Source organism: Molothrus ater, chromosome 1 (assembly GCF_012460135.2).
Source record: "Molothrus ater isolate BHLD 08-10-18 breed brown headed cowbird chromosome 1, BPBGC_Mater_1.1, whole genome shotgun sequence".
NCBI classification, from domain to species: Eukaryota; Metazoa; Chordata; class Aves; order Passeriformes; family Icteridae; genus Molothrus; species Molothrus ater.
Window position 1 is genome coordinate 141,600,168 of NC_050478.2, and position 144,179 is coordinate 141,744,346.

At 42.0% G+C, this 144,179-nt stretch overlaps 1 protein-coding gene across 1 annotated transcript; it reads left to right on the forward strand.

The window, feature by feature from the left end:
• The first annotated feature begins 366 nt into the window (after positions 1 to 366).
• On the forward strand, positions 367 to 64,389 carry FER1L6 (fer-1 like family member 6). Its single transcript, XM_036400101.1, is given in 42 exon segments — positions 367 to 401; positions 8,858 to 8,940; positions 9,638 to 9,764; positions 10,380 to 10,434; positions 10,530 to 10,661; positions 11,362 to 11,424; positions 16,032 to 16,110; positions 17,604 to 17,760; positions 18,830 to 19,016; positions 20,604 to 20,796; positions 21,826 to 22,166; positions 24,803 to 24,911; positions 26,646 to 26,826; positions 29,786 to 29,906; positions 31,167 to 31,267; positions 31,938 to 32,028; positions 32,820 to 32,939; positions 33,959 to 34,111; positions 35,419 to 35,605; positions 36,166 to 36,290; positions 38,248 to 38,382; positions 38,940 to 39,089; positions 40,290 to 40,400; positions 40,998 to 41,159; positions 42,272 to 42,455; positions 42,641 to 42,825; positions 43,397 to 43,519; positions 43,651 to 43,690; positions 44,666 to 44,743; positions 44,746 to 44,780; positions 45,891 to 46,022; positions 46,947 to 47,072; positions 48,107 to 48,234; positions 49,487 to 49,657; positions 50,826 to 50,986; positions 53,847 to 53,989; positions 54,569 to 54,657; positions 56,584 to 56,682; positions 58,410 to 58,651; positions 58,944 to 59,107; positions 60,338 to 60,438; positions 64,153 to 64,389. Coding segments are annotated over 42 exon segments (5,586 nt in total). The 3' UTR covers positions 64,340 to 64,389.
• The last annotated feature ends 79,790 nt before the right edge of the window (positions 64,390 to 144,179 follow it).

Consider the following 144,179-nt stretch of genomic DNA (forward strand, 5'->3'; position numbering starts at 1 on the left):
GATTGACTAACCAGGCACCACATTTGCTACCATCAAGAAGCAAACTTAAATGCAAATAGAACAAGAGGACACAGCCTCAAATGTGACCAGGGAGGTTTTAGATTGGATATTTAAAAAATTTCTTCACTGAAGGGTTATCAAGCAATGAAACAGGCTGCCCAGGAAAGTGGCTGAGTCACCATCCCTGGAGGTATTTAAAAGAGTGTAGATGTGGCACTCAGGGACGTGGTTTAGTGGTGAACCTGGCAGTCTCAGGTTAATGGTTGGACTTGATGGTCTTAGAGCTCTTCTCCAGCCTATTGGTTTTATCAGCTTGGAAAGCCCATTCACAATGTAAAAGGTGGAGACTGAAAGAAAAGCAGCAGGATGGAGCCCTCAACAGTGGTACCTCAGGCCCGCAGGTATGTCTAATACCCTCTGGAAATTCTTCCAGGGTTTAAATTAAATTCAGCTAATTATAGCTGAAGACTTTTTTCTTGAAGGAAAAGAAAATCAACAAGTCCTTTAATGCTTGTTTTGGCTGCTCCTGGGGGATGTGATTATTATTCCTGGTAAGAGCTAGTCTATAATGCCTTGTGCTGTCTTTAATAATTTCTAACTGCACAAAGTCATGGGAAGTCTTTCAAAGTTCAGCAGATGAGGGGTCAAGATCCCTGTAGAGGGAGTAAAGAACTCTAAGAGGTGCAGGAGCACAAGAAAGGACCTCTCTGCATGTAACAACTGCATTCTTTATTTTGTAGGCCTGTGTTAGTATTTAGTAGATCTGTTACCCAGCTCTTGTGTATTGACATGAGAAATGTCCTTGAATATGACCACTAATTTGCATCTGTTCAGGATGTGGCTTCCTTGTTGTCATGACTCATGATGCATAAGGATGCTAAATGTCAATGCAAAGTCATCGGTTTTCTGCAGGAGGGACAGGGTTTGGAAGAGCCAAGGCTGTATGTGCCACAGGTGGATGGCCAGTGCTTGCAGAGATACTGTGGAGCTGCAGCTCTGGTGCTGCTCTTCCTGAAGCCTTCTCAGAGTTTGGAGTTTTAGATCATTTGTGGCAGAACTGTGCACAATTCAAAAGCTCAAATTATAGGTTGCTCAGAGTGCATATCAGTATACCTGGTATTTCTTCTTCTGCATCTAGGGAAATAATTTTTTTTTAAATTAAAATGCTGAAAAGCATGGAAGCAACTGTGTCAAACCAGTTTCTGCCTCCCAAGAAGGGCTAAAGGTGGAAAATTGGAAATAGAGTTTATGAAACAGGTATGAGCAAGGCCTCCAGCAGTTTCATACGCTTAGGAAGTTTATGAGCTGGATGGATATCAGACCCTCTGCCCACAAACTCCATAAATGTGCCTGAAATCTCCTTGAATTCTCTAACTCAACGACCTTTGCAATGTCTGATTTTTGTGCCTCACTGAAGAATACCTCATTTGTTCACACCCTCATTTGTTTTAAACTTGTTGCCTGATAATGTCATTGAGCACTGCGGTTTTGTGATCTGGGGAGTGAAACTGAGACACTCCTTCTCTATCCATCTTTCCATGTCACTCATTATTTTATAGCTCACTTCCAAAGAACACTTCAGGTGTGGTTAAACAATATAGTGAACCCAGATGCCTCTCAAAGACACGGGGATCACATGAGACTCTGATAATTGGGAATGAATTCACCTTCCTGCTCAAGTGTGCTCCAAGAATGGATTCGTTTTTTCCCTATCAGGCTTATGCTGGATTAGGTGTAATTTTGGCAAAACCTTATGTATGCATGCTTTGATCATTCAGACAGAAACATGATAATGAACCCATACCTGATTCAAATCCATGCCAGGTGACCCAGCCGTGCATGGATTTGGTATTTATGATCAGGGAATGACCAGAACAGGAGAAACATCCTATGAGGTCAGATCCCATATCCATCTGGCACTGTGCTCTTCTCCAGCAGTGGCAAAAGGATGGGATATTCAGGGAGAGCACATGAGCCTGGGCACTTTCTGTGTCCATTCTCCTTAGCATCCAGAACGTTTTTATCATGAGGGTTAATGGGTACATCCCCATCCAATCCTTTTAGTATTTTCAGTCTTGTTTCATCAGGTGCATCCTCATTCTAGTGTTGTGTGTTATGCTCTGCTTTCACCCTATTTGCCAGTTTAAATTTAAAAAATTTCATCCTATTCCCACTCAGTCATCTCCTCTCCAAATGAAGAGTTATAGCTGTTTCAGTCTGTCATAAACTGACTTTTCCCACCCTTTTTCTGTGCCTTCTCTAACCCTGTTGCCTTATTTGAGACGTGGAGACCAAAGCTGCACACAGAATGCGAGATGTTAAATGGATTTATTCTGTGATCCTGTGTAATGATCTTGTGTAGGTTCACCAGTGCTTTAGAGGCAAGCTGGCACTCACTCCTTTCTTGCTGACACCCATCCTGACAGTACCCAGCAGAGTGTGGATGCTTTCACTGATGCTGCACACTGAGCTGCTAATTCAGAGACCACCAGGGGTGACTCCAGGACCATCTTCTAGTGTTTGGCAGCCAGTTCAGCATTTCTCAGACCTGCTTCATTATTTTTACCTCACTGCACCACCTAAAAAGCACAAGCTATCATCTCTTTCTCAGGCTAAACAGACTCTGCCAAAACCCTCTTTTGATCACACTTCACTGTGTTTTCTCTGAATTGCTGAGTTTTAGGTTCCTTTTGAGATGGGACTACAAAGCAGCAAGCTGTAGCCAGAATGCAGTAATTTAAAGGAATAAGAGGTTCCCTTTCATATTTTAATTTAATTTCTTATGCTATCTAGTGGCTGATTTCAGGTTTTGACTGCTGAAGTGCAATAAACAGAAGTTTTACATGAAATACCCCCAAAGACAGCAGAATTTCTCCTGAATAGCTATTTTAGAGCTTTTTCTTGAATGCACAGAGCCAGTGTGTAACTAATCCTGACCACTTTATTGTCAACTTGCAATTTTGTTTTCTTATGGAGGAGATATTAATAGTTGAGTCAAGACATGTAAAGTCACAGTGTCACATAGATATGAAAAACCCCAAGATTCAGAACTGATACCTGTGGCTGCCACAGCTGTTTTTTAAATTGCAGCTTGTCATACAGGATCCTGAATTCACCTTCTTGAAGAGCTGAAGCTTTCCTATTGCAAATCCTTGGACCTGTCAAAACAGAAGAACCGGGGAAAATCAGGAAAAGTGTAAACAAGTTAAGGCAGCTTGTAAAAGCTCCAAGCTTTGAAAGAACCACATCAGAAATAATGGATCTGGGGATAAAGGGAGGTTCTTTGCTGAAGCAGGATGAAGGATCTGACAGTATACTAAACAAAGCATCCCTGCACTGGCAAACAGTGAATGAAATGAATTAATTGGTGAAGTCTTCCCTTAACTTCTATAATCCTGAGAAAAGAAGGCATGAAATGAATACGTTTTAAGCACTCATTAAGATTTTTTTGCTTTCCATATGCCCAAGATCACAGAATTTATTTTATTCAGCCCTCCTTAATAATTAAATGTAATGCAAAAATTTTCTTCTCTGGAACTTCACTTATTATCACAAATGACATACTGTCTTAATAAAAAATGGTTGTGAATTAACCAACTGTGACTTTATGTGACTGTTTTAGATTTAGTAGACTTTTCATTTTGAAGCCACATCTTTGTATTGTAATTATATTTCAGTCTTTGGAAAAAGGGATTTAAGTTATGAGATAATTTCCTTGACTAGTGCATATTGTGGGAGTGTTAAAATGAGCCAAGAGTCATCCTTACATTTCAGGTTTGTTGTTTCTTTTTTTTTTTTTCTCATTTGAAATGAAAAGAAGTAACATTTTTATAACTTAGAGAACTGGTGTTTATTTCATGGAAATTAGAACTACTCATGTAGATAATTATTCACCTGGTGCAGTACTGTCTGATATACTGAATGACTCTTTTGAAAAAGAACTTACATTGAAAGAAGTGGAATTTTTAGGAGCTAATAAAAACCCCACCAAGACATCTTAGAAAATGTAAACAACAAAATCCAAAGATAAAACCTCACCTATCAAATTTTATGTTCATGTATAGGAAGGCAGAAGTATTTTTTCCTCTTTCTTCAGTTTCTGCTTCCTCAGCCAAGGCAACCACTGTGCCCATGGCTTACAGTCTTGAGGCACTGGAGCTGGCTCAGAGCTGAGGTGCACAAACCTTTGATCATCCCTGAACTAAATAATTTTGATGGTTCCAAAAGGTTTGCAAAGGCTGCTGCTTCCAGGGAGGAAGGGACTCAGGAGAAAAAGCAGGGCAGCTATTCCAACAAGGACTTTCTGCTGCCAAGAGCACGCTGGCAGCTCACCCAGCCTGTCCATGTGAGATCTGGATGGTCTTGGGAGATGTGAGAACTGGATGATGTCAGGAGATGTGCTGGATAAAAGAGGCTTTGTATCTGTGTCTGCTCTGGTGTGCAGATCTCACTCCCTGATTTCGTTCCTCTGTACCCACGAGGAGCACAGCTCACACACCAGCACAAGGGAAGAGCATCTCAAGGCTACAGAAATGGAACTTGACAAATGTCTTGGTCTATTGTAGCTAAGCCCAAGTCTGGGTTTTTCTTGACTGAGTTCTGGAAAACTGCACAGAGAGGGGCTCTGAGGGAGGGACAGAAGAGCCCTCCTGGAACTACACATGCCTGTGTTTAAATGGCTCAGTTTATTCTTCCAACTTCATAAGTGATGGAGAAGTGTTTTCTGCCACCCCTCAGTGAGTGCCCAGAGTGAGGCAGATAACCTGCACCCTACAGGGGCCTGTTTGCCTCTGGATGGCTTGTAACCATTCCCACAGCAGGAAGCCAGTCTCCTCTTAAAACAACTCTTCAAGCACACAGACTTCTGAAAAGATTTTGCTGGAAGAAAATACTACGTTTAAAAAATGTGGAGGGACTCTGAGGTTCAGTATTAGTAAGGTCATTTCAGCTCTCATGCTGACAGCTCTGAAGTGGATTTTTTTGCCAACTTTCCTTTAAATTACACTGCAAATTGCAATTATTGGATATCTAAGAGAACATTATGCTGTGCAAGAAGTGATCACAAAGCCTCTGTGATGATGGGACAGCTTAGATGAAAAGAAAGAGCATGAAAGCAATTTTTTGAAAGCTGGACGCTGCCATAGATGAACCTTGACAAGAGGGGAATGAAATTTGTGAGTCTTTTTTTCAAGGTATGAAAATTAATTCAGAGACCCAGTGGACCTGTGGCACTGATAAGAGGAAATGAGCACAAGTGTTCACAGAGGTGCAAATTCAACATGGTCTGAGTATAGGCAAATGCTGTGCTTTGGTTGCTGTCCCACTCTTATTTACTATTTATATCAGGGAAGCCTCAATGAATCACAGTCATAAACAAAAAATGTAAATGTGACCGTGATCACAGGGGTTTTCAGGTGAAGGAAGAGACGAGAATGTTGACTCCATGATCAGAAGGCTTGATTTATTATTTTATAATATATATATATATTACATTATAACTATACTAAAAAGAAATAGGAAAGGAAAAGGTTTCCTCAGAAGCTGGCTAAGCTAAGAATAGAAAAGAAGAATGGTAACAAAGGCAGCTCTCTCGGCCTCTGTCTGAGATAGCTCGGTCCTTGATTGGCCATTAATTATAAACATCCAAGATGGGCCAATCACAGATGGACCTGTTGCATTCCACAGCAGCAGATAACCATTGTTTACATTCTGTCTCTGAGGCCTCTTAGCTTCTCAGAAGGAAAAATCCTAAAGAAAGGATTTTTAGTGAAAAGATGTCTGCAACATGTAGACACATCTCTACATTGTACTGTGAATATGCAGAAAAGAAAAAAATTCTCATAACTTCAGATGTTTTTGCAATCCCCATGTGAAAGGAGCTGGGACACTCAGTCCTTTTTAACTAAGAAATGTTCTTGATTAGCTGAGATGGCTGATTTTTAATTGCTTCTAATCAAAGCACTTGAAACAGGAAACCTCTTTGTAGCCCATAAGAATTCTTTCATCTGCCTTCTCTTTGGGTGTGAAATTGCTTTATTCTATCTCAGATTAGCTTGTAGGATTGAGTAAGGAGCAAAGCCTCTATTTGTGCATTGTGTGGCACATGGGGGTTAAATCTTCACTGAAGTTTGTGAGTAATTCCTCAACACTACAACCTCCAATCTCCCCTCAGGTCCATGACAGGTGAATGAGATTTTCTGCACAAAAGGCTCTCCTGATTTCCCATGTTTGTGCCTCACTGGTAGCCAGGAGGTCCTGGGGGAACATGGGAGACATTCCTTCACTATATCTTTGGGGTTTACCTAGAGGTGGCACAAAGTTTTATGCCAGGTTTAGGGATACAGATGGGTATGGATAACTTTGGGGTCATTCTCAAATCCAGTATAACTGCATAGAAGGTCCAAACTTTCTTTGTTAAAATTTATACCATCTTGAGGAAGAAGGGATGGAATAATTTTCAAGTTTTCAGCAGTTTCAGGATTTATGTCAAAACTGCAGGGAAAAATATTTTGTGGAAATCTGAAGAAAGTTTACGTTTTTTATTCCTTCCATGAGAACAAACTGTCTACCACAAAAGCATATCCACAGAACACTTTCAGGAAGCCTAGCTGGTTGTATTAAGCAGTGTGGATGTTACCCATGTGCACAGTATTAGGGTGTTTGATGGGTTTTCTCCTCAAGCCAGGTCTTCTGAGCTCTCAGAGAAACCTATCACACTCAAGATAGCTCTGCTACCTGGAATGGCATCAAATCAGCAGGATGGCTTCTGAGGTAGTGTTGGAAACAGAAAAGTTTTAATAAAAGGCAAAATAACAAAGGTCTTACAGAGAAAACTCAAGCTAGGGGCAGGAGGTTTTTGCTCTTGCTAAAACACTTCACAAAACCAATGATTTCCTTTGTTCTCTTTCTAGTGAATTACCCAAGTGGGACTTTTTTGGCTTCTGTCTAATTGGCAGCCCTAGGTTTGAGGTGAAGTCCTAAAGGTCTTATGAGGTGTCTTTTTACCAAATTGAGGAGAGAAACTCTGGGCTTTTTTCCTTTTTAAGGAGACAAAGGATAATTTGGTTACTTCGTCAACAGAGGGCACATTCCTACAGGTGTGCACACTGACACTGGCTGGCAAGTGGTTTACATATCAAAGTGATGGAGCCTGTTGAGAAGGATTGATTCATTCAGTTCCCTGAATACTTTATTTACTTGGTTTAGACCCTTACACAGAAGATTCTCTCTGGCAATCCCATGTACAGAGGATGCCACCCTGCTCTCCTGCTGAACACACCACACTCTTTGTTCCCATAGCTGAGCCTTGCTGGAGACCTGTGCTTGCTGCCTCTCTGGTGCTGTCGAGGGACACATCTCTGCATGGTTATCCTGGCTAAGGAAACCTCTGGGTCAGGGGTGCAGGAGAGCTCAGATGCAGCCTGATGCCATTTGTGCCCAAACCTCTGACAGAATAAAAACCTGAGACTGAAATCTGTTTTACTTCAAACATGGATTTTGCTCTTGGCATCATGCAGTTATTCAAAGCTTGGCCAGTTCTCTTTCTGTTACCCTGTGGCACCTTCTGCAGTTCTGTCTTTAGGCAGTTTCAAGTGTTATGTAAACATAAGAATCATGGAAATCAGCCCAGTTAACACATCAGGCTTATTAATTGCCATTTCCTGCAGTCACCCTCAGACTCTTGCTTCGCTTGAGGCCTCTTTTTGTCTGGGTGCTATATTTCCACTCATACTGATCAGATTTTAGGATCCTTTGGCACAAAGTTTTACATTTTCTGCAATTGTACCCTACATTGCTGACATTCCTCTTGGGCTGGCCAGTAAACCTAATTTGCTTGCTCTGAATACAACCTTTAAACATTACCAACTTCCCCTTCCAGTTTGCACTATCTTTTCCTCCACAGTTTGAGTTTGCAGTTGATTTCAGATGTTTGAGCACTGGTCACTATCAGATTTACTCAGCTTGTAGGTACCTGCTTGTTTTGGCTCATTGGACTGTGTGCTTCTGCAGGTAAATTTTTATACCTACAATAATTTAGGCAAACAAATCCTCTGATGATAGGAGGAAGAAAATTTGCTGAATATTTGTCACTGCATGTTTGTGGCCAACAAAGAACCTGAAAAATGCTCCTATTATATGAAATCCTTTGTGTTTCCTGTCACTACTTGGTTTGTTTGCCAGTACAGTTAACAGCACAAAGTTCTCAAGCAGCATAGATTGTTTCTCTCTCTGGAACATGTGGCATATTTATTTTCTTGGAAGAACTGATGCTAGGCAGAAACACCTCTCTAACACAGCTTGAGGAGTAACCCTTGTTCAGGCTTGTTCATTGCTTTGCTGTTGAAGGGGAGTGAGAACTACCTAAATTGTGTGGTGTATGTGCCACTGATACCGTGGGTGTAGTGGGTATTTACACAAATGGTATTTACACAAATGACTTTATCTCAATTCAGTGGAAAACTGCTTTTGTTCTGGATCCTCTACTCTGCCTTTTATCTCTGGCCTTGTCACAGGCATAAGGAATGAGCTACATGTGTGGGAAGTCAGTAGATTAGAAACTTAGCTTTGATTTCCTTTCTTTGCGTCTTGCCATCTTGATTTGAACAGAAGTTTTGGCTCATTATGTTTGCCTGTACATGGCCAAATTTAAAAAAAACAAACAACTATATTTCATGAAGCAAGAAGTCACAGCTTTCTCTCATTTCTCTCCTTTGCTGTCGATAAAAGGAAATTCAGAATATAATGATCTTGCTAGGAAATCAAAACTCCCTCCTAACAACTCCTTGAGTTAAATTAGAATCCAGTACAGAGAAAAGTTTGAAAATACTGCACTGATCAGTTTTCTTTATTTTTTCAGAAAGGGGCTGTTTGCTGGCATGAAGCTGAAGAAGAAGAAAAAAGGCGAGAAAGGGCTGACGATTGCAAACAAAGACGCATTGGGTAAGCCTCATAAATCAATATTTCAACAGGCATGAGCAGGTGGTGGGGGATTATATTAGATCTGATTTCATGTGAACTCATTTGAATTGTGTCTCAAGGCTTAGCATTGATAAAACAGGCAGTAAACTCCTTATCACTCCCAAATAAACAGAGAGGTAATTCTTTTTGCATCAACTGTTTCATGAAGTTCACATCCACATTCTGTGAGTTCACACTGCTCTATCTGGTACATTAAACTAAAAATGTCAGCCTGTCTCTTTCCATAGAGAGATGGCACATTTTTGAGAGGGTTTTTCCTACTTTACAGGTAGGTAATTTACTACAAGTGTGTAATTCCTCCAGAAGTTCTGCTTGTTTTAGAAACCATAAATACACAGCCTGCTGTGATGGCTGGATGGGCTGGCTCAATGAAGCTGGCAGATTTACTCAGTAGTGTGTGTGTGTCTGTTGTGAGTGCACACAGGGTGAGGAGAGTGGCTACAGCCAAATGGATGTGGGAAATGGTTTTGCACAGGAGGGGAGCTGCTGCTATAATCAATGCTGCTCGATACAGACCACAAGAGTATTTCTAATTGGGACACCCAAATAAATAAAAGATTCAGTTCATGATGATGAATTCACTGCTCTTCTCCAAGTGAGCTTTTTGCTACTAGAAATCAGATGTAGGTTTTATTTCCTTGTCTGTTTTCTTCATCAGGTGATCATGGTGAGATTGCAAGTTTTCTCCATGACACTCTTGGAAGACAGGAAGAGTCAGAGGAAGACCTAATGAACAGTGATGCTCTGTCCAGTGCTTTTGGATCCTTAAGCCCAAATAGGAAAAGGTGCTTCTTCATGTGTCTTACCTAGCATCCCCCTAAACATCTTTTCCAGATTCCTGTTTCCCAGGAAGGGCATTACCCTTCAACAAAACCTCTGACAGAAAATCCCTTTGCTGACAGCAGTGATCCCTTCACTCCTGCTCTCCCACATGACAGAGTGGAATGCACTTAGCTCAGAGGTATCACCAGGTGCTATCCAGTGCAGGGAGAAGATGAAATGGATCCTGAGTGTGCCACAGCTGTGTTAAGGAGCTCTGCTAAACAAAATAAGCCAAAGGGAACAGTGATGTTGATAGTGAAGAGCTTGTGTAGTTGTGCTTTTCATACAGAAGAGGAATGCAGTCTGGGGAGGAATGGAGTCAAGCTTGATGGGATCAACAAGTGAAATCATTGCCATGATAGGTAGCTGCACTGGTTTGTGTGGATGCAAAATATTTCCCTATCAAAAAGTATATAAGAAAGACAGAGATGGTCTCTGCTGATGACAGCCTAACAGTTCACAACAAAGCTGTCTGCCATAAATAATACTTGTTTACTGTTGAGAAGTCTTTCCAGTGTGTGTCCAAGTACCAGCTCTTGCCTAGAGATGTCTAATGACTTCTTCTGACATTTAAACAGGGCAAAGCTGGTGACCAGAATTCATGAAGAGGAGATGAAATCCCAGAACTACCAGGTGAGCAGGGGGTGACAGCCCTTCTGTGACTGTGAATTCCCCAGGCAGGCTGGACCTGAGCCCAGGAGTGTCCATGGTGTCCTTGTGCCCCACAGATTGCCATCACCATCATCGAGGCCAGGCAGCTGGTGGGCGAGAACATCGACCCCGTGGTGATCATCGAGATAGGTGATGAGAAGAAGCAAACAACAGTAAAGGAAGGCACAAATGCCCCTTTCTACAATGAAGTAAGTGCTTTCTCTTTAAAAAGACACTTTCTTCAATGGTTCTGGGTGGACTCTGCCATTTGGTAGCTCATAAGGGGATGAATTAAATTGCAGCACTTCCATGTCTGAGCGGGGATGTCTCTCCAGGAGACAAAGCACCAGGAATAGCTCCCTTGGGTTACAGATCTGTTTGCTCTTTCTCTTCTCAAGGTCTGTCCAAACTGTTCCCTACCCTCTCCAGCACATTCTGCCTTACCACCACTGCTACTGCAGTTTTTTAAATCATCCATTTAGGAGCTTTGTCTATACTACACCCCTCCACATCTCCACTCCCTTTTCTACTATTTCATGCTTTCAGCCTTTCCTTGACATATGTTTGTTCCAATTGCTGACAAATGACACCAAAACGACCCCCAAAAGCAATTTCCTTGTGCCTCCTGTCCCTTTTGACAATACCTTCTGATGCAGACTGAGGCCCATGGGCATTTGTGAAGCAAGTCTTGTGCAGCTATGCAAGGAATAGAGTAGAAAATAAGTCTGGGCCATGGCAGTAACACATCAGGGACAAGGAAAGAATTTTGCTTTGTCCACCACTGCCCCCCTGCATCCCCAGCATCTCACCTGGGCTCTGTGCAGGAACATAAAATGCTGAGCCATGCAGCTGACAGCACTGCCTGCCTGCCCAGGGATGGTTCTCATCTGCTGCCCCCTCTTCCCACAGTACTTCGTGTTCGATTTCGTTGGACCGCAGGTGTTGCTGTTTGACAAAATAATCAACATCTCTGTAAGTATCCAGGAAAGCTTAACACAGTAAGTAAAGGTCATTGTTTTTGTGTCACTTCAAATCTAAATTATTCTTAATGTAGTTAAAAATAAACAATTTTAGTACCAAGAGTGCTAGAAAGTCACCATGAAGTATAGGAAAGAGGATAGAAGAGAGGATAAGGAGGAGGAGTCAGCTGGCAGAGATTTGAAGGAACATACCCAAAAGGAAGATTTAGTCTGCATTTTTAGGGACACTCATTGCTGTGTGGCAAACTGCAAGGAAGAATGAGAAAATTCAGCTTAGCTCTCTCTTCTCACTGCCTTCATCCATCTAATTTTCAGCCTGCCACTTGATTCAAATGACAGAATTGAAACTTCTTGTTTACATCGGTTCCTCAGATATAACTGTTTCTAACTAAATGAAACTAAAGTAATGCAGACACTTTTCCTCAGCAGGGGCTCTTGGGCTGCCTGAGTGTCACTGGTTGGTTGCTATAAGCATGGGAGTGCTCTCCAAGAGTTCAGGGCTGCTTCCACTGCTCAGTGCAACTCAAGTCCCAGCAAAACTACAAGGGGGACCTTATTGCTCTCTACAAAAACCTGAAACAAGGTTAGAGACAGGTGTGGCTTGGTCTCTTCTCCCAAGTAACAGGTGACAGGGCATTCCACAAGGAAATGGCCCCAAGCTGGCCAGGAGAAATTTAGACTGGATATTAGGAAAATTTCTTCACTGAAGGGGTTGGAATAGACTGCCCAGAGAAGCGGTGGAATCACCATCCCCAGAGGGATTTAAAAGGCATGTGGATGTAGCAGCTGGGGACATGGTTCAGTGGTGGACTTGGCAATGCTGGGTTAATGATTGGGCTCCATCCTAAAGATCTTTTCAAACCTAATGATTCCATGTTTCTGTGACATCTCAGAACAATCCTGATGGAGACACACATGCTCTTGGGCTTGGACATTGGATAATGATGTGCATTTTGGAAGGCCAGGTCTATGGAGCCATGTTAATTATCTTGTCCAAAACTCATCACCATGTGTAGCAAAGCTGCTAAGGAATTAAAGATCTCATGAGACTCTGGACAGCACTGTATTTGTATTATTTGGAAACTTCAAAAGCTGTGCCCTTCATGAACTCTTGTTTTTGTTAGAAGTCCATCATCCATTTTGTCAGAGATTTCTCTGGCAATAAACAGTGCAACAGTTGTTGCTCCAGAAAATGCTCTTTTTCTCTGGAGTGCTTTGTCCATTTCAACGATGTACACCAGGAAAAGATCTGTGCTGGTTGAGCTTGACAGAAACAAGCAGTGCTCAGGAGCTATAGGACACATCACTGTCTACTTCCTTTTCTGAGCTGCCAATAGAGTGACTTTCCCAGCTACAGAATAAAATGTGTTCATTACACAGGGACAACTGGACAAGTAGGTTTTCAGTGCAGGGAGTACACTGACAGTTGGAATCCTAAAGTTCCATTAACATCCACTGTATCACACTCAGAGCTCAAACATATGAAGTTCATAACTACATAAGGTATCTGCAGCTCTGATCTCATCTGTGAGGACAGAATTTACTACAGGCTGACAATGGCATGGGAGCAGATATCACCTCACAGCTGTGACATATCACAGCCTGTGGCCCCAGAGATGTTTCAGACATGGTTCATGTAGCAGCACACTGCCAAGACACCGGCTCCTGTGTGCTGCTGGTGCTGTTGGGGATGTGTAGCTATTTTTCTCTGACATGTGGCCAGTCTTTCCAATCTCACATTCTTTTGATATAGATTCCATATATCCAGTGGTGGAGGGGGAAGTGCCAGCTTTTTTCTGACTGCAGTGGGGGTGTGGGAAAACATGTCACCATTACCTGCTGTATATCTGCACAGTTTCATCAGGCTCAGCAAACTTATTTTATTTATAGCTGATGAAGGTGCAACACTAAGAAATTAAAGGTCTTCTAGGTAAAAATGACTTTAGGAAGAAGCTCAGTAACAACAATGAACTAACCTTGGGCAGTGCTCATGTATTCTATTGAAAACAGAGATTCATTACCTTGCAACATAGTTCTGGAGAATGCAAACTATCAGGGGAATAGAAACAAAGAGAGAAAATATGTGTGGTTGGAGTGAAGGAAACCCTGAGGGATGGAAAGTTTCACAGCACTTGCTTAGCATGAATCTTACTTAAGAAGAAACAAAGATTAGTAGCCTCCATTATGAACTTATTTGCATATGGAAGCTTAAGGAAAACAAAATAGTTTAGTGCCCTTGTCCATCAGTTTAGTAGTTTAGCTGTATTCAAACCCTGCATTTGAGAGAAAAATGAGACACTCAATTTCACAGAACCTGCTAATAATTAGATTTTTTCTTCATTATTATCTTCCTGTACATTTCAGCAAACTTGTAGTAATAACATAGTAAAACTAAGGTGACCCTTGTGTGCTAAACCTGTATCTCCCTTACTGAACTATTCCTCAGTGTAACACTATGTATGTTTGTGCTTATTCGGAAAATCTGAAGCAAATCCTTCCGTCATCTACAGTCAAGTGTGAAAAGACACAAATCTTTAATTAGATGTGGTGTGGATGTGATGTTCCCCTCAGAGAAGACAAGCGGGATCTGCTATAAAACTTCATGCTCACTTGCTTTGTTGCATTAGAAGAAAATACACTCGGAAAAAAAAGGATGAGGAAAGATGTAGAGTGTTTAATAGAAGCAGTGAGTTATTTCCTCAGCATTAAAAGCAACATGCACTGCAGGGAGTGGAAACCTGCATCATTTCAGTGGAACAGGGGCATTTACTTTTCACAAAGCAAACCTCAAGGACAGAGAAGTGAGTTTCACACATTTAACATTTAACACTCTCTGGACAGGCTGTCATGGAGAGGAAATGAGCAAAGAGCAATGAAACAGCACCACTTTGGACTCACCACATACCCTCATCTTGGTTTTGAGTCTTAAAGAAGCTTGTGGGGTTTTTTCCCTACAGAAAGGCTACAGCCTTCTTCCCCCTTTAATCTATCCTAGTTGGATCTGTTGATTTGGGCATTCCCATGCACTTCCTCCAAAGCTGTAATATTGCCAGGCTTCAGGGAGAACCCCAACAGATTTCAAGGCTTCTTCCCAGCCCTGTGTGTGCTCTAGTCCAACCTCATAGGAGGGAGGGGCCAGTGCTATGATGGGACCTGACAGCATCAGGGATTGAGGAAAAGCAGTTCTTGTGCATGCAGCACTAACTTCACACTAACTCCTCTTCCATATGAATGTTGTTTAATTTTTCAGCTTAATAGTAAAGTAAAACTGTTCCTTTGTCCACTCTTGATTTTTCAGCTCTAGAAACTGCTTCTCTGTTGAAGTGAGGAATTACCAAGGACAGCTGAGTGTGTTCCCCAGGTCACAGTGGCACAGTGGCCATAGGCCCTTAACAGGGAAGGACATTATATTGCAATGAGAAACTTCCTGAATTTTCTGGTGAATCTTGATGAAGGTGTCAGTGATATTTATTTGGAAATGTATGTCTCCTGCTCTTGAAAAGTGTAGAAAATAAAGTCACATGACCAATCCAATGCAAAATTGCAGAAGTCTTCCTATTCCAGAAATATCCTTACCTACAATGTGTAGGTCCAAAGAGAGAAAGTGATGTGTCCCAGACTCCTGAAATGCTGTTGCAGGCTTGATTGTTTACTTCCAATATTTAGATTTAACTTCTGTAGACTTGAAAGAGCTTAATTTCTCTTTGCAATTTGGGCAAGGTGTTCCAGAAAATTTGGCCTCTTTCAGAAGCTTTTCCAAACCAAGGAATAGGTTTCAACTTTTAAGCTATTCTGAAACCAGGTGAGACACATTTTTTGAGAAATACAGCTCTAGAGCAAATCTTCCATTAGAAGAAGCTTCTGCCTTGTCTGTAAAGTGAGCCCCATGCAAGTATTTGAAAACAAGAAACAGAAATATATAGGTCTGGGAATCATGGCAATTGAAAATTATTAATTAAATTTGAATTAAATTAAATTAAATTCATCACTTGGCAGGAAGAATACAGAGACAGACTCACTGGGGTCTGCTTGCCATCCAATTTACATCTATATCACTTCTCTGATTTCATTAATATCGTGGGGGGGTAGATTAGAAATGACTCTCTTGGTTTATGTGTTCATTAGAATGTTGCCAAGAAACACATTCTTTCTCCTCTGAGCGTGCTCTGTTTTTATGGCAATTCAGCTATTGCACCGTGATAGGATTTCTGCAGCTTAGTCTGAAACCAGTTACATCCCATGTGTTTATATTCATTATGATTTAGCTAAAACTGCCAGGGTAAGTAATATAACTGCACCTGCTCTGAAGGAGCAGGTGCTCTAATCTTGTTCTAATTCCTGCACTCTATCCCAGGGACCTGGGATGAACCTGTGTGATTCCACTCAGATGCAATTATATTGTTTTCTAAATTGGCACAATGTTGGGTAAAAGACATATTTCAAATACTGCTGTATCTGCCGTGGCTATGTGCCCCCAGTTTTGGGTGGTGCTGGGTGTTGATGCTTATTGCCTCTGAACTAAATGTGATCTTTGGAAGTTCTTCTTAGGCTGACTGTGAAGAGAGATAGTGACATTCTTTAATCAGCTTTTTCTAACAGGTTATGCACAATAAACTGATTGGGAGTGTGCTGATAGGCTCCTTTAAGGTGGATCTGGGGACGGTGTACATTCAGCCAGGTGAGTGGTGCATTTTCTGCCCTTTTTGTCTGCTAAGAGAGATTTGAGATGGGGGGTAGGGGGGGTGTGGTGAGGGAGATGTGCTGCTTATCCACTCAGATGGTTGTGGTTTACACCAACTTAAAGCTTTTGGGAGAGTTGTTTCCCTATTTGTATAGCAGAGTACCAGCCAAACTGTTGGAAAGAAGTTCAACACTGAAAGCACCTTGGCAATCTGCACATTGGTGGGTAGCACTTTTCAAGGATGGCATTTCTTTAAGTGGTCAGAGTGGACAGCTGAATATTCTACAAAATCCAGCTGCACTCATTTGCTACAGAACATCCAAAGCTCTTTCACCTGTGCTGGGGTAGAAGGAGCAGAGGGAGGGAATCAAGGATGGAGAGTGGAAGAAATGGTGAGGAGAGCACAAGACAAGAGGAGAAGCAGGCCACAACGGGAGAGAGAAGATGACAAAGAGGTGACCATGGGTCCACTTGACTTGTCATCTTCAGAGCTGTTCAGTGATTTCTGACATTTGAACCTAAGAAAAGATCACCTACTTCTTCTTTGGAGTTTTTACAACCATCCACGAAACATGTACCTTTTTCTCTTCCAAAATTACTCAAGGATATGGTCTCTTCTTCTCTTTGGGAAAGAACATATTTAAGCCACTTGCTGTAGATGTCACAAAGTTATAGCAAGAGTGTAGAGTCATTTGGGCCACTCTCTCTGCAAGGTTCCTGTAAGAGTCAGAGAGGAATGGCCTATCTGCAATGAGCACTCCATGTCCATGCTCAGGCTGTGTCAGTCTTGAATTGTGTCCTGTATCTCCTGCTCACACTTTAACAGGAGGGTGGTGGCTGAGGGTTGATCTTGAGCTCATATCCCTGGTACTCTGTGGTCTCTCCTTCCCACTCCTTTAGCCATCCAAGGTGATGTCCAAAGACCTAACATGGTAACTTAGGACCTTTCTTGATGGGGTTGTTGAAACAGGGCTACCGCAAGGGCTGCTGTGGGTGAATTGTCTTGAACATTTTCCTCCTTGAAAGATGAAGCTGAAGATGCTTCTGGCTCATTCGTCTTCCTCTGATGGCTGTCCACTCTCCTTCCCTTTCTCAGCTGTCTGCCAGCCTTACAGTAGCCAGCAAGGGTTTTGCTGCTGGAGTTCTGAGATCTTCAGACAGTTCTCATCAAAGAGGTGTCCCTTCCTCATAAGGGTTCAGCCTTAGTTCAGCTGCTGAAATCTCACCCAGGCTTCCACTGGTCTTTAGTCATTGATCTAAGTTAAAAATAATGAAAATGAGCTTGTTTCTGACAAGCTCTGGATCAATCCTTTGCTTGCCTTTTTGATCACAAAGTATTTTGGACCCTCTAGAAGTGTCTGGTAAACAAATACATTTCAACACAATTCTGACAGCACAAACATGGATTTACCTTTTCTGGGAGTGAAGAGGAAAATACTTGGATGTTTTTATATCCTCTATTTGACTGTTTAAGCTTGTCCTTCTTACAGGTCATCAGTTTTGTGACAAGTGGGCACTTCTCACAGACCCTGCTGACATTAGGACAGGAGCCAAAGGGTACCTGAAGTGTGACCTCAGTGTGACGGGGAAAGGTGATGCAATACAAGCCACACAGAAAACAGCTGATACTGAGGAACAGATTGAAAAGTACTGCAATAATTTTGTTTTGTTTTGTTTTGTTTTTTTTTACTGCTTTCTTCCTTACTAGGTGCCTCAATAAGTCTCTGCCCTCATTTCAGTCCTTTCCTTGTTAACTCAGGGTTAATAGCAGGATAACATTGTACACCTGTTTGTTCTCACATGCTCAAAGAGAGTTTTTACAATCCTCTCATCTAAATTGAAGGGCACATTAGGGCTGCTTCTCTGCAGCTGATAGAATTGAGCAAGTCCTGTTGGCTAAGTTCCAAATTACCCGTGACAGAATGTTCATTGATCTGAAACCAATTAATGATTTCTTAAAGCAGTGAAGCAGGAAGAAAAAATATGAGGAAAACCTATTCCTTCTCCACCCTCAGATGTGAGTGTATGGATATTTCCATATCCTTAGGTAAACTCAAGAGTGTTGTCATTCTCCTTGTAAAATACAGAAGTTCAAGGCAGTAAATATGCTACCAGCATACTTTAAATTTTACTGAAGCAATGTTTCTGGTCACCACTGGCATCCTGGACCAAGTCTGTGGAAAGTCACCAAGCGGAGGGAGCGCATGGTCTATGAGGAAAGGTGGTGGGTGTTGGCTTTTTGAGCCTAAAGGAGAGCACTCAAAGGGGCTTCATCATACATGAAGAGGGCAGAGACAGGTTCTTTTCAGATGAGTGGCTCTTTTCAGTGGAAGGATGAGAGGCTTTGGAGGCAGGTAAGAACAATGAAATTTCAGAACACATTGTGTTTTACCATGGACATGATCAAACAAAACAGGGGCCCAAAGAGAGTGGCAAATCTCTGCCCTTGAAGATATTCAGAATTTACTGAACAAGGTCCAGAGAACCTTATCTGACTGGACCTGATTCTATATCACATAGAAATGTTTGCTGAGTAATGCCATATAATTTTATTGTGGTAAAAGATGTTTTTGGTTTAGATGAAAAAGCAAATTCATACACCTTTTTGTGTCTTCTCAGGTGCATGCTAAACCAAGATCACAGTGCTCATGGAAAAAATATCACTTCATTGTCCAAGTTTTCAATTTTAAGACAACAGCTTCTCTTTTCCTTTCAGGAATCTCTTGATCCCCAAAGGCTTTCCGTCTGAAAGACCATGGGCCAGGTTTTATGTGAGAATTTACAAAGCAGAAGGACTTCCAAAGATGAACTCTAGCATCATGGCCAATGTCACCAAAGCATTCATAGGCGACAGTAAGGACCTTGTGGATCCCTATGTGGTGGTCATGTTTGCAGGTCAAATGGTAATTGGGATCCTCTTGATCACAAAAGTAGGCCTTATTTCCTATTACCTGTGCTACAGGCAGGTGATTATGTTGATGTCCTTTAACTTACAGTTACATAAATTAGGTAAAACTTGTATCTTGGTCATCAGAAAATGTTCAGTTCTTATATTATGCAGAAATAAAATAATGGAGACATTTAATGCCAGGAGATCTAATATCAGGCTCACAGCAGTAGGTTACAGGCAGGCAGCAGGAGGGGAAAGAGAATTCTGTAGCACTGTTACTAAAACACTGAGTCACAAGACAGTGATTTACACAGCATGGGATTAGGTAAGAGCTATGTTCTGGTCTCCCTCGAGTGAAATAAGGCAGCAGGGCTGAAATCAGTGAATGTGGTTCAATCAGGCTTTTAGGGCTATGTATTGATTTCTGAATTACTCTGCTGAAATTCAGGACCCTCTTAGCTTTCCTGTGTAGAGTAAGCATTTTAGCAGACTGGCAGTGCTGCCTGGCTTCATTGCTCCTAAAGCAACTTCAGCATCAAACATGGTGAGACAGATTACTGCTTAGAGAGGCTTCTGACTCTGGTGGAAGAGGAATGCAGAGGAGGTCCAGGGCCTGGTTCCCCTGGGGTAACCATGAAACCCTGTGTCAGAGAGCCTGTCTAGATTACTGGCGCAAATAAACAAAGAATCAACATGGAGGCTATTTTAAGCCAGCAATGCTTTCTGTGTGCAAGGAAGCCTTAGGGACAGCTCCAGTCAGTCCTTTTCAGATGTTTCAGGCATGAGAACAAGGATCTTGGTGCTGATTGTATGTTTTGTCATGAATCCAAATTGCAAAGTACTACTGTGGGTTAAACCAGGCAAAGACGTGCAGTACCCTCAGGTTCAATTGAGGGCTGAAGAAGACAGGAATGGGTCACTGATGTGAGTTTGCACACTGGTGTGCAAATTAGGGTTTTATAGAGAGGCTTGGTGGGTTTTCTGACTCAGTTCTCTCCATTTAATGTGAGAGTGTAAATGCTGCCACAACCAGTGACTGTACAGACTGTGACACAGTCCTGCCATCTCCTTAGGTTTGGAGGAACAGCTCCAGGACCTACCCCTCTTGCACACAGGCATATGTCCAGAACATGAACCACAATAATCATAGTTTATGCTAGACAAATTGCCTCATTTAAGGTAATCCCATTGGTACACACAGCCTGGAATCTGTAATGAATTTAGTCTTTTATGAAAAAAACTGCACTGCATCATCACTACCCAGATATTTCAAAAGACATTTGAAGGTGTGCAGTTTGTAGAAGAAATGCCAAAGTCTGGCTTTACAGATACATTTGTTAATAAGGGTCCTGCAGTATTAGATTTTATTCCAGGCTCTGCTGTGTGCATGTGAGAATTCTTCAGCCATAATGTGGTTTCTTATTAGATATGGAGTGCAAAATGAAGAAGCTAATAGAAAAGCCAAAGTACTTTCAAGAGAGCATATTTGTGCTTTAAAAATGGCCAGAGAGATGCTGCTAAGTGCAATTTCTGCTGTACTCATTGCCATTCTCCAGAGTTCAACCCCTCTGGAATTAAATTTGCTGGACTTCCATTCCAGGGCCGGACAACAGTGCAAAAGAACTGTGCAGATCCTGTGTGGCACGAGCAGATTATCTTCAAAGAAATGTTCCCTCCACTCTGTCGGAGAGTCAAAGTCCAGGTCTGGGATGAAGGCAGCATGAATGATGTGGCCTTGGCCACCCACTTCATTGATTTGAAGAAAATATCAAATGAACAAGATGGTGACAAAGGTAAAGGGGAAAATATCTGTTCCAGGATATACCTTTGAAGTAAAATCTACTTACATGGGATCTTGGCACTGGCTAATCCTAATTTAGGATTCTCCAGAGTTCAAGTGTTGGTTCTGAGACACCTTCTGTTGCTTAATTTCACATTATATTACATTGTGCTTGGCACATGGAGGGTCTGACATTGTTGTTCTTGTTAAAGGGCTGCTGCATAATTTGTTACCATCTGTGTGGCTGTGGCAATAGTCTGCTCTAATCCATTGGGGATGACAGATGTAAGTTAATAGTTCATGTGAGTTTCTATTAAGCAATGAAGCCACAAACTGAAAATCACTAAAAATCAAAGGCAGAGCAGGCTTGTATTTTGGATCTACCCACTGGAGCAAATTGTTTAGGTAAGGCTCAGCTGGGTGCTATCACAGCCCAGGGAGGCACCTTGGACTAGTGTGTTCTGCTCTATTTGAGGAGAGACTCTCTACTTGGAGTCTTTTCACTGATGTTTGAGTCTACCTGCATAGCCTTGTTTATGTTGTGTGACCTATATGTGGAACATAGTCAATTATCACAGCTCAGTGAAAGCACAGTAACTCCTTAAACCTGCCAATTCAAATGTGTATCTCAGTCCTTAACCAGAAAATAAAATAAAAATGTGTATAAATTGTGTGACACAGACTTGAAACAGTTTGACCTAAAGGAGAAAGCCTCCATCCTCTCCCATCATGTCCCAGTCTTTAGTCTGCAGCAGCAAGCTTTTTCCAAGAGATGCAATAGACCTCCTGCCCAGTAGGTGTAGTACCATCACCTGCTGAGAAAGAGCTCCAGCCCAGCAGAGCTGGCTGGGCATTGACAGAGGTTTCTTGGTGTCTAAGCATTGCCCTGCAAAGCAGTGCTCTGTGTGAAGTGATTCCCCCCTGCCCAGAAATAGGTCCAGGTTTGGCTTTTGGGGCATTAGAGGCAAGATTTTTTGAGCAGACAATGAGGAAAGCACACCAATACCCAACAGAAAAGTCACACAATGTCCTTTATCTCCAGGATTTTTGCCTACCTTTGGGCCTGCCTGGATCAATCTCTATGGCTCACCCAGGAACCACAGCCTCATTGATGACCACCAGGAGCTTAATGAAGGTTTTGGAGAAGGGGTCTCCTTCAGGGGACGTCTCTTCCTTGAGATTGCTGTGGAGATACTTTCAGGAGGAGCCCGTGAGTCCAAGTTTACAAGCATTATCAAGGATATCAAACTGTCTGCTAAAGATAAAGCACTGAAAGGAAAAGACAAAACTGACAAAGCAGGAGAGGACCGAAAGTCAGCTTCTCCTTCAGACAAGATGAACTCAACTGAAGTGGAAGTTGAGCCATTTGATGTACCTTTAGAGGTCAGTATGATATTAAGAGATTGGTTGTCATGTGTCTCTAAACCTCCAAAAATGACACTGGTGTGTGTATTTGGGGTCAAGCCATATAAAACTCCTTTTTGTCCTCCCTACAGTTTCTCCATGCTTTCACAGTCTTGGGACCTCCCCACAATAATACAGCACAAATGGAGCACCAATGTGTACCTGTAAATCAAAAAACTCTCAAGTAGGATTTGGTGTTCATAAAACTTAGTCTCCTCTCATATAATCCCTTTTGCTCTGGCTGCATCCACATATTACTGCTGGAAACTTATCTGACATAATATCTGCTAATGGACAGAGAACCAGTGTGGACAGCTGGGAATTACAAAGCCTGACTTCCTGCATTCACTTAAGAAAATCCAGAGTTGTTCATTGAAGTAAATAGAGAATCATTGACATAAAATCTGTGCAAATGCAGAGAGACAGATACAGTCTAGCCTGATTTAGTGTCTTCCTTTACTACTGCATTGCCAATGTGGTGCTAGTGTTAGGCTGATAATCCCTTTAGAGGAAGAGCTGAAAATTATGTGCTCAGTTTCCCCCAACCAGTTGTAACTGATGTTGTTTGCCTAATTCCACCTGTTGTATAGGATTACATCAGGGGAAAATCTGCACTATGGGGCTTTGAGAAGGCTGGGCAGGTGTGGCAGGGTGTGTGGGCTTTGGAGCTGAGCCAATGTTTGAGCTTTAATTCTCAGCTCCACCACGTCACTCTCTGGGAGCACCAGCAATTGCTGCATATGCAACCTCATTTTTTTTACCCAATAAATAGGAAAAAAAATTTCTCATAACCAATTTTCCTCCCACTTCACTATATCTACTACAACTACCCGGCAGGAGATTGTGGTGAGGGGGGTTGGCCTCACCTCCAAGTCAACTAACAATTGGACAAGGGGAAATGGCCATGAGTTGTGCCAGGGGACGTTCAGGTTGGATATTCGGAAAAATGTCTTCACAAAGAGAGTGGTTAAGCTTTGGAACAGGTTCCTCAGGGAAGAGATGGAGTCAGATTACAGGAAGTGATCAAAAAATTAATAGATGTGGTGCTTTGTGACATAGTTTAGTGGGCATGTTCAGTCAAATTTGGACTTGATGATCTCAGAGGTCTTTTCCAGCCTTGATGATTCTGTAATTCTCTGTCATTGATCAAAACTTTGTTTTTTGTAGTGGGAGTTCCAGCTCACTTAAGATATTTGTGTCCTTTATTAGTTCTGATCCTCAGTCTTTCCATTCCATCTCTACAAGTAACTAGGAGAGGAGTAATTGTTCTTTGGTCTTGAGGCCTTGCCTTGAGAAGTTCACTTCCTTGGCCTTGGAATTTCTGGCTTGAGGGCTGGCTAGAGTGGGTCAAGGAGTGTGTGAGCAGAAAACTGGCATGGGTAATTGCAAACCAGTTATGTGAACTTGTGCTCTGCTGTTACTTTATTTACTCATATAGTTGTAAATTATCTCTGTCTCTCAGTTCTTCTCTGAAGACTAATAGAGATGACATTCAAAGACACTTATTTCCAAATAATTTTCCTTTATATGCAAGAAATCCATTATTATGAATAGCTCAGACACTACTGGGTCTTGGGCCTGGTCAAATACCCCAGGCAGAGAAACAAACCCTGCTGTAACACCCACCAACAAAAATTAATAGTAATAATAAGGATTTATTTCCAGCTGCTGTTTCTCAGTTTCAAATAGAGAATACATAAAAGGCATGATACAGTGATGCTTGATATTCTTTTAGTTTTGACATTCAGCAATACTTCGTGCTCCAGTAGGCAGTAATTGTATTACCACTCTCTGAAAGGAAAAGCAGGAACTGGAGACATTACCAATAATGCAAAAAATGTCTCATAGAGCCTCTGAGACAATGGAAGCAAATTTTCCAACCCCACAGCACAACTTTATTGACCTATTCTGACTGCAAGAAGATATTAAAATTTGTTTTCTTTGTAATGGGAGATAGATGCGTGTGTCATAGTCTCTGAGCCTTGGCTTTATTAGGGTTTCATACTGGACAAGTATAAAAAGCTAAAGTTACTCTGGAGCTGCAATCTGAGCTGTTGACTCTGATATATGATGCTGCTAATCCTTTCACTGAAGACCTATGATATTTTGCTGTGTATAGCAAAGGTTTTTCAAAATGAAGAGATCATGGGTTGTGTCAAAAACTGTTTCTGCTTTGCAGAAGTCAGGGAAACAAATATTCATGTAGAGCTGATGTTTTATTCATTGCCTCACTCAAACTGCAGATGAATTAGGGCTGATCTTGCCTAATGGGCCTCAGTTTGCAGGTGTTGTGAAATGAGAAAGGTTTGGATGGGAAGGGCACGACAGTTGGGGTGTAAATTTGGAGAGAACTCAAACCATAAATTATATCTCCTTTGAGCTTAGGCTTGGCTTGGGGTTAATAGCTGTTTTTATTAATGACCCAAGAGCATCAGAAGTGTTAGCTGGCCCTCCTTGACTGGGAGTCCATGCCAGGCACAACCAGATGCTGGGTCTCCAATAGATGTAAACAGAGCCTAGCATTCAACAAAAGACCATTGCACTTTTCCTTTATGCTGTAAAAAATAGTAGAAGGTAAAACAAATGCCAACATTTTGCTCCTTCTTCTCCAATAGATCTATGAAGAGAAATTTGAAGAATTCCTTCTCTTTGGGACATTTTTTGAAGCCACAATGATTGATAGGAAGTTTGGGGACAAGCCAATAACCTTTGAGGTTTCTGTTGGTAAGTGTGTTAAGGTCTTATCCAAAGGAGAGGGGCAGCCTCAGGAGCAAGGGGATGATAGGTGTTACTGACTGATGTGTCTCAGGGCTCAGCAGTCAGCTTCAGAGTAGAGCCTACATTTGAGTTAACCCTGATTATCATTTCTCTGGATAAAAGTCAAGCCAAACATCCTGATGCCTATCTGTCTTACTCCACAAATGCCCTATATTAATGCAAATCCTCTCCCCCAATATATACAGCATCTTAGCCAGTATTTATCCTTTTCATCACTTGGGAGATCAAACTCAGATAATTTACTTCAGGCAGAGCTCATTCTGTGATGTCCATTTGAGCAGTTCCTGGCTGTGAGGGAGCCCTTTGTGGGGATGATCCCTGTCCACTGTCTTGGCCAACCCCAGTGAGTTTCCTGTGGGTCTGTGAGTGTGGCAGGGGAATGAGGCACAGCCAAGACTCAAGTTGCAGGCACCACCTTGTCCTAATATCCTCCTGGAAAGTCCTTTCTTCTTTCAGGGGAAATCAGGACCAAACTCCATGAGCTCTTCATCCTGGAGCTAAATTATCCCTTGAAGCAAATGGAAGAGAAAATGAAGACATTTTCATTAATACTTTCAAAGCAGAACTTCCTCTTAAGAGAGAAGCTTGACTTGGTCTCATTTCCCTTGCAGGGATTTGATTCTCTCTGTACCAGACCCACCAAATGGCACTTCCAGTCTCTGTGCTCATGTCCATGACTGTGCTCAGCTACAGGGCTGTGTGTGCAGGGAGAGATGCTGTGAAAAACAGGGGAATCCAATGAGGGATACTGATTCCTGCTGAAACTTAGCAGGAAGCTGAGCTGAGAATGACAAGAAACTCATTTAAATAGTTGGGCAAGGAATTATAGTGATGCTTGTCAGACTTAATACTAAAGATGAATCTAGCCCTGAATTCTGGACCTGAACAACTCTTAGCCACCTGTGTTGCTGAAATTTGGACCCAAACTCAGCCAGTTGTCATTATTCACATGAAAGGCTGAACCAAAAATCCAGATCAGGATGTCATATGGGGTGATTCAGCACATTCTTTTCCTGCAGGGAATGTTTTCTGTCTCTCTTAAAATCTGTAATTATCAGTTTGATGGATGTACCTCTTTCCCAGTGCTGATAATTACTCTTTAGGGCAAAATCCTTTTAGGGAAGATGATTGTATTATTAGCAGAGTTGTCTGGCATTAGGCTTGAAGCTGAGGCCTCAAAGAGTTGTTATTACTAACTCTGCAACTCTAATGTGCAAAATTTACTTGTCTGCAAAAGAGTTTATCACTTCTGAGATCAAACTTTGAAATAATCATCCATATGTTATGAGGAAGACATACATTTTCTGTGTGAATCAATCCCATATCAGAGCCCCTCAGTATAGAACTATCAACAGCAGTATTGTTTTGGTTTCTGAATTTCTTTAGCAAAAGCTGAAGGTCCTGGGGGCCAGCAGTCAGAGGATCACATCACATCACTAAGTGATGTGTTAGGTATATGTCACAGGGGACAGGCAAGGAAGCACTGTTCTAGAACCTGACATTCCAGGGACAAACATAACCTGTCACAACCTTAATAAACTGTGGTGTGGTTAAAACAGCTGAATGAACAGGAGAGGACAAAGATTTTCCAGTGGTATGACTGGCCATTTTCTTTTTTAAAAACCTCATTCATGTTTACCACCTCCAATTTAGACATCTCCTGTAACCCTGGGTCTCTAGGTAACTTTGGAAATACTACTGATGGAGTGCCAGCAGGAGCTGGAGGGAAAAAGAAGACACATAATGGAGAAGCAGAAGAAAGCCTTCTGTATGAGGGGGAAGATGACATTTCCCATGACCTTGGAATACCCCTGGTATCTACCACACCCCCTGAGAAGCCACTGATCACAGGTGGGAACAGGTGAGGATCTGTGTGGCAAAACCTCATCATGTAGGACTCTGGTTCTTATTTTATTATCGTGTGGGACTCATGGATGAACCCAGGCAGCATGAAAAAGTTTGTGTGAAATGGAGGCTTTCAGGTCCTCAATTGCATCTTTCACAACAGTAAATTTCCTTGGCTTCACTGAAGTGAGCAGGCTCTGAGCTATTTTATATGCATCTAATGTTGGCCTCATGGGCTCTTGAATCCTTTCTGAAAGTCTTGTGTGTTACACCAGCTGTACATTGGAAAGCTACAGCAAAATGCAATTTCTTCAGTGCATCCCTGGTTTAGGGTTCCACACTGTGGTCACAACTGAGACCCAGCCAGTGTCCAGCTCCAGAAGCACAATGTCACATGTGAAATTTGAAATCTGGTCAAGGCTAAGTCACCTTCCCAGAACACTTTCTAGAGCTAATAATTACAGATACAGATTTAAATAGCAAGTAGTAACAGAGATAGGAGGAAATAGGCTTTGAGAAAAGGAATGGAGCAATAGATGAAAAAATGCAGAAGAGTTCTTCCAAATTACCTTGTTTATAAAAAGAATTGTAAAGGTTTAATTCATTTAAAAGATGCTAATAAAAAGAAATATTTTCTTTCTTGTTTTGGTAGGTAGAACAATCCCCAGTGTTGGTGACTGCCAATGGCACTTCTTCCTTTAGAAGGCCAAGCAGTTTACAGATATAAGGGCCAGGAGGAAAATATCAACCTGGATCTGTTTGGTTTCTGGATGTCTCTAAATTTAAAAAGCACTTTCATTCTTTTCTGCAATCAATGGCTCCCTTAGATGAAATAGGAGTTAGTGAAAGAAAACAAGAATGAAAATGTCATGGTAAAAAAATCTGGTTTTGCAGCAAGTAAAAAAAGAGAGGGGAAAAGCACTTTCTATCAGTGCTTGGTGGAAAGACAATTGCTTTTCCTTGTTAACAGAACTGCAAATGTGGGTACATGCAGAGGGTTATTATCTTCCCTGAGAGAAGCTGGGATTTTTTAGTTTTCCCTTAACAAGAATTTAGATTTAAAAACCATTGTAAAAGAATGAATCACTCTTCAAATCAGCTATTTGCTTCTTGACTTGCTCCAGTATTAATAAAGTTTTCTCTCATTAAAGATCCCTTTTCCTCAAATTTATGTAGAATGCTGCATCTTTTATTCCCTCCTGTGGTATTTAAAACAGTTTGATCAGCCACAGATACCAATTAATGAGTTTTTCACTGTCTTCTCATAATTATGTCTTGGTGGTCTCACCACTGGATATTTTTAGTATTAATAAGTACTTAATAGGCTATCCAGTACTTTAGAAAAACTACATTTTAGATTCATAAATGAACAATGGAAAACAAAAAGAAAAGTATATTTTGGAGATTAAAACCATGAACTAATTAAAGGAACAGGCAGAGCAATAAGACTTCTAAAGCAGACACCATGAAACTCCCAGGAGTTTTCCACACTTATGTTAAAACTTAAGCTAAGTATAAGCTAAAACTGAAAAAGCAATTCCTCAAAATTGTAATAGTGGGAATAATAGACCTGAATTTTCAGTTTTCCATTTGAATTTTTTCATGGCTACATACTCTTAGTAAAGCCAATAAAAAGGGTCATAAGTTCTATGAATTTCAGGTTAAGAAGTTGAGGCCCTGAGAGATGTTTGAATTGATTTTCTTCCTTCTGAAACCACCAGAATTAATGAGATCTAAGGCCTATTTAGCTCTGCTGTGCACCAAATTCAATGGGTAATCCTCATCTTGTTGTAGGTTATTCAGGAGAAAGTAAGTGGAAAATTCTCTTTTGATATCACATAGGGCAGTAAAATAATGTTACAGGGAAGATACTAGTCTTTTTAAACAGAAAAAATTCACACATAAACCTCTTTGGGATGTGTGGAAGTTTGGAGTCATTGATATGACACTCAAGAGCAAAAAGTGATTTGGTTTCCACGGTCTTGGCTTGGTGATCTGACATGTGGCCAGTTCTATCTGAAATCACTGAGACTGTCTGAGGCCATTTGAGCCATAGCCAGAGGAACGTGAAGTGGTTTGCAAATGTTCATACACATTGAAAAGGTCTCCACTGTCCCACCATTGGTATGGAAAATGAGGAGACCTCTATTGCTAAATCTAGTGTGGCTGAGGCAATGAAGTTTCATAAGGCTCTAGTATTTATATAAAGGAGGACAATGTGCTTATTGGGTACATAGACTTGGCATGGTACCTACTGCAGATCATTAATCAAAGCATCAGTTTCGTAGCAGGTTGCAGGGACTCTGGGTATGCTGGCCTCCCACTCATTTTTTTTCAGTTCAAGTCACTCCTGCAGCTGAACACACAAAGAAAGCAGAGATACAAGGGTCAGTATGACACCTTGGACTTAAGATCAAAAGTGTGAGAAGAGAGTGCAGTGGAGGCATTGTATCACTGAGGTATTATGAGCTTGGTGTTACTTTTACTAAGCAGCCCTAGCAGATCAGTTTCCGACAGGGAATGTCAGTCTCCGCAAACTCTGAAAAAGAGCATCTTGTGAAAAGAATGTGTGTTGAGACTCTGACATGGCTCTCCCACTGTGCAGTGTGTGGAGCCATTGCTTTTGAAGATGTGATCAGATATTAATCTTTGCTCCTTTTTCCTTTGTAGTTTCCCAGCACTAATAGTATTTCAGAGCTTCCCTGCATGCCTTTTGTTTGGCTTTTCTCCCACCCTGGAAAGCACTGAAATTAGATCCATTGACTCCAAATTGTTTCTCTTCAAGGATCTCACTGGTAGCACAAAATGATGTTTGTGTTTGCCCTTCCCAGGGTTTACTTGTTAGCATGTGACAACACATCCTGTTGTGCCTACACCTTCTGTGCTGTGAGAGCACCAAACAACTTCTCTTTGCTCTGCATCCCCTTGACCTGCTCTGTCCCCTTCCTGATCTGCTCCCCACCTTGTTTCCACAGGAACTACCAGTACCTGCCATATGAGGAGAGGAAGCCCTGTGTCTGTGTAAGGAGCTACTGGGGCAGCCAGACCTTCCGGCTGTACTCTTCCAACACTCTTGAGAAAATGGCAGATCACCTGGTAAGTGGCAGCCGTCCTCCCAGGCTCATGCATTCAGCAAAGTATAGCAGTGAGAGGCCACACTTCCCAAATCAGACCTTCAAAAGTTCCCCCAGCTGCATTTCCTGTTGTTCATTTTGTGAGAAAGCAGTTGATATAAACACTTTCCTTTTTATTTCCCCCAAATTGCTTTGAACTGTTAGAGCTGCTCGAGTATTCCTGACCACAATTATTTTTGGTCATAGGTCTGCTTTCCTTCCTCAGCAATGTTTTATTCTTTGTAATAACATTCAAACAATTAAATTATGAGATACAGAGTAATTTTGTCTCCTATGGCTCTTTCTCAAATGTCTTCTTGCCTTATATTTATACAGGGCCCTCATTAAAGGACAATATTTGCTTTAGTTTTCCTAAAACATTGACAGAGACAGAAAGGCATCTCATGGGCAGTCACTCTGATGTCCTAGTCACTGTGTTTTCCCATAATGATGGTTTTATTCTACCTTTATTTAAAGTTGAGTATCAACAGTCTCAAGAAAGTAGGTTTTGTTGTTTGTTGGGGTATTTTAAGTGACTCCTAATGTTGAATATTTTAATGTGGGGCACTCAGATTAAGAGTCTGATTCATCCCTCATTTATCCATATATATCTCATGAGGAACAACACTGAAGTCACACTTATGCAAGGTTGTATCAGGAGAAGACAATGACTTATAACCAAACATTTTGAACTTAAGTATTTGAATATTAAACAAATGTGGAGAGATAATGTTTGTCAGTGCACCCCAGGCCTTGCTGAAAATCCAGAAATTTATTTTAGCTTTTAAGAATAGACTCCATTCCTCATGGATAACAGTAGGTTTTGTGATGGACTTTACATATGGATTCAATTGACCACTGAATTTTAAGATGTTAACTCCAGCAACTTGCTAAAGTTAAGCAGCAGGATTAGAAACAGAACCAAGAAGAACTATTTTTTCTCCTACCTAGCAGATAATGTTTCCAAATTATTGATCTTCCTCAAAGAACTAAGAACACAAAGCTGCTCCAAGCAGTAATAGCTTGGACAAGTAATTGGAAAGACTGGGAAAAGGTCAAAATGTATCATGCTGCTGGAGTCTTTTCTCTGTGCACTTCAAGTATAGTGATATATCAAAAGTTCTTTCTGTCAGGCCACAAAATCGCCTCCCTCATTCTTGCTAGTCATAAATGGCACTGTAACACCGACACAATGACAAAGTGCCCTCCTGTGCATAATGGCTTTCGCATGTGGTTTTCATAGGAAGAATCATTAGAGCAAGTAAAGGACTTGATCAAGGTTTCAGAGACTGCAGCTGAGGAGAAAATGAAGAAGACCCTAAATGGTTTTATCAATCAAAGCAGGTAATAACCTTTACTAGATGCATACAGAAAATTAAATTTAATGTTGGCTACAAATTCAAGGCTAGACAAGGAAACTGATGATAATTTAAAAAAAGTACAGTAAACTTACTGAGCTAGATATTTTATTTATTTTGCTGTAAAAGCAAAGACCTTCCCAAATTGCAGTTTCTATTTAGACAGAGAAAATATTTATTGTTATTTTACATATTCAGAATTGACAATAGAAGACTGCCAATCATTGTCATATTATTTTGGCTTTCAGAACTCTAAGAATATGTCGTATAGGTGATAAGTAAAATTTAATAAAGTGTATGATAGATACACTGTAAAAAAAATCCCAACCATAGTTAATATAAAAACAAAGGATGCCACATATTGATATAGATCCAGTGGGCTCTGTATCAAATTACATGATTGGGCTCAAAAGCCCTTATTTCTAAGCTCTTATTTCTAGATATTATTAATCCATTTCTGGGAAGTGTGGTGCCAAGGTTTTGGACTCTATTCCTTTAATCTTATAGGTACATAATATTTTAGAGATTTTCAGCCCTTTTGTCTTCTGGTTCATGTACTGCAGCAGACACAGAACATTCCAATGTATTTTAGTACATTGGCATTCTCACATTAAAAAAATAACAGATTTAAAACCCCTGTTATTCCTGTGTCCTAGGGCGTTCATGGTCATTGCTGAAAAGAAGCCCAAAGGGTTGAACTGCACTGCTTTGGACAAAAAGAGGCTCATGCTGTTCAAGCAAGAGCTGGTATGTGCTGTTCTTTTCCTATAAGCATTGATGCAATGATGATTACTGAAAGCACACTGCTTGGGTTTTTTTTTCTATTTTATTTTCTATTTGATTGCACTATATGGGAATGCTTTGTAATTCATATGAATATAGTATCCATGAGCATTTCTTTTAATAAATCCCACTGTGCTTTATAAAGAGCTGTCAGCTACACTAAAATCAATCAGAAGGTGTTGTTTTTAAATATCAATAAGGCATTATAATAATCAGATTATTTTTCTTGTCCAAGCATCTTAAAATGGAATAATGCTGAGTTCAGTGGAAATGCACCAAATTTACAATTTTACAAATTTACTGCTGTGGTGATGCTGAACTTCAAGACTAGTAAAATGTGACCTTTGTAAGCACCTTAGGAGGCGTACTGGACCTAGTAGTCATCTCCAGGGAACCAGTGAGAAGAAACAAAACTGTGTGGAGGTCATCTGAATATTTGTAACCTTCTTTTACTGTTTGTAGCACAAAAGACTGTGCCTTCTCTCTGGATCAAAGCCCAGTATGTCCAGGTGGAAATCACATGTATTTTGGGACTTCCATACATGCAGTATACAGACAAACAAAGACAAAATGGGGGACACTCAATTTTTATGTTGTCCAGCTCCAAAGAGTTGGTCAGTTTCTGTTGTGACAAAGAAGCATTGAACAAAGTGTCTCCCATCTTCTCTTTTTAACTTGAATCAAAGACTGTTTCTCTTCCACTTCAAACTACTTGATAATAGATGAAAAGTATATATTGTCTTTCCTCACTGCAGGAAGCAATGTCCAATGATGCCAAGGGAATCATTCAGCAGCAGAAAAAGAAGATGCCAGTAGATGAAATGATCCATGAGACTCAGAGCTTTATAGACAAAATTAGATTCTTGGCTGATGAGGTAATCCACACAGAATTCAGAAAAATTTTCTTTTCATATCCCATGTGAATAGTAACTTCTGGCTTGGTTATCCAAAGAGTTCTCCTTCAGGTATCAGGGCCTTATTCTCTTTTGCATTAAATGGAGCTGTTAACAAACCAGGATGGGAAATATTGGGCTGTGTGGTATGGAGAGGATGCACCACAGAAATTTTTTTTAATAAGGTCATCCCATACCTGGTGGCTTGAAGAAGCCAGCTTTGTGATATGAAATGTCACCACCTGTATGGATTTGGACTGATAAGAGCTTGGGATGCCTATATCAATTAGCCTGAGAATAACAAAAAAATTGACATATTTGGTTGGGCCAAAATCCAGCCACTGGAAAGCTGTGCCTCTGAGAGCTGCCTGTGCTAGCAAACCAAAGAGGGCTGTGGCTATTCCCTGGCTCCAAGAGCAGGTGGCACAGTGGCATGGTTAGCATCCTACACACAAATTCTCTTCCTTCCTAAAGCAGAGTAACCCTGCTTACAGCTCCTTCAGGGAACAGCCCCCTGGTTGGTCCTTTTTTCAGCTTTGTTTGGGAAACATTATCTGAGACAGGGCAAGGCAGTCCCTGAGCATTGTCACAAGCAGAAAAGATGATCACATGCCAGTGTTTGATCTTAGTCCTGGTCCTTTTTGGTTTGCTGGTATAGATGAAATTGATTGTATTTCCATGGTAGTTACTTACATGGTCTGTGGTTATTTCCTGGGACAGAGCCATACCCAGATTCTTAATTTTAGTATCTCCTGAAATTACTTATGAAGTAATCCTTAATCACTCTATAAAGCTCTTTATCTTCAGCTGTAGTTAGAAATTGAGGTATGCACTGCAAAGCATGAAGTGACAGCCTCATTTAATTCAGAGGCATATCTGCCACTCCACAGGAGCCATGAGGGCATCAGCTCTTACTCTTAGTAAGAGTGTTTCAACAAAAATATGATGGTGGTGGCTCACAGAAAGAATTCAGTTTTAGTTCAATATGCCTCATTTAACAGCCTCAGAATACAGTGCCTGATGTGTTCATCTGGATGATCAGCAACAACAAAAGAGTTGCATATGCCAGAGTCCCAGCAAAAAACATCCTCTACTCCCCAGCAAAAGAGCAGAGAGGCAAGGACTGTGGGAAGATTAAAACTCATTTCCTGAAGGTAAGTCTGTGGCACACTGCAAACACAGGTAATGCCTGGGGAGAATTTGGTGTTCAGATTTCTTCCAGGGATAGTATTTTACAGATTAATCTTTGTAATGTAAAAATACGTACAGATTTGTATCCACCATTTATTAATATTTGCTTCTTACATTTATGCTTCTCATTCTTTAATCACTCTATCATTACCAGGCTTTTTATGTATGAGTAATTAATTCCCTCACTACTTCTTATAGCAAGTATAAAACATTGTTCTTCAGTGGCTGTATACATGAACAAATAGAAAAGGTACAGCCTTTTTGCTGACAAAAACATCAGAATGCAGCACATGAAAGCCTTGGAGGAAACTGATGAGAGATCAGCACTCAGCAACTCAGTGAGGAAACCTTGGTATTCAGGGGTAATACAGGAATTATTTATACTTTCTATTTAAAACATGCTTAAGTTTGCACAATATATGTCCAAAACACTGTTATGGGATTATTCATGACAAAGGAAAGCCCTAATGGATATAAGCCTACAAAGGCAGTGTGACCAGTAGCTCCTAGAGTGAAATATTGTGCAATGTGATTGTTACTGCGACCATCAGGAAAAACCCAAATACTCCAGACAACAGTAACTTCATACAATGACTTTTTAGTGGTTTTTCACCTTGGACTTCTGAGAATACTCCCATAAGGGACAGCTAAAGAACAGATAAAAACATCCAAGATCCTGAGATACTTGCCATGGGTTCTTGCTAATCAAAGTACTATTTGCCTGCATGAAATAAAATGTTCTGCAATAAACTATCCAGCCCCTTCAGTGTCAAGAATTACCTTAGGAGCAGATAATACTAAACTCTGAACTTAGCAGATCAAGATGAAGTGGGAAGGAAGAAAAAGGAAATAATAAGTCAAGACTAGTAACATTTTGTTTTCTGACCTGCCCAATGGCATAATACTTTTAGTAATACATGGGACTAACTATTGGATATGCATGAAATGGAAAGTGGGCTGAAGTCTGGGCAAAGTAGGGGATAAAATAGCACTTATATGTGTGCAGCTGTAAGATAGCCTGCACAAACCTGTGCATATTAGGCAGTATGCAGTTTACATAGACTGTTAGTTGAGCAAACTACCAATTCCTTCCCTAAGAATCCCAGAAGTTTCTCGTGCTAAATGAGTTTCAGGGTCACTCACTGTGAAGAAATGCCATTTATCAGTATATCAGCTCAGAGAATGCTTCTTAATTTTACTCTGGCTTGGTAAGACTCAGGACCCAGCCACCTCTCTTGAGCTTGTTGGTAACATTGGATTTTTTCTTCAGCTCCCAGGCAAGCGCCCTCTGGGCTGGACTGTGCAAGCAAAGGTGGACATCTACCTGTGGCTTGGACCCAGCAGTTATGCCCACAGTGCCATGGAGAATCTGCCTGTAGGATATGAGATTGAGTTATCATCTAACACCAACTCAGGGCACAGTGTGCTGCCCTCATCTGCTTGCCTGCTGTATAAAAGTAAGGCACTCTTTCTTCTCCCTATTAACAATTAGAGAAATGGTCCCAAAAGCTCTTGTTCAGTGTGGCACAACCCCTGTAAAAAGTAACTGCTCTAAGGTGATAATGGCTTTGCTTCTTTATCAGAAAAGGCTGGCTTCATTGCCAAGTCATCAGTTCTGCCACTGATACTTTGTAGATGTCAGGGAAAGAAGGAACTTGTTCACTTGCAATTTCTGTTCCCTGTCCCATGAATCTCCTTGTAGAGGAAGCATCCCTCAGTTCTCCTGATGATGCATAGAACACATAGTAGATAAGAGTGATGGCAGATAATAAAAATTGGCCAATAAAAATTGGCACTTAATAGCCCTGCAGTAGAGACCTACATAATTGATTTCAAGTGGATTCAGATGTCTTGCACAACTTCTGAGTGTCTCAGGTGTTTCTTTAGTGAGACAGCACCAGCAACAGTTTCCCTTATCAGATCCTGGTTGGAGAGCAGCTGGTGACTCTTCCCCCCTGCCCATGTGCTGCACAGTTTCCATGGAGCTGATGCTGCTGTTTTCTCTGCCTTGATGCAGCCCTGCACCTCTTCCAGCTGAGAGCCCACATGTACCAGGCCAGGGGGCTCATTGCTGCTGACAGCACTGGACTTTCTGATCCTTTTGCAAAAGTTACTTTCACATCACACAGCCAGACCACAAAGGTAAGTTCCAAAGCCTCTTTCGGTGACTGAAAACTCTCTTTTTTTTTCCCTTTCATCTTTCTTTTTTTTTTTTTTTAACAATTAAGGAATGAAAAGGGAAAATCTTTGTTTTGCAAGGAGGTACCTAGCAGGAAAAGTTAGATGCCTGCTGTTTAATAGCAGATTCTGAAACTGCACTGCAAACAGGCAAAAGTTTACGTGTTACCCACTACGCTAATAAGAGATGCAGCATTTCAAGTTTTAGCTCAGATACCAGATTCTCTGGGACTACTGGGACTTTGTAGCAAGTGTACCTTTCTTCACATCTTTATTTCTGTGTTTTGAATTTGGACTGTTGTCATTGCTAGGTACAAATGTGGGTATGAGGATGAACCCTCACGGTTCTCTTTTCCTCCAGCCTGCGCATTCAGTCACTGAGCAGAGTGAAGAACTTTCCCTGGCTCCTGTAGCCATGTGAGCCAGCACAGCCCTTGGTGATGGAATGTGGCAAAGAACACTGGTGGCTGTAGAGCCTCAAAATGGGAATGAGCTGAAAACAGAGAGGTGGGAGACTTAAAGGCTGCAAAAATATTCCCAGTAGGGAGTGGCGTATCTCTCATCTCCTCAGAAAATTCAGGGATCAAATGGGCTCCTGTGGGGCCTCTAGAGAGAAATGGAAACTTCTACAGAGTTTCAGCAAGAAGGGTTGAGGTACAGCCTGGGCAAGTGAGCAGGAGGATGGTCCCTCACAGAACATGGAGCCTTTCAAAGGTCCTGAGCCCTTTACAACTACCCTGGAGTTAAAATTGGGCAGGAATTCTGACAATCATGCCACAAACAGAATTTGCTGAGCCAAATGTGGTCTTGCTGCACACCAAATGACAGCCTTGCTTCAGAAAAAATATTTAACACTCCCATCCAGCCCCTCCTCATAAAACTTCACAGAACACTGTTTCAATTCAATTTATTCTAATATTCCTCTGACATTTTATTCTGTTACAAGGCAAGTTCTTTTGCATATGCCAAAGGGAGAAAAAATAAAAACCTTTCTCTAGATTGTAAATGCCTGCTTGTGCTACTTCTGCCTTGGGGTTATTAATTGATTTTTTTCCTGTAATGCGATTTTAGCTTGTAATAGAAGATGGTGAATGAATCCAATTAAATTAATGTCTAGATGCACCAGATTCTGGAAAGTAGAATTTGGCCCCAGAAAAATAGGTGTTAATAGGAACAGAAGTGTTAAGTTTATTCACTGCCTGAATAAAATATTGCAGCTGATAACTTGCATGTTTTCATAAGAGTTTCAGCTAAGAGCCAATAAATGGTAAAGAACCTTATTTCCATTCAGAAGAATGATAGCAAGTTATGAGTAATTTTGCAGTTGGCACAATTTTCCTTTTTAACTGTTTTCTTTGTTGAATGTATTTTCTGCATAGACAGTTAAAACATTCTCTGTGATGAAATGCTATAAGCAACCATGTAATTCAAATTGCAACAAATTAAAATATTCTGATTTCTTATGAGTGATTCATGAAAATATCTTCTTTCTTTTTCATAAAGTGTTAAGTGTCGTCACACAGAACTAAAAATAAGATTAAAAAAATGTGCCCTGGAGAAGTGAAAACCAGCCTCAGTTGGGGCAAAAGCTTTATTTTAACAGCACTTGGCATGAGCCTGCTCTCCTAAACCAACAGCTTTCCTCTAACTTTAATACTGAAGTTTGTCTACACAGACTGGTTGTCATGTATTGATATGCTTTTAGAGATTTGGAGGCAAACAGGGGAATGGAGAAATTCGAGATACCAGCCTCACAGTGAAAGGTTCATATTCTCCTGGCTGGGAGGAGCTGCTGAAAGATGTGGTGTCTCAGCCGTGGCATTGCTCAGGCTGTGGAAAAGGAGGTCACCAGAAGATGAGCACATCCTGCTGAAGGGTACTCAACCAAACAGCTCATTAAACAATCCCTCTCTTCCATTAGATAATTTCTCAGACATTGTCCCCCACCTGGAACCAGACACTGCTTTTCAACAGCATTGTGCTTCATGGTGACAAAGAGGAGATCGCCCAGTTCCCACCGGAGATTGTCATCGAGCTCTACGATGATGATGCAGTGGTAAACTCAGAGTTCTTCTCACTAAAAACCTGGGCTTTTACATGAAAAGCATGCAAGCATGAAAGCAAAGCTGAGTCACTGAATAGGCTTTAAATGGATCACCTGAATAGAGCTCAGTGCTACTGTGGTTTGCAGTTTAACATCTGAGAACAGCCCTGAGATTCACTACATGGCCTTGCAAAGGTGTGGCCTTCCCATTTTATTTTCCCCAAGGGAATCTTGCTCCCAAACACCAGCTTACTGAAATCAGAAGCATCTTGAGCTCATCTTGAATCCCCAGGCCCCTTGAACACTGCTGTAAATATTGTAACTAAGTCTGGGTCAAGACCATGCAGACTCTGATGCAGTCTCAATGACTAAATATAGACCTCAGAAATTTTGGATACACTGAAGAGTTAATAAGTACTCAGCTCTTCCTCTTCATAGCTGCCTTGCATCTTACCTTGGACCTTCCTTCAGAAGGTTTTTTTCATAAATACTAAGCTCTGCATCATCTCAGCTCCTATAACTATTGTGAAATCCAAATGCATTTGACCCCTGTATTCTCCTTTATTTAGGGTAAGGCAGAATATATTGGGTCTACAGTGGCTGCCCCTGTGGTGAGACTTGCTCATCAAAACTATGAACCACCAAAACTTTGTTACCACCCAGTGCACTGTGGAAGTCTTTCAGGAGGAGACCTTCTTGCCACATTTGAGCTTCTGGAGGTAAATTTGACTTTCTCAACAATTACTCTTTGACACCCTGGGGCTCCCAAAAGCTCCATGACCAACTTGAATTAATAAGAGCTATGAGCCATTTGGCCTCATAGTCCCCATGCAATTCCTGTCACTCCTTCCCCCTTGTCAGGGGCCACTGCCCACACACACACACCACTGCCAGCCCTTCACAGGCTGTAAGCCTCCTTTGCCTGTCACTTGCCCTGCCCTAAACTCTGCTCTGGCCTGAGAAACTGTGAAAATCCCAATGCCATTGCAATGAGATGCTGTTTGTAGCACATGGCCCTGAATACCAGCCTTGAAGCTCCCAATATTTCTTTCACTCTTAGGGAAATGAAATGGTGAATAATGAGGATTGGATTAGGGAGGTTGAGGTTTTAGATACTCCTACTATATTAAAAGAAATATTACATGGTTTCCAGCTGCAAGACAAAAGGAAAATTCAGTCCTGGTAGATGCAGGACTGGAGTCTATCATGCCAGGATTTCAGGCAATTTCACTGAAATTTGCAGAGCCATCAGTTAAAGGTAAATTCATCTGCTGAAAACCTACAATAGTTTATTCTGAAAACTGAAATGGGGAAAATGTGGAATGTCATAACATGTCTTACTGATAAAACAGGCTTTTAATAATGATAGTTATTTATGTCTTTGGTGAAAGCCAGAAATATTACAGCACATGGAATATTTCCTCATTATGGTGGTGTCACAGGAGAGAGTGAGAGCTTCAGACAAAGTTCATTAGAGAAGCCTTCCTGCTGAGTCACAAGGTGCAGAAAGGATCACATCTAGAATCTTCCTGTGGAAGTCTTCTAAGCAGTTTTGCTCAGGATTTTTGTCAAATGGAATTACCATGCTTTCCATTTTTAGTAGGTAGAATTACCATGCTTCAGTACATGCATGTCTTTGGGGCAAACTATGTCCTACTAGGTAAAAGGAGCCTTTTTTTTCAGAAAGGCACATAAACCCAATCTATTGAATACTTTTTCTGCCATATGTTTTAACATCACAGCATGAGAGGGAGAATTTCAAGTCACATTCTTTTCACAGCACAACAGTTCTGCTCTGCAGCTTGTCGTATAAAATGGATTGAATTGGTGTGTTCTATGTGCCATTATCAACTGATACTTCCAATACTGGTTTTATTCATCCAAAAACGAGCCTGAGTTACAACTGCTTCATTTTTCAGATTCCTGAGTCAGATCCAGACAGACTTCCCCCACTGGATCCACCAGATATTGGCCAGATTTACCCAGTCCCAGCTAACATACGGCCTGTTTTAAGCAAATACAGAGTGGAGGTGAGATACTTTGACTATTTACCTTTCCTAACCTCATCTCCTTTTATTCTCTTGTAACAGTAACTGATGATTTTACAATATTGATCAATATGATTCACGTGGAAATAGCATATGAGGTCATGCAGGGCTGTGCTTCCACTGAGGGGAACAGTGGGGCTGTGTCTCAATCCTGACCTGCTGGGACTTCTCTTGTGGCAGAGCAAGGCTGGTGGATCCACACTCTGTGCAGCCAAGGAAGTGTCCACAGGAGATGGAGGTCTTCCCCTTGCAAATGACACCCCTGGAGCTGCAGTTTGGCATCATCTACCTCACAGGCTTTTTCTGGATCCCTGACTTCAGCCAAACAATGCCTTCTGCCTGTGTACAAATGTCTCCACCTTCCCTGCCCTTCTCTCTTGTGTGTCAAAGTAGCCTGATATTAGAAAGCTGGGAAATGCATCAGCTTTTCCTATCACTGCAATGCCTGATGCTGCCCAGCCTCACTGTTCACTGCCACTCATTCTGCATTCTTCACACCAGCTGCTATCAGCCTGTTTGCCCATGGCAAGCCAGGGTTTCTGCAGGCTAACAGTGTTTGCTTCTCTCTGCACACCACAGGTGCTGTTCTGGGGCGTTCGAGAGCTGAAGAAAGTCCAGCTCCTCTCGGTGGATCGGCCCCAGGTTCTCATCGAGTGTGCAGGGAAAGGAGTCAAATCCTCTGTCATACAGAGCTACAAGAAAAATCCCAATTTCACTGGCCTGGCAGACTGGTTTGAAGTGGTGTGTACAGCATGCTGCCCCTTGCCTGTCTGTTCTCTGCTCAGACAAGGTGTTAATTACCATTATCCCTCCTTTCTTGTCAAGTAATTTGTTCTGTGTCTTGATTAAATACTAAAGGATGTCAGTTCTTGTGCAAAAGCTGATTTGAAAATGCTTTAAAAGACTTCTGCTACAACCATATGATAAATAGGATAAATAAATAATACAACCATATGATAAAAGAAGATGTTAAGTCCAAAGTAGATTAGAAAATGTGTTGCAATCAGATTTTTACTGATAGGTTGGAACATATGGGCAGCTAACAGAAATATATTTATTATTTTTCCTCCTCCTTTCTAATTTTGCTGGGTAGTGTTTGATTTCCTTTGTTTTCTTTCCATTCTTGCAACTTTCTTTTGTGTGTTACTGGGTTATTAAGGGGATTGATAATTTCTGGCTTTTGAGCTCAGTACCTTCTTACATTGTCACACCTGCTTTTATGAACTGCAAAGTAATGTTGGTTGGGTTATAAGAGCTGGCACTTTCAGAGTCAGTCACCAGCAGAATAAAACTGTTCAATTTGGTCTTGAGAAAAGTATATCAAAACAATAACATGGGTACTGAAGTACAGTTCCTACAGTATTTTTAGCTCCTATTGTACTATGCTAAGAGCTGTTTTCCTCTTGGTAGTTCATCCTATAAGGCATGTAACCACTTAGGGCCCACATCTTGTTGTTGGGCAAACTGAGGCAGATAGGGCAGATAGCCTTCAACAAAGCACCAGTGGAATTACTCACAACTTCCGACACTGCATTTCATCCTTCTGAATGCTCCTGATTCTCCCAGTTTATTCTAACAAGAGATGCTTCAATATGAGAGCATGGGATTCATCCCAGCAGCACAATCTGTACAGTTCACTCTGTACTTAAAAGAACAGAACTTTCTCTAGATTTTGCAGAAGACAAAAATCATATTGCCTATGCTGAATGCATTTTGCATTATGAATAAGGGGGAGAAGGGAGGGAGGGAAGGAGGGAAGAGTAGAAGCCTTATTGCTGTGCATGAGAAATATTCTAGACATGTTCTATGTTCTCTAGCAATTCTCTCATGCTGCTGACTGTTCCCTGCACTAGGAGCTGCCTGAAAATGAACTCTTGCATCCACCACTAAGCATCTGTGTAGTTGACTGGAGAGCATTTGGGAGGAGTACTCTTGTTGGAACACATACCATCAACTGTCTTAAGCAATTCCTATGTAAAACCCCATTAGGTCTTCAAGCTGAACCTAACAGAGTAGACATTGCAGAAACTGAGAAAGGTAAGTGCTCAATACTGACACCAAATAAAAAGACAAAGGACCTTCTTAGAGGTTTACACTTAGAAGTGTGCTTTATTGTGTTGAGCGTAGATCAAACCCTTAATCACATGATTATTTGATGATCATGAAATGCAATGACAGTATTTCTGCAAAATCTTACCTAATTTGCAAAGTTTCAATTTCAGCTTCCCCTGAATCATCCCAGCCTGCTGAGCTATCCCAGGAAGATCCATTTTTAGCTGATGACATCTATGCTGAGGTGGAGCAGGGTAAATGGACAGTGGTAGAGCCAGACCCATCCCTCACAGCACCTCCTGCCACTGAAGCAGAGCACTCTGCCTCTGAGCCAGGGAAAGAGAAGAAGCAGAAGGTGGGTACAGCTGAAGGTACCAGCTAACTCCCTCCTGCAGTCTTGCAGACTTCAGCCCTTCCTTAAGAAGTGACAACCTGTTGACCCCAGGTATAGAGATTTTGGGTGTTATGTTGACACCCACACTATCTTGCTGACGCTCAAAAGAACTAATTAACAATACAGCTTTGACACCACAGAATTCCATTACTTCCACTGATAGGTTTGTAAAATACTTGCAGATTCAAGTTGGAGAAACCAATTTGTATCTGAATGTTTGCTTCCCTTGAAACATCATTATTTATGATGTGCGTAGATTTGCCTGTTGTATGGGCTGCTCCTGTGGCAGTGTCTCCAATGTCTCCAATGTTTAAAGTCATGGCATAGTCAGTAGAAAATACAGAGATACCTTTAATAATACAATGATCACGATGAAATGTCTTGGAATAAAAGACAGAGACAGGAATTCATATTGCATTTTGTTTAACTCTTGGAGGTTGAAATTTTCTGTGTATACAGCTGTTCATGCTTAATGCCATGAGTCAGGTGATTAGTTTTAATCAGTTCTAGTGCTTTTGCCATCATTTGGTAGGAGATTAAAAAATCCATCCGACGGTCAACAAAGAGGAGAAAAAGAACCATTGCAGATGAATCAGCTGAAAATGTCATTGACTGGTGGTCAAAATATTATGCTTCTGTGCTCAAAATGCAAAAGGTGAGTCACCCAGCATGCCCAAAACTCTCACAGATGAGCAATGTTGTAAAAGCAGATTTACTGCTGAATGATTCCTTTTTGGTATTACACTCATAATGAGGAGTTTGTCCATCATGTTTTTCTTTTGAAAGGCAAAAGGAATTTTTTCCAGTGAAGGAAAACCTGAAGACAGTAAGTAAATTATTTGCATTTTTCTAATATTTTGCACCAATACTGTCTCTAGTGCCACTTCTCTACCATTTTGCTGGCAACAACTAATGTCTGGTAAGAGAGTACTGTTGTTGTACTGGGCTCTTTCCTCTACAACTGATCAGATGATGGATAGGTTAAAACTTCACAGTCAGGGTTGGGTTAACATGAATTTCCTGTCATTCAAGTAAATTGTAAATTCTCTTCTGATCATTTTTGTTGCAAATTTTAACCTGTGATGATAAGCATTATACATATACATCTCTGACATTAAATATCTCTCTCTAAATATTTAGTACTGTTAAACACACAGGAACTACTCAAAAAAATGAAAGTAAAGTGAACTCAAAGTCCAGATTTCAAAGAACTGAACCACCTCAGTGTAACTTTTGAGGGCTCACCCTCTTTTTGTTGAGAAATCCCCTCTCAGTGTTTGGAATCTGACTTTAGTCTGCTGTACCTCCTCCCATTTCTCACACTTCCAGGCTTTCACCAGGTGAAATACACCTATTTTGGGATATCTTTAAGCAGAGAAGGACTTAGGTCATGCTGATATCTGAAGTAGCTGTCAGCCTAAACAACAGCTTTCAGTTTTAAATAAACCTTAAATTTTATGTGAAAGCTGATAAAATCTGTTTATTTGCATTGGGGAGGAGTCCGAGAGAGAGGAGAAGGGTGGTCTGGGAGGAAGGCCATTGGGGAGGGGCCATACAGGACACCATCACACTTGGTCCAGCAAGCTCTTTATGAGCACTGGCAGCCACAGAGAGCATAAATTGCCACCTCCCTGCCTGGGAGGACCAGTGGTAAAAGAGAGGATTCCTATGTCTGGCAGTAGAGGAATAAATAGAGAAAGAGCAAGAGGGACTCTTTAAAAAATGTATTTTGCATCCCTGTGTGAAGCATTTTATGTACTTTGCTTACTAAGACATGCATGATGTCATTAAATTTCTGCAGATAAGCAGACTTCTGACCACATAGCATTGATCATAGAGGATGAGCCAGACAAAAAGAAGAAGGATAAGACATTGAAAAGGATACAGAAGAAACTCCAAACCTAGCAACACTACAGGTGAGAGAAAAGTAAGGCTGAGGTGAGGCTGTTGTTATTCACTGTCTCTCCAAAGTTTGACATCACAGCTGAGTTTGGCAAACCCTCCTTACACATATTTCAGATACTTTAAAATGAATAAAACACACTAAATTATAGTGATAATGCCCTTCAGCACAAGGGACACAGAGGAGACCATGGTGTGGCCCACTTAGTCTTAGACATAGAATTTATTGGTGTAGACAAACCCAGAGAAACTTCAGTGAAATTCAGTTTTGTTGTTTGTATATAAAATACTGTAGTTGGAAATCCCAAATTTCATGTTAGAAATATTGCAGCCTATTAAGAATGTCCTTAAAAAGAAGTGGAAAGCATTACTGTGATGTCTAGTGCACCCTTCCTGATGGGAAATAATACTCAGCTCACATTAGATTTGGTTGGGTAATGATAGAAGGAATTCAAAGAAAACTATATGTGCAAACTATATGTGCTGTGCAAAATGCCTGGAAAGATGAGATGCTTGAAAAGATTAGAACAGTTTGGATTAGATTGTGCCTGAATAAGTGGGAATTTGAAACTGCTGTTTCCATTTTTTGAGAGATGGCAGTAGTATAGGCCCTTCCATTTAATGCTTGATAAATTACTGGAGGAGAGCATTGAAAAAACATATTCTTTGAAAAATTTTTTGTCTTTTGAGGTACCCTAAAGCTCTGTCCCCACAGCACTTTATTATTGTCTGCTTTGCTCTCAAGTTTTGATGCATTAACACAATAGAATGGGTCAGTTCAACAAAGGCACAATGCAGCAAGGAAACAGAAGCAAAGAGCAGCACATCCACAATTTTTCACTCACACCAGTGGCTACAAATGTTCATTTTGCCCCTTCAGATCCATTTCCACCTGCTGCATTAATGTGTTATTTCAGTAGTTGGGGAAAGCCTTTGGCTGAGGACAAAATTGGTCCTGTTTTAAACGGGGAATTAACTTTTTTCCTCAAGGATTTTGCAAAACCTTGGTTTTTATTAAAGTTTGCATTTTGTGTCAAAATGAATTTCTATTCATTCTCTAATAAAATGTTGCTATAAATATATTCACTGCACCACAAAATTTTAGCATTCTTCTATTTTCAAAGATTTATGAAGGAGACTTGGAGAGTGAATTTAATAACTTTGAGGACTGGGTGAAAACTTTCCAGCTCTTAAGAGGAAAATCTAATGATGAAGTTCATGCTGATGCTGAAGACAGAATAATAGGAAAATTTAAGGTAAGCTTTAATGTTAATTAAATGGGTAATAATTTAGAGATTTTAGGTTTTAATACATATTTCAGGTATGCCAGGGATGAAAGAAATAAATATTGCTAGTCTGTTGTAAATAGAATTCGTTTTCTTATATCTAGAGTCAAGTTTTTCCCTTTCCCATTATCTGATAGAAAAAAGCATCATCCAGCACCAGGTGTTCACTTTTGTTTTGAGATAAGGAATCACAAGGAATTTGAAATTACAGAAGAGGAAGAAGACATATTTTGTAGTCCAGATTTCACTAATACAACTTGGTTTCTACACTTTCAGTTACAGAACCTTACATGTAATTTTGTGTAATTTAAGTGTAGGCCCTCACAGCTACAGCCTCATCCAGGTCTCCATCAGGCAATCTGAAAAGTTCAAAGCCTGAGTAATATTATTCGGATTTGTTTGATTAAGCTCATTGATGTCTCAATTAGCTTGCAATGCAGATTTCTGTCCAAATGACTTGTTAGTTGCTTTCAGGCAGTGTGAGCTACTCAGCAACATGAGTCAATATTGATTCATATGAGCTGCAAAAATACAGCTGGATTCCTCTCACACTCTTATGAAACTTACTCAATGGAATTATTAATTTGCCAATATACAGTTAAGGTCAAAATATTATCTTTAAGATATTAATGATAAGAAAACTAGATTTGGAAGACCTACAGGTATTAGTTTAAAATAGGCACAGAGATACTCCTTGTAAATATCTAGATATGACAGTACCATGTTGTAGAGAGCAGACATTTTAAAAGGTGATGTTTGGTGCAATGCAGTTTGGGTTCCCTGTGAGGGCTACCACAAAATGAGTTTCATGAGTGATGGTTTTTCCATTCAAAGGGTTGGGTTTTTATTGCACTTGATCTGGTTTCAAGGGAGATAAAAGTCCATGTATTCCAGGGCTCCTTCTGCATATACCCAAGTGCTGAGGATGGCAGCTTGCTGGATGGAGGGCAGCCCCGCATCCTGCAAGGGATCCCCCCAAACCACCCTGTCAAAGTGCTCATCAGGGTTTATATCGTAGCTGTAAGTAGATAGATCCTCTTTTAACCTTGAAATAACTTGGATTTTTCCTCTCAACTCAGTTTACTTTAAGTGTCTTTGTTTAAGCTTCTGAAAATCCTCATCCATGGGGTTTGGGCTTTTTCCTGGTTATATATCAGACAAAGTTTCATACTGTAGAAATGTGTGTTCAGAGTAGAAAATGTTATATATATTCCTCACAATCAATCTGGAGATTTCTCCAGGACTGGAGAATCACTTCACTTGTTGAAACTAAAAGCTCTGGATACATAACTAACATAGTATGGATAACCTGTTCCATCCACAATATGCAAATACAGCCAGTTTTAATGAGTAGAGTTGTTAAAAATGACACACATTTAAACAAAACCTCAGTAAGGGGGAAACGGTAGAGTATTTTTGAGGGCCCATGAATAGCATACTATGAAAGTTCTACAAGTAAATAAATTTTGGGGTCAGCAAAGATAGAAATACAGAGCACAAGATGAGAGAGAATGGTGTGAGAGGTAAAATGCTTAGAAGAAACTGGTGTTTCAGAGAAACAAGAGAGTTGCAGGTAATCTAAGACAGAAAGATGGCATGCAGAGAGATTGTGGCAACAAAATATGAAGAGATAGTTTTACTTCCTGAATGAATATAAGGACCTAGAGGTCTTTTCCCACCTTAACAATTCTGTGATTCTATAAAGAGTTGGTTTGCACTGTTCAAGGATCTGGAGCAATATTTGTGGGTTAATCTTTCCTGAATCCTACCTGCACTCATGCACTCAGCTTCTTCTAGCATTGCCTTTCTTGCCTTTCCTGCTTAGCTTTTTCTATCTTAGTGATGGGACAACATTTCCAGCTTTGCAAACTCTCCAGATCATCTCTTCGTAGTAGCCTACAAAGCCACAGGCCAAATTTTACATTACATGAAGCAGGCAAAGTCCCTGAACTTCCAAAACACCCAGGACCAGGCAGGAAAACAACAGTCCCATTTAGGGACCCTGCTATATTCAAGCAGACTCCTTGAGGACAGGCAATTTTCCTTCTTAACAGGCATTTAACCTCAGCCCAGCTGATCCAGACGGGAAGTCAGATCCCTACATTGTGCTGAGGCTGGGCAACACAGAAATTAAAGACAGGGAGAACTACATCCCCAAGCAGCTCAACCCCATATTTGGAAGGTCAGTGATGACTTATTTTTGTATTCAGTGTAATTTTTGCTTTATCTCTTGTTACCACTGCTGCTGTTACTAAGTGTTTGCTATATGCTGATTTCTGCCTGTTTGGATGTTTTGTAATTCTGATGGTTAAAATGTTGGTTATTGGTGTCACACTGTATGATAATAAAATATTTCATTTTCATACCCATCAAAACATACCAAGTAATGCAATCTGTGAGAGGTTTTGCAAAATGATGTGTGAGAGGAAGTGAGGCAACAAATGATAATTGTCTGTGAAAATTAATACAATCATTAAGTTTAAAGCAAAATAAATATCGGAACAGTAAAGTGTGATTACACAATCTTTGTTGTGGTTTCAGGTTGAATAGTGCTAAATAAATCTCATAATTCTAGGACATCTGAGTTTTTTTAATTCAGACAGCCAGGGCCAAGCTGTCAGCAAAGATCCAGTTTGTATTATCAATGCTTTATAGTTATTTATAGTTTTAATGCTAATTGCTGTGTTATTTTTTTTCCCAGTAAATTTCCCTATTTTCAGAAGGTTGAAAATATTTTAAATCAAGGTAGAAGAACATTAAGACTATACTATTTTGGACTGAAAGAATCCTAGAACAGAGGGAAAAGTAGAAAACTCATCCCTCAGGAGACAAAGCTCAGTTTTTTCAGTGCTTTGGAGAAATCTGGAGTCAGTGTTGTGATCAGGATGTTCTGTCTCTCACTAATTTGTCAAATCTCTTTTACAATCACGTTTATATTTTCAACTTCCCATCACATCTCAACTATACTGATTGCTGAAAAATGCACCAAGTGGAAAGGGAGTTCTTATCTTTGCTTTTTTGAGATTTATTTAAAACTTTTACCTGATCATTTTGTTGGGTGCCCCCAAATTTCTATATTCATTGTTAACTTGCAGCTTTTGCAAGAAAACAAAAAATACTTAGATGTCTGTTTTGGGGGAAAAATGTGTGATATCCCTTACATTCAGCTGTATCAGCATTACTGGATTCAGGATTGTGGGAAAAATCTTAGGACTGTTCACAGGGTGATAGGGAAGCAGGGGAAAGAATACACTTTTGCACTGTATGTTTCCAGCATGTTCATGTATTTAATTGAAGCAAAAAGCGCTACCAAAAAAGCCCACTGTGTATGAGAAGAGACACCACTCACACGCTGTTTGCATGGCATTAATTAGACTAGCCTGTGAGGTTTCAAAAGTGATTTGCCTTCATGTTGGTCTCAATTTTTCCTGCAGATCATTTGAAATCCAGGCTACGTTCCCCAAGGATTCCTTGCTCACAGTCTTGATCTATGACCATGACTTCATTGGGACAGATGATCTTATTGGAGAGACTAAAATTGATTTGGAAAATCGTTTCTACAGCAGACATCGAGCTACCTGTGGGTTACAGAGTCAATATGAAATGTAAGTACTTCTATAGGAAATGTAAGTATTTCTTCAGGCGGCAGCAGAGCTCACAGTCAGTGATTTGACTCAAAGGAGAAATTACAGATGTGTTCCAGATATTGTGCTTTCTCCAGCACAGAAGTGTCACAGAGAGTATTTTAATTAAAACTCACCAAAGACCTTAGTGGTGGCTTTGGGTAGCTGCCAGCCTCAGTGGGGAATGGATATTTTTAAATTAACAGCACTGTTGGTTCAAGTAGTATTTTAGATAGTAAACAGCTGATGTTTACAACATACCTGCTTGATAAACTGCCTTTGGACAGGCATAAAGGGCAAATGGGAAAAATCTCTCAGAGAAATTATGCCAGGGCTCTACTTTGCTCTGCTATTCAGCTGCAGTGATTGCAGCAGGGCTGCTGGGACTGGGGTGGCACTGAGGGAGCAGGAGCAGAGGCTGCTGACACGACCTCTGTGATGGGGTGAGCCATGGGGCAGTGAGCCTGAGCTCCTGGTGCCTGCCAGACAGCTGCACTCTCAAGGACCTTGCACATAAAAAATAATTAATGCAGAGAAAGTCAAGCTAAAATAACTCAGCTGCCCTGGGGTGGGGCGCTAACCTGGGAGATGTGTGTTTGGGGCTCTTCTATGATTGTTTCTCATTTTTTCTACAAACCAAGGGTGAACAATGTCAAAAAGCAATCAGGAACACAGACCAAACCCCAAGCTTCCCTTGCCAGCTCAATCTCCAGTGTGAGATATTCCTTCATGTGCTTGTTACATGTCCCAGATAACCTGAGCTTGTCCTTTGCATATGGGAGCTGCAGAATAATTCTCCTTGAATGGATGCAGCACATGTAATCTCAAATCTTTTAGGTACAACAGGGAACAAGCTCTGTTCCTTTTCCTCATGGGAAGCCTGTCCATGCTATTACTTAATCTAAGCTGTAGGCAAGGCTGCCCCAGCTTCTCCTGTGCTTTAAGAGAAAGGCGTGGTTGATCTCCAAGGACCTGAGCAGAAAGAGGCAGTGTCTCTAGTAAGTAGCAGTGCTGGACAAAGGAAAATTTGACTGAGCTGGTATCAGGGCCACTGACCACAAAGTGAATCTCTGCATTGAAATTCCTGATCTGTCAGTGCACTATTCTGAAGGAAAACCTCACCCATTTTTCACTCTGTCCCCTCTTGCAGAGAAGGGTACAATGCATGGCGAGATGCAACCAAGCCAAGTGAGATCCTCACTAAGCTGTGCAAGGACTACAGAATAAGTGGACCCTTCATGAGGCCAGGAGAGATACAAGTAGGAACAAAAATTTTCAAGGGACAGACAGTCTTCACAGAAGATGAGAATGGTAACAAAGTAGTTCAGCATCCTCCCTTTGCCTTGTAGCAGTACCAGGAGCCTACCAAGATATATCTGGAGCCCTGTTGTGCTATGAACTGCCAAGATGGATTGCTGGAGCCTGTGTCTGCTCTTAAACACTCCTGTAACTCTGGCAATGAAGGCTGTGTCTGTATTTGCTTTTGCTGTAGCTAAATTGCAAAGAATCTGTTGGGTGAAACAGCTGCTGCTGATGACTTGACATCCTCATGGTGGCTGTTGGGGAATACCTTGGACTAGCTCTTACCTGATCCCAAGGATGGGATGTCCAAGATTGGTTGGAGTGTGGGGGATCCTCTTGGAACTAAGCCCTTCTGGCTTAATGTTGGTCTGTGCATGCTCTGAAATCCTTCCCCACAGAATATCAAAGCATGGGAAGTCAGGAAGGGTCTTTCAAAGAATGTATTCTCTGTCTAAATTAAAACACTGGAATAGACAGACCCAAGATGTAGAAGTAGAGGGAAGGGAAATACTGTTTTGAAGGGAGTTACTCAAGGTCAGACAAATTTCTGACCACAGTTATATTCCAGGCCACTTGCCAGCCACTCCTACCTTACCTACTTGTCTTTCCTCTCTGTTGATTTTTTCTTCCTCTTGGTTACTGCCACTCTGATTCCCCTTCTGACACAGCACTCTGTAAACACAGGTATCTGTGGGGTCCATGGATCCAGATGGCAGGATGTAACCTACTGTCAGAGCTCCCTGGTTAGAAAGAGGTCAAAGCAATGGGGACCTCCAGTGTCCCCATCACATTGGGGAGGAGTGGGACAGAGTCATCAGTGAAAGATGCCCCTGCCCATGGCAGGGGGGATGAACAAAATGGCCTTTGAACATTCCTTCAAACCCAAAGCATTCTATGACTCAGTTTTGTACTTAGAATAAGGAAAACAGATGTGAGGATGGAGCCTTTCAAGGGGAGTGAAAGGAGCTGGTCTCAGAGACAGTAGTGGACACTGTGGCAGTGTAAGAAAGCCTCCAGTCCCTTTTCAGTGTTGGTTTTCTTTGACACAATTCTTCTTAGCAACTACAAAATACAGCTCACACCTCGAGTGGAAGGCTGCCAAGGAAGCACTGTTGAAGGGAGAAGAGTTGATCCATTTTTGGTTTCTTGGCCTGAAAGAGATTTTTTACTCCAGTATTGCTGTTTGTTTTCCTCACTAGCAGAAAACTGAGTGTACTAACAGCAAGAGGATGTCTCAATCAAAATTCTGGTTCACTAAAATGAGCTACAGACAAACCAATGTCAGATGATGTAAATCAGAAGCAAGGAAATATAGAACCAGATGACAAAGGTCAAAAGACTTATGTACGACAAGTTTTTCAATTTTGTACAGAAATAGTTTATCGCATGTAGACTTAACATAATTTCTATCCAGATTGCTGTTCTGACAAGTACATCTGGGTCCTTATTTCCTGATGGATTACAGGGGTGGCCATCATTTGGAACTGTAAAACTAACAAAGGCCACAGATTTGAGCTCTAGAGGCATACTGAAAAGGGAAAGCAGTCCTATTTCCACTTTACAGATGGAGAAAATTATAATTATCCATCCGGCTTTAACTTGCAAGGGAAGGAAAAATTTAACTTTGCTCTAGGAACAAAGAAGTTGGATAGGATAGGATAGGATAGGATAGGATAGGATAGGATAGGATAGGATAGGATAAGAATAGTGTGGTTGGAACAGACCTACAACAATCATCTAGTCCAACTGCCTGTCCACTACTCTCAGGTAGTCTAGGATTATCTGTAGCCAATGGGAAGAAATATGCATCTTCAGAGGTAGAAAAAAAAATCTTTAGAAAGGTTTCTTTGAGAGGATACAGGATATTGTAGGATAATGTGTCACTGTTACTGAGGCTGCCTGACCGAATAGCAGCTAGAGACATTGCTTTTAGCTGGCTAAAATTAGATGTTTGTGCACAAGAGGGAACCAAGATTCATAAACACAAGATCATCCTTCCTCCATCTCTGAGCCATTAGGGAGGGTTTAATATCTACTATTTAAATTCCAAATGAGTCTTCTGCCAACGATCAGTAATTCAGATACAGCAACACGTGTAGTAAAAGTGATAACAATTGGTTGACACAAAATTTTAACCTTCTTCTCACTTAGGGACTTCTAATCTAGAAGATATCACTTGTCAAAAGTCTGGGCTTCTTTTGTGCGGAGCCCACACAAAAAGGGAGGAAAGAGAAGCTCAAGAGCTCAAAGGGTTTTCTCTGCTTTCTAACATCCACACTACTTTCACTATCAGCACTGATCCCTCCTTGAGGTGTGATTCGCTGGGATTCTCTGGTTATCCCTTCCAGTGGCCAGGGTGAGAGGGTCAGGAGGTGAAATGTTCTTGCCCATGGACTTCAACTCTCTTCCTCTGAGGTGTGATTCAATTCTCTGAGGTCTTTGCTGTTGCCATTACAAAGTAAAAGGAGGCATAGCTAACTTCTAGTGCCTATTTACTGTCGGCTTTGTCAAATCCAAGTCTCTTGTCTTTCACAGGCTTTAAAAATTTGCAACTTCTGCCAAAAGAATAACTGACATGTTTCTTCTATCCTCCTGTTAAAAACTGATGCTGTAGCAGTGGAATGATTTGCTGTATTTTAGAGGAAATCTGCTGCCTGAGTGCTAATCTTCTAATTAGCCCAATGGATCCCCTTATTAATGCAAATTAGAACTATTTCAAGGCCCTTCTTTATTTAGCTGGAATGCATAAAACCTTCCTCTTAAGCAAGTTTTTAATGAGTACCTCTAATAACTAATGAAACATATTACCAAGGAGCTCAATATTGTAATTCAGCTCTCATTGTTCTTTTTGTTTTACTCTTTCCTTTAGAGGAGCCAGTTGAATCATACGAACATCTCTCCTTAAAGGTTTTACGTGCTTGGGAAGAAATCCCTGGAGCTGGCTACAAACTGGTCCCAGAGCACATTGAGACTCGGCCCCTCTACCATAAGGATAAGCCAGGCATGGAGCAGGTAGAGCAGCTCAGAGGTGGTGGTGATGATAGACCCAGGAGCAGTTTTCACTCCCTCCAGTTATTGTGGTTTCTATTTGTAACTGCAAACCTACAGAGTCAGCACTCCAGTGCTGCACCAAATGTGAGACTTTGCACAGTGTTAACCTGGAAATTGTCAGCCATGTGTGTACACAGCCACTTACCCAAATCCACAGTAATCACACAAAGTGCAACCGCAAATTTTCATTCTTTTCAATGCTTTACTTTATTAGGTTAACAAAACCTCTGCTTGTATCTAAACCTTGGTTCTCTTTTTTTTTTTTCTGTTCATCACATACTGTTTTTCATGGATTTTACCCTGAAGCTGACAGTGTTTGAGCTCTATTTGAACTTCACCAAATACCTGGAAGATTGAAAGAATATGTGCACAAAAAAGATACTGTATAGAAAGTTCCTAGATTAAACCATAGTTACAGGATATTGAGCTGGTTGGTGCTTGTAGAGGAAGAGGTGATTTTGGATGTCAGAGCTACATTGAAAGCCTTTTAAATCCTCCGTGAAATAAGGTTACAGGGATGTTTATCTCTTTGTTTTCAAGGGTCGTGTACAGATGTGGGTTGACATGTTTCCTAATGATATGCCTCTGCCAGGACCTCCTGTGGACATTTCACCAAGAAAACCCAAAGGGTAATACTCTGTGCTTTCCTCCCTTCACAGTGGCAGTAACTCTTCAAAGACTTAAGTCTTTCTTAAGTGTCTGGAAATAAATAGAAAATGAACTACTAAAACAAACCTCTCCAGTCCTGAGGAAAGTTTTCTCAGGTTCACATGACTTCAAATCAAAGAGAGCATCTAGTTTGCTTTCCTCCATTAAACAACTCAAAAAACTGTTGGTGATTTTTCAGCAAGAGCTATCACACAGCTCTTACAAAGATATCCTTTTTTATCCTTTATAATAAAGAGATTGCAGGTGACTAGAGCAAGTAATTCTGATGCTATCATCTGCTTGTTGAGCTGCAAGAATTAATTCTGATTTCACTAGCTTTTTCACTGAGATAACTTCCTTGACCCTGGTTGAGCTCTTTAAACTGCTGAAATAGCACTACATGTATTGGATTTCCAGCAATTTGTCCAAGGATAAGATCAAGAAACACAAAAGCAGCAACAGATAGAAGAGATCTGTTTGGAATAGCCTTCTCCCATTTCCTTATGCTTCTTTACATGCAGTACTGCACATAGTTGTTCAAGCTAATTGAATATTGTAAAGAAAACACTAAAATGAGAAACAGAATTCTCAGCCCATCCTGTATTTCAGCAAGGCCTTTCCTGAGAATTTCATGTCTGAAACATCATCAGGTACTATTCCTGTGTTACTTGATTTGACAAACAGTCCATGTAGCAACTACTTCTTTCAGACCAGCACATTCTATAAAACTCCTTAACAACAAGCATTTTCCAATCCAAAAAGACTTAAAATTAATCAAGCCCACAAAACTAAATTGTTGCTGCCATTTTTGTAGTATACTGTAGCATGGGAAAATACTGTTGAACATTAGTTCTCACTCATCTAAGAGTTAACATAAATTACGAGGAAAAACCCAGTACATGTAGACACAAGTTACACAACTTGCTGACAAATGCATCTTTGCTGCAGCAAAACAGGCTCCAGCCTCTATAAAACTTCAAACACTTTGTGAAAACATCTCTTATTGATGATCTTTGACTGAACAAGACTCAGGTGGGGCACTGCAGATTCGAATATCTTTGGCTATTGCAGGGGCTTGGTTTGCATGGAGCTCCTTAAGAGCTCCATGATGTAGAGTGTCTGGTAACTTCTGAAGCAAATTGTTCCACACCCTGAGATTGAGGCTATTTCCAAGACAAAACATGTCATATCAGGGAAACTGTATGTTGGTGTTATCAACATAGTTAGTTTGTCTTTTTTATGTATTTTGCAGTTCATACAATAACTTAAGGAATACCTAAATTTTTCAGTATTAATTTTTTATGTCACCTGCAATACCTGTGTATCAGCTCAAGTTTTGAGAGCTTTGGATGGCCACCATAAATGTTTGCATATAGGGAGTAGAACGGATAGAGAAACTTTAATTCCTTTTACTGTTGTTTCTAAAGATGATTATACCTGCTTAAATGAAATATCTCCAAGCAGTCCTCATCCCTTTTAATGCCCTAGATTGCACTAAATGCAATGTTTTCAGGCATTTCTTCTAAAAAGCACCTCTCAGGGAGCTCTATTCTTTATTAGCAAGCTGATCACTGTTTTGGAGACAGCTCTGACGAAGTTTTTCAGATCAACTTCGTCTTGTTCCACTGCAGTATTTTTGTGGAAAAAAAGTTGAAAATGAACAGATATATAAAAAGCAAGGAATTTTCCATCCCTCTGAAGCTGGCAGTGACCCTGTTGTTGTGCATTATAGTCCATGAGCTGAGAGGAACCAACATCCCCACTCTATCACCAGACTCTTGTAAACAAAAGAGGCCTGAGACTGATACACAAACACAATATTTCTTACTTTATAAAAAACATTATTTGATAGAGGTTGGCATTAGTGCTTGACCAGAGCTTGACACAAAATCCTTTTTCTTTTTCAGATATGAACTGAGGGTAATAATCTGGAATACAGAGGATGTCATTCTAGAAGATGAAAACATCTTTACGGGGCAAAAATCAAGTGATATCTATGTAAAAGGGTAAGTTCGTCACACTTCAAAATAACATGCAAGATTTCATTCAAAAATCAGACGAAAAAATTGTGTTGTGAGAATATTTGATGAACTGTTCAGTGACCTTTGCACTAAATGCCTGCCAAAATTACTCACCCCCATGGGATACTGCTCCCTTTTTGCCCTGTTTTATTTCTTCTGAAAATCAAGTAACTGAAATGCCACTAAGAGTTAGTTCCTATTCAGGCAGAGATGGCACACAACGAGCACCAAACTCACAGTTTAGTACAGAGATCAAATACTTACAGAACTTGAACTGTAAGAGCTTACATGGATGTAGAGAGTTTTGACATAATCAGAGAAAAGAGCATTATAGCTGCATTAGAAATAAGAAAGGACGTGTTTGCCAAGCTATTTCTGTTGGAAATATTTTCTAACCTCAGGTGGGGAGTGTGTGTGGGTGAATGACCATGGTCATGCTGAGGAGAACATCACATGGGGACTTTCTGCTCTTCATCTCCTTCCTTTCCTGAAATTGTAGCAGGTTATTTTTAATTCCTTGCCAGCTTTGGAATACTACTTTCTGCTTCTAAGCAGGATTTGAATGCAGATACAGGGAGGGCTTGGAGGAAATTATGGGTGTAAGTGGTAGTACAAAGTACTGAAAATCTCAGGTGCCAGACTGGTCTTAGATTTCTGGCCATTTTTCCTCTCCTAGAGAGTAAGTTTAATATGCCGATATGAATTGTGTGTTCAGAGCAGTAGCAGAGTAGCTTTGAGAACACAAATTTGAGGAATTAAATAGGGAGCCAGCCTTTGTGCTGAGCTGTGTGATGAGAGCATCACCATCAGTGCCAGAGTGGTCTGACCGAGAAGCCAGGAGTGGGACACTTTTTGCTTCTGTGCCTTAATGATGAAGACACAAATCTCATTATGTTCAAACAGTGCACGTGGCACTGTATCTGTCACCAGGCATGGATTTGCACTTGGGGCAGTGCCATGTTTCAGGTTGTTACCATTTTTCACGATTTCTTTTTGAAATATTGGGGTTGCAGGGGAAAAACTGCTCTTTGGATACAGCACAAAACCACTAGTCTTTATTCAAGGTGTGATAAATCATCTACAGAGCTAAAACACACCTAGCTGGGTCATTACCTCTCTTCAGATGAGAAAATTATGTTTAAGAAAGTGTTGTCCTTTGTACCACAGGACATCTGATATTGTGCACACTGTAGCAGAAACCAAGAGGAAATCACAAAAAAACCAACAGAGACATCTCCAGCCTTACAAACACAATGTTTATAGCTGCAAAAAGGAATTGCAAAAAATTTAGGCTCTAATACCGGGCACTGATATCAGTCTTGAGACAGTGACACAGAATTTATTAGTGTGGCAAAACATCAATACAGGGTGATTAGTGCTGGGTAAATGACTGATGCTGTCACCACTGCCTGTCCCAAAGAGAGCTGTCCTGGCCAATAGCAAACTGGTACTGGCCAAGTGGTACTTTGGGGTCTGATTGGAATAAAAACCATGTTCTCATTCTCAGCTTTTGATCACCACTGGCCATTACAGCAGCCTGTGTCCCAGGATCTCCCAAGCCAGGGCTGTTGTTGCATGTCACCATGCTGACACTGTGCCATCTCTTACTGGTTAGGGAGGAATTAGAAAATGGTCAGGCCTGAAACCAAATAACAATTACATTTCAAGATCCCCTGGTGACAGCAATGCTTTCCACTGTGTGCTTGCTGTAGGTGGATAAAGGGCTTGGAAGAGGACAAACAGGAGACAGATGTACATTACAATTCCTTGACAGGAGAGGGCAACTTCAACTGGCGCTTTGTGTTCCCCTTCCACTACCTCCCAGCAGAGAAACAGATGGTGGTTACCAAAAGAGAAAACATATTTTCCTTAGAAAAGACAGAACGCAAAATACCTGCTGAGCTGGTGCTTCAGGTGTGGGATTTTGAAAGACTCTCTTCAGATGATTTCTTGGGTAAGTACACAATGGATCTGCCTGAGCTCCATCTGAGGTCTCACCAGAGCCGTGTTTTGCAGAGGAATGCACAGAGTGGTGTCTGAGCCCCAACTTTTGCTTTTCTCTTTCTGAAGCACCACTTTGCAAACTTGCACATTTCTTGTAAAGCCAATAATTAGGGTGAATGACTGACAGTACAGAGAGATTCTCAGCTGCTAAATTCCTCCATGGATCTCATCTGGAAGCTGCTATTTGAATGTCTTTGTGTCTGTCTGGTCCCTGAGTGTTGTCAAATTATTTCTTTCTCCAGGCACTCTTGAGTTGGACCTGAATGGGTTCCCTCGGGCAGCAAAGACAGCCAAGAGCTGTGACTTAGGCACAGTTGTGGCAGCAAGTGAGGAAAACAAGATCTCCATATTTCAGCAGAAGCGCATCAGAGGCTGGTGGCCTTTCATCAAGGCTGGGGAGCTCACGGTAAGCAGCTCACTACAGATGAACAGCTTTGCTCTGGGACTAATATGATAATTTTGGATTTGGAAAAACCACCACTGGCAACCTGTAAGAGTCTTCCAAATGCTTTAGCGGTTCTCCATATATTTGGTTCAGAAGAGCCCAGGTAACTGAGTACTAAAGTGCCTTTTCAGCTGCATTCAGTTCCCTAGGGGGACACACACTAAGAGCTACCAGCTACTCATTTCCAGTAGTTTAGCCCTCTATAAATTCACCTGCTTTGGTCCTTTTTTAGGGGTTTCTTTCCCTGTCTCTAGACTTTCATTGATTGTCCAAGAATGTTCCTAAAGCTCACCATCCCTTCACATTTTTGTCTATTCCAGCAAAAAGAATTTTTTAATGAAACATGCCATCTTCAAGTTCATTGCCTTATTCAGCTTGAAGTTGACTGTGTACTTTCCATGGATTTAGTGAATGAACTCCACTTCCAAATCCCAGATTTACTTCCCTATTCTACACTCTAGCACAATTGATTCCCTTTCTCCCAGTCCACTTTGATCTCTCCCTTGCTTCCACAATTATGACTTTTACTGGCATCCTTCTTTCAGCCCTGTTCTGTGCTGAACAGGCTGTGTTGATCTATAGCCAGGGGGCATAGATCGACACTTCAAATCAATACCATCCACAAAGGTATAGGGTAGGAAAACTGCAAATATATGTAAAGTCATTTGTCTGTTTTTTATCCATCACAAATTCTATAAAGCTGATTTGATTTATCCACTCTGAATTTTAACTGGACTCTTTAAATCCCATCTTCCTTTGGAGAGCTGAGACCTCACAGGTCAATGGCTCCAGCGCTTGTGACTGGCTGAATTTCCCCCTGCTGATGGATTACATCTGGTCCATGTCAGCAGCACAGCTTCCAGATCAGACATTCAGCTCTGCCAGGATGTGTGATAGATAGAAAACGTGTTTTTCAGATGAATTACTTGATAATTTAAGAAGCAGAAAATGTATTTGTAGGTCTGGAAGAAAATATCTGACCTCTCTTTCCTACAGTCATTGAGCATAAGTCAGGAATTTGTGCCTGGGTTTTCCTTTGTGCTTTCTCCTCAGCTGCAAAGACTACCTTATTTTCCTTAATCAATTTCCTTTGCCCTCAATTGGTTCCATCATTTCTCCACAAGACAAATCCTGCTGTGAATTAGTGATAATAGCCCTGGGCTGGATGCTTACATATTCTCTCTGATCCAGGGCAAGGTGGAAGCTGAGTTTCACTTGGTCACAGCAGAAGAAGCTGAGAAGAATCCAGTAGGCAAAGCTCGAAAGGAGCCTGAGCCCTTGGAAAAACCCAAGTGAGTAGGAGCTCATTAAACTCATTAAACATGCTGGGGCAGGGGCATTCAGCAGGAGATGGGGAAGGGCCACCTTGCAGGACACCTTCTTGCTGGTCTCCTGGATTTTGTTCTCTTTCCTGCTGCAACCTTCAGCAAGAAATTGTGCAGCTTGTACCTGGCCTGGTGCCTGGCACTGCTGCTGACAGCACCTTCAGGTTTGCTGGAATGTCTTCCTGTGGAAGCCCAAATAAATTGCACTGCTGAGCATTTGTCCTCAGCTGGAATTCACATGAGCTCATTCCGTAGCTGACCTGGCACATGATAACATCTTAAATCATCATAGCTTACACATACTGACAACATCTCAGTTTGGTTACCTATAAAGATCAGTTGGATTATATTTATTATATTAACAATAGAATAATTTAGGTTGGAAATGATCTTTAAAATTATTGAGTCCAACCATTAATCCAGCTCTTCCAAGTCCATTACTAACTCATGTTTCTAAGCATGACATCTACACATCTTTTAAATACCTCCAGGAATGGTGACTCCACCACTGCCCTGGGAAGCCTGTTCCAATGCTTGACAGCCCTTTTGGTCAGTAAATTTTTCACCAATACACAATTAAACCCTCCTTGAAGCAACTTGATGTTATTTCCTCTCATCGTGTCATTTGTTACTTGGAAGAAGAGACCAATTCCCACCTGGCTACAGCCTCCTTTCAGGTGGTGTAAAAAGCAATAAGGTCTCCTCTGAAGCCTTCTTTTCTCCAGGATGAACAACTCTGGTTCCCTCAGCTGCTTCTCACAAGACTCATGCTCAGACCTTTTACCAGCATCATTGCCCTTCTTTAGACACACAAAGGATGTGACTTCCATCTCTAATTTTATTGTTCTTCATACTCAATGAATGAAAATGCTTATTTTCCATCATAAGACTTTTTAATGAGGGCATTGTAAGTGTTTTAACAAAGGCAAATTATCTAGAAGGAGCAATATATCTTTCAGTATTTGTCACATCTAAAAAGTATCAGCTGAGTTTTTTGCATTCAGGAAAAAATGAATTTTTAATCTATTTTGGCTCAAGTGCTTTCTTCTACCAAAACACTTGAGCAGTTTTTTTATGAGCTAGATTAAAAAAGAGTGTGAGAAATTGATGTTATATTTCCTGCTACAAAAGCTTCTAAAATTCAATTGCTAATCATAATGGTAATGATTACACATTCTGTTTAATTTTGTTGGTTTGAGATACATCTCAGGATAAACATGAGAAAAGGAAGCAGCATAAAGGAATTATCAGATCAGACGTATCAGAGCATTGTTTAAAACTAGCCTTGGAAAAACTTTAATCCATCACTGCACCCAATCCCTTTACCCAAAGGCGGGATGAGCTTTGCCTGACAGGTGTCTGCTTGAAAGATTCCCAGTAATGGAAACTAAAGCACCTCTTTCAGAGGAGAGAGGACTGGGATAGCTCTGAAATACATGTGGTAGAAAGCAATCAGCCTAGGGAGTTTTAAGAGAGAGTGTCAAGTGGAATAGAAGCATTGCATGTCTAGAGAGTTGTCAACAGGATGCACAAGGCACTGTCTTATTTTCCTCTCATTTTTTGAGACTCAGCCCATGCACTCCTGGCTGCCTTGGGCTCCCTGTGTTTTCAGCTCAAGGGCATTTTATCTGCAAATCTGCTGCTGGGCCAAAAAGTTGTCACCAGCCTGGTGGCCTCTTCTCTGCTGCACAGCCTGGAGGTGTTTTGACCCAGAAGCCACAAAACCAGAGCCTTCCTCCAGATCTTGCACTGAGTAATCAGTGATTTTTGTGGTATGAATACACAGCCAACATATGGCTCAACATAATTCTACTCACAACTGAGATGTATGCCTTGATAAAATCAAAAGTAGGATGGGGATAGTGTCATTGACACTTCCCATCTCAGAAGCAAAACATTCAGGCTCCTTTTGTAGCTGCTCATGGTACAGGTGGAGGAGTCTCCCATTTCCTAAGCACACATATCCTGAGACATGAGCTGGGGAAAGAGATGACTTGGCCTCCTGAAGGTCCTTCCTGTCCCCATGCAGACAGCCCATGAAGGACCAGACTGAGCACCCAGGCTTTAAAGTTAGGCAGAATAAATCCTAAGGTTACTAAAGCAATATCAGCATGTGAATAGTAAAATTTATTTTAGCTAGACACTCACTCACTGGAAAGAAAATAAACAGTTGAAGACATAGCATGCCTCAGCTTCATTAAAGTTTAAAAATAGTAAAGTTTACCAGCTCAGTGCCCCCAGATCATGCAATAGGTGGTTCATACATGCAGAGCAGGCACAATCAGCTGGGAGATGAAAAATAGTTTATTCTACCCTTCAGGAAGGAGTGGATCTCAAGGACCTCTTTCCTCAGGACCTCCAGATCTCTATGCCAGTACTGCAGATTCACTCAATTTTTTTTGCTCATCATGTAGGAACACCCAGAGAAGCAGAGACATTTTCAGATTTTTTTTTGTGAAATTATTCTTTTTAATTAAGAAACAAAATAAGTTCAAAACAAAACAAAAATAAAATTTCTAGGAGCTGTAGACAGTAGCAGACTCAATAATGTGCCAGAGCAAATGTGGACAAAGATGAAATGTCTGTGAACTACAGGGAGGAGCATGCAAACAAAGAATAAGGTTCAATGAGTGTAATTTCCTGCTGGCCAAAGCACTATGGGGTTATTCATCTCTTCAATTCTGCTGATCAAGCCACGATGCCTTTCCGGATGCAGTCTATGATAATAAATGCACTGCTATAACTGGTAATGAGCTCTATTGCCCACGTTGCAAAGGAAACAAATTAAATAAGCAAGACTCTGACTTTCTTTTTTTTTTTTTCCAGCCTTTAAAGGTTATGAAAAGTACTCAAGCAGTTGGTACATGCAGACTGAGGGTCTTTGTTGTTTCTCAAGTAGTTTTAATCTTCAGGGTGTCCTTTTAACCTGGAGGGCTAATTTGATTATTTATTTCTGAATAATTTCCACCTCAATAAAAAGCCCAGTCTTTCATAAAAAGATATTCAGTTGGCCTTTTACATTCACAGACTTTCTGTGACATTGGCATTCACTTCCACTGGCTTAATGTTGAGATCACTAGATAATTAAGACATTGCTTAAATTTTGGAACACCTTTCTGGAGTGAGACATGGCCACAGCTTTTTGTGACCCTCAGTTAATTTCATTCTCCTTATTGCTGCACCATCTGCACAATTACAGTGACATTGGATAAGAAAGACAACCTGCCCAGGTTTTGCAGGTGTTAAATTTGCCCAACACCACTGCATTCATCAGGTCATCCCATTGAAAAGCCGGCAGATGCTGCCTTGGGGAGGGCTGCTGGAGCAGCAGCACAGTGCCCTCCCAGTCCAGGTGTCATGCCAGAGGAGACACCAGGCCAACATTTTTCCTAAATAGAACACAGTTTTCCTCTCCGTGTGCAGTGGGAAGAAACTTCTGGGTATGGAGGAGAACCCAATATGGGGCAGCATTTGTGTGTGGAGCTTGAGGTGGGAATGGGTGGAAGAAAAATGACCCAACAGGTTGTGAACATGGGTGGACATTCCCTCTAATCCCTGTAGTGGGTTCCAAGGAGTTAAAGGTCCTTTTTAACTTCAAATACATATTTTGCAGTGTGATAACTTTGGAAAGAGATGGATCCGCCTTAACAAAAGATTTTCTTTTTCTTTCTTCCCCTTTAGCCGACCAGACACATCCTTCTCTTGGTTTGTAAACCCTTTCAAGTGTTTGTATCACCTGATCTGGAGGAATTACAAGAAGTACATCATCATTGGCATAATTCTGCTTATTCTCGTTATCTTCCTGGTTCTCTTTATCTACACACTGCCAGGTGCAATTAGTGAAAGGTTAGTCACAGGAAAAGGGTAGATCATGGCTCTCATTTTAGTCAATCAAATAAGGAAACTTCTGCTAAAAATAAGTCAGGCAAAAATAATTAATTGACCTTAAACACATCTCATTCCTTGTAAAAAGAAAAGTACCTATTCACATGAGAAACTGGAGCTCTCAGAGTATTGGAATGTCTTCTTTGAATGCTCATTCAGACCCATCCTTAAGGTACATTACCATTCATGTACATTCATGTACATTAATGGTGTATATTAATGATGTACATCATTACTACTGCAGCTTTATTGACATTATCATTGAAAGTGTTGTTATGCACCTAAAATTGAATTTAAGAGTAAATTCTTTAATGCTGTGCAGAAATTAATTTCTAGTCAAGTGTTTATTATTACAGATATATGATTAAATGTGAAGGTCAAAATCTTTACACAAAGATAAATGTATAATACAGTCTTTGCATAGTTTTGTAATTAATTATTTTAACTGTTTTTCAATAACCTTATAATGGCATGATTATTTTTAGATAAAAGGTATTATTAAAAGAACTCTAAGGTTAAATTGTCTCATTTGGTGTCATGTAGAATTTATCCTGCACCTTTCAGTAAAAATGCTGTTATCTACAAAAACATCTCACACACTCATGAACCAGCTAAGTGCCAATGACAGGGATGCAGTAGCAGAGATTGAAAGAATTTTTTCCAGCTGCAAATTGAATGTGCTGGTGATCTCTGGGGAAGAGGGATCAAGAAGATGAAGACTTGTCCACGGGCATTGTGGTAACAAATGATCCTTGCAGAGGACAGGGAACAGGGGAAATCCTGCTGCTTGAAAAGCAAAGGCAAAGAGCAATGGAAAAGAGATTTTCTGTTCTGCAGAACAGAACAAACCATGGAGTATTAAAGAAAACAAGAAATAAACCTTAGACTGTTGTCAATGTGAAAATCCTCATCCTACTTAAGAATACATAAAATGTTGCCACCTGTGTCATGCACAAGGCAAGGCTTGATAACTCAGTGATTCCACTTGGCCTTCAGATGAGTGGCTATGAATTTGGAATAGCCATCCAAATCTCCTCCAGTGCCACCCACAGTTAGATTTGTTGTAAAAACAACCTTTGTGAAAATGCTGTGCACCATGCACCCCTCACACAAAGTATGAGCACCCTTTGCACATTTCAAAGCATCAAAAGGCAACACAAAGAGATCCTATAAATGCTGGTAATTCTGCCAAGCTCAGGGGGCAGGAATAGAAAAGCAGACAGCTTGATAATTCTCAGAAGCCACTTATAAGGGAAGCTTGGTGGTACTGCTTGTACCTGGCCTGCCAAGGCTGTGCAATCAGCCTCTGTTCTCCTCTGGCCTAAACCACAGGTAATTGCATTAGTCTGGAAAATGGATATCAGTGAAACTTCCCCAGACAAGACATCTCACCTTTGAAAAACATTTTAGAGGCTTCTTTTGGATGGGACAACTTGCTCTAAAGTGCCTCTTCCCCATCCCACTGATGACAGAGGCAGGTGGCTAAAGGCAAACTGAAAGCATCCCATCCCTACTCCATCCAGCAGATCCTGACTCTGCTTTCCTTCTAAATTTCATCTTTTAAATATATAATAAATATAACTAAATTATCCAGATATGTTAGTGAGTATATTGCAACCAGACATGTGGCAAAGGACTGCAGTGGGTGAGTTTTTCTGTTCTATTTTCCTTTAGAAACTATTCTTTTGACCTAGAAATTAAAACACAAATACATAGTTAAGTCTGCCCCAGTTGAATGTAGCAAGACAATGATGTGAAAAGGTGCTGATCACCCTTGAGTCCCTCTTCATCTCATATCCCTCTGCACCAGGCTATTGTCTGGTGCAGTCTCTGCTAACACACCATGTGTGACATATTCCTCTGAAACCACATTTTTCAATTTTGTCCTATTTTGCAACTGAACCTGTATGAAACAGAAAAGAAAATGTTGTTTCTCCTAATATATTTCATCATACCATGAATTTTGGAAACGCAATTTAAAAGCTCAAGTATGAGTAAATAAAACTATTCTGGTGCAAAAGATGAGAGATAATTATTAATGACTGGAGTATGTTGTCACAGCCAAAAAGCAATGAATCTGAATTTTTTCCTTTGTGTCAGGTCAGAGATTCTGATGCTGCATGGCAGCTGTTGTATTCATCTGTCCTTACTCTGCTTGTTTGTTCTTGCTGCCTTGGACTGTGTGAAGCACTGTGGTCTGCTCTGTCCTGATTTTTGCAGAATGTTCTGTGCCTTGCTCCCAGTCTGCAAACTGCACTGGACCCAGCAGATTGGTCTCACAGTGACTAATGACTATGTTAAAATTACTTTTATATTTGGAAGAAATAAAGCCCCTGACAAGGTGATATAAGAATTTTCTTTCTTCATATTTTAGCCACAGAAAGGTTTTTGGTTGCCAGGCAGAGCTCCTCATTGCTCTGTGTGCCAGCTGCCAGCTCCAAAGGGATTTTTATCATCTTGGCTGAATATCCTGCTTGCCATCAGCTCCAAAGTGCAGAGCACTGTCTACTTCCAGACTAATTTATACTTCTTTTATCAGCTATTTGTGACTGGGGAAGAGCTTAACCCAAGATCTGGTTCCAGCCTCCCAGACATTTGGAATATGACAGCCACCTCTTCTTTCCATTCTCTAATTAATCTGTCTCAAAAGCAAACAAATTAATTTTCATGTATTTTCTATGGAGAAAGGATAATTTATAAAACTCTTCCAGACAGCCTCTCTTTCAAGCACTTCTGTAAGCAGCTATGAAGACTAATCAGAGCTCCACTGATTAGCAGAAATCTGTGTCTGCTTCCTGGATGCCTCTGCCGTGGCTCCAGGACTCCACATCAGGAACAGAGGCCTCCTTCATTAGGAACAAGCCAGAAAGATTTCTGGATGTTCCTTCCCTCCCTCTGACTGGAGAGTGGCCCTGGCTGAACTCTCTGAGATGGCACTGCCAGTTCATTACCTGGCTAATTCCAGCACCCTGGCATTCCAGAGTGACCTGCCCATCACAGCTCAGCTCCTCAAGAGGGCTGTGCTTGATCCACTGCTCCCAGCAGCGCCTCCTCCTTTTGCTGCAGGGGTGGCTGGAGCTCTTTGCCAAGCAGCTGCCTCCTGCCAGGGAGCTCCTGGAAAGCTGCAAGGGCACTGCAGGCAGCTGCTGCCTCAGAAATTGGAGTGAAGGGGAGGCTGATAGGGGGCAGGGAAATCACCTCCCATTTACATCATGTGCAGCCTGCATTTTCCCTCACCATTCAGATACTGAAAACACAGCAGATCTCTAGGTGATATCAACAGGTACTGTAAGATTTCCGACCGAAGTGTCTCTCAAGACAGGCACATACAGAAATTTGGTATCCACTTGGGGCCAAAATTGAGAATCCCTGGAGACTGGGAAATACAGTAAGATATATACAAAATCATATAACAAATACAGACTAGAAAACCTGTCAGATGTCTACACTTCTAGGTGGGATGGTCAAACAGGATAGCTGTACTGCCATCACCCTCTTCCAGTGGATTCCTTTTCCTTTAGTTCTTTGTCATTCTCTAAAGTTCTCATCCATTGAGGGTCTCTGTGTGTCCTAAATCCCTGAACCAGAGCAGTCAGCTACCCTGGGACACCATACCTCAGAGGCCTCCTTCACCCACTTTTCTACCTCCAGCCTAGGTGGCTGCAGCTGGTCCTGCAGCCTCCCTTCTTCTCCACTCTTCATCCTGGATCAAGGCATCTTGCCCACATGAGCAGTGCTTGCAGCTGCAGGCTCCTGCTGGGTCAAGGGACATATTTCAGGCACAAGAGAATCCAGATAGGTTTCTTGTGCCCAAAGCATGCTGACACATACTGTTTAGCTTTGCACTGCTGCTTAATGCCAGATTTTAGAAAAATATTAGGAAAAGAGCCAAATGCAAAGGCTCATACAACATAAGAGCCAAGAAAGGATTATTTGTTTGTTTACTTATTTGTTAGTGATGTTTCTTTCCCCTATAAGCAATAGTTGATCCTCCCCAGAAGCCAGCACACAGTTCTAATATACTGACAAAGCACTGGCCTGTCAATATGGCTGTACAGCAAATAAACATTGGCTGCATTTAGTGCTTGTGATGAACTTTTAATTAGCCATAGCAATAAAACCTCACAAAAGCACTTAACAAAACACTTTTCAAAAGCCTCTTGACACTGTCAATATGCTCTTGGCTCTTGGTGTGGGAATAGTTTCACCCAAGAAAGCAGCTTTGCCTTTGACTGATGGCTCTCCATCAGATGGATGCAGATGGATGTACACAACTTGTGCAAATGTGCTACACCACAGTGCTTCAAAGGCTGTTGTAGTGTGTGGAACACAACTGTGGTGAATACAGTACAGAAAAGTCAATATATTAAGAAAAGAGTGATAATAAGAGCAACACTTTAGGATGATTTGTTCTGCTCAGTTAGTGCATTTCTTCCTCTTTGTTATCTTTATTTGGAAATGGTTTGCATGCCCCAAGCTCTGCTTTGACTGAATGCTGATGGTATGCAACTCACACAGATATTCCATCAGCATCTATGACCATAAAGTGGATTTGCACATGGCTCTGGGAAATGGATTTTGATGTACCATGGCCAGGTCTTACTGTTCTTGGCACAAGAAGCTGCAGTAGCTATTTGTGAGAAGCACTGATGGACTGGGTATTTAAAATGTGACTATGGAGGATGGGTTTCAAAGCCAGGCATTCTGATTCTCCCTCCCAGGGTAGTGATAGAGAGTTGAATAACCAGTGCTCTCCGTGTGATCCTGGCTCAACATCTACCACTGGTGATAGAGGTGCCCTTGAAGGACATGCCCACCACAGACCTCTGCAGCATGGAGCCAACACATGTGCTGTAAAAATAGTGTTGGAGTTTTGGACAGGAAAGACTTTTCAGACTGGAAAGTAAAGCTGGGATGCTTTGTCAGAGTACTTGTTTCTTTTTTAATAACATCTGTGATGGGGAGAGCAGAGATGGAAAGGCTTAATGCTTTCTACTGTCTCCACAGGTTCTGGTCAGGGCCTTTTCAGTTTGTTAAAGCTGTGCAGGCAGATAAAAAGGGAAAGTTTGGGAAGAACTATATTTGTAGCTTAAATTCTATTACTGTCCTCTAAAATTCAAGTGACTGTAGAGCCCCTACAGACCCTCAGGTCAAGAGCCAAGGCATCTTTTTCTCCAAAAACCTCACTTTCCCACACAATATCTCTAGTTTGGGAGCTGAAATTTTATAGATCACCTTTAGTGGTTCTGTTTCCATTTAGTGGTTTGAGAAGTCATCTGGATTTATGGAAAGGGAAGCAGAGACTGATGAAAACTTGGTTTTAGTGTCTCTGTCTGGACTGTGAGCCATCAAAGTCCTTTGCCCACCCAGCAGCAGCTGAGTTTTTCCATCAATCTTTGGGTGTCTGTATCATAAACAACCCCAGAGTGTGAGATCTTGTGTAGCTGAGCTCCCCCTTGCCAAAGCCTTTCATTACAATGTTGGGCAAATCGTTTCCTAGCAGATGTCAGGTTTTCCATGGTGCTCTTCCCATTGGAGCCAAAGAGGAAAGTTGCACCTATAGATCTCCTGCTCCTGTGGTCACTGGGGTGCTGATTTAATTCCCTGTGGCATCTCAGTCTGTGTCAGACCCCAGGTAGTCCATTGCTTATGCCACACATAAAACCTTTTTTAGGCACAGAATAAAAGAGGTCTGATAAGTGCCTGAAAGGTTGTTCTGCTTGGTTACTATTCAGATATGCTAATTTATTCGTGGGAAGAAAATGATCTTGCTGCACACAAAACTAAACCCTGGTTCCTGCAATCACTTACCTTTCATTAGCTTCACAAAAAAAGTGACAGGTTTGCCTTTGAATTTACTCCCATTCATTTTGCTACCCTGCAAGGAAGTTCCTCATAAGAAGTCCCCATGACCATCCTGAGGACTCCCAGGCAGTCTGAGGGACTGACACCTTGTGAGAGAAATGTCAATTCTGTGTGGGAGTCTGGTCTTGTAATGGCTGCAATCTTTAACAAGCCCTGCTGATCTCACCCTGCTTTGTTAATTGAACCCATCCAATGGGGCTGAAGGACAAACTGAGCAAGTGATATGAATCCTACCTGCTCATTACCTTTGGGTGACTCCTTGCCTTCAGACCTCTCCTCTGCATCCTTCAGGGGCACAAAGTTTTTTACTTCAGTCCCTGATCACAAGACAAGGTTTCCAAATCAGCTCTCACTCACTACTAAAATTAATCACTCACCATTGCCAAGTGGCCTTCTGAAACTCCTGTTTCTTCTCCCCTGTGCCACCTGTTCCCACTGCTGCAAGAGCAGATAAGTCATTCCCTCTTTGGAAGAAAGCAACCTCTTGGGTTCTTCTTTCATTTTAAATTCTGATGGAACAGGCTTTTCTTCCACAAGCAATGAAAAGCAGACACACACTTGGTTTATCTGTGCTCATCATTGCTTCCTGTGAGGCCAAGTACTGTGAGGCATGTTAATTACTGAGCCTGTATTATTAACTTTCTTCAGGTGTTGTCTGTAAATTAAAATATAAAATCAGGGGGTTCACATCTCTGCTGTCCTTGGGACTGGGACACCTGCCTGCTTGGGGAAAAGTGAAGTTTAGTTTCAGAAAATGCATTTTATGAGCAGGTTTGGCAACCCAGACCTGGAACCCAACTCCTGTGCATTCCAACCCACAGTAGAAGCAAAAAGGAGGAACCAGCTCCAAACTTCCCAGCTGATCCTGCTACCTCCAGGTTTCAGAGCAGCTTCATCCCAACAGGAGCAGGCTGATCAACTGGAGCAGGCTGCCCTGTGGGATGTGTGGTTGAGGACAGGCTCTGATGATGCCAGGGCTCCTCAGCCCTGATCAGGGTCAGTGTCTGACAGCAATAGCTCAATCCTACATGACCTGGTCTCGTCTCAGCTCTATGAGTCTGTAGGCAGTTCAGTATATTTTACAAGTTTTTAAAGGCTATGGTTGATTCAAAACCACTGGAAGTTTCCCTTGTAACTGAATTAAATAAATTATGATCCCTGTATCAGAAAAGCAGGCAGTATGGGGTGTTTTTTTCAGTGCTTTTGAGAGAGCAAGGCAAATTTGTCAACAAAAAATGTTATTTAACCTGGGGTGGCTGGCAAGTCCTTCATATGGGACAGCTCTTTGTTTGCACTGCTTGTAATTACATTAACTCAGAGCTTTTACCAGGCTCTTGATATATGAATGTGCATGACTACTTTTTTTTAATCTACCAAAATACCTGTCATCACAGGGCAATGAGTTCCTTTATTCAAGAATCCTTGTGAGTTGGTTTTACTTCACTTACTTCACTGAAAAGGAAGCAAACCAAGTGGGGCGTGTGTGCATTTGCAAGGCATCTGCTGAGCTGTGTGTAGCTGCAGTGCATCCTGCTGACACCTTGCAAAGCCCTGATAATGAGATCCACCACCAAAAAAGAGCCCCTGAAACATTGGGATGCCACAGCATTCATGCTCAATTAACTAATTAACAGACAATATGGCTTGTGTGGTCAATCATCCCTGGCACAGCTTAATATTAACTGAAATGACTCTGTGCCAAAGCATCACACAGGAAAGCAGTGCTGCTCTTGCTGAGCACAGTGGGAGTTGTGTTTCTGGTGTGTGTGGGGCTTGAGACTGCTGGATTTCAAATATTCAGCAGGCTGAGAGTGAGTGACTTTGCTGTTGAAGGCTTTGGAAAAAATCCTCTGTTGGTTCTCATCAAATATATGTGCTTCTCACAGTTTTATATGTCAGAGAAAACAGAATGCACAGAAAAGAGAGAGCCACTGTGATCAAATGCTCTGCTATAAAAACCCTGTAAGTAGCTCCAGTATTCTGCATCTCCAGACTTTTGTAGTGCAGGACTCAACATGAGGGCTGGGGGGAAAAAAAAAGCCCTCAAAAACCTCTCTGGAAAAAAAAAATCAAGCAACATCTTCTCTAAACTCCTGCAGTGTGGCTGCAGCCCTGGAGATGCCTTCCTCCCATCAGGCTCTCATGGTGCAGGTCTGAAGCAGAGGTGGCATGGAGAGGCATCACCCTGGGGACACGAGGGCAGGGCTCCCAGGAGATGCCCCTTTGGCACAGGTAAGGTGGGGCAGCACTGGAGCAGAGCAGCACAGTCCCAGCCTGTGCTCACCCCACCACCCCTCCTGCAGCACTGGCTGCAAGGACCTCACCAGCCCCTCCTCACCAGGAGACCTGCAGATGCTTATCCAAGCCTGGATGTAAACTCTGGCTGCCCACAACACCTTATGGGACACACTGAGATGGGGCAGGAGATGCCACAAAGCATTTCAGCAGTCAGGGGCTGCAGAATTGAACCTTCCTAGTCAAGAGCATTTCAGTGCTGGAAGAAGGAACAAACAGTACCCAGCAGAGTAATTCAGAGTGCCAGTGGAGAGAGAGCTCCTGAGTTCAGACTGTGCAGCAGCACTGACCCAGAACAAGCTGTTTCAATACCCCTGCCAATCAACCCTCTGTGGTTAGGAGACAGGGATGTAGGTGCAGATCCAGGTTTAGTCCCAGACTCAGTCAACCATTTATATTTAGAGGGTTATATGACACAATGAATTCTTTATGTCCCTTAGGTAAGATTTCAGAGTTTAGCATGCAAGCCTCTGTCAGCCTCAAGGTGTAACATCTAAATCAAGGATGCATCCCTACACAAGGGGAGATCATGACACACATCCTGCTGCCCTGCAGGAGAACCCAATGGACCCTGGGCTGCCTGCTATTTATGGACTAGGGTGATTGACTTAGTCAGATTTACACACCTGCTCTATTTTAGGTTGGCACATGCTCAACTAGTCCTTGGCTGTTGAACAAATTTATGGCCCTCAATTATTTTGTTTTTCCCTCTAAGCCAGACATGGCCTTCATGACCACCACCAGTGGCTACTGCATAAGCAGGAAAAGGGGGAGAGGGAAGCACACTGTCACAGACAGGGAGGTGGTAAAACCCTTCAAAGAGTTTGAGGCACTCAGAAAATGTGCTCTCATAGTTATTTAAATCAAAGAAAAAGTTTGGTCTCTGGTAGTGACCAAGGTAATGAAAAACCTTCCAGCTGCTTCCTCTGTACCCCACAACACAATAAATAAAGAGATATTGACTTCCCAGCAGGCCCTCTGTGTGTGGGCAGGTGTGGGAATGAGCACTTTGGACAACTCCAGTGTCTGCAGTAGTGATGTAGCTCTCAGTCCCTGCAGAGATATAAAGCTCAGCAGGGCCATGGGTTTCCCATTGTGTCAGTACAATAAATTCATCCTACAATGTGTGAGTCAGGAAATCAAAAGGAAAGCCTCAGCCTAGAAGACTCTAGAACTGAGGGGCTGCCTAGGAGGACAAGAGAGCTCCTGATACAATTGAACATTATCCCTCCAAGACTGTATTTTGGAGCCTGCTTTTTGTTAGAACAGATGGTCCAATATATCAACAATCTGAGCCACCAGTGCTGCCCTCCTGCCACAGGGAAGAACCAGCAAGCAGAATTCAAATGCAGCTGGAAAGGGGGCCCATCACACATAAAAAGAGCAAGAGAGAGTTGAGCCACAGCCACCACAGCAGGGACAGAAGGTGTCTGGTCAGGGCTAAGACCTCAGAGCTCAAACCCCTTTAGGGTTCCACCCTAAATAGCAGCACTCAGGAAGTGCCAATGCCTGAACTCCTTTCTGCTCTGAGCCTCAGGGCATCTCAGCAGCTTCCAGGGAGGGAGGTTTCTGCACAGATAGGATCTGAGGGTGGGCCCATTTAACTGAGTTTGGGTTCATTTTTTCTGCCTTTCTCTTCTGTAATATTTTCCCCTACTTGAAGTGCAGCTACCTTAATTTGGTTTGGTTGAACTAAACCTGTCATGTTCTCCCACCTTGTGAGAATTCTTGGGAAAGTGAGAAGCCTGTGCACCAGGGGAGCTGGAGAAGTGCACAGCAGCACCACTGGGACCTGCCAGCCAGGATGAGAGAGGCTGTGCCTCCTGCACAGCTCCAGAGGCAGCTCACTGGGCAGTTCTCAGACAGAAGTCCCTCTCCAGCACCTGGGGGACAGCTTCCAGCTCCAGCACCCTTCTCTCACTGTCTGCTCTTGGCACATGCCTCCCTTCTCTGAGGGAATGAAAAGTTTCATGCAAGGCACTCCTCAAAGCACTCGTGTTTTTCCTCCTACAGAATGTATTTTCTGTGTTTTGATCTGTGAGGTCAGTGCCCAGGCCCAGCACAGCTGCCCCAGCAGATATCTCTCTCTCTCTCTCTCTCTCTCTCTCTCTCTCTCCCCACATGGGCTGCACTGCCTCATCCCAGCCATGCTTGGGCATGACCTATCTGAGATAACACAAAGCAAGTAGGAATTATCTCACCTCTCTATTTCACCAAGGAAAAATAGCATTACCCTGCTATCATCACAGCACTTTTCCATCAGTCTCTTTTGGACAATATCAGATATCTGTTCATTTCTCTTCAAATGGTGACATCATTGTCACATTTTCACAGCTGTTCTGATGCAGATATTTCCTGCATTCCTATGGGGGGTTGAGGGCATTGCTGTTCTTCAGTAGCAGGAATTTCATTGCAGAGACTTCAGAGGTTGAGTAGGCTCTTCCAATCTGCTAATTACTATTATTAAAGCTAGCTAGCTGAATAATTAAACTGTGTTGCAAATAGGTGTTTGATTAAAAAAAAGCCCCTTTCATCATGAATCCAGCCCAGAAGCCAGATGCTGGTTCCATGAATAGCAGCAGGGAGCAGATCCTGTGCAGAAAGGCTGGCAGGATCTGAATGAGCCTCTCCCCTCAGACAGGGGAAGGTGCAGAATCTCTCTACAGCACTCTGGCAATAGGAGCAGCTGCTTTAGTGATCCTGGCAGACTGACATCAAATCAATGGCAAAGGTTTGTGCTTCATCTCAGTTTCCACATTCAAGAAGAGTGTTTGAAGTAAGCAGAGATAAGGGCCTGAGATAGGCTCTATACCAATTATTGGAGATGTAGCCACACTTGCATCACTTTTTCACTTTGTTTACAAGGGAAGAAAACCACATGTGAGTCATTAAAGACTTGTGAGCCTTTCACACTCTGTTTAAAGTACCAATAGAAGGAACTTCTTCAGCCCCTGCTGAAACATCACTTATTTGAAGAGCTATTAGGGGCTGGGCTCGAGCCACTGAATGCAATTTCTTTTGTTGATAATCACAAAATACAAATTCTGTTGGGTATGTACTGAGGTTTGGGGGTTTTTTATAGTAGCTCCTGCAGTTTGGATTGGATGACTGGGAAGAGCAAAGACTGCAGTTTTCCCAACCCAAATCCTTCCAGTCCAACTTAGCAATGGAGCCAAGAGAAGTGGTAGAACATAAAATTTTGTTTTTCACCAACTTGAGCTGAAAATTTCATTAAAGCTCAGGTCCAGGGAGATTTCCCAGGGTGGAAAATTTTATCTCAAACAGTTACAATTAAGCAAATTTACAAGTGCTTATAAAGAAAATTTTAAATTTTGGGATTAGAAGGATCTTGTCTTCAGATTAAGTGAGTAGGTAGTAGAACATCTGTTGTTCTCACAGAAAGTGTTTTCTGCCAGCCTGGGAGGGAAGTGGGTATTACTCCTTTCTTCCTCATAGAAACCTGACATATTTCAAGACTCTTTTATTGTTTCTGAGTCATTGATTCTAAATGTATCCAAATGAGCTGAGACTTCATTTCTGCTGACATGGCAGCAGCAGGGTGACCTCAGGGGCCGTGTAGTCTAACTGCAAAAGTCACCTTAATAATTATTCTGGTGTGACCTGCTGAGCTGAATTGCCTGGGGAAAGGTGGGGGAGTCAGGCAGATCCAGTCACTTGCTCTCTTGTCCCTGTTTCTTGGCCATGCACTGCAGCCAGCTGTGGAGAAGGAACAAAATAGTCAAAAAATGAGTTTATTTTCTCCATCGTTAATCCCAGTGGATCTATAGGGCTGCTCTTGAAGCTTTTCAGTTGAAAGGTACTTTGGGAGTGCACAATACACTGAAGAGTGGAATATGTCTTATTGCATCAGGACACTAAAACATCTTTTTTACTCCAACACATCATTATATGTAGAGTGACAGTATGGACTATTACATGCAGAATCTGAGCAGAGGAGATAGTAAGGAAAAAAACTTCACTCAGAGAGAGCTTCAAAGACCAATAAAGGGGCAACATGACTTATTTGCATCTCATCTAAATTCTATGTCTTATCCTGACCTCAGGTCAGATAGCAATTATTAAGTGAACTTTGTAGATCAGACAAAAATTGTACCAAATTACAGTATCCCCCAAAGACTGTCTCCAGTGCAAACTCAGTCTCCCACTTCTGTTGGCACGGGATTACCTGTGACAGGCTGAGCAAAAGATTGATTATTGTTATAAATGATTGCATGATCCCTCCTCTGATGCAATAAAAGGCAGTGATTCAGCTATCCAGAGAGTGGTGAATGAAAAAAAAATTAAGGACTTAATTAAGTGCAATTCTGGAGTAGGAGTTCATTGGTGAAAGATTTTTGAACCCATTTAAAATTTCACTCAGTTCTTTTTGTTTCTATTTAGGTCAGTAAAATGATAGCAGGATTCCACCATGAGAGGTTGCACCTTGACTAACCATAGCCAGTGAAGTTTTTTTAACTGTTTCTGTTTTAATGTATTCTTTGGTTTAATAAGATTAATATTTTCCCACATTTTCTACAGAATGCTACAGGTTTTTTATCTGTGTCAATGCAGCATGAAAATATTCCAAGTCTGGAACAAAGGACATGTGTAAGAGAAACTGGTTTCTACTAGTGGAAGAAATTAATTATATTAATTAATATACTGGTTGTGAAATTGATGTTATGTTTTCTAGAGGGTAATTGTAAGTGGATATTAAATGGATATAACTACAGATTGATTCACATTTAAAGGGTTAGACACAAAGGATTTTTAAGAAAAATGTGTGATATTGCATTAAGCAAGCCCTGGTAGTGACCCACCATGGAAGAGCTAATAGATGACTGAGTGAAGTCCATGAAGGGAGCTGGTGGCACTCACTATCCCAGAACTGGGACTCCAGCACTGGCCCCATCTCTCCAGCCCTAGTCCTGAGCTCAACCCTCAACTCTCAGTGTGACCCATGAATCATATTCACAAATGCCACAGGTGTAAATAAGAACACCTTGTGTTTTCTCAGGCACTGCTTGGAGAAATGCTCAACTCTGGAGCATTAACCTCTTCCCTCGTTCCTCTTCCCCCTTGCTCCTCTTACAGCCCATTTCCTGGAGTTTCAATGCTGATATCTTTGTGCCCTTGTGCTGTGGGCAAAGAGGAGGCTGTGGTCCTTCCCTGCAGGTGGGCAGGAGGGGCCACCCTGTGGGACAGGCAATGAGCCACAGCTCCAACCCATTGTGTGCTTCAGGCTGAGTCACACAGCCCCCACTGCCCACAGCATCATAAAGTAGCAGGAAAGACCAAATGAATCCCTCATGTGTCACCATGGACAAAAGAGCTCAGAATTCTCCAGCAATGAAGATTTAGGTGGGATAGAATGCCAATAAAGACCTCCTTCACAGCACCAAGATTCTTATATGTAATTTTTTCCAGTGAGCAATATCTGGTATTCTTTGAGATGCTGAAATTTGGGAAATTTACTTTTTACTCTGAGTTTGCAGCATTGCAGTCTTCAGCCAGAAAATTCAGCTATTAAAAATGTCAACCTATTTTTTTTCTTCTTTTCCCTTGCTTTTGAGGATAGGAGGAAGGAAATCCACAAATGTTCAAAAGTTTAAGTGAAAGGCAATGAAATGTTCAAGAAGGGAGCAGAGAAAAAAGGTGGATTATCCTAGGAAAAAGGGAAAGTTGTATGTTTGGAAAATGTGGATTGTAGAAGCATTAAGAATTCAAATTCATCAAACTCAGGGACTGCAGAGAGTGACAATAGATGCAACTTCTTGCAGTGTGTTTTTCCACAGTAGTGAACAGATACTACAAAGATGTATAAGGGTGGGACACAAGAGCAAACCAGGAAACTGTAGAGCTGCAAAAAGGAAAGTCTGTTCTCTACTGTAGGAGTAAGGCACAGAATGAGAGGAAAAGATGACTGATTTCAATTATTAAAGGGGCAATAGAAGAATTCAAAAGAAGGATGGTAGGTTTGTAGTTTTTGGGTTTTAACTTGCCCCTCTTTGTTTCTTTTCAGAACATCAGGTAGGGTTCTTCTATTCCTACTGCATTTTCAAACTTCTCAGCAGTTTTATACAGTCTCCTCATTTGGGTGCTTTTATCTTGGAAGAGTCCTCTGGAAGTCTGGGCACCTATTCCTGTGCTGCCTGACCAACATGCCCACACACTCTGGTTTGTCTAGGCAACCTCCCCTCTGTACAGGGACATAGGAGGTGACTATAACAGCACAGGACATCTCTGTTTTCCTTCATATTCTCATCATATCCATTTTAAATTATTACAGGCCTATATATATAAAATTAGACAGCAGTTAAGTTGGATACTCCATCATAATTCATTGGGAAAATTAGGCACAGTTCAGCTGCTACTGAAGTCAGCACATGTGTCCCCAAAGACTCCTCTGTAAGACTTAACTCACTCCCCAGAACTTTAAGGCATGTCCATCTTTCCAGAAACCTGTTTCTGAAAATAGCCAGTACAGTTATCTCAGTTATTTCCAGGTTCATGCTCAGTCTTTGTTCCACATTTGGCCAGCAGGTAAGGTCTAGAGAAGCACCTCTCTGGCTAACAAAGGAATCCATTCCATCAATCAGCTAGCTGACCTTTAGATAACAAGCAGAGCCTCTAAAACTCTAAAACTGCTTGTTCTGCCTGTGTTTTTATGAAGAGCAAGCATGATCCTGTAATGCAGCTGAGCCAGTTCATGAGCACTGTGAGATGAGAGAGCAGCTCTATCAGATCTGAGCTGCTCCTGCTAAGAGAGGCTTATGTGCCTTGTAAGATAATGTTGGTCCACTGGAACACTCAGCACATGGACTTTCAGACTTGACTGAACAGAAGACATAAAAATCCTTTTCCTCTGGGCTTTGCACTTCCTCTCAGCTTTTTTTTTTTGTTGTTGTTATGTTTCTGCTTGTATGTTTGTTTGCTTTCCCATTAAGATATGAATTTAAGTATGAGTTCGTCTGAAGTTGGCATTGGAATAGCCAGAAATTGTTCTTACACAATTAACTGATTTCAAACCCAGCACACCTCAGGGAGAGCTGATTCTGTCCTGTACAGAGAATCACAAAAATGATATGAAAACCAAACATAATCCTTCTTTACACTTCAGTTCACTGTTTTAGGGTTTTTTGACCTGGCCTGCAAAGCTGGCATTTCTGTAAGACTTGACAAGAGGAAAACTGAATTGATGATCAAGAAGCCATCTGTCCTTAATCTTTCTCTCATGGCATATATGCAAATAAGTGTCTTGATTTCCAAATACATTATTTGCTTCCCAGTATGATATCATCTTTCCTGCTTATGTCAGAGCTTTTAATGTCAATAATTAATTTAGCCAAATGGATATGATTCCTTAAACACACCCCTCCCTCCCCCTCCATTAAAATTAAATCTGAGGTTTGGGGTTTCTTTAATCAGGAAGAAAAAGATAATAATTTATCTCCCTGTTTCCCCTAGTTAAATCAAAATGGCCCTCTAAGGCATTGATAAATGGTTTCTGTGGTACTATGACTATCATGAGGGACTCAAATGGGGTTTATGAGTTTCTGCTTCAAGAAGATGTATATCCCAGTGGCTGACCAGGCAAAGACAGAATGGCTGTAATTTCTCCCAGCCAAAGACAGCTGGCTGTGATGAGACAAGGTGTCTCACCATCTTAGGAGACTCTTTTTACACTGTTTACCCTGGAGATATGGGTTGGGTCTTCTCTACTGGAAGATTAATGAGTGAGAAGTGATTTGTTTTATGTTTATCATGCGAGACTGTAAAACTGAAAATAAAGTGAAAAGAAATATTACATTTTCTTACTACCTAGAGATCTCGGCTCTGCAAAATTCCAGTTCTACAAATGCTGTTTTCCAAAACATTCTGGTGAAGCAGCTAAAACTGAGTAAATTTGATAATCTGTGATAACTCAGAACAGGGCATTTTTTATCTGGGATTGGCAATGGCCCACACTTGGAAAAACTGTTTCTCTTGAGAGATGTACACTGGAATATGGTGAGTAGAAAGGATTGAGCTGTCAGAAGTTGCAACACTCTACAAAGTTGTTTCCTGATCGCTTGTTCTGTTTTCTGTTTATCCACCTTAATCAAGGCTAACTGGTTCTAAAGCTCTCTAACTCTGAGTGATATCAAGACCAAAAAATACTCCTTTCATCTTGTTTTCTCACTCTTTTACACGAGTTATGGTTGGCAAATGTCCTTTGCAGTCAACTGCCCTGGGGAACTTTTCAATTACAAAGTTTGCCAAAGACATTAGATAAGACCTAAAAGTCCACCAGACCAAACACCCCAGACCAAACAGCATCAGTCTCATCCGAGCTGAGTCTGAACATGACATTTATCACAGGGCAGCAGGTAGTCTTGATGGTGTATCAAAAGTAATGCTAGAGAATGTGACATTTATCACAATGAAGAAAATGCAGCTCACTGCACATCAGTTTCTAAAGCATTGACATCTACTGCCAAGCTTGTCATCACTGCATTGCCTTTGTGATCACAAGGAGGAATGGGAGCTGTTCATCTCATCTACCACAGGCACCCAGAATCAGTCTGCTTCTGCCTGCCACCTGGAAAGGGAAGCTAAGGTGTCAAGTTCAAATGGAGACATCTAAAGTGGAGATTATCCTGCTGTTGAGGCTCTTCGTGTGGCCTCATCCTCAGCACTCTGTGCAGTTCTTGGCCCCAACAATTAGGAAGAAAGTCAAGGTTCTTCAGTGTGCTAAGAGAAGGACAACAAAGCTGGTAACAAGGCTGGAAAGCACATCCTGTGACATGTCCTGTGAGGAGTGGCAATGGACTCTGGGCTTGTGTAGTTTGAAGAGGCAGCTGAGCACCAACATCATTGCTAGAGCTTCCTGAGGAGGGAAGGAGGAGAGGGCTGAACTCCTCACCCTGAGATCCAGTGAGAGCATGTGGCAATAGCTCAAGGGGGCACCAGGAGAGGTTTAGACTGGATACTGGGAAGCATTTCTGTACCAAGAGAGTGGCCAAACGCTGGAAAAGGCTTCCTAGAGGGGTGGTAAATACCTCAAGCCTGTCAGTGTTTAAGAGACATTTGGATAATGCCCTTAACAAAATGTTTAACTTGGTCAGCCCGGGGATTGGTTAGGCAGTTGGACTAGATGATTCTTGTAGGTCCCTTCCAACCAAAATACTCTGTTCCATCCTGTTCTGTTCTTGCTATTCTATTCCTTTCCTAGCCAGTGTCTAAAGACTGGCACAGACACTGCCCTGCAGTCCTTGTTCTGCCCTTCTGCCTCAGAGACCCCTGCCAAAGAAAAATGAGATGCCAACTTACAGACTTCACTGAAGTGTCTTGAGAAGCACAAAAATCTCAGAAAAAAGGAGTTACCATTATTCATTTCACTTACAGCTGTCACAATGACATTTTTCTCCCCTTAGGACTGAACTACAGTAAGCAGACTGAGAAAGAAGTAAGGGAAAAGGAGCAGAGGTCAAAGATCTTTCACCAGTGAAATCCCTCTGCAGGATGGTGTGGGAGGAAGATGCCAGTCAAGCCTTGTCCTGAACAGAGCTTACCCTGACATGCAGCTGCTGCTCACAGAGGAAATATTAGAAGGCCAGGACAGAGGTGAAGTGAGGTGATGGCTGAACAGTCCCCATGGGACTGGCTTGCTTGGCAGTGCTCTGCCTCTGGTAGGACCCAGAAGATACTGAAGAAGTTCTTGTTCTAGTGCCCACAATATAAAGCCCCCTGTGGGAGACTGAAATGTTATGGTGATCAGCTTAAACATTGCTAAAGAAGCTGTGACCACCAAACTCACTCCCCACTCAGATACACCTCCTGACAGGAACTGGAATGTGAGTCAAGCCACCCCAGGTCTAAGGAGAAGAATTTATCCACAAGGAAAGCCAAACCCAGCAGCTGTCCTGACCATCAGCCCTGGCTGGGTTCTGGGTGGGAGGGGCCATAGCCCACAGACTCATTTGCTAGTGCCAGGTTTGCAGACAAGGAAAGTTTTTTGGTGTGTGGTGTAACCTCTGGTCAGAGGGAGTGAACACCCATCCTGCCTTACACAAACTCTTTGTTGTAAAACCCTCCACCATGGGAAGGCCACATTCACACAGGACATTTATGTGAGAGGCAGCTGAGGAGGTGTCATAAACAATCAAAGACACCCAAAGCACCCCCAGACTCAATCCAGAGGGCTGCATGTGATGCAAAATGATGCAACAGATCCAGAGTCTGTTGCAAAAGACAGCTCCAAATTCCACCCTAAAAGGTGAGGTACCTGGATATTCCCACCCAGTCTGAACATAGATTAATCCACTGAACTCTGTGTTTAGCAGGGCACCCAGCACCCAGAAGACCAGAAGAGGATCAACAGGACACTGTTGGGATCCAGGGAGTGGTGATATTTTCTACTTAATCTGTCTTTCCATCACTCTCTGTTTTTCCCCCACTCCCTTTTTCTATTTCTTCCTCTCTCTCTCACATTTACTGTTAAATACAATCCATACCATTGACTTGGGCATATGGTCTCATTTGCACCTTGATCAGGACAGAAGCATCTCTCTAACAATTTTAATAACTGGATCTTTACACCCCCTCCCTTCTGCATCCTGAGCAGGGAAATATGTGCACACATATTGCTTTCTCTAGCAGATGTAGTGAGCAAAATCCCTTTGTATCCTGTCTTGCACTTTTGAGGCTTCATATTCATATTTTCTATTAGTTGGAGAAAACCTCTTCAAAATCCCTTAATCAAATTGTCTCTTTATAAGGTGCATTGGTTTACACCAGAGATGTAGCTAACATTTCCTGCCTTTGCCACAGAAAAGTCAATCACAAGAGCAAAGACACTTCTTTATCATGAGAGGAAACACAGGAAAAGTGTTCATCCCCCCTGAATGTGAACACAAAGTCATTGCTGCCATTACAGTGTGACATTTTTAAGATTGATCGTCTCCTTTTAATTGCACAAACACAGAAGGTAGAATCATAGATTATGACTAGAATCATTTGCCAGATAGACACTGCAGTAGCAAATTAACTTGAACTTTCTTTGAAACTGGAAAGGTAATCACAATATATATGGTCCTGTTTAGACCACCTGCCCATGGGCTATCTGGGGAAAAGCTATTTGAGCAAAATTGGAAAATGCTGCAAAACAGCATGCTGGCAAAATAATCTCTCTTAAACCAGTATCCTGCCAAGTGAATTTAGTGAAGAAATTTAGATCTGAATAAAGGGATAGACTTCATTTAGCTGTGGCTGAAAATATCATGACTAACATTTTTCCTTTGAAAAATATTTGTTTTGCAGAATTCAGACTTCTCTCTTAATTTCTTATCACAAAGCCACAGGTGAAAATGCCTGTACTGCTATAAGATTTCAGATTTCCTGGTTGGTTTGGATTTTTTCAGTTTGGAATACAAGGTCAGAAATGCTAGAGTTTCCCAATGGTGGAAACTACCATTTCTGAGGAACTCAAAGGATGGAAATTAATTAGAAATTACCTATCCAGACTCTGATTTCAGGCCTACTGCATGCCTTCCATCCCCCCTTGAATATAAATTTGCAAAATGAACACATTTTGTGTAAAAATAAATAACAGGAGAAAGATAAATAGAGCAGGGTAGATCTACAGAAGAAACCAAGTGGAAATTAGTCACCTACATACCAGAGAATATCAGGGTGTGCAGCTGAAAGCCAAAAGATTTGGGGGGAACTTATCTATGCCTCAGAACTCTGTAGGCTCCTATACTGCTGTCAATACCTTTTTCAGTGGAACAGGAAAAGGAACAGGAAAAGACTAGATTGCTTGTCCTCCTGGTAATACACTGCAAAGTACAGATCTGGCAGTCCCTATTGCTGTTTGGGGAGTGAAATGTGGAGTGTTCAGGCATCCCTAAAATACAAAAATACAACAGTCCAGAAAAGAGACCTGGTTCAGGCACTGCTGCCCCAAAGGCAGGGGTCATATTCCTCCCATTGCCAGCTCAATCAGCTCAGGGATGCTGCCCCAGATGACTGTAGAACATTGCAGGTTAAACAAACCAGCATATCCACATGGGCAGGAGGTTAAAGTCACTGGGCAGTGCTGGTCCACACATGCCAAGGTCTCTTGGGTTAAACTGCTCCTTTCCATGGGACAGATGTGGAGAGCAGTATGTCAGAGACATTCACCTGGCTTTTCCTAACAGTGGTTATAACTGTCCATTATGTCACTCTAAAGTCTAAAACACACTCTATAAATCATATTTACAACTATTTTTTCTTTCCATTGGCAGTGTCAGGAGCTCAGATAGGGAAACAAGTACTATTGTCATCCAAACTTAGGAATGATGTATCTTTCCCTGTATAGCAGAGGTACTTTTGACACAAAAAATTATGTCCACTCTTTTTAAAATGAATTATCTGCAAAAGCAGGTAATTTGACAATATGTTTATTGGTTGGCAGGTAGCATCTAATCAATGAAAATGTTTTGTTCTTGCAGCGCACGGATCTTTATTTGGTTACACTGATGGTAAATTCCTGCACAGAGTGTGTCAAAGCTGTGTGCCAAGAGCCCCTGGGAATCACTGATAGATTGCTCTGGCTGCTGTACGTCTGTTTCTGCCTGTTCCCATTCCTGACATAATCTGGTTACTTCAGGAATAGATCCCTTCCTTCCTTGCCAGAGGCAACTGTCTCCAAGTGCTAGCAGGGATGAGGATGAGTGCTTCAGAGCCCTGGAGAAACTAAAAAAACCTTTGAGACAGGCAGTAAATTACATTTTACATTTGGAGTGTATCTGGCCTCTAAGTGACCTTGCAAACTGTGGGAGCCAAGAGAACCCCAATATACTAATGGAGAAGAGGCAATAGTTCATATTGCACATTATCTTAATTTTTCCATGAAAAGGGGTGCTCAGTGGGAAGGCAAGAGATTTCCATGGGCTTTCCTGGCTTCTTCTCAATCTCAAGGAATGGAAAGGTTGGATGAGGATGGTAATTTTCCTCCACCTTATCATTTCAAACAAAAATCTGTTGCAGCCACCTGCTTGTCTCCAGGACTTTCTGTTTTGCCTGACAACTTCTATTTTTAAACTGGCTGAATTCCTCTCTGTAAGGAATTGCCACAGCCACTGACACCCCTCCCAGTCACACCTCCCAGTTCTACCCTGCTCTGGACTGTGGATTACGTTTCCTCATACCTTGGGGTCTTGTTGCTATTTTATGTCTGTTTCTCTGGTTCCTCCACAGCACATGCTGTGTGGAACTGACTGACATAAAAGAATAAAATCCAGAAATATGTCCCAATTCCTTTTGCCTTCCTCCAGGCACACTGGATTTTTCTGTTTCCTATTTTCTTTCCACTTCCTACCGCTGCTCTTATTTTAAACATTATCTTCATATTTGATTACTGTAGTTTGTAATTGTGCTTAACTTAATAGTGGAAAAAACCACAGCTGTTCATTGTGTTATCTTGAAAATGCTGGTTGCTTTCACAGTGCTTTATACCTCCAGCCACACTCCCCTAATACACTGGAAAAAGGTCATTTGAGCATTACTGCTCATTCATTCACATGACCCTAGGCCCTGTGGGGCACGTGCATGATCCAGGATCTCGTGGTCCTTTGTGTTAACCATGAAAGTATTTTTAGCACAAGTCAACAACTGGTTTGTTTCACATCTGAAATGTTTTAGTAATTTGCTTTTTCATAATTATCATGCATGTTTCCTCTGAGTGAGTGAGGGTTCAGTCAGTCAGGATCAGACTGAGCATTCAGCCAGGACAGGACACCATGCTCTGCTGCAGATCTCCTCACACAGCACACAAAATGTGGAGTGTAATGAGATTTCAAGTGCTATGTATAATTTGCAGTGTACATATCTCTTTGGAAACACTACCTCCTCTTTTGTTTAAGACATTTTAAGCCTGTTTTTTTATAACTAATTTCTAATGCATCCCATACAATCACACATTTGTGGCCCACTTTACAGAATCAAGAACCCCTGACACTGAATTTTCCTATGATTCTACAAATGTGGTGAGAAACAATAGCTTTGGGAATCCAGGTGAAAATCTGAGGGTAGATAGGTCAGGACTAAAACCTCAGCTCTGAACACAGGCAGGAGAGAGCCTGCATGTGGTCTGTGCACAGTGTCATTTGCATCCAGATGGTAAAGTCATACCAGTAGGGATTTTGTTTAGTTTTGTGTTGTTTGGTTTGGGGTTTTTTCCTCAGTGTTTAGCACAGCCTAATCCCAGTGTTCAAGACAATAATAAATGTTGAAAGGGAATTTGTCACATGAGTTCAGTTCAAGCCAAACCCTAATCCTTCATTTCCCCAAAGTCTATGATTTCTGTATCTTAAATCGTCTACCTGGCTACATGCTTACCTATAATCTAAATAAAGAACAGAAGAAGGAACTTAATGTTCACCACAGCATTCAAATCCTTTTCAGTCTCTCATTACTGCTCAGTCTCTGCTTAAAGGAAATTTGCTCTACCCTACTGATAGTTTAGTCTTTTAGGCAATTATAAGGGTAAAAAAAATTATCATGTGTCCTGCACAATTCTATACCATTAGATACAGAAGCATGTCACCCTGTGAAAGCAAGAATACACCTAAAGATAGGATTGATAAAAGTATAACATTGGATTGATAAAACTATTTTCTGACCTGTTTCAACATTGAAATAATTTAGATTGGAAAAGACCTTTAAGATCATCAAATCCAAACATTAGCCTAAAACTGTCTTGCTCACCACTAAACCATGTGCCCAAGTGCTACATCCACGTTTTTTTAACAATTCAAGGGATGGTGACTCAGCCACCTCCCTGGGCACCCTGTACAATGCTTGACAACCCTTTCAGTGAAGGAATTTTTTAAATGTCCAACCTAAAACTCCCCTGGCACAACCTGTGTGCATTTTCTCTAGTCTTGTCACCTGTTACCTGGGAGAAGAGGCCAACCTCCACTTCCATACAGCCTCCTTTCAGGTAGTAGAGATTGATAAGGTCTCCCTGAGCCTCCTTTTCTCCAGGCCAAAAAGCCCAGATCCCTCAGCTGTTCCTCATCAGACTTCCCCTAAATCCTTCCCCAGCTTTGTTGCCCTTTTTGGACATGCTCCAGCACCTCAATGTCCTCCTTATAGCGAGGTGCCCAGAACTGACCACAGGATTTGAGGCGTTACCTCAGCAGTGCCAAGGACAGGGGACTGCCCTGGTCCTGCTGGCCACAATATTGCTGATACAGGCCAGGTGCCATCAGCCTTCTTGGCCACCTGGGCACCTATGCTGGCTGTCAGTGTCCCCAGAATACGCATGGCCTTGTCCCACACTCCTGCAGGGTCCAGGTGCTGTGCAGGTCCACAACCACCCCAGGTATTTTAGTACCAAGTCACTCTGACTTTGCAACAGTAAAATAAGACATCAAGTCTCTAGTGTTCAGTGCATGAGCAATGCTCAGAATCTAGGATCATGGCTCAGAGAGACAAAAATTGTAGCAGAATTAGGCAGCAGCTTGTCAGGGATGAGCTTTTGCTGGCCTTTACTCAATGGCCTTTATGTATCTTAATGTTCCCGCCTTACTAGCACTTAAGAGAAGACTTTCTTACCAGCTGCTCAGCCCATTTCATCATCTGAGACATTGTTTATGTTTTGCATTTTAAAGACCTAATATATCTTGGAAAAAGCTCTAATGCCTCCAATTTGTGTGCAAGGGTCTTGGCTTCACAAAAGCATTGGGCATCCTAGTATTCATGGCAAGCCAAACCCAGCCCCAGAGCCCACAGGAAGATGACATGTCCATCTGGAAGATGACATGTATTTACTGTATAATTGTCTGATTTGGATTTTCTTAGAGGCCAATGAACAATGGCCTAGCCTCTGTGATTGGACTTCCCCATCCTCAAAGGATTTTCTGGAGGCTGTCACACATCAGCTGTGTGGTTCCCTTGGGTCTGCACCAAGGTGGGTGGAGAAGGACAAGCCCCTTGGCACTCCTCCTCACCCCACTGCTCCCAGGAAGCTCAGAGTACCCTTTGATCACGAGCTGGCAGCACTTGCCATGCCAGTGAGGTTGTGTGGGCAGTATCAAATGTTCTCCCAAGACGTGTGGAGGTCACGTACCCCCAGCTCACAGGGACACAGGGCCGGGCCATGTGCTGGGAGCTGCTCAAGGACATTGGGCACTCTCTGCTTTCTGCTGGCACAGCAGAGAGGAGTGCAAGGGCCAAATCCTACAGGAGCAGCAGGAGGAGCACAAACAGAGTCAGGCAAGCCCTGTGGGACTCCATCCTCCACTGATGTCAGTTGCTTAAGTCCTTTTTTCCCATGTCAGATGGAAGTGCCTGAAGCCTGCAGATACCAGGAGCCTCTCTGAACCATGCTGCCTGAGTGAGGAAGGGGCTGGTGTTTGCTACCTCTCACAGTCCCAGAGACAGGAGGAGCAGCATGGGGGCAAGGAGGATGGGGAAATGCTCTCTATTTAATCTTTTGATTATAACAGTTTCCTCAAATCTTTTAAATACCTGTCTCTGTCTGACCTGTCAGGTTGGGAGGGGAAGGCAACAGAGATTTATAGCAGTGTGTCCAGACTGTGTGAATTCTCGTGACATGATTCAAAAACCTAAACTACAATGGATAGTCTGTTTTCTTGCCACATTATTCCATTGCTGAAAGGAATATCTTTCACACCAATTGACTGGAACTTCTACAGTGGGTAAATTGGTGTAGTTATGTCCTGCAAGTTTTAAAAGCTGAGTGATAGTGGGAGGGAAAAATCTAAAGTCCCATTCAGAGGTACCCATGGTCATGGTCCTGCACACCAGAGTTAATAAATGCTTTTGTTCACATTCAGTGGTTACAAGATCAGACCCCACTCTCACAAGGAGATTTACAGCCCATGCATGTGACTGTTTTGGCTGTGCATTGAAGTCAGGGCTGTGTTGTTGTGCATGTTTCCAAAAGGAAAAATGATGTGCATAATCTGGAAGAAGAGTTCAACTTAAAGAAAAGCTTTAAAATCCTCAAGTAATTTAGTTTCATTTCAGAGCATGATTACTGCTAAATTACTTTTATCCTCTAAATACTTTCCAACACAATAAATGGTACTGATGAAAATCAGCATCAATTTGTGGTAATAGTTCCATAGACTTAACTCTAGAATTTTGAGGTTGTGGGATTTCTGGTGCACACCTGCGTTCATGTCTCCAGTCTTTAGACAGGTATTTGAAAAATCACTCAGTCTTTTCTTATTTTATGTGGATCAGATGATCTGAAATGATTCTAAGCAACTCATTGTCCAGATACATAGCGTGTTAAGGAGCTTTAACTGGGAGGATTAACAGCCAGGATTCTTCTGACTAAATACTGGCTTCTATGCATCCATGTCTCCACTGGACTGCATCATCTAGAAACCCACAGAAGTCTGCAAAGTAGACTAGAAAGATTTAATATTCAGGTTTTTTTCTGTTTGCAAAGGTGTTTAAATAAGCAGAATTACTCCCCACAGCTCTGTCTTCATTGACTACCAGATCAATATTCAAGAATGTTCTGTGGGCATCCAAAGTGATTTTGACAAACCTTAGTAAACTTGCCCACTAATAACTGTGTGTTATCAGTCAGAAAGTAATGGGACAAGCTTTTTTATCTGTGCCTAAAGTTGGTCTGTATTGTCTTCCACTGAATCTTGACCCACTACCTCCACTTTGGGGCTTTCCTTTGTAGTGCAGCAACTTAGTTACTTGGTGACTTGTTCTTCCATCTCCACTGTTTGGCTGCTAACTGAGCCAGACAGTCATTCTGAAAAAATCCAGTCTTCACCTACAACAATCATTTGCATATGTGGCAATTCTTTTCTGTATGTACAGACAGAATTTTTTTCTGCAATTTACTCTGCATTCAGAAAATTAGGCAAAGTCTCTAAGGAACATAGATTCCTAAACAGGCTTATATTGATTTTTCCTTGTTTTTCTGTCTCATCACCATATTATCAATTATATAGCTTAACATAGAAGACCCATTAAAAAATCTACTTCTAGCACAGGTTATGATTGATTGCAGGGCCATGTGGATCCTCAATGGATGGCTTGGCAAGAGACAAATACACATATTTGAAAAAAAGAGCTATTCCTGTCCTTGCAGGATGTGGAGGAAGCACAGGACTGTCATCTTGAAAATCTGCTTCAACAATGAGATGAGAATTCATTTCCCAATGAGAATAGTCCTTCAACTTGTTCTTACGCACTATAAATCAGCTGAAGGAAGTTGGGGACAAATTTTGTGGTATTGGTAAACCAAAGATCAATCAGCAGCAACAGCCATGTGTCATAACACACTTCGTAGTCTGTGTGTGGTCTAAGCCAGACCACTAAATATGAAAAGAACAGAAAATGTGGTTTCAGCAGCAGCTGAAGTGAGTTTCTCACACAGATGTGTTTGCAGTCTGCAGCACTGACCACAAAGAGCAAAATAAGACATTATTATATATTAACAATGTCCTCTCCACCCAATGCTGTCTTTTCATTCTGTTTGCACAGCACCTAATATCTGTCATGGGCCATTCTGGTCCATGCCCCAAATCTGACACCAAAATCATGCAGTCATCCAGTCCAGAGGGATAAACTGCCCAGGTGCTTCCTGCCTTCTCTGCTCTCGAGGGCTGGAGCAGGGCCTGCCATGCAATAGCTCAAGAAGGTGTCCCGCTCACACAGCTGTCTCCAACCAGCCACAGTAAACCATGAAGTGATACTTGGTTAGCTTTGAAAAACAGACCAGAGCTGAGAATTAGAAACAGGAGTCATGACCTTGCCTCCAAATCAGGAGAGCTCTGATTTGAAGGGAGCCTTTCTGTGGCAAAGCCCTTCTTGCAAGCTGGATGGTCCCACTGTCCTTACACTGCAGCTGTACCAGAGATGGGAATGAGGCAGAAGAGTCATGGCCCATTACCTTTTCCATCTGTACCAAAACATCACAAGTTAGATAATTTATGGGTGCATTTTTCATTTCTGTTAGGATATATCTTTCATGTGGTCTCAAAACCTGTTTTATTCATCTGTCATACACATCCCTTGTTGAAGACAATTATTTTCATTAAAAAAGGAAAAAAATAAAACCAACCTGCTCTGACTCAGGGCTTGAAATTGGCAGGGGATGAATTCTTGGTATTACTCCAAACAAAATGTCTGAGTTGTACACTCCCTGTCAGAGAGAGCATTTGTGTGAATTGTCAGGAGCAAAAGTGGAAAGTCTTCATGAGACTAGAGGTGCAAACATCTGCTTAATAGTTCACAAGCAACACAGAAGTGAGCATCAGTTGTTTAAAATTCCTCTAGCTGACAACTCTCGTGGCTTCACAATGTATTTTTCTGAAAGTCCCTGATGCTGAGGTGGCTCATATTTAGCAATGAAAAAATCTCATATTTACCTGTAAGCTGTTACCATTCTAAATCTTAGTGTGGACCTGAGACTCTTCTGCCTCTCTGGAAATCTCCACAGAACAAGATGTATTTCTGAAAGGCTTGTTTTACTCAAACACATGCTGTTAGGTCTCATCCAAGAGTCCAAAAGAGGAAGTCTAAGCTTCATCCATTCAGACTGGCATAACAAATTATTTAGCAGTCTTTTCTGGTTTTAATATTTATGCATTAAAAGAATAAAAACTAGGTGGCAAATGAAAATAATCCCATTATATTTTGTTATTGTTTTCTAAATAATCTTTTGGGGGTTTATCACTTTCTTGTTTATTAAATGGTTGGCAAAATTGATAATGGCTTTACTCTTCAGCCTGCAAATATTTTTCCATTTATTTTCTATCTAACACCTACAATGCAAAGAGATCAGATAAAACAGCCAGTGGGATAAATCTAGTGAAGAATATAAGCACAGCATTATCAAAGGCAGTGGCCCTAAACTGTATCCTTTGATGAGAACCAGTTCATTTAGCCTCACAACATCTTCTGTTAGGCTTAGTGTTACTAATTTTGGTTTACAGATGGGAAAAAAGGTACTAAGAAGGTACTAAAATCATTATGGTCATTGAGTCTTACATACAGCTGGGAGCTGATGTGGTTTTAAAGACATTTGAGGCCATTTATTGGCCCATATTACCAACCACTGCAGTAGCAAGCAATTTGGAAGATCAGATTTTTTGGTGCTGAGGTTTTTCCCTCTGTGCTGTGTGGTGGCAGCAGAAGAGGTGAAATTCTGATGAGTTTCCACCTGGTCCCCTGTTTCCCCAGTCTCTATTGGTTGTGTTACTCCAGGCTCCCCAAGTAGATATCTTCCACAAACATTTGTGCTTCCACAGGCTCTAAAAAGGGCTGCACTGAGCTCATGTGTGCCATGCCAGAGTCAGGAGCAAATCACCTCCTCATTGTCATCATTATGGGGGGCTTTGCAGCCCCTCATGTTGCTGGTCCCCTGCCTTATTTCACTAAGAGGCTGCCATTTACACAAAAATGTCCCAGTCAGCCTTTGGACAAACAGGTGGTTTCATTGTTTTGAAGGGGTTAGATTTCACTTTGGAAGCAAACCAGGCTGTAAATTGACACAAACCTCTTCTCCTGCCAAAATCTTAGGTAAGAAAAAAGGAACAAGTGTCTTCCCAGCCCTGGTATATCCCTCCTGTCTGCCTGTGTATGAATCCTCCTCAGCTGGGATGCAGCAGGATGTGTGATCACAGACAGATTGCAGAACAGCTCAGTGACAGTGTCACCCCCTAGGCTGTCTGCAGCAGCCCCCCAGAGCTGCCCCAAGACTGGGAGGAGAGGATTGGCACCACCTGCACTGCACTCTGTGGTCCTTTCTAGGCAGCAAGATGAATTTTCATAGAATGAAAAATTGATCAGAGCTTATAACCACTGCATACGCTGGTCTCTGGATAAAGAGGTCTCGTCCAAATGGCTTCCATATTAAGGCTTTGGGACCGTCTTTCTGAATGCTAGTCCCAAAAGTTAAAAAAAGAACCAAACAAAACCAAAGAAACCCCAAGAACTATATGCACAAACAACGTCTTTTGGCTATTGCATCTAGGAATAAAATGTCCTTTTAATTTACATTCTGTCTGATATTTGAGTCATTACATTAATTTTTAAGTTTTACTGTGAGCAGAAAAGTCCAAGAGCTTGGTCTGTGTCCAATACGACCATCCAAGTCAGGAACTAGGGATATGTGAATACAGCCACCAGAAGATGGGATGTAGAACTAGTCAATCATTTCAGACATCTTTCTGAATAATAACTAAAAACAAACTGAAAATTTTGCACTTAGTTTTGAAACAAAGCTCTCCTTTGGCTTTTTCTAATGTTTTCAGCCTCTTTGTTATCATTTGTCTATTCAGGACCCAGATCAACACAGTGAGAGCTGTTTTGGACTATTATATACCATTCACCAGAGATAAAAATATGAGTGGAAACAAAAGGTAAATTAATTTAAATATGCTAATATTACATCCCTTTCTTCCTGCATTTTACTCACATTACATAAATCATGACAACATCCAGTTGTAGACTATCAGGAAATTAAAGGTTTATAGGCAATCCAAAACTCATCAACAGCAAGGATTAGAGTTTTATCAACCTAGGAAGTGATGATATACATTTCCCAAGAAATACAAAACTATAACCAGAGTTTTAAACTTTAGCACTATGTTTTATAGCTGCTATGAAATGGCATATGGAATGATGATTTCAACAATGTTATTGCTTTATTAAAAAAAAAATTCTATTGTGTTCTGTTTGGGAGAAACGTATTAAATTAATGGCCTGTGGTGGGTACACTACATTCCCAGCTACCCTGTACTAGCAAGAGCAAGAGACTTATAGGCAATGAGGTTCCACAAAACCTCTTACTGAGACATATAAAACTGTCACATAAACCTTCATGGTCAATCCTTGTGGTATTTTAGAAGCAGATACACAGAAATGTTCCACAGAGCTCAAAAGCAGGCCTGTGCTTCAGGTCAGAGGTGCAGGGTGCAGGATGCTGGATTCATTGGCAGAGGCACATGGTTTTACATGGATGAATCACATAGACTGGATTTTGAATGATGGGGTTGACTCCTTTTTGCTGGTTTTTACAGTCACTTTTTCAGCATGGAAAAAGTTCGTCCTATATGGATGTTCAAAAAACTTGGAGTTAGTCAACAACAATTAAGTCTTTGTTTACAATCTGCCTGACAAGTTACACTGTGGGAGTGGATGTTCAACATCATCTCAGAATACTTTAATCATGGGAAAATTATTTCCCTCAGTTCCTCCTTAGAAATACTGAATGTCCAGCAGAGGATATATTCATTCAGACAGTGAATTACAATATCATGCTGACAGTTTAGAAAAAGGCCCTTTCTCCTAAAGCCAAAATGATAGAAAGACAGGGTCACTCTGCATGTTGCCTCTGTTTGGGCCAATTTTGTGTATTTGTAGGGCTGAATGTACTCAGGTGACAGAAGAATCAAATTTCCAAGAGCTGGAGCAGTCCTTCTGATCAGACATGAAGTGATGGAAATTTTGTGTTATTCTTAATATAAAACCCATTTACATCTTCCTTTCAAACACATGTACCAACAGGGGACATGCAGCTCTTTTATTATATTCTCTTTGCTGTCTCTCTTGTGGGAACTTCAATTCTCAGTTTGATTGATTCTTCAGTAATTAATAGCTTGAAGTTCTTTATGCATCTCAGAAGCTAGCATGACTCAGAAAACACCCAACTCTTCTGAATGCATTGTTTAGGCAAAGCAGTTCTATCAATCACCCATGAAAACATGTCCTGTTTTTCCTGACCATATTTATCATTTGCACTTCTGAGCATGCTTACAGGATGAGGATGGAGGATGGATGAGCAGCTAAGGGGCAGCACAGAGACCAGACAGGTCAGGCTGGATTCCTCCCTCCATCTCTCCAGTGGTGGAATCAATCTACTTGACTTAGACACAGGACTTCACAACCCAAAAGGCATTAAAAGGTGTGTATGTGACTTGCACAGATGGGAAAACAGACAGAGAAAAGAAGGGATATAATTAGATCTGCATTTTTAATTTAATTTAACTGAAACTATAGATTCTTGCTGCAAAAAGCCAGGACCCACATTTTCAAGGATCTAAGGTGTGCAGCGTTCACTGATGTCTACAAGACTGCCAAGAACAGTGAAACTCCTGCAAGGCTGGGCTGCTACCTCTGGCCTTTCCCATCCAGCAGTACCAAAAGGTGCAGAAAAGGGCTTGCAGAAATATTGGCTGTTGTTCCATCAGTGTCCTACCAGGCAGACTGAAAAGAGCATTACTGTTGTGACCAGTTGCTGAATTTACCTGAAGAGTTCTTTCCAGCATTAATAGGCTGCTGAACAATTTTGCCTTAGTTTCATTATGTGTAATGATACATCTTTGCAAGATAGCTATTCTGGTGAAACAGTCCCAAAGGGGTTGGTGTCTGAGTCAGGATCAAGGAAAACCCAGTTGAATCACATTTGGCACAGTCTCCAAAGTGAGAAAAAGGACCATGGATCTGCTGATACAGTGACTGGACTGTGTGTCTGAGTCCTTCCCCTGCCTGTGGCACTGCCACCCACCTGCAGAACAGCAGTGAGAATAGTTGTTTCCCTGGCAGTGCTTATTAAACAATATAATAAGAACCTGCAGAAGTACCTGATGCTTTGAGGGAGCTGTTACAGAATTCAGCTGGGATATGTGCTAAGCTTTGAATTGATCTGTCTCTGTGAAAAAGCTGAAAAAACTAAATAGATTTACTCACTCCCAAAGACTGAAGTGAACTGACATGACCTGTGGATCTAAACAGTTCTGTGTCCATGAAATTAATGCTGATTCTCTCCATCCTTCCTGGCTGCAATAACATTTGTGATTAGTTTTGACAAGAGTACAGAACAGAAATAATTTTGGCAAACCAGTTATTCTGAACACTGCTTCTCATCAGCAATCTTTAATATGCTTTTTTGACTGATTGCTCACTAAGAAGCAGACTGGAGTCTTGCAAGTCTGCCTTGTGGTCTGTTCTCATTTGCTTTTATTTACCATTTTATTACAAGAAGCTGGGTGCTTAAATTATAGTTCTGAAGCTTAAGATAGTTTTTGATTATTTTTAATCTAGCTGTTCATATGTTGTTCCCACTTCCTAACATTTCTATAGAAACACTATCAATTTAATGTAAAATTATGTCTAGTAATCAACTGAATAATGTTAGCTTGCTACTTGCATATCATTTTCATGTTAACTGATCAGCAAATTAAGAGCAAATCCAGTGAGACTCCTGTAAGGGTTCATGTTTCTTAGAAATGCACATTGCCAGGAACATCCCCAGGTGAGGTGGAAGTGAATGGCTGCATTTAAAAAAAATCTTTGTTCCAGAAAAAAAAAAAAGTCAGTCCCTGATATAATTCTTCCAAGACTTCATATAAATATTTTAACATCTCTTTGCTTGCTTTCTGCTGCTTGAGCCTGTACAGTGTGTTCTGGCTGTATTTTCAGTTTCTCCTATCATGGAGGAGAGACTTTTATAAACAGAATAAAGGGTGATATTATTATAAATACACAAGAAATAAAATGTCCTAAATAACATCAACTGGAAACCAGGATCAACACCAGCAACAGATTATTGATATCTCAAACTGCAATTTACTCTCACTAGAAAAAGAGTGATGCTCAGAGAGAAATAACTGTTCATCAACTAATGTCACTGCAGCCCACTAAAAACCCAGAAAAACAATATTCACAAAACAGGAAAAATGTCCAGCTTTTTTCCTACACTGTCACTATGGCATTAGGAGCCAGTCAACTGAGGAAAACATGTTTTCCTACATACATTCTGAATTTTGAAATTCAAACACATTTTTTATCTGCTCCAAGAACATGTGGGGTAAACTAACTGTGAACAGCAGCAATATCTTCATATCAAAGAGGAGCAAATTTCAGAATTTCAAAATTCCTTTGTTTTCTTTCTCCTTTTCTAGTGTATCAAAGCAAGGAAGCTCTTATGTGCCATGTTGTTTTAAAAGAAGGGAATTTCTAAGCCTGGAACTAATCCTCAGTCAATTGTTAATTGTTAATTCTTGTATGTGACCCTTCAAATTTCTGCTGTTGGATGAGGAAGAGAGAGAGACAGATACCATGAAAGCTGGTCCCTGCAGGTACAAAATTTGAAACTTTGGTGACAGCCTTAAAAGCCAAATCCATTTTTCACCCATAAGAGTGAAAATAATTTTTCACTCAAAGGCCATTTTCCACATGGTCATTATGAGCACTTCTATGGGTGCTCCACAGTGGTACTGTATGTTTAGGCCATTTCCTATATTTAGGGGCACTTAGTGCATTTCATGCATTTATCCATCTCAATAGTGATGGGAGGAGACTATTTTTCTTTCATCATCCTCTCCTGAAGAAAGTGAATCCACTGAAGTCATGGTGCTTTCTCCAAAACTGTATAATGGTGAGCCTTCACATGTGTTGCAGTTCACATTTAAGCACTTCAGAAAAAAAAAGTCTTGATTGTCTTATTCTGCTTCAGTCTGTGCCCCCACGTGTTGCTGGACAGGATCTGAGCTTTCCAGTTGAAATAAAATCTGAGTTGTGCTCCTGCAGCACCCCAAGCACTCTCACTGCTGGTGGGTGTTCAGTCTTCAGAGCCAGAGTGGAGCAAGTCCAAATTAACCATCCTGAAATAATGTTAATGTTTTAAGCAGTGCTTTGATGATGTCCTAGAAGAAGCTTCACCCAGATAACCATGTCTAATACCTGCTCATAGCTCATTGCTGTGCCAGTTTATCTATTCCCTTTCAGAGCCTGGTTTTACTTTTGACCTCCTTTAAGAAGCCCAACTGGGAAGTTGCACTTCCTATTAACCAGTATGGTCTCTTCATTGTTTTAAACCTATCTCTAGTAATTTAGCTGGGTCCTACCTGTGGCACAGATTGTGAGAAGGAATTAATCCTTTCCTCTTTTGTCACATCCACTCTTGTTTTCATTCCAGACTGAAGTCCGTTTTAAAGCCTTTCCTCCTAAAGCAGTGTGATGGTCCTTGTTGCCTTTCTCAGTTCTGTTTCAAGCTGTGCTCTCTTCTTTGGGAGAGAGGGTGGCCTGATCCACACACACTATCCCACATATTGATGTATTAGAGGCAAATATGTTTATTAAGTCTGTATTGCTGGAAAAACCTCACTTGGTGTTTATTTGCTGCCCTGGTATCTCTGGCAGCACCACAGCACTGTGACATTGGATTTCAAGAGAATACCAGGGAAAAAACCCTCAAAGCCTGAAATAAGAAAGAGGCAAAGGCACAAGCACAAGAGGATTGTCTGCACAATCTGATGATTAAAAGATCTGGGGAAAGCCAGAGAAGAGTTGGAAGGCAAAGTGGTGAATTTGTAGCCCGAGGATCATCTCAATTTGCATGCTAACTAATTGCCAAAGTTGCAAGTGATTGAATTAATTTATCTATTAAAAAATTCTGGTGAACAAGCTTTCTATGCAACAGAAATAACTTTTAATTAGAGAAATTCTCAGCACTGAAACAGCAAATTATATATTAAAGAAAGAGACAAGCACTGAACCTGACATTCAACCTTACTGAAATGCTTTACAAGAAGCTACAGCTGCAAAAATATTATGGAACTGACTCGAGGAGAGAAATTATCTTTTCCAAATTCATGTATTTTCATTAAGTGCATGATTCTGCCCTTTTATAGTAAACAGGATCTTTGCCAATATATTCAGAACACATCAGTTAAAAATATTTTCTCAAGAATATTTTCAAATCCTAACTTCTTCTGAAAAAGATGTTTATAATTCAGCTATTTGACAAGTTCAAAATGCATTTCTGTGCTTTCTCCTGCTTTGTCACAAGTAACTCACCCTTCTTATTCTGCAATGGAGATGAGTGTATTTTTAAGCATTATCAAGACCACCCTGAAGCTGCTTCAGAAGTTACTACTTGACACTGACTATAAGCAAATGTTTATGTGCATCTTTTAAAGCACATTAAGAGTAAAATTGCAGCCATTACAGCTCTAATTCTGAAGTGTTATTTCACAGCTAAGAAGAATAACCTTTCACCTAAACTTTCTGAGGGATTATGTACTGAATATTTCCCAGATTCTGCAAACTTTGAAAACTCCTTCAAGTGGACCATTTTACAAATTCTCATCTTCATTTGAAGATCTTGTGTATGAAAAGCTGTGCATGGATGATAATGTCATAAAAGGGATAACAACAAAAGCAAGGACAATAGTTAAAGATGAACCTGTGCTTGGAGATCGTGTACTATGTCCAGTTCTGGTTCCTACAGGTCAAAAAAGACATGAACAGTCTGGATAGGGTCCAAAGGAGGGCCACAGAGATGTTCAAAGGGCTGGAGAACCTGCCCTGTGAAGGAAGGTGGAAGGAAATAGCTCTTTTCACCCTGAAGAAGAGATGGCTCAGTCTTCAGAGGGAGACTCATCAGACTATTTGAATGGTTAAAGGGAAGCTGCAAAGAGTGTCTTCACAAAGGCACCCCAAGGAGAGGAGGTCAGCAGGTACAAGCTGCACAAGAAGAGGTCTCATCTCCATGTGACAAAGCCATTTTTTACAGTGACAATGATCACACAGAGTAACAGCCTCTGCAGGGCTGTGGTGGGGCCCCAGCACTGAAGGGTTTCAGGCTCTGATGAGGCCAGGGGTACATAATGGCATGGAGGCTCCCTGGCTGGACCAGGTGACCTTTCAGGGTCACCAGCCAGGGCTTGCTGTGTGACTGGAGAAGGACCAGGAGTTGGTGTGTCCCTGCTGGTGTTTAATGTGATCATCAGATCACTGGAGATTTCAGAGGCCACCCAGGGCCACCCAAGGCTCCTTGTACTGAGATGTGTGATACCTACAGAAGTGTTTCTTTCCCAGTGGGTTCTGTGGGAGGACAGAGGATAGACAATAGCACTGTAAAGATGCATTTTCTCTTCAACACTGGCTGAATTCTTTCTGTTGTTTTTCTATGTGGAAACAGAGTTTTTGAGAGAACTAATGAAACCTGCTTTCTCCAGCTGTGTGCAGGGTTAGCTCAGCACTAACTCAGCATGGAAACTGCCTCTCCTTTTATTCCCATGCTGCAGCTCTGGGAGAAGCCTGCTCTCCCTGCCCATCAAACCAGGGCCCACATTAAGATGATGCATTTGTGTGTAAGCATCTGAAATCTGTCAGGTCACAGCTCAGTCCCAAATGCCCTCAGGCTACTCTCAACTCTCCAGCTGCTTTCTTGAGTAAGTGGCTGAATAATCAAACACCAGCTGAAAATCCCAAGCTTTCATGAATCTTCACACATAGAAATACTACAGCTGATTGGGGTAGGGTGTGAGAAATTGCTAAGGGTCATAAGTGGGCAGCAAACCTTCAGAAATACAGAAATCTGATCATCTCCAATATAGAGAAACAGAACTGAAGCCTCCCTCCTGAAGCCCAGCTCTTTATAATTTTAGATGCATGAAAATGAATTAAGTGATCTATTTTTGTGTAGCTGTCTTACAGAGCAGCTAGCTGTCTTACAGCTACATCTGTCTTTCAGGCTGGCCAGTTAGGGAAGCAGTGATGCACTGTTATTCTATTGCAGTGGTATGTCAGGTGACCCAACAGCATCCAATCTATTATTATGTTTAGCAGCACACTTTGGTTTAGCTGCACATCTTGCTCTTCCTACCTTGAAAGCAATTTCATGTAATGCACTGTTGTGTTCTCCTTCTGAAAGAGTTTGTTTGAAAGGACTGCTGTGGCACAAGGAACAGCCTACTTCCATACTCTGCCACTGGAATTTGATGAGGAATGGCAGCTAATGTGCTTTCCTCTCTGGTCCAGGTAGCTGGTAAGATTATAGACTTCTATTACAGTATAAAGGAATAAAAGTCTATTTAGGATAACAAAAGAAGCAGAAATGTAAAGAAAAGTATCTGTATTTGCCATGTTGTAAACCCAAAAACTTGCAAGATTTTTCTTCTTTTCTGCTACTTTTGCATTTTAGAAACTTGAAAACAAGCATGCACACAGCAACATATACACACAGGCAGGCACACTGCTTAAAATGATGTCCTTGTTAATCTAGTTAATCTTACTCTTGGATTTTGCAAACACAGACATTCAAAAGCACATGACTGTCAGTAACAGGTCTCTTCTCACTTTTTCTGCTTGTAACAGCCTTTTGGAAAGGAAGACTGGTATCTTAGACTGCTTTTGGGGTGTCATTTTTCATCACTTCCCTGTGAAGAGCAATTTCAATCTGTCAGATTGAAACAAGTCACGGGGAGACCAGAGCCCTGTGCTCAGAGCAGTGGATGCTCTGAGAGGATGGGTGATGTATTGGGGTGCTGCTGAAGCTGGAGTGACCCACATCCAGCACGCCCTGGAGATTTTGCATGGAGGTTCATTGAGTTGGAGGCAGCTGCCACAGAGCTGCTTGTGAGGAGCAGGATAAAGCCCTACAGACTGTTGCAGGCAGTGCACAGCAAAGCAGCTCTGCTGGTCTGTGCCATCTGCAGCCTTGACAGACATGGGCCTGCAGCTGCAGAGGCTGAAGAAGCCATAAGGGCCTCTGTGAGGCCAAGAGAGACCTCTCATCTTCAATGTTCTGATTCTTTATAATGCTCTGAAAACTCTTCTTCTACATAGATCAACATACTTGCACACACCTGTGTCTTCAGCAAACTCTTTGGTTTCCAATTTCTGAATAAAACTTAATTAAGGATAATTTCCCCATTTCTCACCTGAGGATTTTGTGGGAAATCCTATCCTAGGCACAGGGAAGGACTGAACTCCAGTGCATCTCAGCTGAACATAAACTGGGGAAGCCAGAGAAAGGAGATGTTTATTTGGGTGTGTTGCTATTCCTGCAGCTGTAGCTGCTAATGCAAGCTGCCCAGAGCTCCTGGTAAGGGCAGGTGAATCTCCTGATGAATGGACAGAGTGTAGGATCTGGCAGCTCTGAGGGTCACCATGCTGCCCAATCCCTTTCTTATGGGGATCTGCATAATTACCCAGCAGGCTCCAAATGCCCTGCGGGAGGAGGGAGTGGCAAGCCTGAACCCTCTCCTTGCCTTCCAGCCGCAGTGACCACCAGCTCAGAGACAGCCCCTGAGCTGAGCTGCTGAAAGGAAGGAGCTGTTGTGCCTCTGCACTGAAAACTGTACAGCACCCAGGTGCTTCCTTGTTAGTGTTTGGCTGCCAGAAAGCCCAGGGATGGACCCCAGCTGGCAGCTTCATGGCATGGCAATATCTCAAGAAAAATCCTGTTCTGGTAATGCCTGAGCAGTGTTTATTATTGTTATCAACTTTATTATTACATATCATTAAAACCAGTTACAGTAAAATTATCTCCCCCCCCCAACTAATTTAAATAGACAATTTAGAGGATGCTTAACACCTTATCATCAAAAAAAGACTTTAAATAACAATTTTGGCATTAATTTATCTACTTCTAAAAAAATGGGAAATAAAAGATGTTATCAGTTTACTTGTTTTCCCCTACAGCACAGTCTCAAACTACCAGCTCTCTCAGAAGGTTGCACAATGGTGGGCAGAATAGGAGCAAGAATAATTGTAGACACAGGGCAAAGACAATCTCACTCCCAGCTGAGAAGAGCTGGGTTTGGTGGGGGTGCAGATGCATTCAGGGATCTCTGATAATTTCACTTCTCCTGTGCTTTCATTTTTCACCATTTAAGAGGTCAGGATCTATATCTATCTTACCTTTATGCTTTTCCTACTCCAAGCAAATCAAGACTAGACCCTACCTGTAAGAAAAAAAAACTGGGGACAGATTTTAAGAGTAACACCCCCTCACACACACACACACACCTCCCCAGTAATTCAGTGATGATGGTTTCTTACAGAAAGGCTTGCAAATTATTCTTCTTGTCTTTTAAAATTCAGAGCAATCCCAAGACATCCTCCTCTATTAGCTGTGATATATTCCCAATATCCTCATTAGCGAGCTTTGGGAGAAACAAAGCAAAAAAACCTTCAGGAGATATAAGATGGAGAAGAAGGAAGAATACAGCACCAGCCAAAAATCTAAGAATAGCAATGATTCAACTCAGGCTAAAAATATCTTCATTTCTAGTGACAGGATCCAGATGTGGAACAAATTCCAGTTTATGTCACTCAGCTCTGACCCAAGCACATGCAGTGAAGAGGGCAAGCAAAGAAATGGCAATCAAGCAGAGTTATAAAACTGACTCATGGGTTCAGAAAGCAGCAGCATTTCAGTTCCTACAGCAAAGAAAGCCATCTAGCTGGGCTCACCCTTAATAAAACAGGCCAGTGCTTTTTATATCCAAAAGCTTTAATAGCTCATGAATGTCAGACATCCTTTGCCAGAAATTAATCTCTGCTTTACAAAGTCCTTTCAGCTCTCCATGTCGGCTCTGAGCTCCTGAACTCACTGCAGGTTTCCTGATTTGTTTTTGGCAGAGGGCAGAGCTGCAGAGCTGACAGCATTCCTGGCTGCCTGCCCCAGGGCTCTGCCACCCCACTCAAAGGAGCTCTGGGAGAACAGTTTGAGAGGGCAGAAGAGCAAGGGGAAATTTCTTTTCCTGGAGATAGCTTTGCTGACTTGCATCTTCCTCATGCTGGTGGTGTTATTGCAGCATATCCATGGACCTGATGGATATGAGCCACAATTATGGTGGGTCCTAATTGCAGGTTGCACATCCCATTAGGAAATATGAAGGCAGGGAAGGAATAAAGCTTTGCTAAACTCACCCTTGGAAAGGCATTATAAGTGAAATCAAAATGCTTCAGCTTCATAACACTGCTGCAGATCCCCATCTGAGCTGTGTGCCCTGGCCAGACCTAACACAACCATTTTACTGGGGTTTTGCTTTAGCCACTGTGCCATGATACTGGGACAGAAAATCTGGAAGAGCAGCTGACTCAGACTACAGCAAAGGAGAGAGAGAGAGCCCAGTGTCGTGGAAGAGCTGTTTGATCCTTCCTCCCTGTTCTCCTAGGGAAAAAACATGAGCTTTTCCTGTGAACTTATGCTCTGTGTCTGAACACATAAGGCTGAGAATAAACAGGGAGGAAAAGGCTGCTCTTTTCCAGTGCAGATCTGGAAAATAGAGGACTTTTTTTCTGACTTCCCTTAGTTCTTGGAGAGAGATATCTGGGGCTGGAGGATGATCAAGGGAGCAAGGGAACACAGAGCTCCTTTTCTACAAGTCACATTGGGGTATGAGCTCTGGTACCCTCCTCCAGTAACCAGACTCATCTGAATTACATGGTGACAACTGCAGCTGTGGCACACAAACTCCTTTGCACAAACACATTTTGGACACCTGAGAGCCTGCAAACTTTAGGGAGAAAAATATGGACAAAAGAGATATTAAAACACTTTGGAGATACTTAAACACTATTTCTTGGTCCTTTTGGAGACTTTTCTTGTTGTTTGTGACCTTTTTGGTTCTGTCAGCATCCTGGAATAAAGGGGGGCCCATGTGCTTATGGAAGAAAGGCCTAGAAAGGTGAATGGGGAGAAAGCAAGGTGCTCGGTGGAGCCAGTATCTCACAGACTAAGGGTGATGACCCCATTTGTTATCAGGGAGGCAGGGCTGTCACAGATGTGTCGCAGTCCAGCTCACTCATGTTGCTGTTCAAGTCATACTGACTTGTGAGCCTGTGAGCAGAATGATGCCAATAAAAGCTTGGGATAGTCAACAAAACCAACCTGTGTTACCAGGGAATTATTCTGGCACATCACTTCTTGCTTGTTGGACAAGTTACCTCTTAGTTGGGCGCTGTAAAAGCTTGATGTATCCCACCTTAACAGAGCCCTCCATGCACAAGGAACTTCTTTGAAACTGGCTGTGCATATCCAGAATACAGATAGAAACATCATTTTTCAATTTTCTCCAGGGTTGAAGAAAACCAAAATTACCAGAGGAGAAGCCCTAGGCAGCTTGCTAGGCACTCCTGCTGCCCCATGTCCTTGCTCTTGCAGAAAGCTGGTGAGGCAAACCAAGCACGTAACCAAGGAGCTCTCACAGACAACTTCATTGCTGAGGTGAGACTGACTGATTTCTCTCTTCTCTACCTCTCTGAAACTTACTCTGCACTAAATTTCAGGCTCCTTATCTTTGTCAAAGCTGATGAAAAAGGTAGATTTTAGAAGTATTTGGAGGAAATAACTCACTGACAAACAGACAGAAATGCAGTTCCATAAAGTTTGCCATATTTGACAAAAGGCATAAAAAAATCCCATCTCATAACTTTCTTGTTATTACCAAGGTCACTCCAAAACAAGATCAAAAATAAAGATAAAGCAAAAGAGTCTGAAGAAGTTATGTTAGATTTTCCCTCTGTAGTTCAAGTGACCAAAATCTGTCCAGTTTACAAGAAAATGTATTTATTAGGACATTTAGGCTGCACTCCCAAGAGCAGAAAAAGCATGGTTCTGTCTGGTGATGAAAACTGTGAGTAACATTGAAAAATGCATCAACTCTCCATCCAGATTGTGAAAATTTAGTTGCCCAAAACAGTAGGAGCCAAACATGCATTTGATAATGGTGATTCTTTCATACAAAAATTATATCAAAGCTCTTCATAGGCATTTTGATCTCACAATAAATCATCTTCCTATTTACAGACATTTGAGTGTTTATTTATGAAGTTAATTGTGAGCCACAGCAGTCATGAATGCTACACTTCAACATACTTTCAATGTACCTACACAATGTCCCTGGTGCATAAGAGTGCTAGAAAGCACCTGTTTCCTCATCAAATTAAACTTGATTTTATTTCTGCGTCACAAGGACTGCACTGAATTTTTCAGTCCCTTAAAATACACATACTAGTGTAAATATCTTCCAAAGTGAATGACCCAAAAATCAAGCAATTTGACACCCTGCTAAAACCTCCAGTATTAGCCAAATTCCTCTGTTATCTTCTCCCCAGTCCCTATAGAAAACTTCATGGTATATGTAGGCCCTCCAGAAGGAAAATAATTGTATTTTGTAGTCAAGGAAACATGGAAATTGGTCCCACGCCTTCTCCATTGTTGAGGCTGCAGTGTGTGAGAAGGTGAACTGTCACAAAGATCAGCACTTAGTAAGTTGATCTCCTTCTTCATTGTTACTAAATGGCAAAGTTTGGCCATTGTTTCCCTACAGAGCACTGGACGTTACAGCACTAATGAAAATGAAAATTCAATATTAACTGTGCGGCTGTTTTGAAGACTTGTTCCATCCTAAGGAATCCTCTATCCCATCCAGTGTAGCTGTTTGAAATACTCATATGGCATAAGCTCATGTCCTGGAACACTCTGACAACTGCTTTGGCAAGCAAAGCAGATCAGCCCATTTTTCTGTAGGAAAAAGGCAAAAATAGTGGTGGAAAACAGCACTGGAAGGAAAGGACAGAGAAGGCCTCACTGATTTTACTTGTGGTCAGCACTGAAATGTTCCAGTTCCCCAGCTCTCCCTAGGCCAACAGGCGTAATGCTGTGCCAGCCCCTAGGACTGCAGAACCTAAAGGGTGTTAAAGCTGCCATCCAGATTTTCAGGCCCAAATCTCTCTGCCTGCCTTTTAGAAGCTTGGCATGGAGGAAATGCTTGCTGCTTATCAGGCTGAAATTTAGAAGAGACAGGCAGTGCTGTGTTCAACCCAGGAGCCTTAGTTCTACGTGATACAGCCTGTAATCCAGCTGTCTGCCTGTGAATGAAAACATCAAACAACCCCTTTCACCAGCTAAAAAGAAGCTAATTTTATAGTAAAAAAAATAATTTATACATATATATTTACACACACACACACACACACACACACACGGAGATAGGAATGTAGGCCAATAGTATTAATAATTACTGACTAAGGTCTTCAACACAGTATCATGGGGGAAGAGGTGGAAGCTCAGTTCAGTCCATTAATCCACCCAGGCAGAGTACTCATGCCTGCAATTTGAATTAGCTTTTTGTGTGACCTAGATAAACTGGGGAAGAAACATTTCAGGCCAGAAAAATTACTGTTAGGATTTAGCACTGCCAGAGCATCCAAGAAATACTTTATTTTCAACTTAATAGGAAAATTCTGCACTCATTTGGTACGTTTCAACTTTCTGGTTTCAAAATATTTTGCAAAGTCAGGAACTGCTGGGATAACTTGGGCTCAGTGAAGGGAACACTTCACTGATGACTGAAATCAGGCAGTGTGTTGTATAGCAACATAAAAGCAGGATACCATAAACTCTGTTCTCTCTCTTCCTACCCAGAAGCACAGAGGGGTACTGCACTGGTGGGATGGAACCACTCAAGTTAGATGCCAGCCACAACACATTCTCATGGTGAGCACACACAATTTTTAATACTTTTTTTCATCAGGCATTTAGGTAGGACATACAGCAAGCAAGGGACTACCAGGTCAGCTTCACCCCATGCAGTGCTTGAAGCCTGGTACTCCATCTCTGAGAAAAGCCATCTCTGGAGGATACAGAAGTTGAAGCTGTCCCCAGGGTTTTCATGAATGATTTGCCCTGAAAAATGGTTTCCTTCGACATCCTTTTAGGTATTGATTAACCTGTGACCTGAAACTATAAACTAGAAATCTATTGCACAACTGCTTTCACTCAGTCTATTCTGGTTGCAGATACTGCTGTTATCAAGACAATTGTCTCATCTTTTCCTAGCTCCTGTTCAGTTATTTAAAATAATCAAGCCCTGTGCCTTGGGAGATCTGGTCTATTCATCTACAAAAAGCTTCACTGCAGAAACAAGTAAAATTTGGATTTCTACATATTCCCCCACCATATGCTGTCAATATTGCTTTATTATGAGGGGAACAAGAAGCCCAATCTATAGAAATTTTGATAAAGCATTTCTATTCATAGGATCAAGGATTTCAGTCTTTAGGCTGTATACTTTACATCTATTCCTAAATGTTTGAGTGTCCCTCAAGTCGGATTGCTTTGGCATCCGTATTGCATGTAGACTTAGAGCACTGCAGAATGTGCTGGACTTCCTACAGCTGTGCAGTTCTTTGCTGTCCATTTCATGTCAGTCATCTGCTCAGACCTCACTTTTCTCCCACATGCAACCTGGTTGAAATCAGAATTGACTGAATCAACATGTGTGGTAAAAAAACAGAGACATCAATAAAAGAGTCAAAAATGCAGGGATTTTGTAGACAGCCCAGAGCTGGTGTGTTTTCCTGCCAGCTACCTTAAGTTTCCACAGCATTCCTCAAAAATTTATCCACCAAAACATCCAAGCATATTTTGTTCCTGACTGTTTTGTCTGTGCAAGGAAAAGTGACCAAGTGGCTTTAGAAAAATAGCTCTCTATATCTTCCTGAGGAATATGCCTGACTGAAGCAGAAAGCAAATGTCCATGTATCAACTGAAAGAAGATTAAATTGCAACTGCTCCAGAAATAATGCTAACCCACAGCTCATAATGGGAGGCTGCATGAAGCCCTTCTGTCCTCCATCCCTCTCAGGATAGACTCCCACTCCTTCAAGCTGGGTGGCTGTGACTAAGGAGGGTTATTCCTGGTGTGCTCCTTCAAGCTTCTTGTGCTACCCATGGTGAACCTTCCCCACGCTACAGGCAAAGCTAAATCCATCAGGACAGTACCATAGACCTGGTGGATTCCCAAGCTGGAACACAAGCATGTGCCAAGAGAAGCATTTTAAGAAATGAATATGATTCTGCAGTAATTCTAAAGATAGAATTTGCTTGTAGGGCAGTGCACTGGGACTGCCTCTTGCATGGTATCCAACCACTGGATCTCTTCAGCTACTCCCTGTATCACTGGCTACCAGCATTGTTCTTTACAGGTTGTCATGGTTTGACACTGGCACAATGCCAGTGCCCCCATGAGGATACCTTCTCCCTGGTTTCTGCTGTGAGATGTGACCAGGAATAAGCAAAGCAGGCTCCTACTTAGGAAAGAAAAGAAAACAAAACTTTATTAACTACACTACAACTATATATAAAAGGAACACACACAGGAAAATGAAAACCTTACAAATACATTTCCTCCTCCCCCCACCAAATTTCCAGTACAACACATCTATTCCCCAAATCACCAATTCTTGGTCCAGCACCACTCTTCAGACAATCAATCCTCAGTTCATCAAGAGGAGAGGAGTCCTTCTTGTACCATGGGCTTCCCCTGGAAACACAGCTGAAGCCTCGTGTGTTTCTGTGTCACTCGTGGCACCGCCCGGAGTACATCTGCAGTCGTGACCTCTTCCTTTTCATGTCCAGTGCTCTCACCACTGAACACGGACCAGAGCTGCTTCTAGGGTTGTCCTTTTTTAAGATTCTTTGTCCCAATCCAAAAAGGGCACAGTCTCTCCTTTGGGACACCTGTCCCCACAATCTCTCCTTTGAGACACCTGTCCCTCCCATATTTTTTCACCCCCTGGGGCCGAGGGGCACCAACACTGAACCCTCTTGGTTCTGTGGCCATTGCCTCCCCCTAGATACAGTCTCTGTATCACAAGGAACATGGGTCTGTCCATGGCTGTACAAAAAGAGTCCAGCAAAAGCCACTCCATCATCTCTTCCTACTAGGATTCTTCTCTATTCTTCCACTATCTCTTGCTCGCCCAGACCTCTCTCACACTTGCCCATTTCCTTCCTCATCTTCCACTCTATCTCTCTTCTAGGAAAGGTCAATGATCTGTAAAGTTTTCATTGTCCAAAAAAAAGGGTTAAAAACTCAGACTCTGCCTTCTCAGGAACTCCCACAGGCGGCTGGACACCTTCTCGCTGCATCGTCCCCCTCCCTCCACTTCTCCTTCTCAGCCGTGCTGCCGGCACATGTTATCAAGTTTCAAGGTAACACAGTCCCAAGCACAGCCTGTACTCTCTCTCTCTCTTGGGGGAGGCTGCCCGGTGCCTCCTGGTGCTTCTCCCACCCTTCCATCCTCGGGGCCTCTTCACCTCCCCTCTCGGTCCAAGCCTCGGCCAACCTCTCCCGGCCACATGGCTGCCCTACCCCGCCCAGCAGCAGCAGCTGGGCCGGGGCAGAGACCCGAACTCTTTCCTCAGCGGAACCCAAGAGAGCCTCCCAGGGGAGAGCTCTGCTTTTAACCCCGTGTTCTCAGAGGCAGATCCTTGTCCTAATGGCCATATTAGATGCCAATATTAAAATCTGAATATCCATTGGCCCAACCACAGCATCCCAAAAAACACATTTCCTGTCAAACCACCACACAGGTAAAAGGTTCAGCCAAACAAACAGGAATGCTGTGGTTGGGTTCATTCATTTCCATATGAAAAATACAGGCATTTCAGAGCTGAATCAAGAGTTCTATCACCTGTCTATGACAGGGAGAAGGTTGTGCCACATCTCTATCACCCAGCACTATGAAGATCTGCCACCAAGTTAGATGGAAAGAACTGTTGAATAGAGGCCTCTTCTCGAGAAAAATATTTTTCAGTCTGTGCCATCTCATACAGATATTAAAGATTCCTAACAAACTTGAAAGCCTCAGTGCAAGGTTTAAACAGTTCATTTCATCAGTCAGAGCTATGGTCAGTGCTGCACACCTGACTGCTCTGGTGATGGCAATGGTTGTGGGCACAAGACTTGTCCCAGCAATGCTACAGAAAGGTGGCACAAATCATTTCAGTGAGCAGGGTTTTTGTAATCTTTGAGGATGAGTCATGTCTTGCCAAGAAATGGGCAATAAACTGTGTGCTTCAAAGCTACTGCCTTTATGACTGCACATAAAATAGGCAAGTACTGAAAACTGGAGGGACCATCCTTGTTTGGTCAAGTAGCATAAAAAAAATGTTCCCAGCTGAACAAAAAGCAAAAAATAAAATAACAGGCATCAGCCTCCAGGTTTTTCAAGCTGTCTACTTCTGTTGTTGAATCAAGAGACAGAAGGGACCTTTTATTGTTTTGAAACTTATTCCTTGATCTTTCTGCTGTGTCATGATTAGATAGACCAAGCCAGAAAAATACATCAAACTAGAATACAAAAAGCCCTTGGCTAGCTAGAAACCTCAAGGGCTTATATGGGTAGAAGAGCTATAGTTTTTATACAGCAAATTCCAAAAGAAAATATATCCTCATCTAAGTGGGTGAAAAGCCCATCATGTGTATGAGAATAGCCCATCGTGTGTATGAGAACAGTATCCACTAATTCTGTACTAAACCCATTAACAAAAACCATTAGTGTGTTTGATGGGTTATCACTAGTTTAATTTGTGATGAATCCAGCAAGTAGTGGGCTGTAATGACCTGGGCCTGGATAAAATCCTGAAGGATGCCATGTGATTATTAAAGGCACTTTAAAACCCTTTTATGACAGAGTTCCATGCTGCTTCTGATTTTACCAAAAAATACTGACAGAAACATCATTCTGTGACCTTATTCATATTTTCAGCTGTTGAAGTTCAATTCTCATTAGGATGAGATATTTATAGCAAAGTTAGACATACTAAAGTCTTGCCTACAGTGAGACTAGAAATGCAAACTTTCCTTAAAACTTACCCACAACACCTTTGCTCTTTACAACATAGTTAGTGTCACATCCCATCCAGAAATTTAAAATGTTCCTGGTTTCATTCTTTTCTATGCAAGAATTTTGTATCACCTTCCCTACTCCTCCACTGATGTTGTTTTATAACAATTCATATTCCTTTAAAACTCCTATTGATCCATGAAGAAAACAATGAACAAGACTTGGTTTAGGTTCAATAAATATTTCTTTTCTGATTTTTGCTACTTCTTATCATTTTACCATAAAAGTCTTAATATCTGGTGTTTTACTTAGAACTAAACCTTCTGAAATCACACAATGATGTGAACACTTCTGCTTTAAAAAAAAAAAAGCACATTCTCCCCCACAAATTTAAGCAAATTAAACAATGAAAACATTCATATGATGGGCTTTGGAATTTGAGTTACAATTGGAATTTTAAGAAGAGGATCCTTTCCCTTGCTAAGTAAATAAACATTTGTATTAATAACAAAAACCCCAAAAATCGTATTTTCCTCAGAGACATTTAGAAAAAAAAACACTTTTGTTGTCTTTGTAAACCATAACAATTTTTACTTTGACCTTAATATTGGACTGCCCATCCTGTTTATGATATCTCAACCCCAATTAACAATCACCACAGGGAAATCTATCATAGAAACTTATTAGCATGCTCAGGACTATTTTCAGCCCAGGGTGAATAGGATGTCTCAATACTCATTACAATAACACCCTGCTAGGTTTGAGTCTTAATAGTTTATAAAACACTTGTAAATCTTGAGGTGTAAGGTGATAAACATTTCCTAAATATATTACTGCTTTGTTTACTTTCTTATTCCATCTTTTACATCATCATTTCCTATGAAAGAAAACATATGAAAATGCTGTTTAATGAGCATGTTGAGCTCACACATGGCAGATACTGGTTGAGTCACTCCTCATAACATTTCATGATAACACCAGGTATACACCTTTATGCATCAGCTATGTTGAAATACTGACTGTCCACCTACTGCTTTGAAGAACCAGTTTATAAAATTAACTGTAGAGGCAAAGCAGTAAAATAAAATCAGTAAAGTTCCTGGATACTTCTTATGTGAAATGATCAACAAATGAGCCAAAGGAAATCAATCTTCCAAGAAAATATTTAAGGAGGTCAAAGTAAGAACTGCAACTACAGTGCTAAATAAAGTCTAAGTCAGTTTTGATTCATTTCCCTCTACCATAAATACACTAAGGTTGTAAATAGAACAAGGGAGGGAAGAAAGGTCCAAGGTAATTTCTATATATCTGAACTCATGCCCATACCCTGGCACAAACAAAAGGTCATATTACCCAATCTGCTTACATGTGCTACTGCTTGTGTCCTACAGCTGCTGAGAGCCTGAATGTGTGCTAATAATAACAACACAATCCAGCCACTCTCAGTGAGACATGGAGGAAAAATGCCAAGTACCATTCTACAAGGCCCAGCAAGCTCAGAAGCAAAATGGGCTCAGCCAGCCAAACTCAGGCATGGCCCCCCAGCTGGTATCAAGAGCAGTGGGCAGCATCAAACCCAAGAGCTTGTCTGCACTAAACTGGTGAAATGCTGCCAACAGAGGGTTTTCAACATGCTTTTTTCTGATGGCATGTTTTCCACTTGATTCCCTTTTGTATGGGCAGCCCACCCTCCTGGGACATGACTGCAGTGGGAATTCCCAGGGTGAGGGGTCTCCTGGAATGCTGAAGGAAATGTGTGATTCCTTTGGTCTCCATGCTGCAGAGGCCATGCTGATACCCAGTGTGCCCAGCTCACCCCACAGGCCTCCAGACAAACAAATGACACAGTTCTGCCCCAGAACTCAGCCACAGTTGCTGATTTAGGGCCTTGACAACTTCCCAGTGAGTGCAGCCATCACCAGGCAGGCAGAGCCACGTGGTGTGCCTGGCTGCACTGCATCATCATTTTGGGCAGAGATAACAGACTAGGCCCATGAATTGGATTTCTCTTTTCATTGCAGAGTAAAAGGTGAAATATCTCCCAGCCCTGCCTCCTCCTCCCTCTCTGGCTCCCAGTGCACACTGCCATGGCAGTGCAGCACTGACAGGTGAGAAAAAGCACAGTGTGTGAAGCTAAACCCTAAGAACCTTGTTATTCTATCTCTGATAAAAGCCAGCAGGTGCTGTAAGATAAAGGTCAGGCAAGCAGAATGTAACACTGCTGGAGAACTCCAGGGAAATGCTGCTCAGGGACTCTAGGAGCTGAGAGTAAGGCTTGTAATTCCCATTTCTCCCATCTGCAATGAAACACTTGTCCAGTCCCAGAGATAATCCTCTGCAGGAGCTCCCACCATTCAGCTGTGTGTTGCAAACAATAATCTCTCTTGTTTCTTGTGAACCCTCTATGTAATTCTCCTTGTTTGTGCTGTGAAGACAACTCACCTTCAGTTTCTTGTTTACCTCCTCTGTTTGACTGATGATTTTAGACTTCTGCCACACAACCCAGCAGAGGCACAGATAATCAGGGATGTGACATTGACACCAGTGATGTCTATGTCCTAGTGACCACAGGTACAACAAAATGTTTTTGAAAGCTTGGGGCAAGCTGACATACTCATCCTGGCAGTGTTGCTGTGCTCCATGTGTTTCATAAAATCTTCCATACTGTCCCTTCCTTGGAAAATGAGGAAATCTATCAAATATAGCAACTGCCCTACAGCAGGGAAAGAATATGTTATTAAAGGACCAGATGCTGAGTGATCACAGTGTGAGCCTCTGGCAATCTAAATGACCAACAGAAAGGTTGTACAAACTGGATGGAAACTGCCCAGCAAACATTTCTGTTATCAATGAACACTGTGTTTTACATGCCTTTTGAGCAGCCAAGGGAGATGTGCCATTGCTGGGGACGTGGGCGTGAGCCACCTGCTGACCCCCAGCTGAGGGGCAGGCAGGAACCAGCAGAGGTGCTGGGGGTACCAGAACAGCCTGCAGAACACAGACCAGCACAGCTGCTGGGCTCTGCCAGAATGGGCTGAGTGACCTCAGAGAAACACAGAGCAGTTATGGATCTTCTGGTGTGCAATGGAGAGTACGATGGATAAATGCCTTAAGGGTACGCAGCCTGGCAGACAGGTATGGGAGACAGCCTGTGGCTGCCCACCACCACCATGTTGTAATTTCTGTCCCTCAACAACCCTTTCTCTCCAAGATCTCTCGAGGTTTGTGCAGGAAAAGTCCCTTGAGCCACAACAGGAGCAGGGCAGCTCTGTGTGTGTACATCCAGGCTGTGAGCAAACATCAGCTGGGTGAAAAGCTCAGGAGACTTTTTCCAAAGGAGATGAAAATTGTCAAAGCAGAGCTAAAAGCCACAACCTTTACAAAAGACAAAAAGCTGTAATCCTGGCCAAGTTACACCCCTTCAGCAAACCAAGTGTGTGCTGTTTTGGCTGTTTTCAGAATCAAAGTGCAACACCCAGATAGTGTAGTACAAAAACTTGTGTCCAAGAGCTTTGCAACTCTATTTTCTACAAACTCTGGTTGTCTGGATGCCCAGCCATTGGCTATTCACAATTCTTTCTCTGATAGCAGCATGTTTCTTTGAGTTAGCCCATAGGAGGGTATGACACCATTTGGGGTTCTCTGAAAAGCCCCTGAGCTGAATTGCCTGGCTAAAAATGAAATAGCTGGGGATCCCTCTGGAGGTAATTACCTTCCACTGCCTATTGAGCCAACACCTGATAAGATTTACTGCCTCATTACACTGCTTTGCCTAATTCAGCTGCTCTGTTTTCCACATTAAACACTGCTAGAAAACACCTATTTTGTGTCATTGGCAGGCTGAGTCCAGGGGCTTCTAGGAGCAGTGTGGAGGGATGATAAAACACTGAACAACCACAAACCACACAACGCTATCAAGGCCAAGCACCACAGCCACTGCTGGGCATCTGAGGATATTCATATAACAGATTTAACTGCTCCCAGGAGGGATTATCCTGGAGGAGAAATGAACCCCCAAGCCATGCTTTCATGATCAACAAATATGAAGTTTCATTTTCATCTTGGGGATAAAAAAGTAATTTTTAGACAAAGGCAATAATTGAAAATCTTGGAAGCTTGAAACTGTATGTCAAAAAAAGTTCAATGACAGTGGAAAGTAGTTTGGTTTGATGTCATATTGCATTCACCAAAAATATTAGTTCAAATAATTAAAAGCCATATTGAACCATAAATATCATAATTTTGGGTTAAAAATATCACTAGATCGTTTAAAATTGAAACACCTGCCAAGGCAATGTTCTTCTGGGAAGAACTTCAGTGTTGATGAGTATTAATTTATTTAGCTGTTTATTTATTCAAATTCTAAATATATACATCTTCTGTAAATGAATAATGACCTTCACCAAAGAATTGTGAGATTCTTCAGACATAGGAACAAAGCACCTATGGAAGCAATCTGGGGAACATTTCAGAACAAAATCTGTTTTACTGCATTTGCAATATGTGCTTGGAGATATTTAATGTGCACAAACAGCACAGACATTTATCTTCATAATGTGGTTGTACATTTTGATCAATTGCATTTTAGTCAATGCTTTCAAAAGTGAAATATAGTGCATTTTCTAAAAGTCCCAGCAGCCAGTATTTCTATTTCTATCCAGTTTATGTTCACTTTATAAAGATTAATTAGTTTCCACTCAAGGATTAGGGGAAATAAGCTCGTTGGTTTATAGGGGTATTCACACCATAGAGCAGCATCCCTGGTTAGGATCAGAAGCTCTGAGCAAACCACTGCCTTTAAAAAGGCCAATATGACAACTGATATTTTTGTAGTCAGAGGTGTTAGGTTTCATTCTGGCTCATAAGGCATTCAGAAAGGATACATATTTCTCTCCAGCTCTTCCTTGACTTCCACAGACATTTTGGGACTGCAAGGCAAGTGTGTAATGCTACAAATGTTCTATTGTTATTTCATGGCTAGAGCAGAGAAGTTTGGCATCTTAAGATGCATAACTGTATTGAGGCAGAGCTTCATTTGTATTTAAACTACTTTTTTAACATACTTTGGCTATTTATTGCAAATCTACAGTAGCTGAAATATCAGTGTTACTCCTGTTTCCACTGAACTCCCTGCCAATCTCCTGCAGGCAGTGCTGGGAAGGTAGGTCAGAGAGTTTGGTTCTGAATGCCAGAGTTTTACATTTAATGCAGGAAATTGCTTCTGATCAGATAGTTGACCAAAAAAAAACCAAACAAAAAACCAAAACAAAACCCCCCCCCAAACAAACAAACAAACAAAAATATAAGCCAACAACTAAACTGTTCACATGGCCAGCTAAATGAATGGACTCCACTTGTGAGTGAAAAGTGCCCTGAGAGGTTAGCAAACAAAACTGGGGCTGTGTTTGGGCTCTGAAAATTAGGCATGAGGTAAACTAGCACAGCTTAGTTTTTCCTTGTCTCAGAGACTGGCAAATCATAACTCACCTCCTCAGTTGTGCTGTGAAATTGAATTACTCAAGATAATTCTTTTAGTCCTAAGAAGCCCTAAGGTGTTGCTAATGATTATTCCCGCAGTACTGCCAGTCACCATAAACCTCTTCTAGATCACAATCTTGGCAAGATCAAGACAAGATTCAAGGTATTTCTGAATTTAGAACTTAGTCATTAGAGTAACTTATCATACATCCTTCATCAAATTAGTTAGATCCACATTGCAAGAGATATTTCACCATGTTAGGATATAAATGACTCAAGTCAATATGGAAAATGGGATTGTGGAGTTACTCATCACAAGCCTGAATGAAGAGAAAAACCATCTAAATTCTGTGTTTTACCAAGCAGGACAACTGCAATTTATCCACTGAGAGGGAAAAATAGAAAACAGAATTAATGCATCCAAAGTACTTTGAGAGTTTAAAGCAGGTATAAAACATATCATCTGTTAGAGTCACTACAGAGTAATACTTAAATAGAAAAGGTGTTTCTTTGGCTTTGGGCTACTAAAGGCAATGTCTGAGAGAGAATTCAGAGCAGAGAGACATACAGAGAAAAGCACAGGAATGTCTTTTCCTGTTGGTAAACTTATAAAGGATGCTTATTCTGCATCAATCAGGACAGTTTGGAGCAGCTGGGAACTTTCATAATGGCCCTGGGTCCACACATTGTGGCTTTTGTCACCTTCAGATGCCACATTTGAATGGTGGCAATGAATCTGCAACGACCTGAGGAGCCTCAACCTCAGCTGCAAAAGCACCAATAGTTAGACCAGGACAGACTAAGATGGCATTCCCAGTGGGATTCCTCTGTGAAATCAGTTCTAATTCTCTTTGAAAACTTTTACAGGACATGGTCATTGCCCAGTCAATACCAAAGTAATCCTGCTTAATAAAGAAAATAATTTACTTTATTCCAAAATCAGAGCCAGCTTTTCATCTTCCTTGGCCTATGGAAATTCTATATGTACTACAAAACTTTTCCTGACTTCATGAAGGAGAAGATCATAGGGTATTGTGTTTGCTTAGGGCAATGTTAGATTCTTTAATGAAGTAAGAGAATATTTTGTGTGTTAGAGACTCTCTGATAGAGCTTGCGCTGTGCATACCATAATTTAAAGACTTCAAGGTAAGGGATGGCAATCATCATTCCAGAAATGTGAAGGAGACAAATCAATGGAAATTAGCAAACTAATAGCGTGCATAGGTGCCAGTAAATTGCTTGATTTCCTTGGCTTTTAATGATATTATCTAATGAACAGCTTTTCTCTTTAATTGCCTACTAAACAACCAATTATTATGAAGCGATGTTTTTTTACTTTAGCTGGTTATTTCAAATAAAATGCTCCATTTCCTTGCTGTAAAAACACAGTGCTGCTTTGCACTGATGTCTGCAGTGTCATTGATGGGACCAGCTTTGGGCGATGGTGGCTCCCATTTACCAGCCAGCCCATTGCTTGAATTGGTCTCTCAAGAATATGAACTCAACAGCAGCAGTGGTAAAACTTCAACGCAATTGCAAGGAAAATGCTGCCCATTATTGCTCACAGCATCATTGCTGTCAGGTTTAACTCATTCATTTCACGTGTGTAAATAATAATTTCTATCAGCCTCTTGCTGCCCTTTCAATCAGTTACACAATAGGGTCACACAGACAAAGCTGCACTCTCTTACTTTCCAAACAGCAAAGGCACAGCAGAGAGGTCTTGTCCTGTACATGGGATGAATCTTGGCTGCACTGGTGCTGGGCAAGCCCACGAGCTCTGAGCACACTCAGATGTAAAGCTCTGCTTATTCCCCATGCTATGCAGCACAGCTCCTCAGGGTCCTTGAAGATGTGCCAGCTGGAAGTGGCCCAGCACAGAGCATGGCAGGGCAGAGACTGGATCCTGCTGCACTCCTGCAAACACCCCCTGGCAGGGCAGGCACCAGTACTTGGCTGGGCAGGGCTGGGGGAGCTGGGACCAGCCCCTCTGACTCTGCAGCAGCACAGTTCCTTCATCCCCTCCCAGCAATGGACACTCCCTGGGGCAAGTTCTGCTCTTTCTGGTGCTTTGCTCTGCAGCAGATTAAAAAAATAATCCCATTTGCAGTAAAACCTTTGGCCTTTTGAAGTGACTGCATACACTCCATGACAGGCAGCGCTTGGTAGCTGAGTCTGTCACCACTCCTAAGGGGAGCTTTGGCCCCTTGAGAGCTAATCTGATGACCTGAGATCTGTAATTGCTGCTCCCTTAAGCTCCAGCAGATAACCCTGTGCATAAATTATCACAGCAATCCAGACAACAGAAAAGTGCTGCTTGTTTATTTTTCCCTGCCCTCTAACAGCTCTCCTACTTCTCAGCATGATATTCAGAGGAGAAACAGCAAGGTCAGGGCAAGCTAGCAAACAGTGGTTTTGTAGGGATTTTAGCAAAAAAGGTTCTCATTACCAAGCTATACAACAAAAAGGAGTAGCAATTGTACATTGAAAGTGTTAAATATTACATCTGGTGTCTCACTGAGAGCAGTAAGGACTGCTGTGGCTCCCCTATTATTGTTTGAAAGAATGCAATCCCCACAAAAGGCCAGCAGGTTTATCTGGCTGATGGAGAATCCAGGCTGTCTCTCCTGTAAGGCAGAGACAGAATTGCTCCATTGCTGCACTGGGGTTTGTGCCACCATGGCAGCAGCTGCAAAGAGACTAAAAACTGTGATAGTAGGTCTGGTTGATCACTGCACAGATTTACTTTTCTTATCAGGAAAATCCCTTCTCAGCCACACCTAAAAGCACCAGAAAGCTCTTTCCTCAGGCCCTCCTGATGCTCAGTTGCAGCCTCTGGGCAGCAAGGGCATTGGCATTGTTTCCATCACACTCTCCTCTACTCAGTTCAGTGAGTTCAAGGAGTCCAAGCTCACATCAATTCACAGCTCCAAAATACCTCCCATCAGGCACAGAGTGTCAGATGCTCTGAAGTTTCAGACTGCTGTAGATTATATTTGACTCAAGCTGCCACAGGCTGATAAGGACCTCAACAACGGAGTTAATGCAGAAAATTCAGTTCTGTTTTATGAGATTATTTCCAGAATAATTCTTCATTTCTGAGTGGCCAATAACACAAGAAGATTCTAGTGTTTGGAAACTTGTTTAAGATGGGTTGCTAGTTCCAGAAGCATAAACCACCTGGATTAATTTCTAACCACTTTCATTCCAAGTGGAGGCAAGGATGTGGAGGCAATTGATTGCTAAATCACTAAATCAAGTTCAATTCATAAATAGTGGTGACAAGTCTTGCTAGCTACTTTCATGAAGATGAAAGAGAAAGTAGATTAAAAACTGGGTTTTTTTCTCCTTTTTTCCCCCCTTAATTGCTTGTGTCTTGCATGGGAAGCATGTATTTACCCTATTTACAAAGATAGTTTGTTCCCTGTCCAAATCTTCATGTAGTAATCTCTCTTGTTAGCCTGGACACATTCAGTCTAATTCAATGCATGGAGCAAGCTCAGAAAATAGAATCAAAATCATAAAAGGAATACAGACAGAATTTCCACATCAGGATAGCACCTCTTGATCTGTCAGACAGTTTATGCAGCCAAGGCAAGTGTGAAGCAGGGTCTGTACTGACAAACCAGCTGGCCAGGACTCTCCTTGGAAAGCCACCCTGAGTGACCACCTGGAGGGCAAAGCTGAGGGATTTTGGACTCTTGAGTATGAGCAGCTATGAAATCACAAATTAAATACATGATCTAATTATAGATGCAGGTACAGTCATGTTGGTCACCCATAAATCCCTTTGTAGTCAATGTGGAGATCTATATTAGGGGCCCTGTGTAGAAGTCACTGTTTCTCTTGGTTGAATATAAGGGAAAATAGCTCCCTGAGCCCATGTCAGGGAATTCTGGTGATTCAGGATCAGTCAGATCCTGCTCAACATATCTGCAGGCACTCCTCACCTCTACTAGACACAAAATCTATAGTCTGTAACTTCCAATCTGATGCTGCAAGAAATATCTTCTTTCTCTGCTTTTGTTACAGTTCATTCATTTGCTCTGTAGCTCCAAATACATGGCACCCCTGGCCTGGGCTATTTACATTTCCCTGTCTGAGTTAAAAGATACAGTCAGGATACTATTTTTTCCAACCAAGTCAGGGAAACTTTCTCTCATGTGAAGCAGTGTTTGACAAAGTGCACATTGAAATCATCAGCTCTATCCTCAATGTTTGGATTTACTGCAATTCCCAGCTGTGCTCAGCAGGATTGCAATTCAGAAAACCAAAAGAGTAGGGCATAATTCTCTTCTTCCATCCCAGGCTGATAGCCCTGACTGCACCTTTACTCCATGAGACTATGTATTTATACATTTTTTGTGTGGCTAGATATTTAATCTGCAAGAGAAATACATGTCAGAAAATGCAGGGGCTGCCATGAATTATGATGATGTTGTTATCACTGGAATCACTTTGATAAGACAAAACAAGTGTGCTAGGTACCAGACAGATATGAAATGAAAAAATGAGTCTGAACCCCAAGACCTTGGAGACACTGTTGTCACAGCCTGTAAACAATCATGCCCCAATAATTACCTTTCACTGCACAGTGCATCTGGGCCTGGGTAAACCAATAAGCAGAATTTTGCTCTCTGCCAAGTCCTGTCAAGTTGTGCTAATTAGGAAGTTGCAGTTCTGTTTCTGCTTCTTCCACTAAATTACTCAGTCACCTGTGAGTTACCAAGCCATGCTTCTCAGCCATGCTCATCCACTGTGTGTGAATACTCTGAGAGCTCACATTGAGTTCCTCCAGGCAGTTCTCAGCTCAGATAAAGCTGATCCTCTCCCAGCTGAAAGACATGTCAGAAAGGACACTGCTCAATGAGGATGCTGCCAAAATAACAAGTAGGGGATGAAGTTCAACCTTTAACAGCAGGCAGGATGACTGACTTGGTGATTGAAGGTCTCTGGAGCAAGAGCAGGGAAAAGCAGATTCAGTTCAAGGAAGTGCTAGGGCAGCTTCCTCAGATATGTCAAAGAGCCCAAGTTTGGACAGGGAGGTTATATGTATTTATGCACAGGAAAAGCTTTCTAGCTTTCAGAATAAGGGGCCTGGAAGCTTTAACAGAGGCAGAAGACCTTGAGTGGTTGTTTAGGAACAAGATTCCTGGAATACTCTGCTCCCAGCACTTTGCCAAGATGAGCATCCAGCATTGTTTGGCTGTTCTGCTGCTCCTGTTCCTGGAAAAGTGTGAAATGGGGGAAAAAATCTTTCAGGAAATAAGGGTAATTAAATTTCCCTCAAATTCATATTGAAGAGACCTCAAATAGTGAATCACCACTCCTAGCAAGTAGCTCTCAAGTAAGACAGTGTTTGGATGCTTTGGTTCAGTGACTCAGCAGCACCTTTGGTACATTGCTGGGCTGCTGCCACCAGCACAAGGGAGGGGTACAAAAGGCACAAGGGATTTTGTGTGACAGAGGGTGCCCTTTTCCAAAAATGCCAGTCTGGATGGCACCGATGACTCCACACTATCTCCCTTAAGGAAAACATGGTAAATACCACTCATGTCACAATTATTACTAGGGTTTGAACTCCTGAATACTGCACATCAAATCTTGTGCTTCTGTAGCAGCTATAAAATGTACAGAACTATAACACACATTTTCCTTTGCTCCCTCCTGCCTGAGTGTACTTTGGCCCAGTTATTTCTTGATGTCAGACAGCAATTCATCAGCAGCAGTAAGTAGAAGAAAAAGGCACAAAGGAGAAGCATATGAGGTCAAGCACTCCTGGGTGCCCAGAAAGACAGACCCAAAGCTTCCAGAGGGACCTATAGGACTTGGCATCATTATATCATACAGGCCTTACTGTGTGGGGCTCTGGACCTTTGCCATATGTAGCTCTGTGTGCCAGTGATAAATAAATAAATATGGTTTATTCTGCAATGTGAGCTGCACAGCTGCTGGAACAAACACAACACATAGCCCTGATTTTGTTTCCATGTTCTGCCTATAAATAGAGAAAATGGTCAGACAGACTTGGCTTTTTATGAAAGCAGAAAGAAGCCAAAATGTGTTGGATATGAAGTTTCACAAGTTACTTGGCATCATTACCCTTCCTGTGCAGCAGGAGGAGATGAGGAGAAGCATCCTTGATCTGCAGAGCAGGGGGAATGACTCCAGCTGGGAAGGATCTCTAAGGTGTTCTGCAGGGATGCTGCCCACACAGCACCCCCAGCCCAGGGGAGGGAAGGATAGGGGACAGCCAACAGGGTGAAAGAGGCCTGTGTCCTCAAGAGCCAGCTCCACACTGAGCTGTGGAGTCCAGGATAAGCCATGCCTAGCTCTCCTCCTCTCCTGGCTCTGGGGTCCATGGGACATCTCTTGAGGCTGCCACCAACGAGAAGACTCTGTAAGTTCATACCCACAGCCTGTGGGCAGGGATCAGGTCAGGTTTGGGTATCTCTGTGTTCATTCCCACAGCCTGTGGGCAGTGACCAGGTCAGGTTTGGGTATCTCTGTGTTCATACCCACAGCCTGTAGGCAGTGATCAGGTCAGGTTTGGGTATCTCTGTGTTCTGTCATACCCACAGCCTGTAGGCAGGGATCAGGTCAGGTTTGGGTATCTCTGTGTTCTGTTCATACCCACAGCCTGTAGGCAGTGACCAGGTCAGGTTTGGGTATCTCTGTGTTCATACTCACAGCCTGTAGGCAGTGATCAGGTCAGGTTTTGGTATCTCTGTGTCTGTTCATACCCACAGCCTGTAGGAGTGACCAGGTCAGGTTTGGGTATCTCTGTGTTCTGTTCATACCCACAGCCTGTAGGCAGTGATCAGGTCAGGTTTGGGTATCTCTGTGTTCATTCCCACAGCCTGTAGGCAGGGACCAGGTCAGGTTTGGGTATCTCTGTGTTCATTCCCACAGCCTGCTAGGCAGTGACCAGGTCAGGTTTGGGTATCTCTGTGTTCATACCCACAGCCTGTAAGGCAGTGATCAGGTCAGGTTTTGGTATCTCTGTGTTCATTCCCACAGCCTGCTAGGAGTGACCAGGTCAGGTTTGGGTATCTCTGTGTTCATACCCACAGCCTGTAGGCAGGGACCAGGTCAGGTTTGGGTATCTCTTTTCCAGCTGTCAGCACCCCAGCTCCCCTGGGGTCAGCCCACTGGACTCATGGCAGGACAGGGGATATTCCTGACCTCGTGCTGTGCAATGAGCCCCAGGAGCTCCTGAAGCCCCCATGGAGGGAGGACAAAGCCTCAGCACTGCTGAAGAGACTGAAACCTTCTCATCACAAAGAGGTCATTCTGCTTTGCCTGAGCAAGCAGCACTGGACAAAGCTCTATTTTATCAAAATTCCTTCTGTGTGTGAAGTGTTCTAAGCAGTATCTTGAAAATGTTGCATTTCAGCATCTCACCAACTCTTTAATTTTTATTTCTTTTTTTCCTCTTCAACCCTTTTAAAAAATATCTTTGCACACTGAAGATTAATAAGCTGATTTGGGAACACTGGTGATGCAAGGCTATCTTGAGTCAGAGAAAAGATCTTCTGCTTGTGGTTCATGCCACTCTCTCACTGAATTTTCCTGCCCTTTAAGAGAGGCATCAAACAAATGAAAAGGGTTTTTTTGTGCAGTATAATAATATAATTTTGTGCAGTATAATAATAGGCCTGGCTGACTATTCAACTTAAGACAGAGCACGGATTTTGGCAGAAATAATCCTATTTACAATAACAAGGACATGTAATGTATATTTACCATTATTCATAGCCTCTACTGCTTTCACTCTGCTCACAACCCCTTCCACATCTGAAAAAAGCAACCCAAATTTATATTGATTCTGACTAACTCAATAAAATGTTAATTGCTATGAAGTGTAGTTCAAATGCAGCTTGTATGGCAGTCTTCACATGGCAGTTGCATGCCCTTGTTTAGTAAATCCCAGGAGCACAGAGCACTCCAAGTTGAGTTTTTTCCCATTGTAATTTCTGATGCATGGCAAATGAGCCTGGGAATTTCACCTTAATGACCTGGCCAATTTATAAACTCTTCCAGGACAGTTTTCATGAACTGGGTTTTTGCTCTTCTATTATGCCATTAGTTGGTTTTTCTAAGGAATGCCTTTTTTTTTAATACCAAAAATGTTCCAGTAAAAAATCCAGTCAGATTTATTTAGGAAATATGGATGCCTTCAATGCAGATTTTTATCTCTGTGTTAATCATTACCTCCTCATTTCAATCAGCACACAGGTATAGAGTCTTTCGGGATGCTGGCCATCTCAACATAATGCAAATGCCTAAAATCAGCTGGATGAGGCCTTGAAGTTTTTGTTTCTCTCTAAAGCTTAGACAGTCTTCATCAAAGATGCGTGCAGCCAAATGGGAGTAATCACAATATCTTTGCTCATATTCAGCAGCACATATCCATTTTAAACACATAGATATAGGTATTTTAATTCTAGCTAATGAGATTAAAGGTTTTTATACAAATATATATTTTAATAGCAATCAACAACAAAATTGCATTTCATTATTTTAGCAGTATAATCAGATATAATGCAATGCATGTGAATCAACAGAAAATCTTTGCCTTACTGAGACGGTCATTAATGGCTTTTCCTAGCCTCAAATATTTTACTCTTGAATGGGATTCCACAGCTATCTTTTTTAAGTATTCATCATTGATTCTTTGCCATCCAAGCCAGACTGAGGTAGGATAGAGGTTGCCATGGGCTGGATCAAACCAGCTCCTGTTGGCATCAGCAAGGAGGAAAAAGCTCCTGGTTCCACTTGCAGTGTGTGTTCTGATGCCCTGCACATCCAGAAACACAAGCAAATCCTCCAGCTTTCCAGTAACACATTGGAAAGTTCATTAATCTACCTGAGCTGAGTGGAAACCAACCTGACACTAAGCTCTGTTTTGCTGCACAATTAACTTATTACTGAAGTAGAAGTTTGTTCCTCTAACTCACCTGACATCCCCTGTTTGCAGAAATGGTTTTCTTACACAGTCACACACAAAAAAGCCATCTGTTCACCTCTCTGTAGAACACAAATATACCTGGTAACTGCATTAGGCCAGGGGTCAGTTTACTCAGCAAAGCCTTAACAAAATAAATGTAATTGGTATTTTTATGCTAATAGAGTGCAGTACTAGATTAAAATGGGATGGGGATTAAAGTGTTGAGGTTATTTTAATATTTGCTCTTGCCCCTTTTTGCAGATTTTCTCATCTTTTTTCTTGGAGGCTTTTAATGTTGTCTGTTGCCACCACCACTCACCACTCATCAGTGGGGCTCTTTAGGCAATTTAAACCTTCAGGCTTTGTCCTGGGGAAGAGGTCCAAAGCTCCAGTTACATCTGCTGCTGGGTGAGACTGACAACCTCCATAAAGACATAGGAAAAAACACCCCTTTTTCCATAGCATGTGCAATTCACTCATCTAATGCCATCCTAAAATGATACAGCCAGAGTTCCTGAAATTTCTCAGCAATTATTTGCTTATCAGCAGCTCAGCATTTTCCTCTGTTACTTATTATACAAGCTTGTTTATAATCTCAATTATTCTGATTATGGATGTCAAGTTCTAGTCTGAGAGACCTACCTAAGCACCTTCTATGAGCTGGGGGCACTCCCAAAGAAAGCACTCATTACACTTTGAAGAGAGTAGCCAGGGAATGCAGAGTCCATATGTTCCTATCTCTATCTCAAAGCTATACTGGGACCATGGAAAACTAGTTTAGAGGAGATGGCTAACTGTTATATAACTGGGGATGGATGGATTCACTCCCACCAGCTGAGCAACAGGGGCAGATAACATCCTGTAAGGATTTAAGGACAATTGAGCGTTCCTACGAACAGCATATGGACACCAAAGCTTTTTGGGTTTCATAACTAGGGTAGAGCTTAATATAGGGAGAGGAGCCTTGAGTGGAGGATCTGCCACCTGCTTTCTCCCAGCCTCTGATCCCACATTTTTGTGTTGTGAGCTCTCTATTGCATGGACCATCTCCTGCTACAGACAGGTGCACTCTGTCTGCTTCAGGGAGATCCTCTTCCCAGAACAGACATGTACTCAAAGCAGTTCAGTGCTTCAAATTATTAATAATTGTGATGATAATGATGACTACAGACAACAGCACACTGAGAAAGCTTTGGGAGAAGAGTCTTTGGCAGGTAGGCTACTACTGGGACAAGGCTGTTCCATCTAGCTTTTATCCTGAGTTCCTCCAGGTGTTCTCAACACCCTTGGGTCGGATTTTGCCACCTAAAACAGACAACAGAGCCTGGAACACCGACAGTGCTAAGTGCCAACAAATCTGTAGTGTAACACTAATCAGGATCTCAAAGCTGGACTGACCTGTGGAGAAGATGCTAGTACTGCTCTGCAGGGCAGGAACAAAGCACTGGATCTTTGATGGATAAAAGGGGATGCTTTTATTTTCCAGCAGGGCTCTGGGAACAGAGAAGCTTTTATTCTGGAACCTTATTATCTTATAAAATATTAATGACTTGATTGCTGTGGAGACTAAGGAGGTTCAGGCCAGCTACAGAGCAAGTTCATCTATATCATCTTAAGAAGGGTTTTTATTTTTATAAGGCTTTTGACCTTAAGTCCAAAGGAAATGTCAATCCCCACTGTAATGTGAGGTCCAGGGAATGCAAACACGTCAGACATTTCCATATCAGCTGCAAGACCTTTAGCAGTACAAGCAGGGCTTTCCAGCACAGTGTTAAAGATAAGGAACAGACAGGTTGCTTGTCAGCAGCAGTGGAGAGAAAAACTTTACCAGCAGCATTTTTCTTTCATCTGCCCAGGGGTGACAGATGAAGCATGAGCAGACACCCGAAAGAGGGAGCCTGGGGAAAAGCACAGGCTGGCATCTGAAGGTGGGATCTTTCAGCTTTGTTGTGGGAGCTCAGACAAACGAGTACCAGTACCCTGGTTTGGTCCTCACAGTTCTCTTTGAGCATTCCTTCTGTTTAGATAACTCCCTCCTCCAGCAGGAAGCTTTTGGGGCAGTGTCCAACAGCTTTTGCTTTCTGGAAATAGATTCAAAAAGGAAATTGTACTCTACCAAAAGAAGGTGTTTTAGACTCAAATGCTTCTATATCCCTGTAGCCTTCCCCTGGCACTGCAGGTGCTTCTTTGCCATGACCTGACCTTGTAGCACTCAGCTCCTCTTCAGAAGCAAACCCAAACCCCACACTGTCGCTGCAGAATAAGTAAATCATTAGGAACCAGGCTGTTTACTGGACAGAAAACCAGTTAGCTGGGTTTGTTTCTTATTGAACAATATCCTGAAGTCCCAGCTCCTGCTTGCTGCAGCACTGTCCTCTCATCTGCAAGCTGTTGACTGATCCGTTTGCTGCTCTCAGAAAATTAAGGGGCCACGTGTCTGGAGTCACAGCAGGCCTCCATGGGGAGCTGAGTTACCAATTTCAAGACAGCCATGTAATTAGCCAGCAACCTACCACCATCACAATAAAACCAGAGGTTGCTTAAGAGGAGACAGTTTTCATCCCAGGTCTTCAATGCACTTGACAGTCAGTAACTTTATTATTTAATGAGGCAACAAGGCCCTGAACATTCACATTTCAGAGAGGCAAACCGTCTCAAACATCCTGAGTTCCTAAAATATCTTCACAGCTCCTAAATGAGAGCAGGGCTCTAGCTCCAAACACTGTGCTTGTTTTCCTGTCTAGCCTTACAGCTCAGGGAATTGAGCAAGCAGGTAGCAATGTGGGGAAGGAAGCAGAAGCTCTCCCCAGGGATCCTGCACAAGCTCCAGGCTCCTGGCAGAGGGATTCCCTCTGCAATGGGGCTGCTGCACATGGACAGACCAGACACAGCATGGGAAGGCCAGACCCTGCACTTGACCTGTCTCTCATCCCAGCAGAGCCAAGAACAAGAAAATGGCCTTGCAGAGGGGGAACTTGCAGAGGGAGAAAATTAGAATGGGAGTCAGAAAAAGATAAAGTCCAAAATACACAAAAAATGCAATGGCAAAACACCTATCGAGTAGAAAAATCTCACCACCAACAGGCCTCATGAAGAGGCTCAGCTGCTGCCATTTCAATGTTTGCTGGTCAAAGTGATGGTCACAGTCTTGGTCAAAGTGACAGTCACAGACTGGATCCATCAAGTGGTGAAGGAACCCCCAGAATACAAACTCTGTTTGGTTTATATGCACTCAGGCTCAAATAGGAATGCCCAGATAGCTCCCCTGGAGGAGGGAGTTTCCCCTGGGTGATGTAATGTTGTGGATCTCAGGACATTTGGAGAGTCTTTGGCACCTTCCAAGGAGATACAGCTGCCTATGACACCAGTGCAGCTGAGTCCATTGTGGCCATGGAGGCCCATCAGCAGAGACAGACACCTCCAGGCTACCTGGGAGGGTTCTGGAACTCCTGGCAGGGGAGTTAACACAGCTGAGTTCCCTGGAGTAAGGACAGATTAATTCCCCACCACACAGGGTTTGCCTCTTTCCTTACCTCATTCAACACCAGCTGGAGCCTGAGGAGGGCTGTGCTCACCCTCTGTGCCTCTGCACAGCTGCAGCTTCCTCCTGAATATTTGAACCATCAGCATTCCAGTCTCTCTTCCTGTATCACCTGTGGATCCATTCTCCTCCCTAGACCTGGGACAATTGGACAATTGGACAATAATACCCCCTCCATCTTACCTCAGGTTCCTGTCACAATCCAAATTCCAGGTATTAGGCATATTTGGGGAGGGGTGGCCTTGAGTGCTCCCAGATATTCAGCTCTCTTTGCAGTTTGCTATGGTGGGCAAAAAGTCCTTCAATGATTTTAGAAGGTTTAAGCCATCAACAATTTCAGTCTCTTACACACAGCTTACTTCAATTCACAAGTCTTTGCAAATATATAGGCACTATATAAGGCACTAAGTAAAATCCACAGACTGACACTCACTTGGAGATCCATGCAGTCTCACCATTTGTCAGCCAGCCCCCTCCAACTGTCTTCCCAGCTGAAGACTGGAACAGAAATGTTACTTTATGAAGCCCTAGAAGAGAAATGATGCTTTATGAAGCTGACCTAGATATAGATCAGTAAGCTGGTGAAATCTGCAACAAGTAAGAAAAATGAATGAACTCAGTGAGCAGCTCCATCCAAATCCCAGCCTAAAGAGCCTCAAGGAACCACATTAAGATGGCAATTTGAATGAGATTTATGGCCTTCAGCTCTGTACCTGGGGCACTGTGGGCTGTGAAGGTTAATCAGCCCACTCTAATCACTGCAAGTACCTCTTGTACTTCCTCTGTGTGGTCTGAAAAAAAAGGTACAGGGGAGGGGGATGGGAGTAATTGGCACCTTATCAAAGGAAGAGAATGCCAAGCAGGGGAAGGATCAAAGGAAAGTGCACATCATCATTTATGCTGGTCCTTCATTCCTGATAGCAGAGAAGTATCTAGTGGGACTAAAATCCCTCTGGGACAGGGAATGTGGCCTAGATCTGCAAATACACAGATATATTGAATTCCCACTGACATTTATTTGACCATTAGAGCCTAAATATCTTTGTTATAAATCCAAGCACCTAAAAATTGTCCTATATTTAATTTCATAACTATGCCTTATATATAACTTATATATGCATATACATGTGTGTGCACCTTTGCAATTTCACCTCTGGTGATGTAAAGATGTGCCTCAGCCTAGAAACCCCAAGGAAACATTCCCTGGCAAGGTTCCCAATTTTCCAGGTTGTTAAACTGTTACCATAGTGCTGGCAAACACCATCTCTGACAATGCCCAGACATGGCACAGGCTGGAGCTGACACCATTGTCAACACACAAACTGGATGTGGGCAGGCTTACAGGCCTGCTTCACCATCTGAAGTTTGCCTGGAAGACATGGGCCACCCCTCAGCTGCTGGGTTCAGCATCAGGGAGCAAGCACAGGCAGGTGCCTTTATCTTCATCCAGACATGGGCATGGGCATTAAGCAACTACCCAGGGCCACAGAAATCTGTGGCAGGGGAGGAAATGTTATATCTGGGGCCCTTGCTGCAGACATTTCTTGCCATCATGGAGCCAGAGCCAGACCTGTGTGGTACCCCAGTAGGTACCAGCAGAACCTCCAGTTCTCAGTTCACCCAGAGCTTCAGCAGGATTGTTTAACACTAAAGTTTTGCTGCCATTCCAAAGTAGAAGCTGAGTAAGCCCTAATCAAGCACAGATGAAAAGGCAGATACTTCACTGCCTTATTTATAACCTCATTATTAGGAAGAGTCAAAAGGCTTTGTAAATGCACTTTCTCTTCTGCAGATGGAACACAACACATGTGGGGGACCCCTTTGCCCTGAGCAGGGGCTCAGTTTGGGTTCAGGGTGCCTTTGGGCAGCTGAAATGCAATGTAATGTGACAACAGATGGTATCAGTTTGATGGGAACTGTCTCTTCACAACCCCCTGTGGCTCCCATGATGATGACCTCTCTGACCATTGTCTCACCATTTTGCTCCAGCTTTCATCCTCTGTTTTCTTATTTGCCCTCAGTGGGATTTCACTCCCCCATCTCTTCTACCACATGCTGGCCTGGAGGAACAAGAGCCCTGAATTAACACTGAGGCTCTGTTCTTGCCCATCTTTTCTCCCTGGTCCACTGTGGTTGTGCTATAATATAAAGACTTCACCTTGCATATCTCCCTGTCAAGCTGATACTCCCACTCTGATTGACAATTTGTAAACCATGTTAAATCTCCCTTGCTCCTAAAAGCTCACAGCAATTGACTGTCTGCTCAATATTTATATACCTGTGATCCTATAGAAAATGACAGAATTGGCAACAATTTGTGCCTCTTGCCTTGACTGCAGTGCTCCCACCCACAGGAAATGATGACTTCTCTCCCATTTGAGTGTTGTCCAGTTTGTCTTAGGCAATGCAGACAGATAAAGGTGCACACTGTCACGGTGTTCCCAGGCCACTGAGACTCTCACTGCCCATGCTGGAGGGGCAGGATTGTGCCTGCAGCTCTTACCTAACACACACCAGCAACAGACTCCTTGGGAAATACTTCCTCCCTGCTGCCAGACTCCATCACTTTATATAACTCCACTGATATCTGTGAAGTGTAGAGGAGGCAAAGTGAAAATCTATCAACAGGAGTATTTTAACTCTATGCAAAAATATCTTTCAAAAAGTAATTTTTGAGGCTGGAGGTGGTAGCAGTCTGTTTATATAACATGTTATTTTTTGATTAGCATCTCATTATTAATAATCAAAGCTGACTGTAGAAGGAATAATTTTATGGGTGAACTACTTTCAAGCATGGTAAAAAAATGGGTTCAGGTTTGGATTTAAGACTATCCCATATGTTTTACCAAAGGAAAAGTGGGGAGAATCAACAATGCTCAGTGTTCAGCTGCAAAGTGAAGAAAATGGGGCCAGTAGACAGGCACAAACTGGTACAGTATGGTCATTTTGCAGGTACACACACACACACATCCCCCAGCATCTTGGGGACAGTGTGTCCACAGCCACCTTAGGAAAAAAGGTAGGATGGAGATTCATGGATACAGATACATTCCTATCAGTGCCACTGCTTGTAATAACGGCAAAAGACTGGCAAACTTCTTGGCAAAATCTTCCCATTCATCCTGCAGCACAAACTGATCTACTGAGCAAACTCTGCTGCACACTCTGTGAATGGCTTTGCATCAGGAAATCAATTTGTTCCTTCAGGACAAATGGCTGGTTTGGGGCTTTTCTTTAACTGAGTGCAGGAGTTAAAACAAGCCCGCTGCAGTAAATAACACCTGATGTGGCAATAAAGCTGGCCTCATTTTCATTTCCTGATAAAACTCTGTCCATTTGCTCTCCCCCCACTGCGAAGAACTTGCAGGATCTGTCTGTCTATGGCTAATTTTAATTTCCCAGCAATGTGATTGCCTTATAAAATATGAAATGCTGCTGAAAAACATGTGCATAGGATTTGATGTGTGTGTCAGTCCGGGGGAAAATGCACTGCAGTTTCCTATCATATTTATGAGGTGATGTGTGTTTACCCACCTCTACACAGCATTCTCCATATTTTATGGGCTGAGTGCTTACAACTCCCATCAAATTGGTGAGAGTTATTGGTGTCCTTCACACCTCAAATAAGTAATCATATTAAAGGAAACTCATTCCAGTATACAGAAACTTCATGGTAGCACAGGACACCCATCATCTCCTCTTCCAGGGACATTTCCAGGAGTAACCCAAAGCACAGAGAAGGTTTACATGCAGGGAGTTATATCTGTGCTCAGCTATAGGCAGCAGGCTGTGGTACAGCTCAGACCACAAAAATTCCTTTTCTGAGTGTAATGCTTTTGCTTAAAAGGATGTTTTCTAGGTCAGGTACCAAGTAGACAGCATCTTGGAACCTCCCCTGAAATTTTTGCCCTAATTTCTCTGAAGTCATGGCTGTTGCCTGAAGTCCCTCTTCTGTACAAAGAAAACAAGTAGATCTGCACTAAAAAGCAGACCCAAATCTGACCCATCATCTTTGCTGAATCTGAAAAGTGCCTCGGATTTCCAAGATATTTGTCTAAGAGAAATGAATGGACAAAAACTCACTATAACTTATTTTGCAAGTGTGTCAAAATATTGCCAAAACATTTCCAAAGAGGCACCCTGCAAAATTCATGCTTTCTTACTGCCTTTTCCTATGTGATTGCCTGAGAGAAGCAAGAGACAGAAGCAATAAGGAAAACCTTGAATGTCATCCTCTGTAACCTTGTTGTCTTTGATTTCAGGTTGTAACTCAAGTCTGATCTGTAGCAGGGCCTGATGACTGAGCTCCTCATACAGCCCCTTCTCCATGAAGCCTGGATGAAACAGTCTTGAAATGAGAAGGTCCCATGTGTTTTTTCACATTCTCTGAAAAAATCCCTTCGCCCAGGATTTTTCTCCTGGGAAGCTGAGAGACCTCAGAGACAAGGAAAACAATTCTTATCGCATTTGCTTCTGCTGTGTTTTGCTCATGTGGAATGTGTTTGGAGATTGTTTACCCAAAGGTGACTATTTCATTGGATTCTGGTGTGAGTTGTTTTGACTCATTGGCCAACTGGGGCCAAGCTTTGTTGGGACTCTGGAAAGGGTTTTCATTATCTTTTAGCATTCAGTGAGTATCTTTTCTATATTGTATAGTATAGTATAGTATAGTATAGTATAGTATAGTATAGTATAGTATAGTATAGTATTCTTTAATATAAAATAGTATAATAAAGTAATAAATCAGCCTTCTGAGAACATGGAGTCAGATGCATCATTCCTGCCTTTGTCGGGGCATCCCTGCAAATACAATAGTCCCAATTGTCAGTCCATGTGTTGTACAAATTCCAGAGCTAGCATAAGCACCAGCCTGCACCAGTCAGGGTCTGCCCTGCCTGTGTGGCACCAGCTCTGGTCACTGCCTGGGACAGTGTCCTGGCTCTGCTGGTGGCTCACACGTGGCACTCTGCAGCAGAGGAGCCACCACCTTCCTTGTGCTTATCCCACACTGACACCAGGGGTGATCCTAGAAACACCAGCTGACTCACAGAGAGCTTTTCTGACTAAACTGCCCACTTAGACAGGCAAACATTCTAAATTTGGTTTGGGCTGATGGTAAGTTGAATTGAGTCAGGAGCATGAGCTGGCAGCCAAAAGGGCCAACTCTGTCCTTACCACAAGCTGCCTTGGGCTGTGCCTACAGTCAGAGTCATGTTGACAGGGAGAAAATCCTGTGTACAGCCATACTGCAAATTTTGCACAAACATGCTGATTTTGGCAACATTTGAATGTGAAAATCTTCAGCCCTCATCAGGTTTAGATGTGTAGGTTTAGACAGTTGGCAAGCTTGATGTGTAACTGTTTAGCTTTTCAGTATGTGAAATACTGAGTCCCTGGTAGTACCAGTTTATGCCATGCAGGTACAGACTGTGCTGTGCTACTTGTGCTCACTGTCCTGACTGGCTGTGGCAGGGCAAGGCTTCCTGCTGCCTGGGCTGGCAGCTGCATTCCAGGCACTGCTGCTGCTGGAGCAGACCCCCTGAGCCTCTCATGGAGCCCCCTCTGGGCTTTGACTTGCCCGTGCCAAGCTGAGACTGAAGCACAGGAATAGATTTAATCCATATGATGTTGGTGGTGTTCAACCCACAGGAGGAACAGAGGAGGAGGTGAGGTGCCATTGCTAAAATTTGCAGACAAGATGCATAGAAGGAGGAAGCAGAGATGTTTCAACATTTCTAGGGAAACTAGAGGAAGCACCATGGGGCTGAAATACTGCTGAAGCTCCCAAAGAAAAACACAGTAGCCCTAGATAATGTACACTGAAGAACAGCTATCCCAGAGCAGTAAAACAAGCATTTAATTTAGGGTCTAGATACCACGCTGTAATTCAGCATAGGCTTGTGGAAAAGGAAGGCCTGGGCATTTTCCCAACAAGATTACAGATCTATACACTATATTTATATTCTCAGATATTCCTGAGACACTTGAGTGGTATGCAATACTGTGCTGGTTGTGGCTGGGATAGAGTCAATCTTCTCCATAGTAGCTGCATGGGGCTGTGTTTTGGATTTGTGCTGGAAACAGTGTGGTAATCCTGGGATGTTTCATTATCCTGAGCAGGGCTGACACAGTCAAGGCCTTTTCTGCTCCTCACCCCAGCAGCGAGGAGGCTGGGGGTGCACCAGGAGCTGGGAGGGGACACAGGCAGGACAGCTGACCCCAGCTGACCCAAGGGACATCCCACAGCACATGGCATCACGCTCAGCACATGAAGCTGGGAAAGAGGAAGAGGGGGACATGTTTGGAGAGATGGCATTGGTTTTCTTAAGTCACAGCTATGTGTGATGGAGCCCTGCTTTGCAGGGGATGGCTGAACATCTGACTGCCCATGGGATGTGGTGAATGAATTCCTTGGTTTGCTTGAGCATGTGGATTTTGCTTTACCTGTTAAACTGTCCTTACCTGAACCCACACGTTTTCTCATTTTTACTCTTCTTGTTCCCTCCCCACCTCACTGGGGGAGTGAGTAGCAGCTGTGTGGGGCAGAGTTTCTGGCTGGGGTTAAACCACAATGAGTGTGTTCATCAATCAACATCCATGACAGAGGTGTACACATCGGGGAAGTGGTCACAGCACCAAGCCTGTCCAAGTTCATGAAGCACTTAGACAATGCTTTCAGGCACATGGTGTGATTTTTGGGGTGTCCTGCACAGGGCCTGGAGTTGGCCTCAATGATCCTAATGGGTCCCTTCCTATTGAAGTTGCTGGGTGCCCCCATCATGGGAAATGTGATTGGCATCTGACTCCAAGGCTTCAGAATGCTGAACACTTGCTTTATCAAAACTACATTATATTACATCGTACTATATAAAAGAGATGCTATTCTACAAAGAATACTAAAGAATACTAAAGAAAACGCACGACTGTCTCCCAACAGACAGGACACAGCTTCTTCCAATTGGCCAAGGGAACAAAACAATCCTCAGCAGAATCCAACTGACAAATCACTTCAGGTAAACAATCTTCCTAACACATTCCACATGTGCAAAACAATAGACGCAGAGAATAGAAATAAGAATTATTTTTCTCTTCTTCTCTCTGTGCTTCTCCAGGAAAAAGCCCTGAGGGAGAGAATTATGTCTCTGTTCCAAGAATGTGAATGCCACACCCTCCAACTCAGCATATTCTAGGATTATGAATGATTAGATACATTCAAGGCTGGGTCACATCTAAGTCTTCAAGCGTGCCCAGGCATCAACAGTGCCACAGGAGACTTGTTTGGTGCAGGCTCCTCCAGAGATGAGACTCTCAGCCAGCATTAAATAAATGTTTTGACTGTGACAAACCTTTGTGCTGTAGAAATATGCAGCAGATTACAAGATCAGGCAACTAGAAAGCAAGCAAGAGAATGTCTTACTTTGCAAAGTGATCTGGACTACTTGGTAAAATGGCCAAAATTTAAAAGAATGCATTTGAATATGGGAAACGTCAATAAAAAACCAGTCTCTTTATACTGGATAAAGAAAGCACATTTCTGAGAAGGGCATAGTGAGATCAATGGTTCTTTGACACCAAAGCATTAAAATGTGCTGACACCTGTTGGATGGCAGAGAACAAAAGTTACAGCTGTTAGAAATACTCCTCAGCATGCTGTAAACTTTGGTCTGCAGAGGCAGCTGCTGCACTGCACAGCCCCCCTGGCACTGCCAGGACAGGCACAGCAGAGCACAGTGCCCACCTCAGCTCTCACCCGCAGAACTGCCCCAGCACTGCCAGGACAGACGTGCCTTGGACAGACACCACACCAAAAGATTGCTGGGGAGTTTTTTACAGACATGATTGAGTAAGGTAGAGAATTGAAAGAATAAGAGATGTCAGAAGAGTAAAAGTGCACATGCCAGTCAGAAAAGATATTCTGACTATTCAGAGAGTATATCAATATTTTGATTTGCAAAGGTCTCAAAGGAATGACATTAAACTGACAAGAAAGGTCTTAAACCAGCAACATTTTTAACCTATTTATTCTTTCTCTTCCTAATGGAAGGGAAGTCTCCCAAGACTGATGATGTAGCCTGCATCAGCAAATGATATCATCAATAACATGCAATCACCATTAATATTTATCTTGTAGGTAAATGACTGGGAAAAAAATAAACTTCCAGGCAGTATTTTAAAATATGTGTTTCAAGGAAGCATATGCCCTTTCTGAATGAGATATTGGCAGTGAACATCACAACTTTCTGTTTTTCCTAACTACTGAATCCCCCATCCATGAATCCATGGTGAGAATGGAGGGCAAGCCTTCAGGATACAATTTTCTTTCATCTCAGTTTAACAAACACACATTGGCCTCCCTGTGGCACCAGCCCCATGAGCCCATGCCCTGCCTGGAGGGCAGGCAGAAGGGAGGCACCAGTGCTGGGGTCACTGTCCTGGCTGTGTCCCCTCCCAGCTCCTGGGGCAGCCCCAGCCTCCTCTCTGCTGGGTGAGGAGCAGGAAAGGCCTTGGCTCTGTCAGCCCTGCTCAGCAACAATGGAAACATCAGGGCTTTGTCAGCTGTCTCCAGCACAAACCCAAAACACAGCCCCTACAGCTACCATGGAGAAAATTACCCAGCCAAAATCAGCACAACATGAGAATCACTTCACTGAGATTTTTTCTCTTTCTTAGCTGGTTAGCACGGACTGTCTTTACGTTAAATGGAGGGAAACAGGCACTTTTATCTAAACAATATATTTTAAATATGCTTTGTTCTAAGTATTTCTAAATGTAGTTTCCATCTAAAACTACAGAATGACATGAATGAAATTCTGGGACTGTAAAGGGTGTCTGGATGGCTTGCTCAGATACAGACCTGCAGTTGGTGGCATGAATTGCAGGAATGGGGTCTAATCACAACCCCCACAAAGTTACAGGGGGCACAACAGCACCACGCACCAGCCAGCTCTGAAACCAACATCAGCCATGTGCTCTGCACAGAGGAACAGCACACCCATCTCCCCCACCTGCCTTTCTCATTAAGAATGTGTGTTCTTATTAACACCTTGCCACTAGCAAAGCAATTTCTGCCATCACAATTTTACTCAACATTTTCTATATAGTGCAAGGAAACAGTGTAGCAATTGTTTATTGGTTCCTTTAGCAATTATTTTCTTGGAGTAATCAGAATTATTTAAATCCAAATAGAAAATTTGTTTATGTAAGACTGTCAAATTTTGCTACTGCGGTGAACTGCTGAAAAAATGAAACCTGAACTTGAATTTTAGTATAATAAAGAAATACTTAGCATAAGAAATACTTTCTGCTCAGAGTTCAAAATACATTTCTGAAGCTATGCTTAAAATAGGCTCACTGGGCAAGAATTTTTAAATTGCTTTACAGTTGAATAAACAAAAATAGAGAGATAGAAAGAAGATGACTGATTTACTGCAAATATCAGACATATCTTTCCCCTCTCAGTAGAGGCAGGCACTGCATATTATTTCATTTTTGAGATCACTAGCAGACCTGTGATAAATTAGAATTTATATGGAAGTGTCCCTTGAAGAATTTGGCTACTTTACTGTTCTGAAACAAAAAGTAACAGATCAGCTGTGAGAGATCACTCTTCCCTGAAACTGCTCTGAAAATTTGTGTTTTCATTGCTGACTTGAAAGAAATCCCATACAACTGCACAGTAGCAAAGATACAAGATTTGCAGGTTTTTTCCTAATAACCTGACTTTGCATCTTCTCTATCACTTGCCTACAACCCAAATCAAAACACACTGCAGTCAGAGAGAGGTTTCCAGTGATGTGTTGAGTGAATGTATAGAAAAAATCTAGCTTTTGGGATCCTATGGAGTTATTTTAGGGAGCAGAAAGTAGAGGATGGAGCTATACATGAGTGAAGTGTAGGCAGCAAAACAGGGGACAGTTTATGTATGTATATAGTATTTATAGAACTAAGGTGCAAACAAGATCTTTTCATTTGGCTTTCAAGTGGTTTCTGTGCCCTAAGAATAGGCTGAATCACAATAAGCAAATTCAGCTTTGCCAGCAAGCACCTAAGTAGGTGTGTGCATTTCTGGGGTGCTGATTAATGGCTGGGTGAATGCCACAGGACATCCAACACTCTGGAATACTTCTGCTGCTTAAAGTTTTCTGCTGATGGCAGCTTTTCCCTTGCTCTCTGCTAGGTTCTGCTAGGTTCTGTTCCCCACCCCAAGGCCTCTGGCACCACAGTCTGCAAAGAAATGACATCTGCCAGCTCACACCTCCTCTCCAACAGAAAATGCCAGCCCCCTTACCTTGAGCCACATAGAAGCATTTGAAAAAACATTAATTCAGGCCAGAGGCATCTGACTGCAGCAGTATTCTCAGGATAACTATGAAATAAAGTCAGTGAGGCTCTCAAAAGTGCCCTACACAGGCTTTGTACTCCTATTGAGTTCAAAGAAATCAGAGTTAGCTCAATAAAGGCCAAATATCAGCTCCAGAGAGGCTCATTTCAACTTGGTAAAATTCAATTATTTTTCCAATCTCTACCTGACAGATTTTGCTCATCTTCTTCCAGATTTAGGAGGCATTGCTTGTAAAAGGCTCAGTAAATCTGTGTCTCAGAGTTAAGGAAAAGGCAACTACCATAAAACACAGCAAAGAGAATAGATAACCATGATATGACTAATCTGAGAACACAAATCAAAAGCACAAACACAAATCAAAAGAAACATCCAATTGTAAAATCACTGTTGCCTCAGAGATTCTGATAAACAGACTGGCTGCCTCTGTCCTTTCACACTCAGACATTTGCTGCCTTTCAAACATTCAAGTCCATTTTTTTCTCTTAACAACGTTGATTGATTTGATGTTTCAGATAGTGGGTTTGCAAAAAGCATTTTCTTCATATCACTTCCTCACATGCACCTGTTATGGTAAAAGAATAAACAGTATAATCATCTATTGTTTTTGTGCTCATCTTTCTTCAGCAATATCTTGGCTTCTGCACAAAGCTGACAAAACATTTTTGTGTTCTACTGTTTGCTGTGGAGACTGCTGTTTTACTATTTGCTGCTTTTATTTATTTCCAGTCAATCCTGGAACACTTCTTCATTTATGGAGATTTTTGGCATAAAACTGAGAGTTTAATTTGTGATATTTGCTGTTTAGGGCTAAACTCTTTATGGTGCTCTTGCAATACTGACTCACATTTAGAAGCTGAAGTTAATCCAGAAAGGCTGAAATCCTGATTTCTATGGGGAAGGCAGAGGCAGATTTCAGTAAATGCATCTGCAAACTAAGTTTCTCAAGCAGGCTGTTCCTTAAGGACAGCCCCTATGTGCTTATGCTCCTTTTGTCTCTAATATGAACCCAAAAGAGAAGTTACACATTATTGAAAAATTCTTGAAGTCCAGCTAGAGACTTATTTCAAATAAGAGGCTGTAGGCCTGCAGCATTGCTCACATGTGGCATGGACCCCATCCAGCAGAGCCTCTGAGGATCCCCATGGGACTAGAGACGGTGAAGAGTTTCACCCACTGACCTCTGCCTGTAAGTTCTTCACTGTATCAAGTTCTGTGGAAAAGCCTTGGGTCCTGACTCACAGATTCCTGATGAGCTATGGATTTTTAAAAATATCCACAAAGCAAAAATAAAGCAGATGAATCAGAGAGTTAACTGTTACCCTCACAAGTCATCATTTCACTCTGACACTGCAATCAGCATTTATTTACTGTAATTAGTTTTCTGCAGCTCTTTATTCATGAGTAACCACAGGGAAAGAGAAAAAACCAACCATCCACCACTACGTTTGGATGCAATCATATGGGGAAATATGCCCATATAAAAATACCCCATATAAAGAAAAGGAAAAAAGAGGAAGAAAAAGGACTTCCCCTGCCATGGGAGCAAGCCAGGGGAAGGAAGTTAAGAGGCAGGAGCCACGTGAAATGCTGGGCTGGGGTGCAGGGGGCAGAAGCTGAGAGTGCTTCAGTGGTACTGCCTTGCATGACTTAAGCAAAGCAATTTTATCCCTCTTCACATCTCATTTGTAGCCTGGAAATATCAGCAGCTTTCCATTCCTCCTCCTATCCCACTTACTCACACTTGGAACTCAGCACCTGCACCTCCACATTGGTGTTTCCATCCTGTGCCAGCACCGCTCACGGAGCTGCAGCGGCACCAAATCCCTGCTGCCAGCCAGGGAGGAAACTTCACTGCCAAGAGCTGCCAGCTCACCTCCCACCACATGCCTGCCTCTGCTTGCCCCTGTGGGGCATAAAACAGTGCCCTCAGCCTCAAGTATGAGTCCATGGGCAAGGGTGAGGTTTCTTCTGCAGACTCTACAGGGTACTGGAAGCTTAATCCTGTAAATCCACAGTCATGGATTTATTCACTTAAGATTTTAACTGAGTATCTCAATAGTGAGAAGTAAAACCTACTTATGTTGTAATTAGAAATGCCAGAATTAACCTCACGTTTTACTGACACCTAAATTAGCATTCATGGGGCATAAACCACTGTGAATAAGTTAATGAAATTATTCATTTGTTGATTTGCCTATGCACGTTGATACCTCTATGCCAAGAGGTAGTTAACAGCCTCATTTATTTTAAGGAAGCTGTTGTCTTTCATAAAGCATAGGCCAGCTACCATGCATCCCTTCACAAATTTCTGCTTAACCTCTTAAGCATCTTGGGCTTTTTTGTAAGAAAAACAGCAGCACCTATATGAAGACAACTGCTACTCATCTGCTCACCCTGCAAAGGTTTCTTGGCCCCTGCCCCTTCCTGATGCAGCTCATTACTTCCAGCCTGCACTGACATTTCTCACAGTCATTTGATGCTTTGTCACTGCTCTGTAAAGGAGAAGATGAAGCCATAGCTCTCATCACTCTTAACCAAGCCCATACAAGTAATGATAAACCAGATCATTTGCTCTCAGCATGATTTTGAACAGAGCTGTCAGAAGTGGCCGTTATTCTCCATTAGACAGAATTTCAATTCTACATCAGACACACACACACAAGAGCTGTCCCTCTGCTACTGGATTTGGCACAGAGGCCACCAGAAACCAGTGACTGGCAGCTTTCCCACCCACAAGCACTGTTGGTGCTTATCCAGCCTCTGGATATTTCTGACCCATGTGAGACAAGTGGATTTGTGCCATTGCCTCTTTTTAGACATGGGCACTTGAGGCACAGAGCTGAAATGGCTGCTGAAAGTCACCCACAAAGCCTGATGAAGGAATGGAGGACATGTTTTCCCCTTTCCTAGATTAGACCAAATCCTTCTGTTCTGGGGGAAAGTGGGCATCCTTGCCCAGCCTGCTCCAGAGTTGCAGGAGGTTTCAGTGGGATAAGTCTTGGGAAAACTTTCCTTGCTTTTAAAGCAGGTATCTCCAGTTTTCTTGGTGGAACACAGTATTGGGGTCACTAGGACATACTGTTTGTGTTCAGAGGAGGGTAACTGCACAGTCTCAGTGTGCACAGAGAAGAAACACTTGCACAGGCAAGTCCACTTCTTTCCCTATCACAGCCAACCTGCAACAGGACAGTATTGAATATGGCAGGCTCCATCTCTGCCACAACTGAATGACAATGTCACCATCTGCTAAAGTGTCACAGTTACTGGTCTTATTTTGCATTGCAGGAGTTTCAAAGCACGACCCATGTACCCTTGAGGTCTGTTAGCAGTCTGGAGCTGGCAGGTTTTCCACAGTAAACATGCTTACAAACTCAACAATAGAAGTTGGATGCTATGGATACCTGGCAGTCCATCAAATGAGCTAGCCCCAAAATGGTTTGGGATTGTCTGGATCTTTATTGACAAAAGGAAAAATATCTGCATCCTAGCTTGTGTTCTAGGTTTAGAAGAAAGATAGTGGGTATCAAAAGGAGCTGAGTACATTACAAGGAATGCAAAATATAAAGAGAGGAAAGAAAGGAGTCAAAATGGTGGAAAATCATGAAGGATGCAGCTTTGACATCAGGTGAAGTGTTGGGTAAATTCTGTAAATCCTGTTTAGGGGAATGAGGATATTCCTAGGCCTGGCTGTGCTCAGAAGCATCTCTTGTCTGGGTGAGCTCAGGAAATCACTCTACACTTAGGTCTCCAGTGAGCTCTTGACCTTCCCCTGGCCCTTTCCTAGCAGTGCCCTGGTGCTGCAGAGAACTTACAGTGGCTGCTGTGAGACCCAGTGAGGAAGGGCTCAGCAAGGAGAATCACAACACCCTGGGGCTGGTTAAAGCCCCTCCTGCTGTTTTCCACTTCCCCAAGTAGCAGTAACACATGTTCAGTGATACTGGTGC